Source organism: Caretta caretta, chromosome 1, assembly GCF_965140235.1.
Source record: "Caretta caretta isolate rCarCar2 chromosome 1, rCarCar1.hap1, whole genome shotgun sequence".
Classification (NCBI taxonomy): Eukaryota; Metazoa; Chordata; order Testudines; family Cheloniidae; genus Caretta; species Caretta caretta.
Window position 1 is genome coordinate 105,871,104 of NC_134206.1, and position 144,179 is coordinate 106,015,282.

The window sequence follows — 144,179 nt, forward strand, 5'->3', positions numbered from 1 at the left end:
GTTGTCAGTAAAATCAGCCATTCTATCAAGTCATCTGATAGCCTTGGGCAATGATGGCTTTTTTTCAATTAGCAATTTGCTTTTCAAAGTTGGCCCATGTGTAAATTGGCAGGAGCACTCAGTGAGCTAAATCAAATGAGGCTGAACAGCCAAATATCTGAAAAGAGACAGCTTTATCTGGGAAACTTGCAAAAACAAATCAGAGCAACAGAATTTTTTAAGCAACACAGAATTCAGTACAACAATCTGTCTAATAATTTTGCTTCAAGGGACAGGTAGGTGTGGAAAGGTATGGACTTGATAAGTTTTGACTTGATTTTTTTTTTTATAAATGTTCAAAAACAAGCCTACACTTTTAAAGAAATATATATATATATTGATTTAGGTTTTGCTAGTGCATGAAAAATACAAGTTTAAGGTATAGATTTGCAAGTAGTTTTTAAATTATTTCTTGAGCTTTGTATTTTTCTTGAATTGTACAATATTTCACAGCTGAAGGACATAAAAACAAAATGGAGAGAGAAAGGAACGTTAGTTGTTCAGTGACTACATATCACATTTGATCTAGACTGCAGAAAAATAAAATAACCAAAACATACTGGTCACAATCCATCTGTAAAAACATGGCAATGTAGGTCCAAATTTAGCAAAGTACTTAAGAATGTGACAAGTCCCTTTTGACTTCAGTGGGACTCTTTTATGCTTAAAGTTAAGCATTTGCTTAAGTGCTCTGCTGAATGAAGGCCCTAGAGAAGTACGAAGTGAAGACACTTTAGGCCCAAAAGATTTTCAAGAAATAGAAAGTTATATCCATGTGTTATCCTAATACAAAATAAGAATTATTACTTTTCCTTTTCAGGAAGAGGCACTATATGACAAAGTCAAACTGAAATACAACTGGTAGCAAATGAGCCTGCAAAATCTCAGTGATTCAAGTTTGTAAGAAATTTCTTCTCATCAGTCAGAGCCAGCCCCCTTGCAACATGTGAAGTGCTAGCATATTCGCTCACAGCCCCACTGGTTTCAGCAGGATTATTCAAAGAATAAGGAAATAAGAGTTCACAGACTAGCCCTTGCTATCTACAAATGCACACCTCTCCACTTGTCCATCTTGACCTTGACAGTGTTGCTGTCATGTACCATATCCACAAACTGCATGCTATTCTTCCCAGCCACCGCTTCTAAACTCTCCCCTCAGAAGCAGTCTCTCCTTGACTCTTAACGGTTCAAATTTCTAATCAGTTGATGAAATTGTCCCCTGTAAGGGCATCATGTTGTTGATAGCCAATGAGATAGATAGTGTATCATGCCTGAGAGTTTTTCAAGGCTCTATACCCTTGTCAAAGCTGGAACCTTGATGGGATTGGTGGGTGGGAGCAGAGAAATCAAAGTAGGTACTGTCATAAATATAAAGGGAAGGGTAAACCCCTTTGAAATCCCTCCTGGCCAGGGGAAAGCTCCTCTCACCTGTAAAGGGTTAAGAAGCTAAAGGTAACCTCACTGGCACCTGACCAAAATGACCAATGAGGAGACAAGATACTTTCAAAAGCTGGGAGGAGGGAGAGAAACAAAGGGTCTGTGTGTCTGTCTTATGCTGGTTTCTGCCGGGGATAGACCAGGAATGGAGTCTTAGAACTTTTAGTAAGTAATCTAGCTAGGTATGTGTTAGATTATGATTTCTTTAAATGGCTGAGAAAAGAATTGTGCTGAATAGAATAACTATTTCTGTCGGTGTATCTTTTTTGTAACTTAAGGTTTTGCCTAGAGGGGTTCTCTATGTTTTTGAATCTAATTACCCTGTAAGATATCTACCATCCTGATTTTACAGGGGGGATTTCTTTATTTCTATTTACTTCTATTTTTATTAAAAGTCTTCTTGTAAGAAAACTGAATGCTTTTTCATTGTTCTCAGATCCAAGGGTCTGGGTCTGTAGTCGTCTAGGCAAATTGGTGAGGCTTTTTACCAAACCTTGTCCAGGAAGTGGGGTGCAAGGTTTTGGGAAGTATTTTGGGGGGAAAGATGCGTCCAAACAGCTCTTCCCCAGTAACCAGTATTAGTTTGGTGGTGGTAGCGGCCAATCCAAGGACGACGGGTGGAATATTTTGTACCTTGCGGAAGTTTTGACCTAAGCTGGTAAAGATAAGCTTAGGAGGTTTTTCATGCAGGTCCCCACATCTGTACCCTAGAGTTCAGAGTGGGGGAGGAACCTTGACAGGTACCATGGAGGTTGCAGGTTGAAAGGAGATAGTTTATGGCCTCTGATTTCTTTTATTTCTGGTAGGCATAACTCAAAGCTGGGAGGGAAGACTAATATTAATTAAAAGATCTAATTTTAACCATTTTTCCCTGAAAAATGCTCTTCCATTGGATAATAAGGAAGGAATCTAGATCATAGCCATCTTCCTCAGCTGCTCAGTAGCACCCACTGGTTATTCACTAAATACATTTTCCCCTAAAATGCCACTTTGTTGTGCTATATTTTATTCAGTCATGATTAGCATGGCGCTTTACTTCTGTGTGAGTAGCCTTGTGGCCTGGAGCCTGAGAGAGAAGAAAGCTCAGCGCTGCCACCTGTAGATGACATGGGAAAAGGGCAGTCCAGAGCTACTTAAAAAATCTGCAGATAGGCAGAGGATCCATTGGGGCTGGAGTTCTCTGCTAAAATCTGCTCGAGAGAAAAGGGAGTTGACTGAATGGGTCATTTGCATTTTAGTGATGAAAGTTTGGGGCATTTGGTCAACATTCAGGTAAGTTTTGAGTTTGGGGGCAATAAAATGCAACTGACTTTGTTGGAAAATGCATTGACACTAAATGTGTCTGCGATCACCTGACCAAGACTGCTGTCAGGTGCAGCTGGGTAAGGGAGCCTGTGTGGAATTAAGAGCCCCAAAAAGACTCCTGTTTGCTGATGGGAGCACATCTCTGGTGAGGACTCTGTCAAGTGTCCTAGATACCACTTTTGCTGAGTTGAGACTTGAAGAGTGCAGAGCAGTGGCAGCTTCAGGGCAGTGGTAGCAGCTTGGTGGTGGACAGCACAAAATGGTGGCAACAGCAGCTTCTGAGGTGACGGACATCTCAGAGCAGCAGCGGCAGCATCTTTGAATGGCACAGAGTGGCAGCAGATCTAAGCAGCTTGGCCTGAAACTATAAATAGACCAGCAGCCTAGCCAATGGACTCCGATGTGGGCCTCCCTTCCTAGAAACTGTAGCTGAAATCAGTCCAGATGGGTCAATCTGGTAGAGCCCCCAAAGCAGTCCAGGCAACATGGACCTGCTAGAATCCTCAGGACAGCTTTCCTTTGCAAATGTCCTTTCCAACCCAGGACAGCTAAATGTGAGTGGGTAAGTGGGGAGAAAGGAAGTGACCAGAACTGGGGAGCATGGAAGTGACCAGCAGCCACTCACAACAGCCAAAGAACTGAGGTTGGACTATGGTAAAGACATGCTGGGAATGGGGGGAAGTTTTACATCATAGAATTTGTTAATGTATAAACAGCTGGTTTGCCCAAAATCATTCTGTAATCATCCTTTTCTCCCTGTTGTAACCCCTGGACTCAGTGCTTGCCAGTGGGGAAGAATTGCTCATCAGGGTTGCCCAAGGCTGTGTATATAGTTTCCCAGGTTTCTAAGTGGGGGCTTGAGCTGGTTTTAGGTAGGCCTTTACTTTAAGGAAACCCCCTAGAAAACTGAACCCGGCCCTTTCTGCTGCCATCAACACCTGGCAGGATGGTTACATCTGTTCTTTTTCAGTGAATGTTTCCTCAAAGGCAGAAAACTATCCAAGTTCCAATTTATTTCTTAATACAAAGAGGGAATACGGAAAGTGCTTGCTCTGCTTTTTATTAATGCACAGCTTACAATGCAGATAATCCACATGATCCAAAGAAGAAAAATAACCGCTCTATGCAGGTGTGTGGGCACGGCTGAGCTTGCAGGTGCTGCCAGAAATCTAATATAGGTCTGAGGATTTATCCTTGTTGGATAAATATGTAATCCTTCAAGTGGTTTTGCACCCAATACCTCACTCAGTAACATTACAAGAAGCTATTTGGCATGTGGCATGACGTACAGTTTTCACAAAGCCATGGCACAATAGTGATTAATCTTGTTTAATGGGGGGGAAATGACTAATACCCAATCTCTAATATTTCTTGGAGCCTGGAAAAAATATAGCAAGAGAGAATCTTCTTGCCCAGTGACAAGAAAAATCTTCAGGGATTTTTCACACTAAATCTGCATGTGGCTATCCAAAACATGAATCTTTTCTGTCAGTTTGTGGGGGGCTTTTAAGTAGAATATTCTGTTTAGCTCTACTCTTACATTTTAATACCAGATGTCACTGTAAAATGAAAGGGATGTCAATCAAAAGCATATATATTAGCTCACATATCAGCTTTTATTGCTGCTAGACCAAGTTGTAAAGACAATCCAAAAATTCCACAATACCTCCTGTCAACTATACCAGAAGTTTACACACTTTATTATTATGTATTACATGCATTCAAGAAGCATCTGGAGGCCCGAACTGATTTTGAGGCCCCCATTGTGCTAGGCCCTTTACATGAGAGACAGTCCCTGTCATGCAGAGTTTGCAGTCTACGTTGATAAGACAGACAAAGGTTGGGAGAAGAAACAGAAGTGAAGTGACTTATCCAGGTTTGCACAGCAAGCTAGTGTCAGAGCTGTAAACAGAACCTAGGTCTTCTAATTTCCAAATCAGTGTCCTATTGTTTGGACAGTGTTAGCTCTCAACTTTAGCTGAAAGTACTATAAAGAGTAAAGACAATTTATTCTAACATAATAAATCACCTTCATTTTGTGCCTAATTCCACCAATACTTACTTATGTTTCCTCTTCGAGTAGCTCCATTGATTTCACTGGGATATAATAGTAGGGTGGTAAAGCTAATCAAAGTACTTACAGGGCAATCTGAGTGAGTAAGGGTGGCAGAACTGGGCCCTTTATTAATAACTGAGTAAGTGAGACTATTAAGCAGAATATTTTACTGTTGGTGTATTCACAGTTTACATAGCCTTATTTCTATAAAAGCACACTCAAATGAGTGCACTCAGATGATGTAACAGGTATTATAACAACTTATGTAGCACCCCCTCTCCACCTGGTTACCTTCTTTAATGCCAATCCGCTTACAGGTCTGGGTTCTTTTGGATCCCGCCACCCACTTAGCAGGGTGTATCTTTTTTCCTATGAAATTATTCGACGGTGCCTCTACCCCCCTCTCGCTCCTTCCTGGCAGGGTCACCAGGGCAGCTTGGGTGGAAAATTCTATCTGCAGGGTAATCCCCACTTACTTGCCAAACAGTTGGAGTCTTCCAAGAAATAACACAAACACATACAATATATTCAACACAATAAATATATTAAACAGAAGAAAAATACAACATAACAGGGTAAAACACTATTTTTAGGGTCACCGGTGCCCACACAGAAAATACCCGTGTCTTGATGTAGCAAATGTAAAATTAGTGTCCCACTGGTATGCATACTTTGCTGGGGCCCTTCATGACCTATAACCACAAAATTCTTCTTTACAGTGGTTTAGCAGTGTGGCTGACTGGCTTCAGTACAGCCCAAAGGACTCACAAGTGGGAGAAGGTGGTAAATCCCTTCACAGGTGTAATTTGCAGCAGGTTATAACATCCTCAAACCCGTATTCCCTGGCTTGAGGACACAGTTCAGGGAGTGGGGGTCCCCAAAACAAATTCTCTGACTAACTAACCAAACGATGGTGCACTCACAAACTCCATGAATGATCCTCAGGTTTGAAGATGACTCAGGACTCCTCAGTCACTACAGAGGGGCTGCTCTCTGCTGGCAGGGATCCTCCTCAGGCAGGAATCAGGCTACGTCGGTCCCAGGATTTCCCCTCACCACAGCAGGATGCAGGGCTCAAGGTGTAGGTTACACAACTACACTAACATCCAAACTGTAGCCTCCTAGCCCAGCCTCCAGACACACACTCTGCAGGCAGCTTCCCTGGACTAGCAGCCAGAGCAGAGCTGACCATGTGGTCACTGGTCTCACCTAGGGAGCCGGAGGGCGAACTCAGCCTGGCTGGGACGTTTCCCAGCAAACGCTACAAATTGGGAATCATCAGTGGAGAGGGAAAGGCCCAGCTGAGGGACCAGCTGTCAGGTCCCTAGAGGCCTGTTCTCAGGGGAAACCCTGCAGGCAGGCCTGGGACTCACCAGGTCCCCACACAGCCAGTCCTGCCCTTTCCTCCACTGGCTCCAGAGTGACTCCAAAATGGCTTCTCCCTGGGAGGGCCTCTCACTCTCTATCGGTTGCTGGGCGGACTCTGAGTCTGCCTTGGCTCCCCCTCCCTACCAGGGACAGTGTGCCTCTCCCTGAGCTGCCAGCAGACAGAGTCCCAGGAATCTATGTAATCTCCTTGGGGGTTACATGATGTGGTTAGATAACTATAATTAATATTAATAATTTGTCTTAACTGAACATACCTTAATTTTGAGGCAGAAAATACAAAGTATCTTTTCCCTCAGGCAAAGTTTTGAGAAAAGTTATTTAAGAAAAAAAATCATACTTGTATCCATGGATTTGGAACCTGTAGGTGTTTACAGTACGATGTCCCAGTCAGTGGCTTTCAGATTCTATTTTCATGTCTGAAGATTCAGGATTTGGTTCAGGGAGCAGGTGGCATATGCTCGGTGTGGGCCTGTCTGATCATCATAGGGAATGGTATGTGGAATGTTTGCAGGACAGTACACCTGGGGTCAGTGGGTAAAGGGAGGACACAGGGTGATTGGGTAGGAGGATTGGGGAAGTTGGATGGGGAGGTTAGGAAGTGGGATACTTTGAATGCAGGGAAAGTAGGGGGAAAGGTTTAGAATAAGATGTGTGCATCACAACTAAATAACAGGACAGAATTTTTGAAAAACCTCATCCACCAATTTTCCGACTTCCCCTCCTGATGCTTATAATTCTTACTTGTTCCATCTTGCCTGTCATTGGACTGTAATCTCTTTGAAACAGGGATTGTGTCTAGCTGTATGTTCTGTAAACCACCTAGAACACTGTGTGTGTTATCCATATATAATTTTCTTCTCTGCTTCCTACCAGCCATTTTCTCTGTTTTGTTAATTGCTGCTCCTGAAAAATCCGAGTGCTACATATTTACTTGTGGTTTGGCTCTTTCTACCTGGTGTGATATTCTGCCTTCAGTTCAAGCAACTAAACCAAGTGAATGGCAAATAGCTTCTCTCTCTAGGCTTTCACTTGCTGCTGCAAGATGCAAAAAAAAAAGTTCTGTCCATTCTGGTCTCTGAGAGATACAGCTGTCAGCTAATTATTTCTCCAGTCTGTCAGCAAAAAGATAACATGATATACACTTTTTTTTTTTTATAAACCATGGCCCAGATCTTACTCCAGCTAATTCTCCAATCTTCCCCCAGTCCCACTGACTTCAAAGGGTATAAATAATAGCTGCATTTACCTACATATCTTTTTAAGGCGTTTCTAGATTGTAGGTATAATCTTACAGATACCCTGCTACACTAGCCAAACACATGAGTTTCTTGTTTCCTGTATGATTAATAATTAATATTTATCTTGAATGCACTTTTCAAATATAGTGCAATCCTCAGACAGTATCACAGATAAGTCTCCTCACATGATGGGATAGATACATATTACTTCCATTTTGCATAAAGGAATTCTTAGGCACATCCATTATGCGACTTATCCAGCGCCGCAGAGGGAGTACGTGTCAGAACTGGGATTAGAATTTAAGTTCCTGACTCCCAGTTCTGTGCTCAGACCACTAGGTCAATCTGCCTTCCTTTGTTAGCAACAGGGTGTTCATAATTAGTTTGTAAAATAAGTAGCTTAATAAATGTGGAGGGGTCATGTGCGTCTGAGTCTATGAATTCAGCCTTTCTGGTCCAAAGACATAACGGTGCACTGGTTTTACATTGCCAAGTTTCTTCACCCAACCAAAAAGGCTACGAATTTCATTCTTAATTTGAAGTGAAAATCTAAATACTGGAAAATAAACCAGTTTTTGGTAAGACCCTAAATTATATCTATTTATCAGTTTTTCTAGGCCTGCAATTCCTATTGTCCAAACTCCTGATTTCACTGTCATTGTCTAAGAATGCTAATTGTGGTATAAAGATAGAAGAGAGATACAGATATATACCCCAACCTTATGTATTGCTTTTTCCTTAACTTTCCCCCCCTTCCTAACCTTAAATGCATCTGTTTTTAGACTCCGCCATCTCAGATCTTTGCTGCTTTGCCTGGTCTTGAGGGTTCCACTGTCAGGTAGGGTCAATAACCAGACCTCCATCTGGAGAAAAGAACCAGCTGCAGCCTCCCCACCTTTACAGAAATACAGAAACCCTAGATCAATTGGATAGTTGCCTAGGATGGTCTTCCCCTACCCTGGCTGAGCTTTGCTGCAAAGCCTTAGGAAGTGAATCAAGAGCAATTAAAGACACATATCCTCTCTTTCTTCTCTTCCACTTGCATGTGTTTATATGTTTCAGTTAGTGTCTAAGGGGGAAATCTAGCCTCACTTCCACAGCCAGGAAGCTCCTCCTAGCAGAACTGGTGCAGTTCTGAAGTAAAAGTGGGGATGGTGGACCTGAGAGGAACATGCTGGGATTATATCCCCGTCTCCAAAGCAGTGCCTAGGAGCAGGAGGGGGTTGGCACAGGCAGTTCTGAAGGAGACTATTTCTCTTAATAAACTACATAGGCATAAAAGGGCAGCATGATCCCAGGCCACCTCCAATACATGAGGCTTCCTCAGACAAGTGCATGGGGCAATGATGAATACAGTGTTGACCTTGTGGTGCTTTTGTTCTTGTTGCCATGAAAAATATGCTGCATGTTAATTAGTTTAGTTGTCCTTAAATTTTTTGCATTAGCTTGTACACAGACATGTGTAGGTTAAATCAATAATTTGTCAAGAATCTGATGGGTTGGCCATGTCCTTGTCTGGGGAAATGGCTGACATTGCATTAAACAAGTGAAAATTGTCATCTCCACTAATGGAGGAGTGAAGGAAAACTGTCCTAGTCTCATAGAATTCATTCTAAAACTGCAAGAGAAATCAGAGCTGTTTGGAGACTTTTCTCTTCCATAGCATAGCAGGGGAATTAAAAGCTGTATGGAATAGCCAAGCAACTAACACCTGTGGGAATTACAAGAAAACACAGGGGACAGTACTTTTCATTCCACCGGATTATTTAAACATGAAATACTGAAAGATGATAAAAAATGTCAGCATGAATTAGGAAGCAAAGAAGTATACAGATTTGGCTGAGGAGAGGGGTGTTTAGACGTGTCCAAGATCAGAAATTAAGGGGCCAAAAACTGGCTGAAGTAGTAAGGGTCAAATTTTCACTTTGGCCTTTGAACTTGGGCATGCAGCTTTTTGATGGTCACCCATTTGCATGTGAAAATTGGGTAACTGCATAAGGTATAATTTAAGCAGACTAAGTATATACTTGTCAAATGTGGGGGGGCTGAAGTAAGGCCCCTGTGTCTCTATTTAGGCATCTTAATAAAAATAGCCTGAATTTCAGAGGTGCCAAGAACCAACAGCTCTCATTGAAGTCGATCAAATTAGCATGTCTGAAAATCAGACAGCTTTTATTTAGGTGTCAAAATAGGAACTAAGGGCCTAACTTTAGGAATCAGCATTGGAAAAATTTGGCCATATATTTCAGGACTGATCTACTGCTACTCAGCCTCTCTGAAAGTGACTGGTTTCCTGAAAGGGCATTATGTATGTTTTTTGGGTCTGGATAGCTCCATTGAATTCCCCACGAAACTACAAAAATCACCTAATCATTTGGGGACTGATCCTGCTACCCTTATACATAGTGAGTGGCACCTAAGGCCCAGATCCTAGAAGGTACTGAGGTGCCAAACTACCACTGATTTTCTTCTCTAGCAGTACAGGAGGTAGGCAGAGGAGCGGGGACGCGGCATACTGGGGGGAACTTGGTGGCCCGCAGGAAATAACTCCGGTTGGCGGGGGAGCTTGGCGGGCTGCAAGAAATAACCCTCAAAAATGGGCCCCGTGTTTGAGAACCTGAGATAGATGCTCTTTGGAGTTTCACTTATGTTCCTTTACAGGTCTGATTTTCTTTTTGCTTCCAAGAAACTTTCTATTTTTCCTGCTAAGCCCTTAGAACAACACTTTCCTAGCTCCCCCTACTCTCTTTTTTGTTGTTGTTCAGATGGTAACTTGAGCATGTGTTCCAATTACATGTAGATGTCTCTCAGTTTGAAAAATTCGAGATTATTTTTAAACAGCCACAAAGCCCCTGAAATACTGCTATGGGAGGGTACTTCCTTCATCTGTTGTACATTTCAAAATTGTCACAATTGCCGGACAGTTCATTATGTACAATAAACCAGACAAACCAGTTCTCACTGGTAGAAAATGCATGAGTGAAACTGGAGTTTAAAATGTTAAGATACAGTCAGGTCAGCCTTGCATTGGTGGAATTGTATGCCTTTCCTCTTGCTGGAAAAAGAAAGGTTCCTTCCTTCCCAGCGACTGTCCTTTTTTTTTTTTTTTTTTTTTTACCCATTCAGAGTGGGTTGATTCCCAGGAGATTTGGGATCATTGTGGTAAAGTGGTTAAACAGCTTTATAAGCAAAGAATAGATGGGACTAAACTTGCTGAAGCTCTTAAAATATCATCTAAAAAGCACCTCCCACCCCTGTGTGGAAGGCGTATTCGTATAGGAACCATCATGGGACAACCATTGAGCATAAAAAGCTGTATTTTAAAAAGAGCTCTTTATTGGTCAAGTATTTTAAAAGTGTATTTTTAAACATCTGGGGCTGTGAAAACAGCACAGCTCAGATCTATACATTAAAGGAGAAGGCAGGGGATGGCAAACAGCAGTGAAATCAACAATGCGGCACCTGGTTCCTGACCTAAAATGACTATGAAACTGAAGATCTCATCATTGGTTGCCACAGCTCCCTGCAACATGATCCCTTTCTAATGTATTTTTCTAATGCTCCTTTTAGGCCTCCTGTAGGCTGTAGCTGCAGCAAACAATCCCTGTGAGCTCTTTCTCTCTTTGTGGAAATTGGCTAAGAGACGGGAAACAAAGTATAAAAGATAACAAATGGATTCAAGTTTTCTTCTATATTGTTATTACTTCCAGCTAACAATTGTGTCTGCTTGCTACAATAGGCAGACTCAAGATTTTAAAAAAATAAGCAAGGGTCTCTGAAGCCATCTTGAAACCCCAAGATTCCCACAATTTTACTCCCATTCTGCCATCAAAACTCTGTATTATAATAGTCACACTTACAGCCAAGGACTGAATGCATCAATATTGTTTCTCAGTTGGCCAGCTGTGTTGCTTCTCAGCACTGTAAAGTATGCTCTCTTCAATTCCAAGGAACAAATGCAGCTTTGACGTAGGCAGGTAGTGTACTCACATTGAAGTCAATGTAAATTGTGCCTCTTACACTAGGGATGGATTTGGCCCTAGATCTGCTGTCTCATCCAGCATTCCTAACCCCTGACAACAATCACTAGAGTTTGTTGAAAGCCAGTGTGAATTGCGACTGGCTTTCAGATGGCTGCCCCTTTGGTCAAGCGGTGCCTTGCAGTTCAGTTTCCCATTTGGAGCAGAAACTGATGACCCACAACCAGGTATTTTTTACATTAGGGATGTACATTTTCCCACTGGAGTGAAATTCTGGCCCTAGTGAAATCAATGGGAGTTTTGCCATTGACTTTAATGGGGCCACAATTTCACCCTTGGTGCTAAAGGATGCTTCCAATCATCTTAGCTAACTCAGTGTATGTGTTCATGTAGATACCTATATCCATAAAATCAATTAAACTGATCCATACGTTACTGTAGCTACAATGTACTGGGGACTTATTTATATACATCTTGCATATACCTTTTCTACTCTGGCTATCATGAAATCAGCACCGCGGCCTTGCCATTACGCATGCCAGATGCTTTAAATCAATGGTTCTCAAACTAGGGCCACCGCTTGTTCAGGGAAAGCCCCTGGCGGGCCGGTCTGGTTTGTTTACTTGCCGCATCCACAGGTTCAGCCGATCGCGGCTCCCGCTGGCCGCAGTTCGCTAATCTAGGCCAATGGGGGCTGCAGGAAGGACGGCCGGCCCATCCCTCGGCCCGAACCGCTTCCTGCAGCCCCCATTGGCCTGGAGCGGTGAACCGCGGCCAGTGGGAGCTGCGATCAGCTGAACCTGCGGATGCTGCAGGTAAACAAACTGGCCCGGCCTGCCAGGGGCTTTCCCTGAACAAGCGGCAGCCCTAGTTTGAGAACCACTAATTTAAATTACGGTCAAGGCCTAATATTTCCTTTCTTTCTGGTGGCCAAATAATGAGGCTCTGCTTGGACTGTGGAGTTAAAATGGCACTTGTTGTCCTGATGACAAATACCCTCTTGAGGGTCACTCTTGGTTCCTTGCTCCCATGAAGGTATGCTCACTGCTGCAGGAAAAACTGTGCTGATGGACTCTGGAGGGAACCATGTCCATCTCTTCCCAACACGATGGTCAACCCAATGCAAGTTTGGGTGGGGGTGAGGGGGTCAGAAAAGGTGAAAAATGCAGAAGTTCTTCTGAGCATGGATGATTCACCTGGGCAGAGGGGAAGAAAATGGATAAAGGGTTACTTTGGAAAAGGATTTTTATGCCCCAAATTGGTAGCTACTTGGTATAATGTTAGGAAACTGATGCCTGAGTATTTCAGGGATGCATGGCCTATTTTTAAAGGTGCTCAGCACATCCCACAAGGCTCTCAGCACCTCAGAGGATCAGATTCTATGCCTGCAGATAGAAATAACAAATATAGAAATGGATTGTCAAGAATCAAAGAATTAAGATAAATGGAAACACCTACTACCTGTATTAATTTAACAGCTGAGCTGTTGGAGGAAAGATGAATCAATGTGGGTGAACTTGTTATACATAACTAATAATTTTTATAACAGGATCCATCACCTAACTGTCTCAAACATTCCTTATTAGGTCCAGTATTGTTTAGTATATTTATTAATGATCAAAAAAGGGGGCTGAGTAGTGAAATAGCAAAATTTGCAGATGACACAAAGTTATTTAGGTTATTCATAACCTGAGAGGAGTGGGAAGAACTTCAGAGAGACCTAATTAAGCAAGGTGGTGGGCAATTTGTTGGCAAATGAAGTTTGTTTTTGATAAATGCAAAGTAATATACACTACTTTTAAACTTACAGGATTCTAAAGTAACTCTATAAACTTAGGAAAGGACTTGGGTGTCACTGTAGATAGCTTGATGAATATCTCTGCTCCATGTGCAGCTGTGGTCAAAAAAACTAACAGGATGTATAAGAAAAGGGATGGAGAACAATATGTAAAGTACTGTAATGCCCTTTTTATAAATAGCTGATGCAGTTATATATGGAAGACTGAACACATTATTGGTCACCCCATCTCAAAAAGGATATTGTAGAATGGGGGGGGGGTTCAGAGAAGGTGACGAAAATTATTAGGAACATGGAAAATCTCTTGTATACACAAAGATTGAAAAGATTGGTATTGTCTATGAGAAAGAGGAGTTGAATGAGAGAAAGAGGAGTTGAATGAGAGAGGATATGATAAAAGTATACAAAATAAGGAATGGTCTCGAGAAGCTAGTTTAAGAGCATCTGTTCTTCCTGTATTACAACACAAGGATAAGGAAATTAAAAGGTGTGAAGTTCAAAACTGAGAAAAGGAAATACTTTCTCATACAGTGTGTAATTAGACTGTGGAACTCAGTATCACAGTCACTGAGGCCAGGAACTTAGCACGATACAAGAGGGACTGAGCATTTAAACAGAGCTCAAGAATATTCAGAGTTATAATTAATGATAACAAAAATGGTGGAAGGGATGTTGAAACGCATACTTCAAGGCTTAAGCCAATCTCTAATTATTCTAGATCAGGATGAGACCTAATGTTTACCCCACATCTGCCAACTGTGGGGTTCTTGCATCTTTCTCTGAGGCATCTGGTACTCACCACTGGTAGAGATTGAATACTGGACTCTATGGACCTTGGGTCTGATCCAGTCTGGTAATTCCAGTGTTCCTAGCTCTGCTGCATTCCTTTCTCTTGCATATCCTCTCTTTTTCTGGTTATGTAGGAAATGTAACTGGTACAGTCAACAATTTTGTTAATCTTCAAATAAAATAATTAGTAGCTGAAAAGGATTTTTGCATAAATAACATTGCTAAAAGGCTTAACACTGCCATATTTTTAAATAGTTTAATTACTATCTTATTTATAGCTCTCACTTGGCTAGTAATCATGGACCAAATTCCCCTGTGGGGTAAATTGGTGCCACTCCACTGACATCCTTAGTCAATTTACATCAGCAAGGAATTTCACCCTCTAGTTCAAATAACATTTCGAGACTTCAGGCATGGCCCAGGAATACCAACAATGCCCTGAGAAGGAATTATGTACCCCTGGATCATTCTGCAGTCTGTAAGGGATGCTGCTAGGCTAGTTGCTGCTGCTGCCTCTTCCTGTCTTGTTGATGATCGTCACCACACACATGGGGTTCTGCTTATATAAGTGTTAAGCCAAATCTTCCATCTTGTTTCCCAGCAACATATTTTAGGCAAAGCACTCAACCGTGGTGCAGCAAGAGAGCCAAGATATACTCTAAGGGTCAATTTCTGCCCTTATTTTCACTCCTCTATCCATCATTTACTCCCATGCAACCTGACTTCCATACTGTTGCATAGGCATACCTGAGGGCCAGAATATGTACATTTTGTACTGCTCAATAAAGTCACATGAAATTTTCCCTCTGTATTTAGCATACAGTATTTGTGTCTGGCAACTTACTCTACCCAGGGCTGACTGTGAAGGCCATGTGCAAATTCTAACTTGTCTAATACACAGCAGCCCATCCTCTGATCAAGGAAGACCACAAAAAGCACACCACACTAGTGCTCTGCATGTTCCACTGCTCCCCAATCATTTCCAGATTCCGTTCAAATTCCCAGTCCTAATCTTAAAGCATTCCTTGGGCCTGGGCTTGGCTATTTAAGAGACCATCCATGATGTACTCTGACAGTTGTAAACAATGCGGTCACTGCAGTTCTATCTGCCAAATTTCTTATAAGGTCCGCATGGCCATGGTATCTGATTCCCCTCAAAATTATAAGACATAAAGATATTTATATCTCACCTGTCTAGTTAGCAGGCTCTCAGGATCATAGTCACCTGGATATCTTTGGCAAGTGAGTTTTGTATTACTGGGCCAGAACTAGAGCTGGACAGGAATTTCTCAACTACAGTGGAACGTCAGAGTTACAAACTGACCAGTCAACCACACACCTCATTTGGAACCAGAAGTACACAATCAGGCAGCATCAGAGACAAAAAAAATTAAAAGCAAAGACAGTACAGTACAGTGATAAATGTAAAGTACTAAAACAATAAAAGGAAAGTTTAAAAAAATTAAGATTTAACAAGGTAAGGAAACTATTTCTGTGCTTCTTTCATTTAAATTAAGAAGGTTAAAAGCAGAATTTTTCCTCTGCATAGTAAAGTTTCAAAGCTGTATTAAGTCAATGTTCAGTTGTAAACTTTTGAAAGAACAACCATAAGGTTTTGTTCAGAGTTACGAACATTTCAGAATTATGAACAACCTCCATTCCCGAGGTGTTCGTAACTCTGACATTCTACTGTAAAAGTTTTTTTAGCTGAAAAATGCTGACTAATCAAAATTGACATTTTGCAAAATGGGGATGCTTCTGACAACTTTCCTGCCTCAAAAAATGATTGGGGGAAAAAAAGAGTTTCAAAACTGTTGAAACATCTGTGACAAAGTGGGAATTTTCTGTAATATTTTTATGATGCCTATGTGTTCCTCAGTTTCCTCTGTATGTGCATGGTTATCCAGTGGAGGAACAAGGCTTAAGGCATGGTTTACACTACATGATTAAGTCGATGCAAGGCAGATTATGTTGACCTAGTTGTGCATGTGTCTACACTCAAACTGGTCTTCCACCACTTATGCGATATAGTAACACCACCTCCGCAAACAGCGTGGAACCATGGTAGATGTACTTAGGTAAATTCAGCGCAAATGTAGACACTGCATTAGTAACTGTCCTCCAGCAGTGGTCCCACAGTGCCCCACACTGACTGCTCTGGTCACCATTGTGAACTCCACTGGCCAGGGGTCACAGGGACTGGAAGTCCCCCCTCCCCTCGAAAGCTCTGTGAAGTTTTGAAATTGCCCAGCTTGATGAGCACACCAAGCAGCTCTCCACTGTTGAGTGCAACTGCCCAACCGACCATGCTGGCAGGCTGCGCCAGACGCACTCCTGCCTGGAGTAGGCAGGAGATATTGGAGCTCCTAGGCCTGGGGGGAGAAGAGGCTGTGTGGGCACAACTCCGATCCAGCCATAGGAAAGTCAACACCTATGAGCAGATTGCTAAGAGACACGGGGCGGGGGGGGGGGGGGGGAGTTGAGAGGGGATGGGGTGTACGTGTCTGTGTGACCTGTGGGTAATAGAAAAGGACAGGCTCTGGGCTAACCAGAATGGACTATGCTTTAACCTTCATTTCCCTGTGCTAACCTAAGACCTTCCATATTCTGTGTGCCAGGTGACTAAAAAATGGTTACCTTGTTTTGAAAAGGCTGCCTCTGTCATTGCAAATACTCACTGAGAGCATTGTGCCATGCAAGGGCACCGTACAAGCCTCCCTTCAGACTCCGACCTGGCTGGATATGCCACAGGGAGCCAGAGAGAGAGACAGGGATCACTGGGACAGAACAACCAGTCTTGGAGTTGTGGAGGCCACGGACTTGCCCCTGTGGAACCATGTGGGTCTTTGGGGCCCAGCACACTAAAGGATTCAGTGCCAGGAGACTGGTTACAGGCTAGGCGTTTGACCAGACCTTAGGACAACATCCCATGTGAACACTTTTTTAAATGAATAATTCTGATTTTTCAAGTCAAAACAACTTTTCTTTCAAAATTTTAGTAAATAAAGCCTAAAAACAAAATGTTTCAACTGACTCACACCAAAACATTTTTCAGTTTCTTGGTTTGTGAAAATGGTTGTGATTTTTGACTTTTTGTCCTGATGGGAAATTTGTCTGAAATCTTGAAAATTCTCACAGGACAGAAACCCCATTTCTGCCCACCCTAAGACGAAAAGCCTGACCCTAAGTCATATCAGTCTCCATGGAGAACCCTCAACAGAGATCAGAACCAGCACAAGCCTGACTGTTTCGGCAGATTATACCAAAAAAAAAAAAAAAACCCTTTTGCACAAGCCTTTGCTCAGTTGGAGCTCATGAACAAGCCAGCATTATTTCTTATCATCAGATCATGACTGAAAGAAGAGGAAGAAAAAAAATCCAAGTACTAACAATTTGCGCAAGATATAGAAAAGAACCCATGGTAGACAAATGTGTATTTGACTTCTAGATCCCTGGATGATTGGGCACAGTAACATAGAAATATTTCTCAAAGCCACTGTATGAAAGCTACACATAAATGTAAGCTGCCCTGAGCCTCCCAACATGTACCTAGACATTAGTATATTACTAGTATCTTCAGTGAGGAAATGCTGTGCAAACATCACAAACAACCAGCTGCCTGGAAAAACAAAAATGCTTGTGTAAGTACATTTCTGACAAATGTAGTACTTACTATTTTATCTTTAAAATATTTTAACTTTGGGGGGGTGAGAACAAAGGGAGGAGGAAAAAACCCTGCTGCTCTAAGACAGACTGTTAGCATGGGGAGAAGGGGAATTTATGCTTTTGTTGGAGGAGCTGTGTGTTAGTATAAATTGCTTGTATTGTATGTAATCACATAGGTTACACTGGCTGATATCCCAACGCCCGAGACTTCAGTTTTAACACAGCCTGTCATAAAAGACTGAACGGACAGTGCTACATAAATAAGCCCAATGCTGGCTGACACCATACAAATGCACAGAACAGTAAAACGAGTGAAGACTTTGACTTCTCAGTGCTGACTATAAAAAAAAAGTATTGATTATTGCCAAAATAATATGTTTCAAATACTTGCGTTCACCTGTGAGCTTCAAACTAGTCACGATCTCTTGATTCTGCCCAAAGGACGTCTTCCAAAGTAAACTATTTAGACTTTCTTGGGAGCAGATTTACTAAGATTTACTTTAAAAAAAAGCAACACAGCTTAACATTTTTGTATAGCACAATCTACTGAGAAGAAGAAATGTAAAACCAAATGGAATTACGTGATCTCATGTTGAGTTTGTACTTAGGAATTTCACCACATGCATTTTTTTTACTCAGACACTCAATTTAATAAATACAAAATGTCTGATTAAATAACATGGAGTTCCCAGCTAGAGGAGATTGAAAAATAGGGGAGTGGTGGGAAATCATGAAAATTTTCAACAAAACTTTGTTTTTCTTTTTCATCAGAAATTTCTGATCAACTGTCATCCAGACTCAGCCATACAAAGGGAAGAAATTCTATGTTAAAAATTCCAAGAGATTCATGCTCTTTGCACCCTGAGGCACCTTTTGTACTGAAGCTTATTTTGGGCTAGATCTCCCACTGGGGAAGTGAATTTAAAGAATCTCTTTTCCCCTGTGGAAGCAGCAGGACAGGATGTCACCTCAGGAGAATAACAAAGGCACTGGCCTGTGCAGCACAACCAAAAGAAAGCATGGTCTGCAAAAGTGCGTGTCCAGTTGCGATCAGCGACCAGGCTCTAACTGGGGATGCATGATGCTCCTTTTCAAAGCAGCAGCAAAATATATCCCACTTCTTGCTCTGTAGGTTTGAACCATAGAAAGGGCCTTGGTTGCATGGGTTCTTAGATCAGAAGATACATAGGCCAGCGTTCCTGCTCCCCCACCTTGCCAGTACAGGAAGGATTTGCCCCATAACATGGACCAACCCTGTCTCAGAGGACTGTGGGCTGCAAAGGATCTTGGGGTTGGCAATACTGAGCAGGTGACTGGGACATGGCACAAGGCTATGTGATAATGGGGCTGAAGGAAGACAACAATGTGTATATATGATGACCACCATTTTGGCAGACACCAAAAATTCAACTGAGGACCTACAGAGATAGTAGAATGATTCTTTCCAGCTAGAGCTAAAGAGCCAGGTTCTGTCACTAGGATCTGTAATGGACTCACATCCTGTGTATATCAAGAACAAGGAGAATGTGTTACACACACTGATTGGGGAAGGGGGTTATGCATGGAAGGAAAGGGAAAGGGAATATGAGGAGTAGCTCATATGCAAGAAACAGATGGCCAGTAGTGTCAACCCCACAAATTCAAAATTCATGAGTCAGGCTCCCCAAAATCCCTAGATTGGCTTCAGAATCGCAAGATTTTATAAAATAATAAATTTGGAGTTCCTTTTATTTGCCTCCTGGCTTTTCAGGCTTCAACATTTGTGTTCTCTTGTGTTTCTTCATTGTCAGGAAAGCTACAAACTTATATTTAAAAAAAAAAAAAAATAACCAAGAGTTGAGATTCTCATGTGACCACATGACTCCAGAAGGAAAGGCTTTAAAACAATACCAGGTGTCATGAGACTCATAATAAAATTGTAATAGCTGGCAACCCTGCGAGCTCAGGATGTGTGAGTGAACAGATATTGTAAAATTAACTAAGGGGGCACAGACCATTTGGGTTAGTGCATTGGCTGCAGGGAGCAGAGGGGACAGACTATTTGGTGGTGGATAGTGTGCCCTGTGCAGAGTGGGGCATAATAATTGAGTTTAAATATTCTATTGAGAGGATGAAAAGAGACATTTGAATTGAAACTATTTTATTATACATTTGCTAGTAATCCAGCCTACAATAGCTATTTTTAATAAAAGTAAGTAGCAAACTACTGTCTGTGTCCAATGAAATACAAATTACAATTATTATGGAAATTAAACACATTGTTATTAATACAGTTCTCAGTCCACTAATTGTAGTGCTAAGTATAGTGACACTTCTGTAAAGCATTCTCTCCCCATTGAGGGGCTTGGGGTGCCATAAGACAATCAAATCTACATCAGCATTGTAGATTAGTGTAGAATTCAGGACTGTGCGAATATTGAACCAGATGCTAAACCGAGCAACATTAATTTACACCAGCTGAGGATCTGGCCCAGAGAATATAACACAATCACTTTTCCCACGTTGATACCCAAAGACCAGAGAGATGAGGCAGGCCCTCCCTACTTATTGTTTAATTAGTTGTATTCCAGCAGCACACACATAGACACTGTCCATATATGTATGAAAACAAAGACCATGCCCCACGGGGCTCAGTATCTAAGTGGCAAGGGGGCTTGTGCTTGTGGATCTCTAGTAACTCCAGTTGAGTCCAGTTCCTAGCTACCCTCTCTCTTCCACTGCTTCCACTCTGTTCCTATCTGTGGCATATTTGGATGTTGGTTCTCACTCTCCTCTCAATTGCATGTTCCTTCTCTCCTCTCAGTATCCATTGGCAGAACTGCCTAGAGTCTGGCTTCCCCCCTGCTCATAGTACAGTCCATCACCTGGCAGTCCTGATTTCCCTTTCCAATGTCAGCACTTTTCTCCATGTCCTGTTCAGCTTTGCAACATCTTTTCCAAAATCTGCACCAAGCCATTATCATCAGCAATGACACTTCCTGTCTCTAGCTACCCCCAGAACTGGGTCTGACATCTAGGTGCAGTTTGGCTCCCCACTGCTTTCACAATTACTGATTCTTCTCTGCACCCGTCCCTGCCATTCCCAGCACTGCTCAAGCAGATTCTTCTCCCCTCAGCTCCACCCCATCCTTCTTCAGGACCTGTTCTCCATCTCCACCATGTGTGGGTAGAACCTTGCCTATGTTTGGCAAGGCTGTTAGGCTCTGTTCCCACTTTTAGCATGGGCAGAAGTTCCATGCACAAATAGGAAAATGCCATGTGAACGCCACGCCTCCTATCATTCTTCTTTCCATCATCGCCATTACCTGTCTGACAACTACTAAGAGGAACATGAAGCCCTGATTAATTAAGCCTCAGAGCATGCCTGTGGGTTAAATTGCATGTAGATAATATCTCATTTTACAAGAGTCAACAACCAAGGCCATGCAGTCCATCCGTGGCAAAAGAACCAAGGAGTTCTAACTCCCAGTTCCCTTCTTTTTCCAAAAAGTCATCACCCTACCTGTAATCTGATGCTTCAGATATTGAAGTAGCAACTGTGTCACTGGTGTGTTTTGTATTTTACCACACCAGGGTTTGTTCCTGCCCCACTCCCGATTTTATCTTTGGTGGCTACAAAGACCAAGATCATCCTTCAAAAGTCATTTTCCATATTTTATTGACTTTTCTCATTTCTGTTGCTAACATTACACCAGTTTTTGAATGAGTAAATTTTCTGCAGAAAGGGAATTTACAGTGTTCATAGAATCAAAGTGTGTCACTCACTGCGTGAGCATTTGATTGATGCAACATTGCAATGTTCAAAAAAAGAGAGAACACTTCACACATAGGTAGTAACATTTTGCTACACTTACTCTGTGAGACAATATTTTATGTAATAGGTTCTTACTCTACTTTAGATGGATAACAACTGTACATTATAATTTTATTTTCCACTTAGCAGAGCCTATTGACTCAGAGAGACTCCTGCTGCGGAACCAGGCTTCATAATGAGGGCAGTAAATTTTGATTTTGTGCTTGTTTGATAATTAATAGTGCAGTGTCAGCAGCAGTGCAAAAACGCAAGTACATTTTTTTCTCCGCATGTTCTAAAAGATGAGCTGTAAGTCAGTAGCTTGATGTTGGGTGTACTTCTATAAGGCACATACCGTTCGCTAAAGAAATGTAACAGGCTGAATGTAGTGTCTATCTGTTTATTTATATGCCTCCCACCCTATCAACAGAGTATCTCAGCACCTCATGATGGGGAATGTATACTCTCATGATATCCTAGTAAGATAGTGAAATATTGTTACCCCATATACAGCTAGGAAGTGGAGACAGGGAGACTAAAGTCCTGGCCCAGCAAAGCATCCCGGTAACTTTAAGCACAAGTAGTCCCAAGTAAAGTCATCTACATGCCTAAGATTTTATAGGATCAGGCCCAAGTGACTGGCCTGAGAAGTCAATGGGACTGCTCACATGCTTAGTTATACATATGCTTAAGTGCTTTGCTGGAGGAGGGCCCAAGTGACTGGCTCAAGGTCATACAGGGAGTCTATAGCACAGCAAATTAAAGTCACTGACATTCTCTAGGCTTCCCTTAAGTCCAGTATAAAAAAAGTGTCACTGCATTTCATGCTTCACCTATAAGTTTACTTTTCACCTGTCAACCGTTCTTTCCTTGATTATTCAGCAAAGACAAATAATTTGACAAATGGGAATTACACGACCAAAAGCTATGAATAACTAGCTGCCTTTCTCAAATGGAAACTCGTAAGACAACTTGGCATCAATTGTTAAAGTGACAAAGGCATCTTTCCCCTCCTCAGGCCTCCCCATATATTACTCTACAGATGATTGTTCAAATTATGTGCTCTCATGGTGACTGGGCTTTGTGAAAAAAATGACAGTATTTGTTAAATGTGGATGTCAGTTGTTTAAGTGAAAATTATAGAGCAGCACACACACATATTCTGTATTAAGGCTTGTGTTAGTTTGTATGTCATAGGACCCAATCCTGGAAAATCTTATGCACTTTAACTTTATCGACGTGAATAGTCCCACTGATTTCACTAGGACTAGTCACAGATAGTAAAGTTAAACATGTACGTAAGTATTGGGAGCACTAGGACCCTGAGAAATCCCACTGACTTCAAGTTAAGTGTCTGCAGGTCAGACACCAGACTCCCTGTTCTGCATGCAAGCTGATCCATGTTAGTAGGCCCCTATGTCTTAATGGCACCCACTGACTTCAGTGGGGCTCCACGTGGGCATAATGATCAGCCTATACGAATCAGGTTGCAGGATCAGGGCCCTAATTTGAAACGAAAATAGACTTAAGTTCACCCTATAGATCACTAGTAGCTGTGGAGAGTTTTTAAAAAAAAAAAGAAAAAGAAAACTAAGGAAAAAGGAAAAAAATAAATAATCAGAAACTAAAGAAAATACTTAGAAGGCAAGATTTCCATAGGAAAAAAATATTTTATTTTTTTAAGAACAAATTCAGTTTGAAACAGACGTGGAATGTGATTTTCATAATTTTCATTTTCTGGGGGCTAATTGCAACGTGGAACTAAAGCAGATTTCAAACCTATGACAGGCTAGTTAAAAAAAAGGAAAGAAAAGAAAGAAAGAAATTATTTATAACTCAAGCGTAATACTGTGTTACTTACAAACTGGACAAAGAAATCCTTAAATAAATATTCATGGTACACACTTACAGCACAAATATGCAGCAATTTGGCAACCTTTTATACCATTTTTTCCTCAATACAGTGCAAAGGGGAATGACACTGCCTTTAAACAAGCTGTAGCTAAATACATTGCAAAATTCAAATTTTATACAAAACATCTTGCTTAGACTTTATAAAAAACCAACATTGCTCTATATACACAATCTGGTTAAGAAAAGCCATTTCTATCTTGTTTTCATGTGTATTTTTTTATTTAAAAAGGTGAATAAGGCTACTGTAACACCCCAAATCCATATACAGTAAATCTGAACCTATTTACAGCATCTTCAGTTCGACATGATGGTGCAAATTCCAAGTCGGGAGACTAGGGATGATAATACAAGCAAGGCATTTACAGTAACTTTTCAAAGCTGAACCAACGTCAAATAAAGGAACAGTTGGTAGATTGTCATAATGCTGCACCAAACACAAAACAGAAGCACGGTACATTGTTTTCAATTGGTTGCAGGTTGCTCTTCATCCATTCATCTGATTTTTTTTTTCCCCACAGTTTAGTACATAACCAGAATGTAGCCAACTGATGAAACATACACTTGATTTAATTAAAATCAGACTCACGATGCCTATCTTTCCCCTTTCTCCCCCTCCTGCAAAATAAAATCTTAATGACTTACAAGAAAATCTTGTATGGATGGATTCACAGAAAGGAGGGGTTGTTGGAAAGAATTACATATGTACTGTAGTTAGTCACCATGGTAACCTTCCACAGAACCATGCGTTTTTCTTTTCTCTTTTTTCCTCCTTTTTGACCAACATCATTTTCAGGTTCAGGAAATAGAGAGAGTAATCGTTTCTATGACAGTTCATTTTTTTTTTTTTTTTTTGCAGGTGCTCGCTGGAGGTTTGAGAACCTTAAAATGCTGTTGCTACGTTTTCTTTCCCGTTCGGAAAGCCAAGTGTTACCATAGTAACATGACTATGTTAAAGATGTCTATTTTGCATAGCACATAAAAAGTAGGATTCTTTTTTTTTGTTCAGCGTGGGGGGTGGGGGGGAAAAAACATGCTAAAGCAGACAAACTTTAACCTGAAACTCCCCTTCTCTGTGACCTGCTGAAATCTACAGAACACTTCAGTCCATAAGGCAAGGGAAAACACAACACAGAAAATAAATGCCAGAACATCTTGTCATTGTTAAATATATGATTCGGTGACATTGATTTCCTGGATTTCTGGGCTTGTGTTTCCTCGTCTACTGTTATGTGAGATGCCTTAATAGGGCTTTGTTATTTTTGTATTTGCTCTCATTATTGTTATTTTTGGAATGAAGTTGTTTTTTCCCACAAGCAGTCATCCAATTTTTATTTTTTAATGCTGAGAAATTAAGATCATTTAATTGCCACAAATTAATTTCACATCTTCTGGTGTAGATTCTGTGCAATCTCAAAATATATATTAGAAAAACAATCTTTCATTTTATATTCCTTGTGTTCTATACACCTATTATAAATAAGTCATATCGTCCTTCTCCCTCTCAGTGTCATAATTTATTTTATCCTTATGGTAAGAGGTTTTCCATATGTGCTTTAACTTTGAAACAGAGCACCAATGAACTGCTGTGTCAGTCACCGTACCTACACTGCACTGTGCAGGGACAGCCCTACCATAAACCAAAGAGTCAAAAGGCTCAATCAGAAACAAAATCCTGATCTATTTGGAGAGATGCGAATGTATTTAATAACTCCATTGGTGATGGAATTACTGCTCTTTTGAACCTTTGGCTTATAATCATCTAGGTCAGATTTGGCTCTCCGCTATTTTCTTAAATGCTTTCCCTGTGTTTAGTAAAATGTGATAAGTATAGCAGCTGAGTCTGCTTAAAAAGTCATCCAAAGCAGACTACGATTTTGCAACAGCGTCCAAGCTGTATATCTTATTGCCAGTACCACAACAGTTCTGCCCTAATACATCATCAGGGACCTGCTATTGTCTTGTCCTCCAGGCTTGTTCATTCATTTACTAACAATACCCCTTTGTCCTACTGTATTAAAGGTACTATTTTTTTCTGCACATTGCTATTTGATAACTGTGAACTCCTTCAAATGCGGCCCTAATCCACTGAGCGTGTTGTGTCTCCTACTTGCCTCTTAAAACTTAGCACACCAAAGCGCTGTGCTACCTATATTATGTTTCTTTCCAGCTTCTAGTTCAGAGGCAGCAGCATTCAACTGCAATTGCAGTCAGCCCTTCCCTGCCACCGTCCAATCCTGGTCTTGACTTCATTGACAGCCTAACTTTTGGCTGGAAGGCTCCTTATTAGCAAACACAGTTTCTATAAATGTATTACCCATTCGAGAGAGGCTGCTGTAGCAGATGGATGGAGCATGGCACTCCAAATGTTAATGTTCCATTAGTGATGCAGGAGGTGGAGTGAAAGGAAATCTTATGTGAAGGATGGCAGAACCCTGGACTACAGAAATAAATGTAACAGTGATGGACTAAAAGCAAGAGAATTTAAAAGTCTTACTTAGATGCCGAGGTCTGTGTGACAAATCCAGTCTGCACTGAGAGAGAGACACAAAAAGTCGTAAGATTGCATTTCAAGCCTGATATCCTAAAGGACCTTCCCAGAATGCCTAGAACTATTAAACGTCCACAAATCACTCCATCTTCCCTTGGCTTTTGTACATGCCTGGATGCCTGCAGCACATGGCTTCGAGGATGATGAATGTAACAAGAATACAGCAATCGGAGAATGGGTATCTTCTACGGAAAGTCTTCCAGCTTTTAGTGAATGTTTGTTCACTGAGACAGGAATTCTACAGACTAGATAAGCTGTCCAGCTCAAGAAGGCTCTCTGAGAAAAGGGTGTTGCCTTTCCCCCCTGTGCCTGAGTCAATACTAGCGCACAGGGGGTCATCACAAACCCCAACAGAAAGCATCTGACCAGTAAGTTTCCTCTATAACTCAAAGGTACCACAGTTTGTCAGACTTTGTAATAAATGTTTGCTGGACTCTGAGGAGGCATCTCTTGAACTATATACACTGGATGTCCATAGTCTCCGCTAACCTTTTCATAGTGAGGGCAAAAAACACTGTCTGCAGTCCTTAGAGGAATGATAATGTCACTGGGCTCAGAACCATTGTTGTTGCCACTACGTTTTGGGGTGGCTAACGTACTAAGTGACAGGGTTGTAGTGTGCTGGGGTGAATGCTTCCTGTGTCTTCTCCGGTACTTCAATAAAAGAACCACCAAAGTGATTATGATGACGATGAAAATGATGCACCCTGATGCAATCCCTGCAAATAAGGCCACCTCTGAACCAAGTATACTGGAATGTCCAGCCTTGCTGCCATCTGTGCTGGATCCTAGAAAGAGAGGAAAAAACAAAGAAAAGTTATCGCTGGCCTGTGACCATTTTACGGTGCTTAAAAATGTGAAGACTCAGCAGGACTGGAAGAATTAACTGGCAGCTAAACTTTGACAAACCAATTACCCTGTTAGGTAGCTAAATGCAAACAGCTGAAGTCAGCAATCAATATTAAACAAGACTTTGTGTCTGTTGGTCTTACTTTTATGCTGCTCCCAAACCGCATTGTTTTCTTTTCATATATCATCATCCATCAGCAGCAAGGCCTGGGACTGACAAGGCAGCCTTTGATACATTCTGCATCTTTTAACAGATGCTGGCCAGCTCAAGGCAGCAAATAGGGAAAAACAGGGAAATGACAAGTCTCAGGACAGCTGACACTTTGGTATCATAATCTTGCTACTTTCTCTTTCAGACACTAGTTTAAATTAAACCACTGACTGCGTCTACGTATTTTGCTTACTAATGAAACAAGGAAGCTTGAGGCAGCAGGGGAGATAGGTAAAATGTTTATCATGCAACTAGTTTTTATTATTTAAATTACATTTATTTTAAAAAAATACATTTGGAAGGCAGAAAAAAGCTCTCACTCTGAACAGCCTGCTGAGTGCATGGCATCATCGCATTATCAGTTTGTCACAAGAATTCAATGAATTCTTACTTAGAAAGTTGCAAATAACTTCCCTCTCTTCATGCTCAGTTCCAGATGGAAAAATGCTGCGGATGCTAAATTCACATAACTATCAACTCTGGCTACAATAACCTTAGCACAGAATTGCTGACGCCCGCTCAACAACTGCCATCTCAAAGATTCATTAGCAGGGTAGCAAATAATGTAGCCAGTGAGGACAGACTCGAAGCCATTGGTGAGAACCCAGAGTCGACTGATAACCAGTTTGGCTTTGTAATATTCTAAATTTGCTATCTTTCACAGTGACCTTGTTTATTTTTTTTGTTCACTTAAAGCGTGAAAAGCAGTTTGAAGACATTGGGCTGAAAACTATGAGATCCTCATGTTAAAAAGATACATTTTTTAAAAACCTTTAAATTTAGTGAAGGATCAATCAGTCATTTGTAGACTTTATAAGATCAGATAAGAGATTAGAGCATTAATTATACATGCATTAAAATAAACCTTACAAATGGCTGTTGACAACCTCTTACTAGTGTATCAGATGGGAAGAGAAAGATAGAAATATTCTCTCATCTGCCAGGGTACTAAACATGAGGCAGCACGTACCACTGTAAAGCTATTCAGAGAAACTACTACCCAAAAACTTTCCTGGAAATGAATGATTTTCTTAGAAGATGTAATTTACTCCAACTGCAAAATGAGATGGGGCAATATGTGCTGTGCACTGGCCAAAATGCACAGCTTCTAGCTACCGTCCACTGGTGCATCAGAACACATTTTTGTTTGACCTCACTATGCAAATATTTGCTTTTAACAAATTCCAGTGCTAAAATAATGATGGAAGGAATGGAAAAAATCGCTTAAAATGGCACTTCCCAAGACCAAAAATTCCCGATGTGTACCTGAATTATCCTTTACAAAGGGACTTGTTGTGGAGCTTCTTCCGTTGGTACCAGCTTCTTGTTCGGGACGTTTAGTTGGATCAGTGTTACGGGGTGATCCAGCAGAATTGGGATCTGTAAGAAAGAAAAAATGATTGATTTCAATTTAGACAACTGAAGAGATTAAGCTTTATAAGGCTGCTATATACCATGAGATAGGACTAGCTTTGAATAGAAGACTCTTTATGAAAAGGGCTATGAGATAGAAGAATATAATTTTCCTTTTAAAGCAAAATTGATTTTTTTCAGAGGTTTAGATTGTGAGACCATCTGCAGAAACTATAGGGATTCCTGTAATTGGCAAGAAAAGCTTTGCAGATGACATTTCAGTTTAACTGAGCAAGTTGAGTGACTCCTAAACCAACTTCTAATTAGAAGAATAATTCTTTCTTTCTGCACAATAGGTTATCTATATATAAAAAGAGACAATGAACAAAAACCTCTTCTGTCGTTAGAATTCATAATAAGAAAACTACAGAAACATTAGCTTTTCTCCTTTCATTTATTCCAAATAATTATGAACTGTGAAGTTGTGGTTTTGTTTTTAAAATAAAAATGACTGAAACGCATTATTACTGGCTGTCCTTCCCTTCTAGAGAGCTCTACAATAAAGAGATCTTATTACACTAGCGCTCCTCTTGTAGAAATCTGTCAGTAGCTTAGGTACAGAAAATAGGCTTTGCTCTCAAAATCTAAGGGAAGAATGACCAAACTAAACTCAGTTGGCACTCTGTTCTATGCTATTAAAAGAAGCCTGCACACTAAGTGGGGTACTGAGACTGATCAAAGTGATTTCATGAAACAGCAGATGGTCTTTACCTTGTCCAACTTTCATGAGGATCTTCATGGCTTTTGTCTGGCACACCCCTCCCTCCTGGTTATCCAGGCCCTCTAAAGACCCATTTGATGTTGCTGATCAAAGAAAAACAAAAACAAACAAAGAGAGATTTCAGGAAATCAGTAGGCAAAGTGATGTGAATATGAGTGCCTGAAAACAGGGATTCCTTTAATCTACTGGAATCAGTTCTTGTTGCTCAGGTTGACCTATGAAAAGCTGTGAAATGTTGAAAGCCAAAAGAATGAATACATTGGAAGTCATACATTATATACAAACGCTGGAATGACTTATCAGGTTTCAAATTTACTCAGCCACTTTTTCTTCTATGCACAATTGAGTGACTTTCTATTATGCCCCTGGATAAAATGGCATCACCTTCCAAATAAAGGTAATGGGGTCAGCTGAAAAAGAAGCCCTGCCAGGCTCAAAGGAGCAAAGTACTTAATTCACTCTTCTTTTTTTGAAGCAACATCATAAATAATCACCACAGTACACCTGCTTCCTCTGTAACAGATCTCCTGTTTAAGGAAATGCGCACATACAAAAGACAAAGTGAAATCCGAGATTCCACACTGGTTGGAAAACAGTATTTTATTTTTTTTAAATACAATCTTATTTTTCTTAGGGCTTTAAAAAAATGTTCTACTTTAACAGAAACCTTTCAGCTTCTACAAACAAACGAGTGTCTCCCCCATGTTTAAATTGTTTTCTTATCTGTATGCTTGCTTAAACTCCACATACCCACTTGCAGCCCACTGCTAGCTGGTATTGCAATCTGATTTGTGTATGAAGTACAACTCACTTTGGGAACTCATACATATCAAGTCAGAGTCTACATGATTGTACTCCATCACCAAATATTCTGGGGGGAGAGGGGAGCATCAGTTTTCTTTCATGCTACACTAATACTTTACTGTATTGTATTCTTAGGACTACAACGTATTGCATCCCTTACTAGCTCCTGACAGACAACACTGCAGATTAACCAGATACATTAACAATAATGCAGTATTAAATAGTGGGGGATGATTCTAAATCTACTTCATTTCATGATTTGTATGAGTGTTTTGTCCATTTCCCTTCATTTCCCAAAACACACACACACACACACACACACAGATCCCGACCACCTAGTGCAAAAAAATAAATAATAGATACCAATTGTATTACTTGTTGGGATTCCCATGGACTGCTTAAATTAAACAGCACTTTCCTTTCTCTAGACTCAGTCTTTTCATCTGAGGACCTAATTCAGCAAGGGCCTCACACTGTCCAGCTCTTTGTTTTCAGTTCTCCTTCCCTCTCCTTTCAACTTCCTCTGGGATTTGCTTTTAATATAGCTTATTTGTATGTCCTACTTGCTTCACAGTGTCTTCCCAGCCCCATGTTAATATTTTTTCTGCTCTCATCTTCTCCTTAGCTGTATACCCTTTACACTGAACCTACCTTCCTATCCTGTGATCCACTTCTTGTTTTTCTTCCACTTCTGCCTCTTTTGTGTGTAACCTGTTTTCCCCCCATCATATAAAATTTCCAACTTGTTACTCCTTCTTCTATACTTTCCTTTCCTTATATTTGGGCCACCCTTGGTTTCCCCCCCCCCCCGTACAACTAATCTTGTTTTCCCCTCCCTCACTGCACAATCATCACAAAGAAAGTTACTAAAACTTCAGTTTGTTTTTATTTCTAATCTTTTCTTTAAAAAAGTTTTCAAAATGAAAAAAATAAAACCCAGCAACCCACACCACATAAGTAATTTAAGATAAAAGGAGATCTGAAATGTGCCATTGCATTGCCAGACTCAGAAAATAATGGAGACATATAGTTTGGGGTTTTTTTGTTTTGTTTTCCAGAGAGAAAAAAAATCAATACTAAGAACTAGTTCTGGACATAAATCAAATGTGTCTTCACTGAAAGTGTTTTTTATGACCTATTTGCCAATGTAGAGACACAAGGACGGGGAAAAAGTAGTAAATAGAAATATCAAAACTGAGCATCAGCTGAGAGTACAGCTAATAAACACTGACTTTATTTTGGTTTTTTTTTTTTGTTTGTGAGTTTTCATTTTTGTTTTTTATATCTAGGTTACAGGGATTCACAATCACTTTAAACTCCACTTTCTCAGATTTTAATTGAATAGAGTACAGCCCCTTCTCATATCAGCACCCTTTAAAAATTTGTCTGATTTAACCTACACTGTCAGAGACCACAATAAAATTAGAAGATCCACAGTTTAACCTCAGTCTAATACAAGGAAAGTAAGGAATGCAAAACTATTACAATGCCCAGCCTCCATCAAGATAACCCAATATTACAGTGAAGCTGGTGTGTGCTTTTCAGAGTTCAAACTGCCTTGCTTCCTTACTAAAAGAATGCTTTCATAGCTTTGATGCTGGATGAATGAATTTACAGGAGTATTCACTTTTTCCACAGTCCTTCAAGGGGTTTTCTGAAAGCTGATGTTACAGTTTAGGGGAGATAACACCATATCCTGTGGAAGGAGGAGTATTCAGTGAAGTATATTCCAGTGGCAAAGTAACTTCTCCCCTTAATTAAACTAACAATTAGCCAAGACTGCTGGAGGAAATTATTTGAAAAATTTCATTATGGATTTCAAGATATCACCTCACATATCCCAGTGTGTGGGGAGGAAGAAGGGGCAGTTTTAAACAGTTTTAAGATTCAAGAAGATGAAGGATTTTCACTGAGAGAGAAAAATAACATGGGATATCAGAGAAAACACTGTTTCCTGTCAAAAGCTCAGTATGCAGAAGTCAAACAAGGGAACAAGTGCAAAATATTCCTAAAACATTTGCAGCTGTCTTTATATTTGATCTCTGAGTGAAAATTACACCTCCGGTGATCTAAACCTCCTCCATTACACACACACACACACACTTCAGGTGGGTAACCCTGTCCCTGGAGTTCTAATTACATTAATGTTGCATCCTGATTCCTAAGAATTTTTTAAAATAATTAATAAATTTGCAATGTATGTTTAATTTATTAGGCTCGAGTTAAATGTTGACCATGATGCTGTATGCTTGAAGATGACCATTTGTATCGTTGTTCCTACCACTGCTATACAATTGCAACAAATCTTGTACAAAGTGTATCATGTAAGGTGTCAATGGAAAAGTTACAAACTGTCAAGTATGATTACCCTGGTTAAATCCATGTATCATCACTGTATCTGAAGTGATGAATATTTGCTATGTATTTGTATCTCAGATGTTTGTTCTTGGGGTGACACCCACAAGGTAGGCTATGTCTTCACTAGCACTTTTGTCAGTAAAACTTAAGTCGCTCAGAGGTATGAAAAAATGCAACCCTTGACCAACATAAGTTACACTCACAGAAGTGCCACTGTGGACAGCGCTATGTCGGCGGGATTTTCTGCAGTGTGGGGGAGTTTCTTGCAGTCTGTCCTGAGTGTGGCATTCTCAGTGTGGTCTATCCCAGGCAACCAGACACATTCATCATCAGAAAAACTATATAATCCTGCAAACATTTACATACTTAAACAAAGTTGCTCACAGGTGTGTTTCCGGGATTGGGCTCTAAGTTTGTTATATCATATCGCCAGCATCTTCCAGTAAACTGAAAATAAGCACAACAGTGCTAACTGGATAAAATAGGATTCATTACTCCTCTCTTCCTCCCCTCTGCCCCCCACCCTTGGATGACACAGGTGCATCTGAGTTTCTGAAGTCCAGTTGAGCTCCACTGAAGTCAACGGCAAAAGTTCTGTTGACTACAGTCAGAAGCAGAATGAAGCAGTTGGTCAGCAAGAGCCTGTACACAACCTTTAAACAAACACACAAACAAATGCCTTAAATCTCTATGAATCCCAACTGTTCCTGTCCAAAGTTTAAGACTAACACATTTTCAACAATAAACTGAAATTGATGTTTGATCACTATACTAGTGACCTGAGCCAAAATTACTTGAAGTTCATAGGAATTGTCAGAGTGCAAGGAATACAGGGTTGGGCTCAAAGTGCTGTTGATTTGTGGATGATTTGTGTCACTGGATTTTTAAGAAATGGCAGTTAAAGAGACCTGACTAATTCTTGCTTTTGGGACGTGAACTGTGTCTATTCAGTAATTGTAAAATACATTCTCAATATATCCCCTGATTTGACATGGGAGGTGATGAAATTATTCAGACCAAAGCATCCAGTTCTAGTTCTGCCTTCTGTGGTTTAAATATATAAAAAGCCACTGGAAGTCATAAATCAATGTTTGATCTTTCATATTTATTTGCTTTTAAAACTTCACAATCCCTGTTTATTGTGTGAAATGCATTAGCCATAAATGGAGAGGCAGAGAATCAGAGACTGAAACAGAGTCAGCAGACAGGAATAGTTCCTGGCTATGATTTTTATACAGTCCCCATGGAGAGGAAGTAATATTACATTTTAATATGTCTTCATTTGATTATTATTACTCGGCCTCCCAGGAGGCTAAGCTGCTCCATGGAACTTTGGTTGTTTTCAACCAATCAGGTTGGTGACTTTGCTCTAATCAGATGGAGAATTAAGCTTCTGGATTTGTGCCTCTGTACAGCTAGCTTTTCATTCACAAAGAGATTAGAAATGAAGGCAAAGTCACAAAAATCAAGGCTCATTCACTTTTAAAGATATACAGTACAAAATTAAAAACTCCATCACCATTACTTCTAGGAAAATGCTATTACAACAAAGTCTTAGGCCTTTGTATCTGTCACAATTACCTTTATATCTGTCACAGTTACAAATACTTCCATGCTTTTAAAGCTACAAAATAGGCCACATTAGTGACATATCCCTTGGTCTAAAAAAGTTTGTAACCAATTTAATTCAGGGCTGGATTGTGACATGGACTACACTCACCCACCGAGGGAAGTAAAATCACACCCATTCCCAACATGCCAGCGCCGCTTTCTCAGACCTTGTGTCTGGGCATGCAGAGATGAGCAAGCGCTTGCCGCAGAGTGCCTGCTTCCTCCCTTTGAGAAGATGGGTGGGGGAATGGGTGGAGCCTGGGCTCTGCAGCCACCTAGTGTGAAGAACAGCACAAGGGAACCATTGTAGATGCAGAGGTTGTTGTAATTTGCTACTGGTGTAGGCCAGAGGAAGAGCAAAGCAGGAAAGGAATTGTGACTTAGAAAGGTCTATTTGAGGTACCAGCCTCCCAGGGATACTCCTGGGGTAGTGAGTTCTGTGTGCCACCTCTTGCTGAGAACTGTACCTTAAGTCACTATTTAGGCCTTTGAAATTTGGGTTTTTACAATTAGAGTTAAATAATATCAAAACCCCATAAATCTCTTATCCAATGCTATTTTTGAAGATAGAAAAAGGAACACAAAAACCCAAGAGCAGCAATAAGAAAATATCCAACTGTAGATCCAACAGTAATAAGAAGTTATTCTTAGTGCAACGGTATACTTGATCTAATATATGCTCACAGGATCACTAAGTACATAGTTTTTTTTAATGAAAGAAAATTCCTTTGCCACATCATCCTGTATGTGCGCTCTAGCTGCTTTCATTCACTTTTGTCTTTTTAAAGACTTTCTCAGCAAAGCACCAAATAAGTAATTCTTTCCCATAAATTATCTACATTTACGAGACAAGTTTAAGAACACCAAGAACCAAAAAACAAAATAAGCACAAATCAAGAAAGTTGTTTCTAGAACAGCCAGGATGATGGACAAGGCAGCTGAGGAGATATAAAGAGTGTTTTAATTAAATAGAATTATATTTGCCTTTTTCACCCAGCAGCAATGCCAGATCTTCATGAGTCTGGAACAACTAAAGAAACTCATTTAGATCTGTTAACCAAAGAACCGGTAAGTCAGCAGGCACTCTGCTTGATGGGCCGCAAGAAATTTTACAATGGGGATAAAATCTGTTTATTTTAATTACCTACAGATTGCTGATCGTTTACTTTTGCTTGTAGTTACAATCATCATCAGATTAATATTAACATACGTTTAAAAAAATCTACTGAATCTAAGCTTTGTTTACACAAGGAATCAGCTTTCAAATTGTATTCATAAAAGGTACCAAAGTTAGGTTCTGACACTGGAAATACTGACACCCACTCATAATTTTAAGCATATGAGTAGCCCCACTGAGTCAAGTTAGCACGTATGTATATACCTGCAGATTGGGGAATAAATTACATGCCAATTTTGCAACCCTTATTCACATTCCCTGCTGCCTTAGTCAGTGAATAATTACACTTATTCCAATGGTATACACAATTACACAACTTGAGTAACAGTGGCAGACTTGGGCCCTTTATTATTAATTATTATTACTATTAAACTTAAGTCTTTCCTTTTAAGGGAAGGGGCATTCAATGAGGCTGAGCCCGATGCCGCTTGTGAGCTCTAAATTTATTTGCGTCAATCTTGAAGAGAAAGGCAGTATCACTTTCATCTCCAGATTAGTGGATACCATGGGTGAAGTGCCGTAACCATGTGAAAGGCCAAGAGATCCAGAACTACATCTTGATCTAATGAGCAGGCATTTCAGGGACCACACTTGTCTTTGTAAAACACAGGCCCTGCCTGTTATTGTCCACAGCAATGCAACAGAGAATGACAAGACTACAAGTACCTACCCATGCTCAACCCAAAATATCTGCTCTTTCTTATGAAGTTCACCTAGTGATGTCAGTAATGCATGATCTTGGTCACATTTAAGTTAATGGCAAAACCCCCTTTGACTACAATTGACGCAAGATCAGGTCTAAATTGCTTCCCTTCCTATTTACAGATATTGGACAAATGTATGAGGTGATATGGAGTAATTTGCTTGGGTCCTTCTACTCACTACCTCCTCCTCCCCACCAAAAATTTTTATTGTTTCAAGTGTCTTAAAATGAGTTGTAAAGGTTCAGAGCCAAATAAAGAGAATGACCCTCAAGACTTTATTGCTAAAAATTATTATTTATACTTCTAAGATCTTTCATTAGAGTTAAATTTTTCCAACATTATTTCCGTTAAATGGTTCTCATGAAGAACAGTCTCGGAAATGTTCTCTTTTTGCCATAGTTATCCAGCTATGCATGTCTACCACATAAACACACATAGTTTCCTACAGTTTACACAAACAAATTATGTGTATGTGAGTGGTGAACTAAACTGTATAGCAGATGAAAACCTGCTAATTAAAATTTATTCACTGTATAATTTTTTCTAAAGCACATTACTGGATAGTTAACTTCACCAGACAGGAAGAGATATTTTGCACAGTTTGCCCCTCTTACAAGCCTGCTGCTGGGCAAAAACCCACATGGATAGAAAGAAATGCCTCCCTACTGCCACAATCAGCTTTGCTTAACAGTTCAGCTGAACAGAACTAATAGAATTAGTTAGTATTCAGGTTACATTGATTGTCCCTAATGACAAACAGGCTGGCTAGAAACAAGACCATGAGCTTTAATATTATACAGGAAAATATTTTCTATAGCACGCAAACTCAACAGCTTCCTTTACGAATCTGCATCTGCCTTTAAAATCTCTCTGGTTTATGACTGAAGCCCTTGGATGAGAAAAGGTTATAGTAAAATGTTTATATTAAACAAACAAAAAACAAAATAAAAAGCCCACTCTTGCTCATTCTACTGTCACTAATTGCATGCAATGATATTAATGACCCAGTAATTGCTATACAAGTGGCAGTGAAGTGGAAAACATCATTTTGAGCCAGAGTTCATCTCTAGGTGGTAGGACTTCACCAGTGACTGAGTTAATGCCTAGTGACAGTTTAGAATATAACACTACAGATTAGAAAATGTGCCACTCTCATGCTTATAATAGTTTAGATGGACATGACATTATTTGCTTTGACCGTGTGGAGTCTAGCAGTAACCCCAATAAAGTTACATAGTTAGAGTTTGCCCTACAGATGAACCTCATTCCTTTCAGGGGAGATGCTCTATACTATAACAATCTAGAGCAATTTTCCACATGTTTGCTTCAATAAAAGAATACCTTCATCTCCTGCTTTTACATCAAGCACAACAAAAGCGTGCTTTATTGCAAAACACAAAAAGCTATTTACATCATCTAACTATCCTTCAGAAACACACAGTTTGGCACTTTAGTACTTAGATCAGTTATGATACTATTGAATGGCTTTGCACTTGGCAAAGCTAATCAGAAGTTAAATACTGTTGTGATTGTTGTATGTATGTGTCTGTGTCTAGAACAATAAACCATCATCGTACAGATCAGGGCCCAAGTTTTCAAACTTCGGTGCACCACTTAAATCAAAGTGGCCTGACCTTCAAAGGTACTGAGTGCCCGTTATTCTCATGAACTTCAGCAGGAACTGTGGGTTCTCAGCCCTTCTGGAGCTCAGACCACTTTTACTTAGGCTACATCTACACTATGGACCTTACAGCGGCACGGCTATACCACTAAAGCTGTGCTGCTGTAAGGTCTCCCGTGTAGCTGCTCTATGCCAGTGAGAGAGAGCTCTCCCGCCAGCATAATTAAACTACCCCCAGTGAGCGGTGGTAGCTATGTCAGTGGGGGAGCGTCTCCCGCCAATATAGTGCTGTCCACACCAGTGCTTTTGTTGGTGAAACTTATGTCAGCCGGAGGGTGGGGGGGAGTTTTTTTCACACCCTGACCAACAAAATTTTTATCGACATAAGTTCTAATGTAGACAAACCCTTAGGAGTCAAACTATGGATTTAAGTATCAACTGCCTAATTCTGAACACCCAAGTCTGAAAATTTTGACACATACCTATGACTGGATAGGAGGATAGATATTTTAAATAAAAACGATATTAGTCAAATTTTAAAGCAACAGTTATTCCTAAAAAATAATTTTCAATTCATCTTTGAACTTCATTTGTTCTAAGGTCACAAATCAGTTAGAGTCTGGCCCTGATTCTGCAATCAGAGCTACTAGGGCAGATCCCAGTACCCATGTAGATCTCCACTCGAGTCAATGGGGTTTCAGTGAGCTCCACTGCACCAATGGGTCTGATTGCTGGATTGTGGCCTACAAATGCATTTGCATGCTAACACAAAATATTTGAAAATCAATTCCTTTTCAACTTACCTTCCAGGATCTGAGTTCAGAGCTCTTTAGTTTCTCTGCAGCAGTTAAAACATCACAAGCATATAAAGATGAGTATTTTCCCGCATTTTAGCTGCTTATGATGTCATCAACTAGTGCATCAGAAACATATAATCCTATTAGCAATTAAAGCTCTAACCAAGTTTTTAAAACAGTTTTTGCAAAAAGGATTCTAGCATAATTTCTGTGAACACTGTGAGAAGGAACCACTGAACCACTCCAAAGAACCACTGTTACAGACTACCTAAGGCAAATCCCGCTCATCTTACTCACATTAGTATTTGTATTGATTTCTTTTGGACAGAAAACAGAAACTAGGTGTGACCCTAGTTTATAGCAGAGCTGGTCAGAAATCAAAACATTGATCATTTTTTCATCAAAATTTCCAATGTTGACTAAAACCAGAGATGGAATTTCGCAAACAATTTCACTCAAATTTCACCCTGTTTTTCAGCCATTTCTATTTTATAATATACTTAGTGCAATTCTCAGACAAAAAATTCTACACTAGCCGAGGAAAGTATATTCTGGAAAAATGCATTTCTGACCCCAGGCTGGGCAGGGTATAAATAAGTAGGGAAATGATTTTTGAATGTTATATTAATATATTGTTTATTTATTTTTTAGATTCATAAAAATTTCTGTAGATGCCTATGCAATTCTCTGGGGTCCCATTCCATTAATTAGAAATACATAATATGCAATAAAAATAATGTAATACAAACAACAACACAATATAAAAGACTGCTCATCCCACTTGACAGATAAATATGCATCAACAGAAATATAGAATAAATTAATGTAAGTGTGTTTCTGGTACATAAGTTTGTTTCTTGTTTTAGGTTAATAAATATACTGGAACTTAATTAAGGGACCTACTCTTTCACCTTGCGATACAAGTTAAGTCCCATTGATTTTAGTGAGAGTTACTCAGATCCTGCAGTACGAGAATACGCCCTAAGGCCCTGATCCTGCATATGCTTACGCATATGCTTAATTTTACACGTGAGTAATCCTACCTAAATCAATGGTACTGCTCATGCACCTAAAGCTAAGCATGTACATAAGTCTTGGAAGGATCTGATCTTAAGTTTTTTTTTTTTAAAGCATTTCAATTCTCTCTTAATGCTAATCTGCATGATGAATAAATAAAGGCTCCTTAGCAAGGAAATTGTTTTCCTTTGTGCGTATACTACATCTCGAGTATTGTTAAATCATTTATAAAGCTAAGTGAACTACAAAAAATTGCTATAAATAAATAGTGGCTGAAAATACTAAACTGTATCCTATGAAATATTAAAAGCAGTTTCATTTTGAGCAATTCTGAAATAATTCTTTCTTCCCTTCTAAGCAATCATTCTTCATTTCCTGTCTGCTTACATACCCACTTTGCATAAAAATTTTTTTTCTCACCAGCTCCCATCCTACTAACAATCAGAGCAATCTTGTTCTTTCATTTACTGCCCTTGGGAACAGAGAAGTGGTACTTACATATTTCCTGCTGTAGTACCTCTGTCTAGCTTTAAATGAGATAAACTGTCAGTATTGCCTAGGTAATGGCACTGAATATGAACAAAGACCATCAATCTAAAATAATCTTATTCTCTTACAAACCCTGTGTGGTCTGGGACAAAAATCCCAATGGACCGTGACTACATTAGTTCTTCAGGTCTTAGACTCTGTCAGGAATTTGAAGTTGGACAGACACCGATTTTTTTCACTCTCTCCAAAAATATTATTTATATGAATTGTATTTATATTTAGTTTAACGAAAGTTAAGTGGTGTTGCTGATATAACCCTTAGAAAACTCACAACAAACTCAAAGACTGACCTTTGGATATCATTTTATAGAGTTGGAGGTAATTCATTTAATTGTCTGAGGAACAGGAGAAGTAGGACGAGGAAGAAAGAGAGAATGTACTTCATGTATAGCCAGAGTCAAGGTGGCTTTTAATACATGGGCTTTCCCTCCTGGAAAAAGTACAAATTACATTAAATTGCTACAAATGTATGATCTGCAATAACATTATGAATGACTTTGTATAATGGGAGAAGGAATGAAAGTCTATAGGTTTTGTGCAGTTTTGTGCCATTTAAACCAAAAACATTTAATAACGGCACCTGTGCTAGTCTCTTTTGGGTATGTGAAAGTGCTCTTGTGAGCTCTTTGGCAGGTTCCAAGTATTACAGACTGAGAACACTGTGTAAGAGGCATTATAATCTTTAGCCACTCTGACTAGCTGAAGATTAAAAATCATTTTGTCAGAATACACAAATAAAATCAAATGTTCATATAAATCTGCTTGATCACACAAAAAGATTTCCTCCTCCCAACCAGGCCATATTTCAGGGCACAATCTGTACAGCCTTTTTATGTGTTTTTTTCTTGGACAGTTATTGTCTTTTAATTGTAACAGAATGACAAACTGATAGCATAAAAGCCTTATAGTTTTATTAAAAATCCACTTAATGATAAAGATTCAGAATGAATGTTTAGAACTCAAAAGCCACCTTGCTATTAAAAGACTTCTCTGAGCACTAGTACTGCTAGCCAGTCCAATCTTTTAGATCAGTGAGGGATTCAAGATTTTTTAATAATTTAAGCCAGAGGCCAATTACATAAATGGGTCACTTGAAAAAGTTGACAAAAACATTTAAGGAAAGCCGCATATTCCATTTTGCTAGTGTCAAAGCAAATGATCATCTAATAGTAAACTGAGCTAATGAGGTTGGAGGCAGACCTGGAGGTTCAGAGGAACTTTTCCTAGGGGCATTCTGTAGTCACCCCTTGGGTCTCAAGCATTCTCTATTGAGGAATAAAATTTATTTTTCAAATGTCTAAAATGCAGTGATTACACTGAATAGGGCTATTTAGTGCTTCATATTCAGTTTCTTGAAGACTTTGGACCATATCATTCCCTTTGCTTTATGCACAGAATGGAGGAGATTAACAGAAAACGTGCTCCCTTCACTACAATTCTACTATGTGGGTGGTGGTGATTTGAACAAAAATGACACTGTCTCTTCCTCCAACTCCATGGAAGCCCCTCTAAGCTAAATCAGTGCATTTGGGGCTCTGCGGTTTCTGGGGCTGAAGACATGGCTGGCTGGAAAAGGGACAGAGCCAGAGAAAAGTCACTATATAAAATCATAATCCTCCTGAAATCAATGGGAGTTTTGTCATTGACTTCAGCGGAGCCTAGTGGTTTTGGCATCAATTCCTTTAAATTCATAATAACTTCCCTAACTAAGATGATTTTGCATTTTATTTTATGTAATCTTGCTCCACCTTACAAAATCTCCCCTTCCACCTAGGGAAGGTTGAGCCCGCTAGAGGTACTGGGCTTCTGCATGAAGACCCAGCCTTTTGTGGATATCCTAATAACACAGAGCTTTCCTGTGCATATTGGTATATACAAGGGGTAGATGGTCAAACTTCCTGCCTACAAAGAGTGGCAAACACATGATGAGATGGTTTAGTGGAAACTCCACAGCTTCAAATCTACGGTTTTCTGCCTTTGTCCTTCCCATGGATATTTACACTGAAGGGCACAGTTTAGCTCCATGCATTTAATTACAGATTTCCTTAGGGAATTATGGTATGCCAGTTAAATAGCTATATATTTTAGGTTTCAGAGTAACAGCCATGTTAGTCTGTATTCGCAAAAAGAAAAGGAGTACTTGCGGCACCTTAGCGACTAACCAATTTATTTGAGCATAAGCTTTCGTGAGCTACAGCTCACTTCATCGGATGCATTGACTTAATACAGCTTTGAAACTTTACTATGCAGAAGAAAAATGCTGCTTTCCCTTTTTTTTAGTAGTTTATGTTTAATATAGTACTGTACTGTATTTGCTTCCCGCCCTCCCTCCCACCCCCGGTCTCTGATGCTGTCGCATTGCATACTTCTGGTTTCAAATGAGGTGTGTTGACTGGTCAGTTTGTAACTCTGGTGTTCATAACTCTGAGGTTCTACTGTAATTTACAACGAACCAAAAATTGATGATAGCAAAGGAAAAGAAAGGACATTATTCTATCGCAGTTTGTTTATTTTCACAATAGCATGCCACATCATCTTTCCAGTACTGCCATTAGCAGCATTAACTCTTCAGACCAGATTCTGATGCTCTTACTTACACTGACGTGTACCTCACTCTATCAGTAGTCCACTGAAATGCACTGGATTAATTGCAGATTAATGTACAACTAATGCGAGAATGGCTAGCTTCCAATGCCCTTTCTTTTCTAATGCATTTTAAAGAATCCTTTTGTTTGTGAGATCATTTTTTTTACATATAATTATTTAATGGAGAAAAACTACTTCCCTACCTTTATATAGGGCTTGTCTACATGGTACTTTAGTCCAAACTAGAGGGTGTAAATGCTAGTGTGCACTCGCGTGTTGCAAACTGACCCTGGTGGCACGCACTAGCAGTTTCCTAGTGCGCATTAATGTAGTCCAGTTTCAAACAGCACTACATTAATGCATATTAGGGAACTTTTTGTGTACACTAGCGGGGTCCACAGAGGCCCTGACATGCCAGTGTGCACTTGTCAAGGTTCCTCCCCCACTCTGAACTCTAGGGTACAGATGTGGGGACCTGCATGAAAAAACCCCCTAAGCTTATCTTTACCAGCTTAGGTCAAAACTTCCCCAAGGTACAAAATATTACACCCGTTATCCTTGGAATGGCCGCTACCACCACCAAACAATTACTGGTTACTGGGGAAGAGCTGTTTGGACGCGTCTGTCCCCCCAAAATACTTCCCAAAACCTTGCACCCCACTTCCTGGACAAGGTTTGGTAAAAAGCCTCACCAATTTGCCTAGGTGACTACAGACCCAGACCCTTGGATCTTAAGAACAATGAACAATCCTCCCAACACTTGCACCCCCCCTTTCCTGGGAAATGTTGGATAAAAAGCCTCACCAATTTGCATAGGTGACCACAGACCCAAACCCTTGGATCTGAGAACAATGAAAAAGCATTCAGTTTTTACAAGAAGACTTTTAATAAAAAATAGAAGTAAATAGAAATAAAGAAATCCCCCCTGTAAAATCAGGATGGTAGATATCTTACAGGGTAATTAGATTCAAAAACATAGAGAACCCCTCTAGGCAAAACCTTAAGTTACAAAAAAGATGCACAGACAGAAATAGTTATTCTATTCAGCACAGTTCTTTTCTCAGCCATTTAAAGGAATCATAATCTAACACATACCTAGCTAGATTACTTACTAAAAGTTCTAAGACTCCATTCCTGTTCTGTCTCTGGCAAGAGCAGCACACAGACCCTTTGTTCCTCTCCCTGCTCCCAGCTTTTGAAAGTATCTTGTCTCCTCATTGGTCATTTTGGTCAGGTGCCAGCGAGGTTACCTTTAGCTTCTTAACCCTTTACAGGTGAGAGGAGCTTTCCCCTGGCCAGGAGGGATTTCAAAGGGGTTTACCCTTCCCTTTATATTTATGACAGCACTAGAATTTGTACCCCTCTGGTGCAGACTAAAGCACTGTGTGGACAAGCCCATAGTCAGACTTTTGGGGGGAATTGTGGGTATGAAGATCTCTCTCTGTATTTCCATCACCAAAATGTCTAAGTGCCATGGGAAAGCATGGATTTAACCTCACCTTTCCCTTATGGCATGTGGTACAATGGTTTCTCTACCCACTTCACTATTAGCAGTGCCATCACCATCATGGCCAGGATTCTATTCTATGGATCAAGCCACTGTCAATTCTCAAGAGAGGTTGTTCTCCATAAACCTCCCTCCCAAGATCATGATTCCCATGATTCATCTGGTCACGCTTAGTCTAGAGCAGGGGTCGGCAACCTTTCAGAAGTGGTGTGCCGAGTCTTCATTTATTCACTTTAATTTAAGGTTTCGCGTGCCAGTAATACATTTTAACATTTTTTTAGAAGGTCTCTCTCTATAAGTCTATATATTATATAACTAAACTATCGTCATATGTAAAGTAAACAAGGTTTTCAAAATGTTTAGGAAGCTTCATTTAAAATTAAATTAAAATACTGATCTTATGCTGCCGGCCCGCTCAGCCCGCTGCCAGCCTGGGGTTCCGTTCACCTAGACCGGCAGTGGGCTGAGCGGGGCCTGCGGCCAGGACCCTGGCTGGCAAGGGGCTGGCAGCCAGAACCCCAGACCGGAAGCGGGCTGAGCGGGGCCAGCGGCCGGGACCCCAGATCGGCAGTGGGCTGAGGGGCCCTGCCCACATAGAGTGGGTACCTACCTTCTCCCTGGTTCTAGCCCATTCTTTTCCTCTCTCTCTGCACTGAGCTGAGGGTGGGAGTGCACTGAGCACAGGGCTGGGGGTGAAGGAGTAGGCTGGGGGTTGGGGTGTTGGGCCTGGTCAAGAGCTAGAATGAGGGAGGGGGCTCAGGGTTGGGGCAGGAGGTTTTGGTGCGGAGTGCTTACCTGGGCAGCTCCCATTTGGTGCAAGGGGTGCAGGTGGGAATGTGGGGGGGAGGGTGTGCAGGAGCTCCCATTTGGTGCTCAGGGTGGGGGTAGGAATGTGGGGGGTGCAAGAGTCAGGGCATGGGGTGTGGCAGGTGCAGGAGTCAGGGCAGAGGGCTGGGGGCATGTGAGGGAGGTGCAGGAGTCAGGGCATGCGGTATGGGGGGGCTGTTATGTGTGGGGAGGGCTGGAGTCAGGGCTGGGGTTGTGGGGGGGCGCAGGGGTCAGGGCAGAGGCCTGGAAGTGTGTGAGGGGGATGCAGAGGTCAGGGCAGAGGGCTGGGGGTGCGGGCTAGGGTCATGGGGGTGCTCCCAGCCCCTGCCCAGAGCAGCGCACAGCAGGGGGCTGGACGGGATATGCCCTGATTCCACACCCCCTCCCCAAAGCCCCGTCCCCACCTCTTCTCCGCCTCCTCCCTGGAGCAGAGAACAACGCGCTGCGGCTCCGCTTCTCCCCATCCCTCACAAGGCCCATCAGCTGATCAGCGGCAGGGAGGGAGAGGAGGAGGGGCATGAACCCAGCACGCTGGGGGAAGAGGCGGGCGAGGGAGGAGCTTGCCTGCCCTGCAGCAGTAGCCGGCAGGACCAAGCTTCTTCACCCTGCCCCCGCGGCGGGGGGAGCAGAGGAGAAGAGCAGGCCAGAGCGGGCAGGATTTTTAATGGCCTGCTGCTGCTTGCCGGGGTCCCAGCCTGGGTTCGGCAGCTGGCTGAGCGGGGCCGGCAGCTGGGGCCAGGCAGGCTGCAGCATGCCATTAAAAATCAGCTCGCGTGCCGTGTTTGGCACACGTGCCATAGGTTGCCGACCCCTGGTCTAGAGAATGCAGGATCTTACAGTGCTTCCAAACCAGACTATGTCAGATGGGAACATACTGTCAAAAATGCAATGCAAAAAACACACACCGAAGGGGAAATGTTACAACAACATATTTGTGTCTCTCATACAATAGATAACTTAATCCATTTTTTCAGGGGAACTGAGCACTTGTTAAACTGAAGATTCAGGAATCTGGATTTTGATGCAAACGATTTGTATTTTAATTTGCATAGATAATAAATATGTATTATGTTATTTACATAATTGGCAGAAAATATCCTGATTACCAGTACTTACTTCTGACAGGGCTATATCAGGGAATAAGCTTTATGGTCTTGGGAATTGCTGGGCTCTTAGCTGGCTCTGGCATCTCTCTGGACTGGTGTTTAAGTAACTGGCTTCTCTTTGAGGTACTTTCTATGACTGCTCCTTGTCCTAGCCCAGAAAGGGGCTGTGGTTGGGTTGCTTGCCCTGATCTGGCTACTTCTTACCAACAGATGATAATTCTCTGCCTTGCCGGCTACCACTAGTTGGATACCCCTTATCTTTTGTGCACTAACTGGGATGGTGAGTGGCCTCTGCCTGCTATTCCCTAGTTACGGTCCAGCATTGCTCTAGCCATAGATCTAGGTCTCTGGCCATGGGTGGGTTGGAGAACTATGCTCTACATCTCTGTGGTGAGAGTCTTCCAAGCTGGCTCTCTATGTTTAGAGGCCTGGAATATTCTAATTTTTGAGATCCCACCTGGAGCAGCCCTGACTATAACAGCCTAGAGCATTTCCTCAGCTCTCCTCAAGTTTCTTGGACAGAGTAGCCTGAATAGGGCAGGCTAAGGGTGGGGTAAGGCATGGGACAGAAAGGCCAACTCCTTCCTCCTGCCCAGCTGGGGATGACCATGCCCTTTCCAATCTCTGCCTTTGCCCTGAGCAGTGAGGCTAGCTTGGTGCAGCAGTGCCAACTCGCACCATATGTGGTATTTTGCTCAGCTCCCATGGGCATGTTAGAATATGTGAGAATTTCAGGTTTCATAAAAGAAGCCCTCATGATTGAGGGAAAAAGCTGGAAAACATGACCCCCGAAGCCTCAAAAAATAGAAGTCCAAGAAAAAAAGCATTTATTATTTTCAAAATCTGATGATTTAAGTAATTTTGGGGTCTGACTTGTGATTTCTGAACAATTGGGATTGGCAGTACTGTTCAGGGCAACATTGTCATTGATTCCCCCATTCTTAGCTAGGTATCACCTCCTCTCCAAGGAATGCAGAAGCTGTGGAGCAGAAGTTAACACTGCTCCAAGTAGCATTAATAAAAACAGCATTTTACAGCCAAATTGCAAAGGATTTTCCTAGCTCTGCTCTCCTCGGTTCACTCATCTGCTGAATATTCAACCTGATTCTGGTTTTGCTTAACTGGTGTAAATCAAATTCAGTGGAGTTAACCTGGTGTAAAACTGGCATAACTAAGATCTGACTCAGGCCCATTGCCTACCTCTGAACCACAGAAAAGAAGAAAAGGAGTACTTGTGGCACCTTAGAGACTAACCAATTTATTTGAGCATGAGCAAGTGAGCTGTGGCTCACGAAAGCTCATGCTCAAATAAATTGGTTAGTCTCTAAGGTGCCACAAGTACTCCTTTTCTTTTTGCGAATACAGACTAACACGGCTGTTCCTCTGAAACCTGACAGAAAAGAAGGGAGTTTCAGCTCCACGATACTTGATTTTCAGAGCTACTGAGTGCTCACAGGCCCACTGCTTCACCTGCAGGCACTTCTGAAAATCAGACCCATGGGCCCAGATCCTCAAAGATATTTAATTGCCTAACTAGTTAGGTGACTATATATCTTTGAGAATCTGGGCCATGGTGCTAAAGGGCACTGCCAGCATAATATCAGGTAGGCCTTTTATTGATACCACAATAATCAGGAAGTGTGGCAGGCCATGTTGTTAGGCAGTAAGGTATTATTGAAAATCTAGTATGATTTCTGAGGAACAAGGCTGTAGGCCAAGCGACTTATACCAACCAAAGAATCCTCCAGGAAAACAATATCTATTATGTCTTATTGCTATAATGAAATAATTATAGAAAAATAAAGAAAATGAGTCTTACTCATGGATTTACCCAGAGAATTGTTGACACACAAATGACAGACCTGACAGCCTATAAGAAGGTTTCATTTGTGCCCATAATTCTCAAGATATAATTATAACGGTGACATTTATTCCATTATATCTGGTTTACTGTGGGTGTTTCCCTAAACTAGCATTAAATAACTGATATATTTCACCCTTAAAGCCAGCTATTTGCATATAAATGGACATGTTTATGTTCCACATTTTCATTAGGATTACATGCAACTGTCACAGCATGTGATCCTGCTGTTCTTACACAGGCAAAGTTCAATGGGCACTTCGCCTGAGTTAAAGACTACAGCATCAGGCTCTTTTGCACCTACTTTAGTAGACTGATGGGGGGGGGGGGGCGGGGGAGGAGGTTGGTTGGTTAGCAGAGCCTGACACCATCAACAAACTGCATTTTAAAACTCCCACATTTGTCATTTAATCAATTCTGTGATTATTTCACATTTTAATTACACTGACTGGTTACATATTTCCCTGTGATTTATTACATATTTTTATGTATAATGAAATTACCAGAAACGGTCCATATGAATATGTATGTAATAGAGGAGTACGTATCCACTTTATTTTTATTATTTGTTTCCCTTTAACACTCAATTTCCTTGTTTTTGTGTATGTTTTTTAAATGATTTATGTTTATTACAAATGAAAAAATATCAAGAGCAGTTTTCAAAGATAAACACACAAAGAAAAAGATGGGAAGAACCAAGGTCCACCAATGCCCAACCTACCTGTAATTGCAGGAAATGGACTTTCCGGAGTATGCCCAACTCCTACTAGCAGATGATCTCTGCTCAGTTCTCCAGAAAAGACGGAATGCCTCCAAGGCTTTGAATGAGATACTTTGACCTTAATGTTAGAGGGCCAAATCCTTGGCTAGTGTAAATTGGCATAGTGTCTCTGAAGTCGAGGGAGCTGTGTCATTTTACATTTGCTGAGAGTCTAGGTCATAATCTTTAATAAGATTTGGCTGAGGCCAGGTTTGGATACCTAAACTCACAATTGGTAGAATATTACCTAGCAAGGAGCCCCACTGACTTCAGTGGGACTCCTCATGTTGTAAGGTACTATGTGAACAAGGATATAGCCATCTGGCACTTAATAAGTACCCAAAGCTATTGTGAGAAGCCCTTATAGGCATAATCTATAGGGACTGTATACAAGCCTGAAAAAGAGACAGAGGCCCTACAGACGCAGCAGGGAATGTTAGCTTGTTGAAAACAAGCTGCCAAGAAAATATTTTAAAAGAAAGAACAGTACAAACCCAGGCAACTTCTTTACTTGCAGACAATGTACATACATAAAAAAGAAAAAGAATAAACAAATGCCAATTTGTACTTACATATAATGTAATAATCTTTTTTCTTCTGAAATTCCAGGCCCCAGAGGTTAGGGCTGAACTCTTGAAACTTGATGGTAAATTTAACATCTTGATCTGGTTTAGCACAGTTGAGTAGAGGTGTGTTGTCCTTTTTAATAGTACAGCTATCTGCTTGGTCTTTATCAACCATGTAGACCTTATAATACTCATACTGGCCAACAGTTTTAGAGTCCACCTTTGGGCATATAATATCCAGTTTGTCTCCTATTTGTGGGTATAGTACCAGTCCTTGTCCAGGAAGGAATCTATAAGAACCAGGAGAAAAGGGGAAATGTGAGACATTTGATAAAGACTGATTCAAACAAATGGCATGTGAAACGAGCAGACAGGAATACAACGTTTCCAAACCATACATGATACAGATGAACGAAGCAGCCATTGATAGTTTGTGCCTGACAATTTAAAATCAACAAGATACGAATTTAGTTCTTGAAAATTAGAGCCAGAATATGTCTTATAAGCACTGTCCCACTTTTGGGGAGTTGAAAAGGCTTTGTGTCCCAGACAAGCACAATGATTACCAAAGCTTCCTTCTAGAGCTAACCAACTCCACAAGCCAGTGCAGGAAGGGCAGGGTCATGACACATTTTCTCCTTCCTGTTTTAGGTGGCTAGCATCTCTAGCCTCACACTGCCTTGCATTTATTTTGTTCGATACCTGCATGGGAGACCAAGGAGTGAGAGATTACTTGCACCTCCTGTTCCAGGGCACGGCACAATCTAGCCCTTAGGATTTACTAACATATCAGTTACTATTATGTGTATCGCACAGCACCTAGGAGCCTCAGTTACCGACTAGGACTCCATTGTGCAAGGTGCTGTTCAAACACAGAACATAAAGGCATTCTCTGCTCCAAAGAGCTTACATTCTACTGCCAACGTACAGTAATGTGACCAGCTTTAATGATCTCCTCTTCGCCCTTTCGCTGCCCAGTCCCATCGAGACCATGGTTGTGGTCTTTGTAACTTCAGAAAGGCTTTATTTCTTGTACTGCAATCCAAACCTCCACTATTTCTCTAGCAGCCCCTTTGGAAACTCTCAGACACAGATTTCAAAATTCTTAGGGAATCACAAGTGTGCAAGCATTTTGTTTCCATCCTGCTATGATATATTTGCTGTTGAAGTTCATTAACAGGCAAGCTTCATCAAGAACATGTTGAGTTACTTATCATAATTAGTCACTCATCGATCAAACAACAGGACTTATTTTAAATTGTGCCTTAAAAGAAATGTTTTACAAACCCATAAAGGAAAACTAAAAATAATTAATTGCAGTATTGATTCAGCCACAAAACGAAGAGCCCTATTCTCACAAGGACAAAAGCCATTGCACTTTTCTGCTAATCTTTTTTCTGAAGATGTATTTGGTCCAATTAATGCCTCGAAGCAAGTCTTTAGAGCTGGAACTACTGATACAATATCCACTAATGCCTACAGCTAAAAGCCTCTCTCTTCCCTTTTTCTCCTACCTGCCAGCCATATTGCTGCAAAGATCTTCCTTAATGAAGAATTGCTCAGAAAAACTGAAACAATGGCTTCCTAATGAACATTCTTTGTTTAGTGTTAGCATGAGCATGCTAACACTAAACAACACACTTGGAAAACCCACCTCATTCATAGGCAGTCATCCTGCAGGCTCATTAAAACATTAGAGACAGAGAACAAAGCTGTAAGCCTAAAGTACCCCCATCCTTTAGGTAGCTAAAGGAGCCCACCAGCTATAGCATAATTAATAGATCAGAAGCCGCTAACTCAAAACCAGCAATGAGGCCCCCCAAGTTTCTGGTCTGTAAATTGCGATTACTTGGTCCTGCACAACATGAGTTTAGGATTTATGATTTGTACTAATGAATGGGATTATTTCACTCACAAAGCCTTTGGAAGAATTATATTTGTTGTGAAGCAGTATGTAGCAGGAGAAAGGCAATCGTAATTACAAATGCATTAAAAAAAACAAGACAGTGTTATGGCAAGAAAAGTACATGTTGCTGTAATTCACTCGTGCTATTTAATTTCTGTGTTACAAATATTGGGCTCAGCCTTGCCTACCGGGCACAGGCCTACACTGGGGCCAGCATGAAGCTGCATTGCCTCCCAGAGCTCATCGGCATGCAAGAAGAATGCATCCAGTGCTGCATCCCTAAAGGGAGCTGCATATGCTCTCTCCACAGCAGAGGTGGCCAGAATGGAGAAGCCTCACCCCTTGCTTTCTTCTCCCTGTCGCCTTTGGAGAGGCCAGCACCTTTGGGGGCACAAGCAGAGTAGCAGGGAGTGGCCAACCCTGCACAGGGAGCGTAAAGAGAAGGGGCAGGAGAAGAAGTTACGGTACTTCTCTCCCATATACTAGCACAGGGGCTGGCCACAATCTTGGGGCAGATTAAAGATTACTTGTGCTCCTCCCCACGTTGTGCCAGGATAAAGGCCAGCTGCTGTTTGGTCCCAGGCCTGCAAACATTTACTCGTGTATTTCCATTGCAGATGATGGAAATACTTAATGCAATTTGCAGAAGTGCTTGCAGAATCGGGCCCTTTGTTTTCAATGAACCAGCTTACATTTGCATGTAACATGGACATAAATATTGCATTAACTGGGTTAGAATTTGTACCTGCTTACCATAAATCTTGCCGATATAATTTAGAAGCCTTTCTGAAAAATAACAAAAAGGACCTTTAAAGCTGATCCTAAATTTTGGGAGCAACGGGTCAATAGGGATGACTGAAGTGAATGGAAGTTTGGAGTGCAAAAGGAATGCAGGCCAGGGCCCAAAGTCAGTATGGGAGAACAGTTTTCAATTCGAAACAGACACATAGTGGGAAACATGCTTTTGGTTGTTGTTCTTGTTTGGGTTTTTTTTAAGGAAATAAATAAATGCAAAAGAATAGAAAAACGGACAGGGAAATAAAAGGTTAAAGAGCTTTAAAAGCCACTTAAAAGCCAGGAATCGGAATATAAAGGGTAAAGGACAGAACAGTCCCATTATACTGCTTAAACACATTTTACAAGAGCTTTAACTGATGCACTGGTTGAGACATTACAGCAGATGGAATATTCTGGCTATGTGTCTGAACTCAGCATATTCTGAAAACTGAACCTGACAAAGCTTCTTCCACTCCAATGTTCAGACTTCTAGCATTTAACACTGATGAGGTAAAGGGAGGGAAAAAAGGAGGCCTGAAAATGAAAGGTGGTGCTAGGAGCCTGATTGAGTTGAAACCTTCTCCACAGTTTGTGGCTTTGGCTGTGACCTTTTCATGAGCAGAGTTCATGCAATTTACTTTCCTTGTGATAGTAACTTATAAATATGGGTGGAGACTGTAAAGATCAAGAGCTTCACCTGATTCATTTATGTGGCATACAGAAATGTAGTGACCTGTAACTGGGAACAGTTATTATACAATAGCATACGAGTAAGGCTGAGATTTGCAAAAATATGAAACTAAAATTAGGCTCTCAAACTTCATTGCACCCCCTTCTGACAACAAAATTACTACATATCCCTGGGGGGGAGGGCCCAAGTCCTGCCGCCCTGGGTGGGGAAGAGAGACGACCTAAGTCCAAGCCCTGCCACCAAAGGTGGGGTGAAGCTCGGGCTTCAGCCCTAGGTCCCAGCAAGTCTAATGCTGGTTCTGGCGACCCCATTAAAATGGAGTCGCAACCCACTTCAGGGTTCCAATTCATAGTTTGAGAACCACTGCAAAGACTCCCTAAGGCTGTGAGTCTCAGATCCCGGGTCAACTGGCTTGGGCTCCCAGGGCTCATGCTTTTGGGATAAAATATGAGTGTAAATGTTCCCGCTCGGGCTGCCACCTGGATTCTGAGTGAGACCCTCTCACCTCATCGAGTTTCAGAGGCCAGGCTCCAGCCTGAGTAGGAATGTCTACACTGCTATTTTTAGCCCCACATCATGAACCCCACAAGCCCGAATCAGTTGACCCAGGGTCTGAGACTCGCTGCTGTGCGGGGAGAAGGGGAAGAGTTACAATGTAGATGTCCCCCTATATTTTTTCATTTAGGTTCCTAAATAAATAAACTGATTTTCAAAAGTGCTGAGTAAGGCCACTTACCTAGGTGCCTACATATGGAATTAGGAGCAGAAATCTAGGACCGCATTTTTGAAAAAATCTTGGACTAAACCTTTACATCTGCAAATGGAGGACTATGTTCAGCCTTGGTATAAGTTAACAAAACTTCATCAGGGCTGAAAATAGCTTGTAATATTTATATCATTGCATCTACTGTTTACAAGTTTTAAGCGTAGTGAGCCAAACACCTCTCTGTTGAAATGGTTGAAGGGCTGCATAATAAAGTCAATAAATTGCTCCCATCCTACAGTCCTAACAAAAAAGTCAGTGTTTGAAGCCAACTAAGGTAGCAGCAGGCTGACTGCAGTGTTAAGACATTCACACATCCAAAATCCATCCAAGTACGCTGGAAGTGATTTGAAAGGTGTTCATGAGAAGGTGCCTTCAACTAATTAAAAGCTTATGTCAAATAGAAGTGTAACTAATACGGAGGATCAAAAAGTCTTCTGAATCCCACGAACGATGCCAAAGCAGCGGTACCAGTGTCATGTGTTACACTAAAGATCACACTCTGGATTGAGTCTCACAGCAAGGATACATTAATTATTTCTGAAACAGTCGGGGCAAATTCTGCAGCAAAGATACCCACTATGAGGCTTAAAGGCTACATGCAGACCCCATAGTCTAAAATCCTACCCTCCAACTGCCTGCTTGCAGTGCAGATTTCCATTGCTGGAGAATTCAAACAGGCTATTTCTGTTAATCTATCAAGGAGGTATAAAAGAACAAACAAATACTAATGGGTAAATAGACACACACACACACACATGCAAAGTAAGGAACAGATCCTGCTTCCATTGAAATCAATGGACATGCAGCATATTTTCCAAGAATGGGAGTTTTAGGCCAGGAGTGCAAGACCGGAGGAGACTGAGGGACAAAGGTGACTTTAATCTACCTTCATCCCTCCCCAATGCCAGGAATTGGATGGCAGCCACAGCGATGTTCTAATTTGCACTTGGTAGCTGTCTCAGGTCCCAAGGGATCATTCCAACAGCCAGAGTTTGCCTGGCCATAGGGACACTCCTTTTTGCCCATGAACGTCCCTTATGCTGGCAGCCCCACACCAACAATGAAGTTTCACATTCCAACGCAATCCTCGGGGGAAGGATCTACTGGTTTATGGCTCCTTTATGCAGAGAGGCAAAAGGAGCCTGCTGTGTGATCAAATATCCAGCCCACAGAAATTTGTCATTGCAATGATTACTCTGGGAAAGTGTGCAGAAAATATTTTAGGTATAATGAATGCTGTGCATTGAAATTAATGTACTTTCTCTGTAGGCATGTTCATACCAACAGTGCACTTTCACTGAGGGTCCAATATTTGTTGACACTGTTCAAAATCCCATGAACACAAGTCCCATCCATTATTTAAACTATTCACTCATCTTGGCCTAACAAACAGTAACATACCAAGTATCACATTCAATTTTCCCAGAAAACATTACAAAAGACATTTTCTTTAAAAACTGTAGATCAAATATTCATATGCTTCAAAACAAAAAAAGTTGGGGGGCTGGGCAGGGAAGAGAACTGGAACAAACAAAGTCTGACCCTCCACTCCCATTAATATTACTGTAATTTTCTACACTACACTTTGTGCTTCTACCGTAAGCCCCAACCATTTCCTGGCATTAATATACTATCCTGGTCAAAGTACTATAGAATTTAAATTTAAGAATCCTATAGAAAGGATCTCATTCTCTATTAAATTTGATAAGAGTTTTAAGACCAATTTCTTAAGAATGTAATTAAATTTTATAAAAACCTATTACATTCACCCCTATTAAATTATATAGGACTTTTCCATAGGAGTAACCTGTCAAACCTGCCCTACTTCCTGATATTAGACTCTACCAAAATTAGGAGTACATCTGTAAGTGGAACTTTTCATTGAGAATATGTGCTATCCTTACTACATAGCTACTTCTGAAAACTGTAAAATAGTCAAGGGAGACAAATTCTTAGACTACATTAATTAATCCTGATGCCAAAAATATGCGCTGCTGTGCTTTTCCCAATCTGGGAACCTGTAGATACTCTCAGCTTTGGAAATGAAGTTTGAACCTAGACATTTCCCAATAATGTTTAAATGAATGCAGTTATAAGAAGCATGTTAGTACCTATTAACCTCGAGTATGTAACTAGGGAAAGAGTGCCAAATTTGCATGCTCTAATATCTTATCTGAAATAATTGGTATCAACATTTAGTCTTAAATTAACATGACAAAAATAACCCTAAAAATTAAAACAATCAAGTTGCTTCTTAAAAATGAAAAATGAAACCTTCTGTTAAGGAATCCCAGCTACTTACCTCTATGAAGTTTAACTACCAATCTGACTATAAAGTTACTCATTGAAAAGTTTCATTAAGGAAATGTCATGAATACTAATAGCCTAATATGTTAGATGTGGCCATGTTGCTTGTAAAAGTACAAATTGCAGCAGACTAAAGAATATTGTGCCAAGTATATCTCCCTATTTAAAAAAAAAAAACAAAAGAAAACAATGGCCATTAAATAATACATATATTCATGATCTTGCTTTTAAAACAATGACAAAATTAGTATTTTGCATATCAAACCCCATATCTGCAAACCCCATTTTGCATATCAAACCCCAAATGACTGGAAACCAGTTGTAAGTGAATGAGTTCTCTGTTCGATACAGAAATACAACTTTTATATCAATCACTTTCTTATTCTATTTCAAGTTACGACAATAATTTGGAGGTACTGCATACCTTATTAGAAATTATATCTATGCATTTTCAGAAGCAGTAACTTTATGGACCTGATCCCACTGAAGAGTAAATTGCCACTGAGCTCAATGGGAGCAGGGCATGTACTTAGCTCCCCAGTAGCTGAGGTAGTAGAAATATCAAAATGAGCTGCATCAAAAAAGATGAAGGTGAATCTCATCTTTCAAAAATCTTATAGATTTTTTTTTTAAAGCCATTAGTCTTGCACATGTCCCCTAAGAGAAAAATTACCTCTGACTGTGGGATTGACACCAAAAATATAATGTGATGATTGAATCAATTTAACACACAAATTAGAAGAGTAAACTTTGAAAATTTAAATGAATTTCATTCCATTTCATTCTGTTTCATTTCAATTGACTTAAACATGGTTTGGAATCTATTTTCCTTGCCAGTGTTATATGATTAGGCTATCAGAAGCACATAACAAGGTGTGACACCAAATCTTAAATGATGCACTTGTTTAAAAAAAGTCAACCTCTCATCTAGCATCTAATCCACCAAACTCTTACTCAACCAGCAGTCTTTGATCATGCAAGAACTCTCTCTTACTTTAATGGGACTATTCATATGAGGAAAGATTATTTGCATTAATAAAGGATGATAGGATCAGGCCCAAAAAGAGATTTAATAACAAAAAAAAATCACAGTTATAACTTAAGATCATTGAAAGTCAAATTAACAAACTATAAAATATCACAATGCAATTTTCTAAAACTGGGGCTCTTTTACACTCCCTTTCGTGAAGGAAAAAATAATGGAAAAAACCACCTCAATAAAGGTACTTTTTTGGCTTGGAAACATTCTACTTATTCCCTTTGGCAAGCCATTTGAATACAAAAGCTTCAAAATAGTATCCATTGAAATAGTCACTATTCTCCATACTTTATTATTGGATTGTGCAGGGCCTGCTCCCCCCTTCCTATATCCAACGTACTCCACCCTGCTTCTGCCTAGATAGGAGGAAGTACAGGCAGTGTGTTGGAAAAGGGGTGTGTCAGGGGTTCAATTCACTTAGAGCTTGTCTACATAAACATTTAGTTTGCAGCAAGCTGGGATGTAAATCTATTCCACTTTGAAACAAGAGTAGATCCAAGTGCACTGAGGAACTGTTAGTACAAGTCCACACAGACACTTGGCATGCAGCAGGCTAGTGCTGGGCAGATATACCCACCCAGCTAGCAGTGAACTAAATGTTCATGTAGACAAGTCCTCGGTCGCCATTATGGACACAAAATAGCAGCATTGCCACCAGTTAGTGTGACAGAAGTCTTCACAGCCCCAGACATGACATACTACTTTATAGAGGACCAGATTCTACTCCACTGAAGTCAGTTGCAGAACTTCCATTGACTGCAGTGATGCAAGATCAGGGTCACCTGGAGAGAGGGGGTGTCATATATCTACTGCTAAAGGCTTGGCAACCTTTCCACAATGACTCTGTGACGGTAGATTTAGTCTAAATTGTAGGTGGATGGGAGAGATCAGTTTCAGCTGTTCCAATTGGCAGTTTTTGGTAATCATACTTTACCAAATGCTACAGAAAAAAGAAAAACAAAAAACAGAAAAAAAAATGAAGTACTTTTACGCACATGCCCCAAGGTATATAGATTTTTGAACAAAATAATATTTGCTTTGCACAGAGCCACAGAACTGTGCATTGATTATCAGATAGTGCCGTTATAGAACATTCCTGAAGAGGGGACATTGTGAAGTCATGCAGCCCCAGCTACTCAGCCCTGAGCAACACTGGGAGGCGTAGCATCCCCTGTAGCTCTTGGGGAGCAAAGCCACTAAAGCTACCCTTTAGAAAGGTCCAGCATGCTCTTGCTTACGTGGCCAGCCAGCTCGAGAGGCCATTGCCAGGGAGGAGGATGGGGGGTGAAAGCATGGTCACATTTCTTCTGAACCCTTTACAGAAGCACCTCTAGGGGGTCACAAATCGGGTACAGTCTTGCACTTGAAGGAGCACAAAGCCTCCAGTTGTGACCAGCTCCTGGGTGGGGAAAGTCACACACACCATCTTTTGTGTACGTGCAAGGGGCCAGCCACAATCCTGCACTGAATCTGCTTTCCTGGAGATACCATTAAATTAGATACCTTATCTAATCATGAAAAGATCTGATTTTCAAAGGCTATGACTTCAGCTTAAAAATTAGCTCTCATTCAATGGAAACAATGCATGGTGCAATGTAGTGCAGCCCAGACCTTCTAGAGCTGCCACCTCAAGCCCTGAGCTGAAATAGTGGCCATTGATCCACTGCACCTCCAACCCACGAAGCCCAGCAACTGGAGCCATGTAACTGAGTAGTCAGCAGCTTCTTCCTCAGCATTTCCCTCTGTACTGGCCTATTCAAAATTAGCCTCTCCCGGACATGGAGTGCAGAAGTCCTGATGAATGGCTGCTCTGCCTTCAACTGCCTCATGCAGGGCTACTACAAGATTTTTGGAATACATCACCTCTTCCATGCGTGCTCAACCATGGGGGTGAATTTCAACCACACTGCATAAAAGGCAAGATTTTACTTTGCTGGGGAACCTCCTTTTCCCTCACTGTTCGACTGTTGACTAGGAAAAACACTAACACACCCACCAACCTCATTAAAATTTAGACAGGCTCGTGCTTTACACCCCTCACTACCAGACATAAATCTGGGCTCAACGATTGGTGAAAAATATGACCTCACAGATGGGGAAAACTGCATTTCCTCCTGCCTGAAAAGAAAATGCCTATCTGGCTTTTTTTTACATCAGTATGGGGAGTAAAGTCTGGCTTTTTTCACACCAGAATGCAAACCAGGTAGTAAGGCCTGAGATTATGAAAATGTGTAGGATCTAGCCCTTTTAACTGGACTGATATTAGACTTCTGTTCAAAACTACAGCTTTTATATTCAGCTTTCTTACGTGACGTCCACATAAAGTACTATTAATAGCAATTAGCTTTTTTGTATTATTGTGTAGAAAGCAGTTACTGCAGTGGCATAAGAATATAAAGCACTAGAGAATTCAGATCCATTTACTAAATCAATTCTGGTTACCACAAAAGAGAAGCTAATGTGCTGTAGGCTTGGTCTCCAAACTGAAGACTGTTATTATGAATATTACCGATATTCTATTTTTAAAACTGTGTTTGATTATATTACCAATATTTTATTTTAAAATGGTATTAGATTATCAGTTTGGTAACACTTACACACACACAAACACACACACTTCAGTAGAAGAGGTTCAAAAAAAAAAAAAAAACGCAAGTGGCTGCAGTGGAGAGTGGAAGCCGGTCTGTATAAATGGGTTATTCTGTGGAATTTCTGAAGAGAAAACACTCAGTAGGTGCATTGTAATTAGTTGCTCTTTCTAGTTACCTCTTGATAAATGATGCATGCAGCTCTGGATGAGAGCCCAACTCTTGACCCATGACACCACTACACACGTTAGTACTTCAACCAGGAATCCCAAGCCTCAGAGCTCTTTTTGTTTTGTTTTTTACACAGATGTACTTCTGGTAATACACAAAATGAGCCCTAGATGTTAGACTTCTTTCAGAAGTGCTTTATGTAGTTATGTTCTAAATACACTTGAGGAAGGATTTCTGACTCAATCGTTCCAAATGGGCAGCATGTTTCATGCTGGGGTTAAAGGACAGAGTACAGAAAGACACACATCTCACATTTACGGCCACAATGCTTAATGTTAAATGTCCTCCACTATTTTTTAAGTCTCTACATGCAGAAATTATTCATAAATACTGGTTATTTTAAAAACAGAAGATCAGAAGCCGAGAGAGAAATGCAACCTCTATCATGAAAAAATACCCTTAAAAAAATCAACATTTTTTGGATAGCACTTTACTGCCCCCTTTTGCACTTTAACATTAGAACAGGTTTCAGCATGAACTTACTTATGTGAAATCCTGTGTGATAATGGGGTACAACAATAGGGCACTAGGTTTACATAGGATTATGTTATCACACACACTGCTTTTGGAGCATCTTGCAATTACCTAAAATGTAAACAAGTGAGGTGTTGATCCTCCATGGCGTTCAGTCTGCAGGGAACCAATCAGTAATTGGAGGCTTGAATGGACATTTTCTACTTTAATCTGCTTGCATGTGTGTGCTTGGGGTGATTGTTTGTTATCGCAGGTGGCCCTTCTTTCATACTTTTCTAAAGCAAAGATCATCTGCAACTTGAACCTGGTTTATTCATTGGAAAGAAAAGAGTGACAAAGGGTCATCCAGTTTGGGAGCCATTAAGGTGTTAGCAATCCTTGTGCTAAAAGTATAGGTGTGTGTTTCAAACCAGAACTTCACAAACTGGCAAGCAAAATATTTTCATGAAAGGTAAAGACAAGAAGCCTCTAGACATTCAAATGCCCTGCCAGCCCAAGGGCCACAAACCTGTTCTGCAACTCTGCACTGCAGCTACGGTAGTTACAGCATTCTTGTGTGTGTCTATGTCTGTGTATACCTATAGTACGAAAAGTAATAAATCTATAGTCTAGTGGCTAGTTATTTACAAAATACTAATTCATGATGACAGAGCCAGAGGGGGCTCTCCCTGCCCCAATAACGTTGGCTTTCATTTGACAAAGTCCATGTGCTGTTGTGTACACTTATATTTAAACTTAATCCATTTCCCTCTGTCATCCTACAATTACTATACAAGTCACAGTAATATTAAATTTCACTGCCTACAGCACACACAACTGAACCTCTACTGTAATGAAAACCTATTCCCTTTGATATTAATGCTGGTGTTCTTTTCTCCATTCGCTAGTCACAAAATACAGGAAGAGCCTGATGTTGACTTAATTAAAGAGTTTGTGTTTAAAATATGATGTTGGAAACATTAAACTAGTCTTTGCTCTCCCTGCAAAGATAATCAAGTTATTTATTTATTTATTTGTTTCTTTAAAATCCGGGCCATGAATTCAGTGTAACACAAACCTGCTGCTCCCGCTCGAAGTGCTCAAAAATACTCTGAACCAAAAATGAGAAGCATTTCCTTGAAAAGATGCAGAGCTGTGTGTAGTGCGTATGGAGAAGAAAATCAAATCAAACCATGTGTATTTCTGACAGAAATCACTAAAATCTCTGCTTTTAGTGAGCTAACAGAGACTAGCCGGCATCTGCCAAAGAACTGTTTTCTAAAGGACACTGTAGATCACAAATTTCAGAGTAGCAGCCGTGTTAGTCTGTATCCACAAAAAGAAAAGGAGTACTTGTGGCACCTTAGAGACTAACAAATTTATTTGAGCATAAGCTTTCGTGAGCTAGTCTGTGCTCTACTCTGTTACTGTTACAGAACCAAATCTGGTGTCAGCCACATGCAAGGAGGTGAAATAAAGTTTTCAGTCTCCTTTCTCTTAAGTATAATTTGTTTGCACCTGTACAGTCTTGTTCCAAGCAATGCTCTCAGCAGCAGTCTATAAAAAAGGGTGGGGACTGCCTTGTTATTTGGTGAGACATTCATAATCACTGACTATCACTTATTAAATACATTCAGATAGTATTTTCAGCTGGTTCACAGTTGTTCTAAAATAAATTATTCCATACTATTTGTCTACATAAGGAAACTGTAGAGTTGGAACAAGTTCCTATCTCATGCCAGTTCAGTCTGGGATATGCCATACTAGTGGTTTGTCACATTATAGGACGGAATAAACAAACAACTCTTTGATAATACACTGGCATGTTACAATCTAGAATTTATACGTGAATATTTTCAGAAAACCCATCCACAAATTTCATTTCACTTTTTTGTTTCATCCTACATGCTCTTCCTTTCACATGCAAAAAAAGAAGAAGAAAAAAAGCTTCAAGAACAGAAGTAATACAAGGAAGTTTCATTTAAAGCAGAGATAGGCCCAAAGCAAAACTCACGATACAAACTCGGGGTCTAAATCAGAACTACATTCTCTTTGTAAACCACAGATTCAATCACTCCTGAACTTGGAGATCTGAAATCCAGATTTAAACCAAAACTTTCCTAAAAAATTCAGATCCAACTTTCAGACTCAGCCCATTTTAGAGCTAGGCTCGAGGTGTGAGCAAGAATCCCAGCCTGGATTCTGTCTCAGATCTAAGATCTTGACTTTGCTCTGGAATAGCCTGGATTCAGCACTGGTGGCCAGCAATCAGGGTAAAGACACTGGCCTTACTCCTAGCAGCAGGAAATAACATGCAAAGATTTGCGTCAACTGAGCTATTATTCATGTAGGGCTAGAGCTTGATTAGCAAAATTGATGTACTCCTAGGGTGACAAGATAGAACATGAAAAATCAGAACACATTTTTTTTCGAGGGGTGGGGGAAGGTGTACAGTTGCATGTATAAGACAAAGCCCCTAATATTGAGATGGTCACAATAATATTGGGATGTCTAGTCATTCTATGTACCCCCCTCGACTTGTCCTTACCTATATTAGGAATCTGCACTGGTAGCCAAACTTTTTCCATCATGCCTCCTCCCTTACCCATAATGGAACCTGTCTGCATCCTCCCCGCCCACGAACCACGGTCGGGAGCCGCAGCCAGGAGTGGGGCTGGAGTGGAGCTGCGGCCAGGAGCAGAGCCAGGGCCAGTGCCAGCAGTTGATACCGAGGCCAAGAGCTGTGGACAAAAGCAGAGGCTAGGGGCCGGGAGCCGAGGCAGGGGACACAGCCGGGAACAGATCTGTGGCCAGCAGCCGATCTGCAGCTGAGGCTGGGCCAGAGTGAAGCTGGGGCAGAGCAGGGATGGGTGGCACTCCCACCCCGCCCTCCTTGGGGGCTGGCATGGGTCCCGCTGTGCCCCTCCCTGCCCCCAAATGTTCCTCCATGCACCCCACAGTTTGGGGACCACTGAGCTACATCAATTACTTGCCACCAATAGGTGAATTGGGGCTATTCCACAGTGCATAGAAGGCCTTGGGGTTTGATTCAGGACCATTGCTAACATAAAGGATTTTACAACACTAAAATCTAATAAGAAATTTATATTTTTTATTATCAAAAGCCTTCTCACTCTAGTTTGAATTCAGGAAAGCACATAAATACATGCCTAAATCCCTCCCTCGTTAGCACAGCAGTTAAAAACATGGTTAAGATTTCTGTTGAAGAGGGATGCTTTCCTGAATCAGGGTCTCTCAGAACATACATACTTAGGGACAAATCCTGCTTGCTCTACCCTTGCACACAGACCCACTGAATTCAATGGACTATGCATGTGAGTAAGTTGTGCAGGATTTAGCCTTTATCTTTCATGAAAAATCACTGGAATCAGACTGATTTCTGTAAATTCACAGAGATACAGACTCCACAAAAAATTCATGTCTTTACAAACATGCCTAGCAATCTTGGCTGCCAACATGATTTTCCCTGCTCAACTAACCTATACAGTCTGGAATTACCTTGAAAAAACCCCAAAGGTTAAACATTGCACAGTGATTAAAGCAGGCTGCTCCTGAACTAAACTGAAATTAATTAAACATAAAGAAAGCAACTGAAGTGTGGACAGTGAATGCAATGTGACTGTCGAGCACCAAAAGGAATCACGATGTTCCTAACTCCAAATTTGCACTTTTATCCAGTCAGGTATAGAAACCAACTGCTGTTCAGGCAATAAGAAAACAGATGGCAACCACCAGTGAAAATGGAAATGCAAAATGACGCACCACTTGGGCGTCAAAACTGCAGCTATGTATGGATTCACCAGTATTCCCTGCATAGGTTCCTTAAGCAACCTGCTTCAAACTTGCAGAACATCAAAAGCCAAATGGGTCTTACTGAATGACCCACAGGCAAGAAGCCAGGATTCCAGTCTGCTGTAGAAATAGGCTTGGACTTGATTTGAGTCTTCTCAGCTCTGACAGGCTGGAATCTGGCAGAATTCCCAAATCCAAAATAATATGGCATTCGATTGTGACTTGACTTTTATTTTCTTTTATTTTTTTTTAAGTCATACTTTCTCATTAGCTTTAACACATACTTTCCCTTAATCCAGCCCACTACCCATTGCCAATCTTGCCCCCCTGCTCTTTTCAAAGGGTATCTAATAATATAGTAAACAGAAATCTTCTAACAAAGACACAATAAAACATTAAGAAATAATTTGTAAAGTGATAGCTTACAAGGCTAAAAGGGGTCACTGTGAGCCTAGCCTCCTGCATAGCACAGGCCATCACTTTATTTTGCAATATGTATATTTTGGTTATCCTTTAATATGTGCAAAGGTCTGGTCCTGGTGAACAAAGATCTGGGAAATGTAAATTTAGTCTTTAGACATGCACCATTTTGAAATTTCTATAGATTAAAAAATTCTACAATGATATGTATATGTCATGCACCAGGAATGATTTACCTAGCAATACAATCTCCTATCAGTCTCCGTAAATCATTCTTGGCTGGGGAACTGTGTTTAAAACCAGAAGAAAGCCTAGACTATTACATCAAAGTTTAAATCAGCTGCATTATAATTATCATGCTGATACTGCAATGAAACACTGGGTGTTGGCTCCTCAGGGTTGCCAAAAAAAGAAAGACAGAGGTCCTTCGCTTCTCACTTATATCTAAAATACATATAATGACAACATCAACGCAGAGTCCTACGAATAACGCAACTGATAGAAAAAAAAGAGAATGTTCTCTTATGCCAAATAAAACTACATACTTTCAACACTGCTAGAAAATAAAAACCTGTACTGTGATTCAGATAAACTGAAAGAAAACAACCTTGAAATCCTAAAATATAAAAAAAGGTGCTATATAGCAGAAGGTTGCTCCCTTAAAACCCCATCTATCTCCCATTGAAGTAACTGGGAGTCTTTCCATTTAACTTTATTCGGAGCTGGACTGGGGCCTTAAACATGTCTGTCTTCTTGAAAACGAAGTAATAAAATAGACAAGGTCAAGATTTGCCTAAATGAATACCTAAATTTGAAAATAACATCACGTATCTAGGAACCTAAATATAAATATAGAAGCCTAACTTTAATTGCCCATTTTTGAGAATTTTGGCCCAAGACTCTCTCATCAAGTCTTTTAGTCATAGATTTAGTTAAAGACATTGAATACAGTGAAGTATTTGGGGGCCTGATCCTGAATGACTGGAATCAAACGGTATTTTGCCATTGACTTCAGTGGGAGATGGAGCAGGCTCTTCTTGAGACAGAATTAATATGCAAAGGCTGTGGTACTGGAATACAGTTCCATGCATTCTAAATGGTGCTGGTAGTCCTCTATCCATTCACAGAATTTGTACACATACCTTACACTCTCCATTTTGAAAATCTACCTAGTCATGTCCTGGAGAATGGAGATAACAAACCAAACAGTGCTCTTATACTGCCAATTTGTTTTCATAGTTTGTTTAGAGAAATAGGATGAGGGCAATGGGGCTTGTTTTCTTTCTTAGGAGTTTCTCCTACTATTTATTTTCTTTTGGAATCAGAGAACACAATCACCAACTGCAAGGTCCTCTTTGCAGGACTACTTGCAGATGTCTGTAAGAACATCTTTAAATTAATGTATACAAGTGAAGAGTATTTTAAGAGAATAGGGCCTGCTGATTATTCTCAACAGGAACAACATAAATAGGCATACCTGACTTTTGCTGCATGGGAAACATTACATAAATGATCACCTACTCTTTCCTATGCCTCGCCAAATGTACACAGCATTATCTAGTACATTTCTGAAATGTGACATGACAGGTAGGTTCGAAAGCTAAATGTTGGATAATGGTTAGCAAACAAAGGACATCGGTTTTTGCATTATTTCTTTAATCACTTTAACCCTTGTTCTAACAGAAAGCATAAGGCCAGGGTAATTCAGCTTCCTCTTTTGTCATTTGCCTGCCATAAATATGCACCAGTCTGCATTTCAAAAGCTGAAGGAGGCCGCAAGCTTGCTGGACATTTATCATGCTCTGTTCCCTGTTAACAAGCAAATACTTTAGTTGAATGGCCCATTAGCAATCATTGTCAAATGCAGAATGCAAGGTGCTTGGATGTGACCAGCCTGTAAATTAGAGGAGGGTGCCCCCCGTACTTTGCAGAATTTCAGCAAATGAAATGGATCTTTTTATAGAGATTTCTTAAGGTTAAACTGGAACCGAAGAAATGTTTTGAGTGCTTCAGATTCCATATATTACACAAATCTGCTCAGTCCCCCTCTATGTGGTGGTGTATGTGCATATAAATATAAATACTTGTTAAACCACGTTAGCTTCAGCAGCATGTCGATTTTGGTTTTGGACTCTGGTTTTCTGTCGGAAATTTGTTACGCCTATCAGCTAGGACACAAACTGCAAATTTGAAAATACAATTTTCAGAATTCCCCGTATCACAGAAAGTGCAGAAACCTAGAAAGTGACAAAGCCACTGTCAGCAAACAGAACTGAGTTCCATTTTCTCAAACTCACACAAGGCCCACTTAATCAAAAGAGACAATAGTTATGGTATCAGAGGTTTTTTTCTGTGTCTAGACTCCTGCTTTTTTCCCCTTGCACACAAATGAACAGGCAATAAAGCAAATATTCCTTTCTGGACTGCACCTGTAGTTTGCAGCACAACAAATAACCTAACACGCCGGTCTATGGCCTTTTTCTGTTTTTCAGATGTTTATAATGGTAAACACAATGCAAAAACAAAAGTCTTACGCTATTTACAAGGCTGTTTGGGACAAGAGGCAATGAAGGATCAGTGTAGCAGCAACAAGCAAAATCTTTTCTTACTTTTACAGATAAATAGCACTTAAAATAAATGACAACACAAAGAGCCAAATTCTTTGCTGTCCTACCTCCACTGCAGTCAATAGAGTTAGGCCAACAGAGAATTTAACCCAATGATTTTAAATTGCAGGGGGCTTATCTCATTCAACTGTGGATTTCAGATTGCCTTTCAGGAGTAAATACCACCTGGACTAAGCCATATCAACTTGGCTATCAGCAGCTTTATTAGCTAATTTGAATTAAAGTTGGATTTTTTTCTCTTATATGTTTGCAGGGTGGGAAACACAAAAATTGTACAAGAATCATCTCGCTAAGGGAAAAGGACAATGTGGAATGTTTACCTTTGCTTCTCCCATGCAGTGTGAGATTGAGACCACAGTCTGAAAGATGGCTGAAATCAAAAGGTCTCTGTTTTCTTTTCAGATAACCCCAGTCTTACCTATCCCCTCTGCTCTCTATTCCTTGCCAGCAGGTCGCTGCCTGAAGCCCAAATAGATTAAGGAAACAAACTCAAAGTGCTGCTAATCCTACAGAATGGCTGCGGCTGCTAGACCAGGAGTTAAAAAGGAAAATCTTCCACATCCTAACAATTGCAGTGATCTGAAGTTTTAATCAGTCCAAATCTTAATAAAAAGCAGTAAATGAAATCTACCTTTACCATATTATACACTACCAATGAGCAAGAACTGAGCAGCTTTTCTTTACTGCTTTAACCATCCCAAGCCACAAGTAGGCCTTTCATACTTTCTAATCCTGGCCTCCAAGTTTTGTGCAGTTCTCACATAATACCTTACAGCCCGGAGCAAGTCCCTTAGTTTCTAACACCCCTTTCAGAGACGTGTCATTTCTAACATCAAGCTAATCTATATGTTGCCATGGCATCACCCTTTATCTGCTTTTACATCTTATGAACTGCATGGATTTACCACATTATTTTTATCTGAAAGACAGAAAATGGTGGTTTTATTGCCATACAATCAGATTACTGCTGCTAGTTTCTCTATGCCTTTTTACCATACTTCAATCAAAAGGGATCAGTTTCTTTATACTCTGCCCTTGATTTACATTACATCTGTAAAGACCTAGTCTGAGTTGTAATCCCCTTATTAACTATGACCAGGGTTGATTTGCCTAAAAATAAAAGCAAATTGTGTCAGACCTTTTCACTTTGTTTTTGATTCGGAACTACAAAATGGATTACTAAAGAAATCTTCAGAGTTCACACGGCTGGTATAGTACTGAATTTAAAATGAGAATTAAACAAGTTAAACATGGGAGCCGTGTCAACGGTTTACATTTTCCATCATGGGAGAAGGGCTGAATTGCGTATGTCTTTGTATTCTCTGGCTTTAAAGAGACAATGAAGCCACAGGAGTTTTTCCAAGCTGTTCTAACACTGTCCATTTGCCATCCTCCCTTCCTTTGCTTTTCATATACCAAAATAATTTTTATATTTTTTTAAATCACCCAAAGACTTAAGTCTTGGCTAGAAGTTTATAGTTCTGTGGACCTGCGTATTTTAATTAAAATATTTTAGACAGTGGAACACTCCTACTTAAGGCTCCACAATATCGCACAAAGGGTGATCTCATAAGCAAATATATGTAGATGTATGATAAATGACCTGAAAAACAGGTTTCTTTATGTCAGGAGCCAGAGAAGGCAGAGATTAGATACACATGAATAACATTTTAATCACTATTTTTCTCAGAAAGATTGCTTCTCATTTGCAATAAGCAATTTTGAGTAGTAAGGCTGCATGATACATTAAGACTAGATCCCTAAAAAAAGTTGATTATGGCTGCTATGCAGGTACCCGAATGGCCTATTTTTGCCAATACTCCCTGTAGTCACCTTGGTATTTCAAGCAATTTCCCATTACAGGAATGTTTTGTGAGCATGAGATATACCCTAAGTGCCATACTAAAGTAATGTGAGCTCATTACAATAAAATATGGGAGAAAAAAAGGGTGAAAAAAATGTAATGATTTCAGTTTGACTTTCAGTCACTGCCTATCTAAAGACAATTACTGTACTAACCAAAGTGCTTTGCCTTAGTAAGGTTTACAGATAAGAGGCTTTAAGATAATTATTATAAATAATATAATAATTTATATACTGATCCTGTATACAAAGGGCTGCCAAAAATCACTGAGTCAAAAATTCAGTCTTCGGGTTGTTCGAGGTTTATGTTGCTAATTCACCTGAGCTAAGAGTTGGCCCTAGGTGTCCGAAATATCTAATGGGACAGAGGACACTGTTCAGAGTTCTCTGCACTAGCATGCCAAGTGACAACAGCTATGTTTTGGGTAAGATTTAGAAGCATGTGTTTAAATCATTTTAACCTTCAGCTCCTGTTTCTTCAGCTTGAAGCTGTAATTGTTAAGGTTAAAGAGCGCAGTCCCATGGCACAGGATTCCCAAATAAATTCTTGTCTAGAAAGAGGAGACCAAACATGTTGTGAGATCGTTTTAGCAAGCTCTTTGTGCTTCGGTTGGCTCAGTTGTCCTGTGAAACAAGGACTGTCCATTACCTACAGTTTATCATCCTGACAAAATGTGAGGAATGTGGATGTGAAAGCACTAACAATTCCACCCCTGGTGCTTTGTCCTTTTTTCTCTCTATATTAAAACCGACAAGATTAACCCAAATGCAAACTGCAGACCATAGTTCAAGGGGCTATTCAATCAGTAGTGAATGTGCATTTGTTTACCTACAAAAATAAGAATTTCAGATACAATGAGAGGCAGACTGGTTTATATGCTCTTGACTAGACTGTTTAAACAGGACCATCAATTGTAGTTTATTTTATCAATCTCTGACACATTGGTATTTATTCAAACGCTAATTGTGGCAGATTCCACATATATCATGTTATCACAGATATTATTTAGCTATCATTTGTTTTCCTTAAGACAATCAGTATCAAAAATACAGCTTTTTACGGAGAGGTTTCATTGTGTTATAAAAGAAAAATGCTTTGTTAACAGGCCTACCGCATACAGCAGTAGCCTCAGACACCAGAAACACTGTTCTTGATAAGTGGATCTCTCTAATGTTTGACTAAAATCCAAAAAACTACATTCTGCGATGTAGTCCAAAGGCAGTGTTGTGCACTGTGAGATAAAACTGAAGTAATACACGCAATCTATGTATCTCATTTCTCTAGGTGGAAACATGGTATATGGGGAAGATATCTCTAGGTACATGGGGAAAATATTCCCTGATTGAAAAGTGTCAAATAACAGGAGTTATGTTTTCATAATCATTTGTCCTTATATTCTAAAGATCATGGCTTAACGTCTGAGAGTCTACAAATGTCACTTCGATGACACCTAGTTGAAGCATTTCCCCCAAAAATGTAATGTCATAGACAATAGATTATTCCTTCCCTTTTACTATGTTTTTTTTAATTACATTTGAAGATTTAGTCAAGGCAATGAAAGTGGATCTCTAAAGAGAGAACTGTAATGGGGGAGGAGGCCTTGATCTTATGTTCAAAGGACTACCATGAGATCTCTGTCCCAATCACCTGCTAAAAATTATATCCTCTAAAACTAAACACAAAACAAATTTAGTGTATGCTCCCCTCAGCCTACATTTATTATTCCATCCTCTATATTAAACTGACTAATATATTCCCATTGTATTTAATTGCTGCCCTGTACAGAAGATTTATGTACTGAAACTTTCAACAGAAATATACATGCAACTTCCATAAATAAATTAGCTGTAACACCAAAGCTGGTAATTATTTATTACAGACATAGAAAGCATCTTCAATATTGCACCGTCCTCAGATCCTCCTGGCAGCAGCAGAAGGAAATTTTCTAATTTCTCAACATAGTGTTGAGCTTGGATCCTGTGAAAGAACGACCTTTTCTATGGAGAAATTATTCAGTACCCTTCAGGCAAACCATTGTGACAAGAATTAGAAAGAAATCCTGCTCCTGAAAAGTGGAGCAATCACACCAACAGCAATATCGCTAATGCATTTGTAAGCTTCCTCAAACTACAGGCCTCCAAGTACCCTATAAATCACTAGGCCCAGCCACTGAAAAAGACTAATTTTAATAGTGTACTTCTTCACTGTGGTGATTAAACTTCAATGAATCACTCAAGAAAACTCAATTACATCAACGGGCAGAACCTATTTTTTTTAAGCGTAAATTTAAGTTGAAAAAGTAATTAGGTAGCATCATTAGAACTGCCATTAATAATGTTCAAACCTTTTTGAAATCAAATACCTTTTAGAATTAGCAAAATTGAAACTTTATTTGTATTTGCTATGACAGGCATTGAACCTTGTACTATAGCAGGGATTAAATTTGGTTATTTAGGCATCAATGAAATGAAAATATCTAATGCAAGCTCTCAGTGTAAGCAAAAAAGTGAAGGTAGGCCAGGACAGGAAGAATGGCAGGGAGGAAGGTCCGGTGCACAGACTGTTCTGTTTTGGAAGAGTGACCTCTACAGGAACAAACTGATCACTGGACTGTGAACAGGGAGAGGGGGGCTAGGGTGGGGGGTGCTCTGGTTCTGCTGCCATTGTACTAAATCTCTCTCCACAGTCACTGCAGGCCTGCTAATGCAATGCAACCTGGTCTTGCCACCAGTCTGTTATTTCAGGAATTCTGATGGCATTTTAAAAGTGTCTTGTTGTCTTATTCACAGATTTGGTGTTTAATCTTTTCTAGGTCAGAGAAAGGATTTAACTAGATAGGATCATATAAATGCAGGTCCATAGATCTAGTTTAAACTGTGGCTCTGTTAACTGGCTTTTCATCTCATATAGTATATGTGATCATTTGTCATGTAAAACTAGAAAAAAACAGCATTTGAAATGTTTCAGTTCATGATAATCATTTTCCACATTTTAATGAAAAACTACGTTGTCCTTTTAAATTTTCCTGTAAAAACTTTACAAAGGACCTTAACACACTCATAAATCTTTACATTCTTGAAAAAAGTCAGGAGACATCTACAGTATAATAAATTATCTTCTAAAAGCAGTGGAAGATAAATGTTGAAGTTAGGATGTGATTTCTTAATAAATATTTTCAGCTCCCAGATCTAATCCAAACTTGTGTCATTTGAGTCAGACTCTGGGTTTTGCTACCAATACACAGTTAGTTCCCTGATTCAGGAAATACTCCCCTCTTCTTCTCTGTGCACTTTCCAATATGTCTTGTTCATCTAAGGGCACTTTTACAGATATTCACTAAATGGAGTAAATGGGAAATCCTGAATTCAGTTAATACACAAAGTGAGTATGCTGAAATTTACATTAATGATCTTCTATGTGTCTGGTTTGTTTTTAAAACACATTTAATTAAAATTATACATTAAATAATATTTTTGGCATAAAACTTTCTAAACTCATTATCAAACTATCCTTCCTGATAATACTGTGAGAGGGGAGTTCAAACTGTGTTAAAGAAAATCTTTCCATATCACAAAACTTTTGACGGGTTTCAAAGTTTATCAAAGCCAACTTCAGATAAATGCATCAGTGCCATAAATAAAACAGGTTGGAACAATACACGTTTTAAAGCAAGAAAGGCTCTCTTTGCATCATTGCCTAGCTTTCTCTTCACCAGGATTTCTTATGCAAATAACATCCCTATTTCCAAAAGTAACAATCTCTATACACCTAAGCAAGAGACTTTCAAAGAACAGGACTATATTTTAAGAATGTGCCTTAATAATTAAATCTTGGAACACATATACTTTCTGCCTGCTCTGACTAGGGACATGAAAATGCTCTCTGATGGACAATAGTCAGTACATTACTCACAAGCATGTGCCTTGCTATCACCAAGTCCACTGGCCAAATTTAGCCCTGCTGTCAGCCAGTGCAACTTCACTGAAGGCAACCGGCTGAATCTGGCCCTGCATCTCCACATGGAGAAAGAAAAGGAGTACTTGTGGCACCTTAGAGACTAACCAATTTATTTGAGCATAAGCTTTCGTGTGCTACAGCTCACTTCATCCGATGAAGTGAGCTGTAGCACACGAAAGCTTATGCTCAAATAAATTGGTTAGTCTCTAAGGTGCCACAAGTCCTCCTTTTCTTTTTGCGAATACAGACTAACACGGCTGTTACTCTGAAACCTGTCACATGGAGAAGTTGAGCAGTAGTTCCCAGAGTGCATAAAGTAGCGCTGCTCAAGGGGAAGTGGGACGAATCTGCACTCCCTGCTTTGCTGGAGGTGAGGAGCTACAAGAGTTGGCAACGAGCCCCGCTGGATCTGGCCCTGCTGGGGATCAGTATGATAAGGCTCATCTGCCCAGAGGCTCTGTACTCAGTCGTGCCCTCTCCCACTGCTGGGAGAATAGCGCCCAGCAGGAATCCAATCATTCTTACAATTCCTGTAGCCCTCAGGGGGCCCAGTCAGATTTGGCGTTAGGCGCTGTGCAACTGCAAACTCATCTGAAGCCATGGCCCCTGTCCCCATCGAGTATGCAGTCTAAAGGGGAAGTCTGCTGGCCCCATTAAAGTCAACGGCAAAACTCCCAGGAACAGCAATAGCCTTCATTCTAGGGATCCGCCCTTACTCTTCTGTCACCCATATCTCCTCTTGCCCCAGAGCCCTGGCAGGATCCTTGGACTTCTTGCTCAGGCAAAACGCCCACTGACTTCCAAGTCATAAAGCATTGCCTCTCCCTGGGAGCGGCCCCCCGGCCAGGCACTGCGGGAGCTGGCCCAATGGCAGTGTCTATATTTGTCCTGCAGAGAAACAGAAGCCAGACAAGGTCTACCGTGATACCTTCCCCGGTGAGACAGACTTGCTGCACAAATCCAACCCACCACCACCCCGCGGTGTCTTCGGGGTATTGAATGGGCGGCAAGATCCTGAAGTGCACTGGGGCGTCGGAGAGTTTCTAACCCGGAGAGCGCCCTGAGCGCAGGGAGGGAGCAAGGCGCGGGATCGCCTCGGCGCCCAGGGAGCCACGGAAGGTGGGTAAGGAGGAGTGCAAGGATCCCGCTGCCCGTGCCCTGCCCGGACTGTGCTCCGCATGTGGTGCCCGGTTAATCACAGCCAGTACCCCAGGGGCAGCACCAGGCCCTGGGGGTGAGAGCAGGCGCCGCCGGGAGCTCAGCCCCCTGAGAGCTGGGAGCGCAGCGCTCTCCACGGACCCACGTCGGCCTCGCTGGCTGGCTGTGCCATTAAAACTAAATCAGATCCCGAGGGAGGGGGAGGGGTAGCGGGGAGGGATGAAGCAGAATGAGGCAAACTTACTTGGGGTTGGAGGAATTCCAATATATCGGGTCTAAAACTATCGATCTGGCCATTGCAGTTCTGCATAAAACCATCAAAACTCCCCAGCAGTACTTCCAAAGGGAGGAGTCGCCCCTCCGCACAGCCATGGTCGACAGCGGCTCCAAGTCCCTTGCCAAAACCTCTCCAACTCCTCCGTGCGACTCCCCGTACCTGGTCAGCGGGGGCGGGTGGACGCTCGCTACCCCCCCAACAAGACAGACTGACCAGAAACAAACCAACACCAAGACGAGCGACGAAGCACTTGGTGAGAACTGCAAGCAGCGTTACTGAGTCATTTGTGCCCCAGGCATGTCGGAAATTCTCCTGCGAGATAAGAATCCAGCCACCTCCGAAGTAACAACGCCACCACCAATGCAAACGCCTCAGTCCTCCCTGCTCTTCGGGGGCTCCCGGCTGCCTTGCAAGACGCCACTCAAACTGCCAACTCCGCTTTGGATCCAGTGCGCCATCCACGGCCACGGCGCCTGGGGATCGCGTAAAATAAAAACCGAGCAGAACTGGAGATGGGGGCGATTAAAGGGGAGAAGGGACCCGGCCTCCGCCAGGAGGATCCCCCTGGGTCTCTGCTTGCGCTCCCTGGTCCCCGCCGCGTGCAATCCGTGCGGCCACCGGCCCGGGCTGTGCGGGGACGGCGAAGGGAAGCTTCGCTCTATAAATCCACTTCGAGTAGCAGCTCCCGGGGCCCCTGGAAGGCGCATCCGCGGGGTTCCATGGCCACTCCCGGCGCGGGGGTGCTGTCCCCGCTGTGTGCAGAGATGCGGGGGGGGGGGGGGGAGGGACGACTCGGACTCCTAGCGTCAAAATCTCCCCTCTTCTTGCTTCTTCCACTCGAGAGCTGCAGTACGTGCCCAGCGCTGGGTGGCGAGCGGGCAGACCCAGAGAAAGAGGCAGGAGCCCCTTGGCTTGGAGTGCCCAGGTTGCTGCTGCTGAGTAGGTGGCTTGTGCGTGTGTGAGACAGAGAGAGGCAGGGAGAGAAAGAGCCGGACGAGCTGCAGCCTTTCCCTCCCCTGCTCCTTCAGGCTCCAAGTCGCCGCTGCGGCCGCCGCTTGGAGTCTTCACTGAACCGCTCCTAGCGTGCTGCCATAGCAATATAAACTCAGCCCATCCTCCCCTTCAGCCCGCGCTCATAGGGCTGCTGGAGGAGCGGAGGCTCTGGTTGGATGTCGCGTGTGTCACTTACACACCTCAGCCCTCGACGTTCTGTCTTCGGGTGGGCCTTGTGTGTGACAGGTGATCTCTTAAAACACTATAATATAATCTTACTGTTAATAACATGAACAATAATTTTAAAAAACACCATCGCTATGTTCATGATCAGAATAATACAATGCAGGATGAGACTCCAACCACCGTTTAACACTTTTCCACCCGATTACAGTATTAACTAGAACAATTAAAAAAAAAAACTTTTACACGTCTTGTCATAAAGGCTCAAGCAATGTTTATGGCTGCGAGGTACTGGCAACGTTATGCATGGGATAAAAAGGATCAGAGTGAAATTTATCCCTCTCTGCATCCAACCTTATTATTTGCGAAGTAATTATATTTCCCCATTTGCAGGTCGTGCTTCCTGACTTTAATTACGTTTCACTGGGAGAATCGCTATTATGTAACTTCACGTCAAGTTTATCATATGAAGCCACATATACTGTATAATTTAATAATAGAAATAATGAGATATAGCTCTCCGTCCTCCCGGGCCTTTACCCCCACATGTTTGTATTTTCAGTCAGTATTTTTCTCTCCATCCTGTCACGTTGATCCTGGCTGTCAGCATTTCCCACGGGGTCTCTTAATTACAGTTTTCAAAGTTTATTTTGTTACAAAACAATTAGCCACGGACAGTCCTAAATAAACAGGATTTGGAAATGCAAAGCCACTTCAAAGAGATGTGGAGCCTGAATTTGCAACAGATAATTAGAGACTCTCAACTCGGGTGTGAATTTTCTCGCCCTTCCCTGTCTGTCACTCAGTGCCACTTTCTTCACGTCTACATATTTGTAATGATGAGGGTTGTTCGGTCAATACTCCTCTCCAGATCCTGAGAATCTCAACAGCACCGGGCAACTTTTTGCAACGAGGCAAGAAATGCCAAATTAGAGTCAACACTAGCTGTCTCCTTGGGGGTCAGACTCTCCCAAAGGTTCTTTTACACAGGGCTCAAAAAGAACAAATCCGATCGAAAGTGGAAAGAGGCACAAAAAGTAAAAACTGAGTAGGTGGCTGGGGAAGCCTTCAAGAACGAGCGTTTGCACTCTGATCATTCCTCGCGGCCCTGGAGAGAGATCCGAACGTGTAGGTCTCAGACGCCCTTGTACATTTCCACAGAGCCACAGCGCCCACTAGCGGCCATTTGGTCACGGCTTCACTATGAAGCAAAAGGAGTCCACACGGGTCTAATCCCCTTCCTGTGACTCCTTTCCTTTTCTCCCTAAAATCTACATCTGTTTCTCTCCCGAATATAACAATACTTATGCGGCGCATCTGTTAGGAATGATTTTTGGAGTGGAGGTTTGGCGGAGGACTAGCAGTTCAGAATGATGGTGATCCCAAGACTAAATAATAATTATAAGTAAGTCATACACCGTTTTTTAAAATTATGTTGGTTGCTAAATCTCTTGAAATAGGAGTTGTATCCCCCAAAATTGACAAAGTAAATAAAAGTCAGATCCCCTGTGAACTACACTGTTCTTTTCCTCTCTTGAAACATAAACATTTCCCCCACCGTTGAATTAAATGACATACAGAAAATAGGTGAACAAGCCAATTCTGACTAATTTTATTCCACAAGAAAATATTTTTTAAAAATCAGAAGAGTTCATTCTGTTTGTACTGAAATAGGAAAAAGATCTTATCAGGAAAACCAGCTGCCATTTTAATTTGATTCCTTTATTCCTTTTGGACAAAGTGGCTACAATTCCACTTTTTACCAAATTTGTGATTTAGGCTTCACAAACATGTCTGGCACAGATCACTTAAGCCGTTAACAACGCAAGGAGAAGGAGAAGGAGGTTAAAGGCGCTTTTGAAGCCTCGTGGGTTGTGTGAATTGCATATGGTAGTTCTCTAATGAAATCGACAACTCAAGGAAGAGGGAAAATCAGTTTGTCTTTCACACAAAACATCCAATATATCTTAAGTACGCTATTAATTAAATTTAACCTGCAATGTTGTCAGAATTGCAGATTCGGCGCAGCAATTAGGTAGAAAAGGATCCAAGTCCCAGGATGGGAACCGATTCCTAACACACAAGTGGGAGACAGAGTTTGTGTATTACTCAGATCGAGGGGCATCAACCAAAGAGCAACCGTTGTCAGTCGGGGTATGTGTCGGGGGGGTGGGGGGGAGTGTTTCATTTATTTATTTTTTTAAGAAATTGTGTGATTTGTATCCCTTCGTGAGCCAATATAAACAATGAGTTTGATCAATGCTTCTAGCAACAGAGAAGTGTAAAGTAGATCAAACTCTCTATTTTGTTACGTTTCTACTTTTGTTTGGTTTGAAACAAAAGGTTAGGGAGTGGTGGTCTGTAAAAGCTGTGAGTAAACGGTGACCTCTAACTCTCTGTATCCTTGTTTTAAGTAAACCGGAGGAAATGAAGAGCTCGGCATTGTCTGAAAATATCCCTCAGCAGCTAAAAATACAACTTGCAACACATTATATTTGGGGTCCCCAGAGGTTAATCTTGTTTCTACGCAATAAATAAAATTGTTTTATGTAGTCTTCAAAACAACAACAAAACATTTCTTATTAAAAAAAAAAAAAGACAGACAAACCCGCCTTTGTATAACTAAGCATGGCATGATGCTCACTTACAATATTTTTATGAAACAACGTGTACAGCAATAATTTGACGTACAAAAAAGTAATGCGCTGGATGATGTCTTTATTCATTCGTCATTTTTAAAAGTATCACCAATAACTTTGTTGATTTCTTCTCTACTGGCGATTTAAAATGGTTTGTCAATAGCGTTATTTTCCTTTCAGCAGCGAGGCGTAATTTTCCAAGTCTGAGAGGCTACATTGCCCAGAAGGGAAATTCAGGGCGAGCGGGTGACAAAGCCGGGTGGGACCAAAGTTACAGTGGCCGCAGTGTGTTTTGTAACAGGGCAGGAAACCTTCCGAGCTGTCCCACAGCCTGTTCCCCCAGCTCCAGTCCCCTAGTTGCTCAACGCTGTTTACTCCCGTGGAACTCAACACTTGCGGGATCGGGCCCTACCTTTTCTGGTTTGCCTCCCTACAAACCAGAAATCGCAAAGGAAACGTGAGATTTTGTGAAGGCTGCAAAACTTGGGCTATCAATCGCTTTCTTAGGCACAGGAATCGCTACTTTAACGAAGCTTTTTCTAATAAATCAAAAGATCAGGAAGTTTGTGACCGGGATAAATATCCAGGGCTTCGCATGTCATCGAAAACATAGTTTCCCCACTCTCTAAATTCTGGAGACCAAGGCTCGATCTCCCGCGGATACTTGTGATATGGTTTGGGGGCACGATCCTGAGTGTCCAGCATAGACCTAGTCCCCGTTTTCGGTGTGGGTGGGGGAGGTTTGCGTGAGCAAAGGAGGAGAGGATCGGCTCCATTAGTTGGTGCAGAAAATGATACAATGAAGAGAAACTGCTACATGTGTCTAGCTTGTGTAAAAATCAAACAAAAATAGAACGATGGGATTTGCCTCTCTGGAAATCTTTATTTCCCGCTTTCATTCCAACCCCAGAGCAGAAACCAGAGATTTGTCTCGGAATAATTCGGTTGTTTTTTTTTTCCAGATCCTGGTTATTACACAAATATTGGCTCTCATTCTATCCTCACTGCAACTTTTAACAAAACTCATTTAGGGAAATAGAAGCAGGATCGGCCCCCAATTCATTAATCCCTTTGAAACATCAAGTTAAGGGGGGGGATCAAAATATTTTTAAGTGCAAACCGCCACCCGCATTGGTCATTACCTGAAAATTAGCCAAAGATAGACCTCAATAGCCACAATGAATACTACATTTAATAGTGATAGACAAATGATGGACAATTGATGCTTACTGCTTTTAAACAGATTATTTATTGTTTGTGTAGGGCCAGCTGAGTTGGGCACTTGAAGGAGATCCTAAAACTCTGACCACTACCATCACTCAAAATTTAACAAGATGTATTTTCCATGTCTCTGACACAGTGAATATAGACTTGAACTATTAAATTAATCTGCCCTTTCCCTGCCTCTGTTTTGTAACAGAGCAATTTTGGTTCTCTATGCTTTTTCAGAAAACGCTCCTCTCCTCCTAAATGCCACCACTGACAGAATGCACGCTGTAAAACATGGCAGTGTGCAGTTTGGCCCATGCTTTTTGGCTCTGTGTTTGAATTATTTTTATACCGACTCTTCTTAGCTCAGGTACTGACCCCCAAAGGAAATTAAAAACAAACAAACCCCAAACATAAATAATTCTTCTCTGAAGTCTCCAGGTGGGGGCAGGGGAAAGAACCAGGGAGCAAAGATAATCTGTTTCAGTGGCCTTTTAAAAGGTTGTATGTCTACTCACACAGAACCGATCACTGAGCCAGTATAACCTTTGGTTGTTCCAGGCAGATAGGAGTCATTTGGATATCCACTATGGCGATATTAAAAAGAGGTTCTGCTCTCTTCTCTCCGCTACCATGAAAACTAAGCCCTCAATTACCACCACACAAACATATGAAGGAAAAACAAACCCAACAGACTGTCTTTGGTTGGGTGATACAAACATGAAAATATACACACACACAGGCCTAGAAAGTTGTGAGAAAAGCAACTCCAGTTTCTGTAGCTGCAGAATCTCAGGGCCGGGCACTTTCCCCTCTTCCTTGCCCTCCCTGTCATGGATAAATACAGCCTCCACTGTTATTTCTAAAAGAATTGCCAGAGCATACAAATTGGAGTGTATGTTTCCTATTTGGTTTGAACTTCTCCACTGCGCTGTAAGGGCCCCATCCTGTTCCCATTAAAGAGAGTGGCCAAACTCCCAGGGAGTCCCAATAGTGCAAGATTAGGCCCTCACCAGAGACAGGCAATTGTTTTCCTGCTCCAAAGGGACAAAGGACAGTGCATGGCATAGTGACCGTGCTACAGTCCACACCTCCCTCAGTGCTTTTAAATGGTTAAAAGATCATTTGTGTAAGGGGGGACCAAAAGCAGCAGCCCCCATGAGGTAAGTTAAAGGATAGTTTATCGTAAGTGCGAAAGAAATCTCACTGATTTTGAAAAAGTTGTTGGAATCGATGGCTAGGGTAGCAGTGCTAGTTTATTCCACCCTCTCTCTTTATGCCTGTTTTTAAAAAAAAAAAAAAAAAAAAAAAACCCAAAAAACCCCAAAGATCCAACAGTCATTTCCTGAAAAGCAGGAGTAGCCAGGCAGGCACAGAGAGATTGTTGGAGAGCGCACAGCCTCTATTAGTGAGAAACAACTGCTTCCACATTCTTGGTGAAGATAGTAGTAGAGCATGTGAAATAGCATAGGGAAAAAAGCAGGTGGTAATATTTAGGGCAAGTGCATATGTGAGGGGGAAGAAATGGGAGATGGGTGGGGGTGGTGTTCCCTTTTTTTCAGGAAGAAAGCATTACTGGTTTTGATTCCAGTATTAAATGCCTTGAGGTGTAGTGACACTCCCTTTGTTATGCGGGTGCCTAGGGCTTTGGTCTGTTGCTTAGACAGCTCACAGGCCAAATTGTCTCTGCAGGCTTCAGGGGCAGCAGCTCTTCAGTCCACTTCATAGCAGGTCACTTTTCATCAGACTAATGAATGTGGTATGATTAAAGGGTGGTTTATTGTCCCTGCAAAAGAGCCTCTCTTCTGATTTTGAAAAAGTTGTTTGCGTCTAGGGCTAGGGTAGCAGCTCTAGTTTATTCCACCCTATTTATTCCTTAAAAAAAATCCAACAGACACTTCCTGAAAAGCAGAGGCACCGGAGACAAAGGCCATCTTTATCATTAGATGAAAAGTGTATGGTGCACACTGCCTTTGTGCAGGTGGACACAAGGATGTCCCACTCCTATCAAATATTCAGTAAGCAAACATGTTCAAAGCAAAGGTTGAAGTGGCTTAAAAACCAGGGAAGAATCAGCACCCCTTCTCCACTATATGAGAAATAACCCCCCAAAATAAAGTAATAAAGTCAACGGGAGCTGTAGCTCATAATTGTGACTTCAACATGGTTCAGCGTAACAAATGCAATAGTTCCCTGAACTTTTTACTAAGCATACCCACCAACTCCATGGTCTTCTTTTGCAAGGCACCCAGAGTTCAAATTAAGGAAGGGTGGGGGAGGCAGAGCGGGAGGGAAGGGACAAAACCATAAGCAACTGTCCTCTTTCACCAGCGCTGCTGTCTTTTACTTGCCCTGCTGAGATGGTACTGACCACCTATAGCAGCACCCTCACCCGTGTCACCCTAATCCCAACCCAGTGCTAGGAGACCCTGGGAAGTAAAGAGTAAGCCTGCCCCTCTCATCCTGCACTAACAGCTCCAGTTCATTGCAACCTGGAGTGTGGGGTTACAGCACTGCTCAGGTTTGGCCTCGCCACCCATCCCTCATGCCAGAGTGGGCCAAACCTGAGTGGTGCTGCAACCCCACATGCCCGGGTGCAATGCAGAGTGGGGAAACAAGGACAGAAACTATCGCTAGGAGGGTTATGGGGCTGGTTCACTCTCCAGCCCCTTCCCGGCCTCCCTTCTGAACCATGCTGGCAACCTATCTACAACCTTCCCATGACCCATCCTTTGGGGGAAAACTGACAGACTATCTATCTGATCAGTTTAATCGTTGCCTGAAGCGTTAAGGAATTTGTATATGTAACAAATACTTGTAACTGTCGACAGGTACAAATATCAGGGAGTGGGGTGGAGTCTTCGGTCATTTCTTGTGACAGGATGTCAAACATCAAATAGCAGTGGAAGAACTTTGAGTCTTCACTATTGCCCTCAGGGTTGCAATTCTTTTAGTGGCAAGAGAAAAAATATATATATATAATATAAAAAGATTATTCCCACTCTCCCCTTCACAACTCCAAGTCATCACAAACAACTGACAGAAGTTTTTTTTGGGAGGCAGGGGGAATTAAGCACACATGAATTTCTCCCTATACAAAACTTATAAAATGCTAGCTGGTAAGCAGAAATATTTGAAGTTAATGGAGTTATGACAATTACACACCAGCTGAGGATCTGCTTCTAGGAAGAATACAAATACACAAGTGTAGCATATAGTAGGATGTGAAACCTTTTTTCTTTTTTTTTTTGGACTGGAATAACTGTCGGAGGAAGGATGACTTAAAAATTACGATCTGAGAAAGCCACTTATACTGCACACCTAAGACAACCAAGATTTGATGTATTGTATTGGTGCCATTATTTAACAAAATAAAATAATTAATGAAGTGTGAAATGACTCACAGTTGCTATCATTTCTAGACAAAAAATATTACAACTGCAAATCTGCATTAGGGCAGATTTAGTTTCTTGCATTCAGAACAGGACAGGAAACAAAATACATAGGTCTGTTTAAGTATTGATTTTTTAATAGCTTGTTTCTCATATAGGGAACAAGGGGAAGTTTTATATTTTAGAAATACAGGTATCAGTTGAGTTTTTAAATAAAGCCTGATGCTTGCTACAGGTCATGTACATTGTTTGGCTTCAGTTTGTGTGTTTACTCATTAAGCAACACTTTCTGTAACAATTTATAAAGACAAATTTAAGTACAAGTACTGTTGTAGGTATTTTATATCTTCATGCTTATTGTAACACTCAGGACAAAGCAGAAAGTGTCAATCTGCGCCCAACTCCAAGTTCCAGACAAAGACTGCTGCATACTGTTACAGTGACACATTCAACCTGCTACATTTTATTTATCAAACCCACAGAAACAGATCTGGTGAAGTATCAGGAATTCTTTCCCTCTTATTCTGGAAAATCTTCAAATGTTTTGTCAACAATTACGATCTTTCATTTTAAAGTATTCACTATAGATGTTGTCATACCAATAGGAAAATGAAATTTTAGAACTGGACACTACAGTAGCTGAAGTTTCAGCAGAAGAGTTACATACAAAAGGGGATTTTATATATAGTTTTCAATCTGTGTTTTCATTTGTCAGAATAAAACCCGTATATAAATGGATAACATTCAGGACGCTGCACATGAACAACAGTCGCTTTGTGCCTAAAACAATGTATTTAAACAGAACTTCACTTTTTGCTTTCCATTACCTCGCAAGTGTGCTTGCCCTTCAATTTAAAAATAAATATATATAGGGTTTATTTTCCCCTTCCTAAATGTATCAGATCGAATATATATGGTGATGACTCTAAATTATACAACATACTATATAATGAGGCAAACTCAAGGGGATTAGCTACTGAAGTACTTTTCTGGGTTCAGTAAGCTAAACAAGCCAAAATAAGTCTCTGTCAGAATAAAACCAACATTTCATGAGAATAGCAATAGCCATTAAAAAGAAATATTAAAAACTGTGGGTTTTTTAACTGTCTGTGTAATCCTTGCATTAGAGGTAGGAAAAACAATAATTTTTTTGAAGTGAACTTAAAAAAATACCACTGTATTTTTGAATTTAGGAAAGTGAACTGTCACTCTTACTGTAGTTATACAAGTGTACTAAAAAAATTTACTTAAACATATGAATTTAAGACTTTACTTTATTCAGCAAATTGGTTTATTTACACAATGGGGAATGCTGGTTGAATTTTGTCAATGTAATAAAAACAATCTAAGAGACAATACTGAACTCTCAATCTTTCTATATATTCATAGCAGAATTGACCGTTTCCTTACCTGTATCGGGAACATCAAGTGCAACAGTGGGACAGTATCATAGGACACTGATTTAACAATAAACCACAGAGGTCCAGTACTACTTTGGGAATTTACTGATGCATGTACTAACTTTTTTTGTTATTAAAAGTCAGCAAAACCAGCATGAAATTTGGTCTAATATCAGAGTATAACTCTGAGATCAGCGGGTCAGTAAAAACCTTATCAGATCATACAGAATTTATAAAGTGACCTGATCTGCTTCAAACCACTATTACAGAAACAAAATGGATGAGAACAGATTACTCTCTAAAAGGCAACAGTGATCTGATAAGGATTTAACTTAATGGAAGTTAAAAAAAAAATATTAAGAATTGCAGAGCACAGCCCCTATTAGAACAAGCTAACTTTCCAGACTTCCCCCCCGAAAAAAAAGAAAAAAAAAAGAGAAAAGTGAAAAAAAACACTTCAACATGAAGCTACCATACAAAGTTTTTCTGTTTCATTTTTCTTTTTAAGAGTTCAGAGTTCCAATTTAATCCTGGCTCTTTAGTGAGAAGGACAGTTTTGGCCTAGACTTTCCCTTGCCCAGGATCATTTTTTGCTCTTCCTTTTGCTGACGTTGCCTCTCTTGTTCTAGTTTCATCCTCTCCTCATGAATCTTTCTTTGTTCTTCAACAATTTTCAATTGTTCTTCAGCCTGTATACAAAACCAGTAGAATTTAGAATACATAATATTTTGCAGCCCCCATAGTAGTGATTTCTTAATCTCTATTTTACATCTATTCAGCAAACACAGGGCCCAATTCTGAAAATTCAGACACGTAACACTCATGTTACAAGTTCCATTGGCTTCACAGAAGTAAAGTTTTGCACATGCATCAACATTTTAGGGATCAGGCTCTTAAATGCATATCAAAATCTCATACACCAATATAGTTCTTTCCATTTTCAACACACTTTACAAATACTATCTGTATATATTTATATGCATTAAAATTTTAAATATAACATTGTTCCTGTTTTCATTCTTGGGGAAATCAATTTATAAAAAGGAATATTCTCCACTACTTCTTGTTTGTGTTTGATAACTTAAAGGGGCACTATCAACATGGAGCAAAACACTGCCAAGTTTTCATCCGATTTCTCTCTCAACCTATTACAAATTACCATTTAGGCTCAAATAGTGCAAGCACTTATGCAGTAAGCTTAATGGAATGACTCAGGCATAAAGTGACTTGTGTCTATCTGCACTATCAGGACATAATTACTAAAGAAGGAAAGATTAGCGGAAGAACTTCTGTATTTTCAAGTTTTTATTTTGTTAATTTCATAGTATTTAGCATATAGTTAGTTTAAATAATTTCTTCTGTTTGTATAGTTGTTTTTCCATAAAGTGATAGGAATAAAAATGTGGTTGTAAAACCACAAAAACTGACCGTGAGATTTTAAAGCAGGTGTAAATCCAGAAACCAATTTTAACAAAGGCCTTATCTACACAAGAAAGCTGCCTTGGTTTAAATAAACATGTGATTTTAAACAATTTACTTAAACTGGTGCAAACCCCTTTGTGACCAAGCTTATTTTACATTATTTTAAACTGATCAACCAAAATAAACCACTCAAACCAAAATAACAGCATCCACACAGGGATGCAATGTTTTTGCACTGATTTAACTAAACTGTTTTAAAACCTATCGATTTACTTTAAACGAGTGCAACTATCATATACAGAAGTCAGAAATGTATGTGCTGACAAAGTCTTCACCACCCACTGCACACTGGAATTTCGCTTGTGTCAAACATGTTTATACCTGTTCTGTTACACTAGAAACACTAGTCAAAGCCTGGTCAACAGTCAAAACCTGAAAGGATACACTGGGAGCTGGAAAGAGACTGTTTGCCATCAAAGTCAATGGGAGCATTCACATTGACTTCAATGGGGAGTAGGATTAGATGTTAACAAAAAAAAATTTATCTAGCACATCAGGCAACAGGATTTGAACATGTCCACACTAATGTAAACTTCATTTCTACCTACCAGTTTAGCTTGTGCTTCTGCAATTTTTCGATTATTCTCTTCTAATATTCGCTCTAGTTCCTCACGTTTTGCACGCTCTTCCTCCTAAAGGGGAGGACAGGGTAAGATGTTAGAAAAGTAAAATACTCATTATGTGTCTTCACTAATCTTCCTCAGAATTCTTTTGTGAACTGACTTACGGGGCAGCTTTACAGCCACCTATTTTGTCTCAACAGTAAATTGTGCAGCCACTAATATTGGTCTCTAGTACTAAATTTAAATCATCCCTCCCAGTCCAAACAGCAACAAACTAAACCCTCCCTAATCATAGATTCCTGACAATTTATTACTAATATTTTAATACCACACAAATGAACAAGGACAACTACAAAAACTGGATAGTATTTACCAAATTAAAAAAGTAATATATAAAATATAAATAAAGTGAATAGTTTGTCTCACCAATTAAGTATACCTACGTATTCTTTACCTATACTCCTTTAATCAGCATTAAAAGTTGAATATTTACTGTCTTGTCCAGTGTCCTGCAGAGTGTGCTCCTCGGCTGCCATACGCGCCAGCTTCCTCTTTAAAATGATTTGTACTGTTAGCTTGGCAATACCTGCATCAGCAGCTCAACCATTTATAAAGAAACAACATACAAGGAAGGCTGAGCTGAGGAATGCAGATGTTTATGATAAGAAGGAACAAAAATATGTAAATCATTCCTAAGGCAAACAATTAATAAGAAAAATACATTTACTGTTAGTGAAAAATACAAATGGTAATCCATACTTCATGGAACTAAGGGCTTCTTTCGTGGGGAAAATGGACTTAACATTCAATATTTTGACAATTTTAAGACAGCTTAAACTGTCATCTACAGTTTGAACTGGAATTCAGGAGTCCAGGAAAGGCATGATGAGCAAATAGAGCCTTATAAATTGCTGTTTCCTTGGTGAATTTAATAAAACTTTGTTATGCAAAACATAAATATGAAGAGTGCGGGAAGGTTTTTGAGGTGCTTCAGTTCACATAATAAATATGCAAATTATTTTAATATTTGGAAGATTTTAAATCAGCCAGAGGTTTGTGTCTGTGTAAAAAAAAAAGTTAATATGAAACAAAAACAAGCATATGAAGAGAAAACTTCTTACGATGACTAGTAATCAGCTACTATCTAGCATGCTTTCTCCAGGAATTGAAATATATTTTACATAGAAAAGCACTGATGAAACTACTCCGCATCAAACTTAATTTATGGTTTTTAAAAACCTTTTTGTGAATAATGCATCCATTTAGTTAACTGAAATCCACTATATACAAATTTCAGCAAACTTGTATGTATCTAAAGTCAAAATGCATTCTCTTAAAGCTGAACTTTGAATTGCACACATGTGAAATTCTGCATAACTTAAGTCTCAACAAAAGAGCTTTTATTTCAAAGATATTATATTGGCAGACAAACAGTTGATGTTTAGCCTGAAGGGGAAAGCATCATTATTAATGGCTTTCCCGTTGTAAAATAATCAAGTTATTCATTTAGATCAACAAGTAAAAGAAGTACGGAGTGAGAGAGTTACTGGACACTCAGTGCTATTTAACTGAATTTTCTTTAAGGGTTTAAAAGTTTGACTTTAAATTTTTGGATCCTGGAGTGATTAGTGCAGACAAGCATCTAAGCCTTAGTAGCAAATTACTGCCTCACAGAAAGATGTTTTTCAGCTTTTCCTCCAGCTGCTGATAAAACAAGTCACATGTTTAGCTTGACTTCAGACAAGGACAACCTGCTCCTTAATAAATTCTAGAGGGAAAAAAAGGAGTTAGTAGTTATTGAAAAATGGATATAATGATTTGGACATAAGTCCTTGGTGAAGACGGTGGCTGGGCTTATGTTCAAAGTACAGGAATTAGTCCAATGTATGCTCAAAGAGAATGTTTGTTTTAAAGGGAGAACAGTAAGAAAACCTAGTTAAAGACAGGTACTGCAGCTCAGTGCTGGACCCTGCTCTTTTCCTGACTGAAGGCAAAAAGCCTCTTACAGTCTAGGTAAATAAAATGAAACAAATGAAGGATACACTTTATAAATTTTAACCCTTTCCCCCCAAATAAGAAAGGATTGTGGATAAATCCTGCAGCCATGGCAAAAGTTTCAAACAATTCTCAAATATGTAGGTCAGTTCCATTAAAATTCAAGTATCCTTGTACAGGTTTTAGGAGAATAACTGTTTTAAGTATCAGTGAGCTCCTCTGAATAGGCTAGAAATTAAGTTTCGCAGCAATGCAAGTTTACACGAGAAGGGAATTAGATTTGCTGTATTCCATCTCTTTCTGAACCGAACAGGAGGCACAACCAGACACTGAAAGTTTTGCCATGGACTGTCTCTACTTTCCAAACGACCGAGCGTTACCTCTCTGGCTTTTTGTGCCGCAAGTTCAGCTTGTCGCTGTCGCTCGAGTTCTTCGAGCAACTGTTTTTCCATGATGCGCTTAGCCTCCTCCACCCTGCGGAGAACCTCTCGCTCAATCTCATCCTTCCGTTTCTCCAGCTCTTCCTCTACGCGCTTAGCCACAAGCTCTTCCACTCTTCGGGCTGTCTCTTCCTCTATGAGTTTCTCTTCAATTTCTTGTTGGCGTCTAGAAAAAGAGACATGAAAATAATAATTTAATTAGTTATTTCAAAAATGAAATTTAAATAAAACTTTGAATTCACAGATTGATGTAGATGATTATGGTTGGTATTATATATTTAAATGTTTTCCTTTATTCTTCATTCACACACCAACCATAAAAAAAATTTGCTTTACATTTAGGAGAAAGTGACTACAAAAGCCATAGCAACATACCATATTTAACACACCTTAAAATGTTACATTTAACAACAAAATAGCATTTTGAGTAGGTTGTGATACAGCAAACGGACTATTTTGGCTCTGAACGTTACTTAAAACACAGTAATGTTGAAACATACCTATCAGCTAAAGTACCCATCCCCCTTTCAAAATTCAGAACATTTTAGGTTCTGTGTTACATGAGGTAATAAAACACTGCCCTAAGACCTCTACCTCAAAGGCACCAAACTGGTCTCTAACTAAAATAGAAAGCAGAGACAATAAAATTTGTAATTTGAATATTCCTAACAAAAGCTCCAGGTGTTGTCGTAATCTAGATCGCCAATAATTTACCTTATCACATATCAAATATTGCAAATCTACTTAATTTTTTTATGATGGTATTGATTGTCAAGCATAATTGTACAAGAGCCAAGAATATCAATTCGGAGTCCAAAATAAAGCATAGCTTTTGTTTTCTGCATTTTTATAAAGGATTTTTTTTCCCTAAAGAGTGGGTTTTTTGGTTTGTTTTTTAGTAAGATGCTAATTTTTTTTTAAAGGCTAACACCAAATATGATAGGATGCAAAATGTTATATTCACTTAACTTTAACCCCCCTCACATTTTTCACTCAACAGTAAAATATTGGGTTAGATCCTATAAACGCTTAATACCTGCTGTAGTGCTTGCTACCATGAAGATGAAAAAGCTCCTCATGATCGCAAACACTATGCACACTACTGAGCATTTGCAGGATCGGGCCCATACATGAATTAAAATTCAAATAGTAACAGGATGTTCATTTTATAAAAAATAATATCCTACAGCTATTTCTTAAATGGTATTCACTTTTCAGGATTACTGTTCTGTATTATTTTTTACATTCACACTGGACTTTTGTTTGAATTGAAATGGTAAACACATTAGTGAAATACTGACTACAATAGGTTTAGAAGAGATACATCTTAATTTGTCAGTTAGGACCAATAATCTATGGTTTACAATATAAGACCTAAACTAGAACAGTTTCCGGTCACTTTCTTGTTAAAGTAAGAGTTTCAGACGATGCTCACCCAATTATAAGTATATTTTTAATATGGACACATTTTCAATTATTCATACATTTTCAGAAAAATGATATAATTTGACAAATTTTGGATTTCCTAATGGGGATTTTACAAAATAGTAAGACAACACAGATCCTAAAGGGAATGGACTGACTGTCTAAATAACATATTTGAAACACCTAGGGTCTCCTTTAACCCACAGATCTAACCCCCCATAGAGTAAATTTAGTCTTTCATTCTACTGATGTAGATGTGGGCTCTTTCTAATGAAACCTTAAACCAAAGTTCTCTGCTTTAAGTGGATATAAAATATTCCATGGCCCATTTTCTCACCCCACTGTTGTGCAGTGTATTTGTCACCCACTGAACTTTCATTCCAGAAATAACTACAAGGTTCTTGTAGGCATATTTGCTAAAGTGTTTTCAAAACCTTCAGAATAAGGATAGAATCTAAAACAATATTATATTACTCAATAGGTTGTAATTGTGCTGTAAAATTTGCTTCAAGTTAAGCCTTGGTATATATCAGGTACCGATCTATACAAATTTGTATTTATTGTTGCCCTCTTAATCAAATATTTGAACACGAGAAGTTAAATCCATATGAAAAGAATTATTTTTGAATTAAAGCAAATATTTCAGGCAAATGAACACATGTGCACTGCTCACTTTAAAAAATAAAGTAAGTAAATTATATTGTTCTCAAATTAGCATTGCACTGTGCAGCTCTCACCTACTTCTACTCCTGGAAAAAAAATTCAGGATTAATAAAATTAGGAGCAGCACTTGCATATCTTTCCATACTTACGGACAATTATTACATTACACACACACCAAAAGTTAGTGTTCCAGGAAATGTGATCAAAAACTACACTAAAAAAGCTGTGTTAAAAAAACATGACTACACGGGAATTTATTCTCAAAAGTTTTAAGTTCTGTATTAGACCACCATCCTAACATCTACAGTTGAAAATTTAACTCTACAAGTCAATGCTGTAGATTCTCAATAAATGCAGGATCAGGCTTAAATGGAGGTCAGACTAGATGATCATAATGGTCCCTTCTGGCCTAAATATCTATGAATCTATGAAATATGGTGGTGTAGTTTCCATCTATAAGAAGGTATTTTCTGTAACACATGTATACAAGACTTCCTATACAGAGGCAAAATTAGCGTCTTCCTCTAACATGCAACATTTTCATAAACACCAGAAAGTCAAAGCATGTTTGTGTCAGATTTTTCAGGATAAGTTATGAGATGCATATAGAGTATGGTAGGAGTTTTATGAGAGCTGCAAGAAGGAAAGCGCTTATGATTCAGTGGCTTTGCTACATAAAAATTTTCGTATTAATTTATTTGTAGACCTTGAAATTAAGCATCACTGCAAAGAACAGAAAACAGGGTAAAGCACAGAGGTCTCTTACATCTCAGGACAGACGTTCTGTACAGATTCAGAAGACAGACATCTACATACATTGAAAATAGCTATCACTAGGCAATTTGGTAAGTGACATATAAGCCAGTATGAAATATGAAGTAATTGATTCAACTAGTGGAGCACAAAATTTAAATTTAATATAGTTTGCCACATTAACAAAGCCCAAATGGAATACTATACCCTCTTCCCCCCAGCAAAAACCCCTTAACTCCCTCCCCTCAAAAAACATACCCTACCAAAAACATGGAAGTTTTTACTTTTTTTATTTTTTTTTTTAAGTTCACAACACTTAAATAACCTGGACAACTAAAGACTCTTGTGCACCTCTTAAATAGTATTTTGACAAACAGCAGAATTTTGTTTGCCTAACAAACTCCTGTGAGAGAAAGACTGCACTTTACTGCACTGTTGCTACTTCGATCAAATCCCATATTGCCCACCTAGATCATAAGTCACAAGTATTCCACCATTGTTCATAATAAGCTGATTTGTGTAGTATAACAAAGTTGTTCTAGAAAAACACTAAAGGGCAGGTAAGAATGCCAAAAGATTTTTTTCTTAATGAGCTCCGGCCTACTATTCAGGTAAACAGAACTAGATTTGTTGCAAATCAAAGTTTTAATGGCAACATAATGATCAACTGCTTAGGTATTTGATATAAAGATCTTAAACCTTTTGTTTTCCTTCAGTACTAGAACAGTTTCTTCCCTCTCCTAAAGAGCCATTTCTGGTTTGATAAGAGATCAGGCCTTTGTTATAAAAAGTAGATGTCCAATTATTTTAAAATTGCCAATATTTCACAAGTCACATATACGTTCTCAAATAAAATATTTAAGTGTTTGCCTTAGAGCTTATTTAAAGTGTTACCTGTGAATGAAAATAATCTGGAACAAAAACATTAAGATTCCAAATTGAGAAGGGACTGAATGTTTAAAAATAAAGAGAGCCTGAATCTCTTCTCACTCTTCACTAAAGGCTAGAGTAACTTCACTGATTTCAACAGAATTAATCCTGATTGGCCCAGGTCTAAGAGGAGAATCAGAGCTGAGTGTCTCTAAGACAAACTATTTTGAAATTTTTCAAATGAGTGTTCTGTAACCCTATAGTATTTGATGATATCGCTATCAAACTGCAATTAGCATAGGTCAAAAGGAATCTCAACAGCAGAATACTTTACAATAGAAATAAAAGAAGCAATATGTAGAAATCAGAATTTCTAACATATGCATAATTTGTAATTATTTCATTCATTATTATATAACTAGAACAAAGCCAAAAGAAAATGAGTTGGTGTAAAATTAATCAGACTGGTTGTCATTGTTTGAGTCTACCTAAACATTCACTTACAAAGTGAATCAGACAGCATTTTTTGTTTTCCCAAGTCAATATTTCTGCATCACAGGTTCATATATCAAGGTGCCAGGTTTATTGGACATTCAAAAATAAGGATGGATTTACGACAACTTGTTACAAGGAGTTTTGTTGTTGTCTGTGATAAAGAAAGAAATCACAAGGGAGAATAAAAATATTTCTAATAACTTAGATAAGGCTGCAAGGTGAACTATTCGGGAACCTAATTCCAAATCCATAACAAAATGAAAGGAATGCCTCTTGGCTTCATGACATATAACAAGAGCTACCCACACGAACATGCTAGTTTTGTTCAACGGGGCGAGTGGTTCACGATAGGACTCCTCTCTGTTTCAGCACTAATGCAGAGACCCAGAGTTAGTATACTTTTTGAGTGCATTCTTTTCACAAGGCACAACACAGCCTTCGGGCCAACTAGGAGAGCCTCAGCCTAAAGAATAAGCTACATGCTTGCAGAAAAGGGGAGGGACAAAAGTCTGGCACTGGGCGCTGCACCCACAGCCCCAGAGGCGGCGAGGCCTCGGACAGAGGAGGAGACCGTACCAAAGCATGTTAGAAGAGGAAGCGAGATGGATGGGCAAGGAGGGAAGCAGCAGCTCCGGGCTGGGTGTTTTCTACCGGGGAGGATGGGGGGGGGGGGAGGGGAGGGGAGGATGGGCAGGGCGAGATTCCCCCTGGATCGAAGCGAGAGGAGGGAGCCGCTGCGAGCCGGGCTCGGAGAGACGAGGCCCCAGGCGGGACTCCCCGGGGCGGACACTCACATTTTCCGCTGCCGCTCGAACTCCGCTTTTTTCTCCTCCTCCTCCCGCTTCTGCTTCTCGTCCAGGCTGCTGCGCTTGCTCACCGTGCGCCCGAAGATGTCGATGCGGTCCGGGGGGGACGAGGCGCGCTCCCGCTCGCGCTCCCGGCGGGACGAGGGGGCCGTGTTGGAGCGGGAGCGGGAGCGGGACTCGCGGCGCCGGTTCCGCTTGGTCTCCCGGGACTTGGAGCGCTTGCGCGCCCGCTCCTTCTCCCGGGAGCGGGACCGCGAGCGGCTCCGGTTCTTCTTGGTGTGCTTGGAGCTTTTGGTGTGCTTGGAGCGGGACGAGCTCCGGCTGCGGGACCGACCCATAGCGGAGCCCCCCGGCCGCGGCCGCCCCGCCCGAGCCTGGACGCTAGCGGCACCTGAGAGAGGCACGAGGGGACGCGCGCATCAGCCTGGCTGGGCCTCTCCCCCGCCCGGCTCACTGAGGAGAAGGAGCAGGCCCCGGAGGCGGCAGCGAATCCGGACGGAGACAAGATGGCGGCCCCAACCCAGCGGTGACTCGGCTCCTTGCCGCCCCACAATGCACCGCGCGGGCACCCTCGGCTCCCCCGTTTTGTCTGCCGGAGATACCCGAAGGCGCTCGGAGAGGTTCGGGCTGAGTCGGGGTGAGCTCGGGAAGGGGTGGGACGAGGTAGAGCCCGTGCGCATGTGCACAGCCTGCCCTGGTGCCATTGGGTGGAAGGCGGCGCCTGGGCCCGGTTTGCCCCGCCCCCCTGTGGCCGAGTCTTCCGCGGCGCTGAGCCGTGAAGGGCCCAGAGTCGTGATGCCGGGGGGGGGGCGGCAGCGGCTGGGGACCGTCTCAGGGGCGGGGCAGTGGCTAGAAGTGTGACGAGCACGTGCCAGGGGTGCCCCGCTGCGTCCAGTTCCCTCCGCGCTTCTCTCCTCACTGGCGCGGGGCTGAGTCGGGGCCTCGATCCTGCCCTTGGATCCCGGGCCCCAGGCCGCCCTTGCACAGCCCCACCGACCTCCGTGGGGCCCCCGGGGGGGTGTGTGTGTGGGTGTGTGTGCCGTCTTGCGTCTGATTACAAGACTGGAGCCACAATTTGGCGTTGTGTATGCTTGCCGCGACACCAGGTTCAGCGGCACCCCTTGCTGACCCCTTAGGCAGGGCCGGCTTAACTTTTTGTGGGCCCCCATAGGGCAAGGGGCGGGATGGTCAGCCTCCAGCGTGAAGGGCGGGCTGGGGGCAAATGAGGCACAGTGCGGTGGGAGCGGCCCCGCTCTGCGCCGCCCAGCAGGAGGGCGCTGGTTACCAACTTGCAGCTGCCAGACGCACACTGGCCTGCCCAGCCCTGTGCTGCCAGCAGGCCCCTTCCCCTTGAGGGCGGGCCCCCACCATCCCGCCCCCCTGCCCAGGGCCCCACCCTTATGCCCCCCTGCCCAGGGCCCCACCCTTATGCCCAGCATCCCCTCGCCCAGAGACCTCCACCATAGATCTCTATGCCCAGGCCCTACCCCTCCCGGAGACCTCCGCCGCTGGCCTCCCACCACAACTGCACAGCACCCTGCACACCACACCGCTCGCCCAGCAGCCCCCACCCATAGACCTCCCCGCTGCCTATACAAACCTCTTTTCAAATCTGCACCTCACAGTCCCACCATCACAGCTGCACAGCAGCCCATATTCCTGAGGGGATTCTACACCAAGAAAATCAAAATTCTGCACACACGATTTAAAAATTCTGTAAATTTTATTTGTCAATAAATAAATGTGGAGGCTCCATCATGGCAGTGGGGAGCACAGCCACTGCTTGCATGGAGGTGGGGAACACAGCCACTGGTTGCATGCAGCCTCCCCCCACCCCACCACACGACAGGGACTCGGCAGCGAGGCTGCACCCAACCCTGACACAGTGCAAGGGCCAGCCCTGCCCCAGAAGCACCCTGGGGCCCTGATCCCTGTGCCAGATACACCAGGTGTGGGTGGGCAGGTTCAGCCCAGCAGCAGGATCCAAGTGCAGAGGGACTTAGTGTGGGGGATCCAGGTGGGGATACGAGAGTTTTCTGTGGGGCAGCCTGGATGCGGGTGGCTCAGTGGGAGACCTGTATGCACAGAGGTCAGTGAAGGGTTCCAGGTGCAGGGGCAATGGGACTCTGCAGGGGATCCAGGTGAAGGTGTTTGGGGCTCAGCGGGGGAGTCTAGGTGCAGGGGAGGTGAAGTTCATTTGTGTCAGGGTGCAGGTGGTTGTGGCTCAGTGTGGAGGGTGTCTGGGGGGGCTTATCGAGGTGGTACAGATGCAGGGGAGGTGGGGCTTGTCAGAGTGGGGGTTTGATGGGTCTGCTTAACGGGGAGCCCCAGCTTCTGCCAAGGGGTTGTTGCAGGCTGGGCTCCAGCTTTCCCTCTGCCCTCGTTTCTCCCGACCCATGACCCTTCCCCATCGCTCCATCTCCTCCCCACTCCACCCGCTTCCTCCCAACTGCCTCTTTCCCCCAGCCCCCACTTCCCCTGCTCCCTTCTTTTCCCCATCCCATGCTCCTTCCCCACTGCTCCATTTCCTCCCCATCCTACCCCATTCCTTGCCTACTGCCTCTTTCCCTCTAGCCCCAGACTGCCCCTGCCCTTCCCCACCATAGGCACTCACTGTTGTACAGAAAACAGGATGGCTCCCAGCACACAGAAGGGGAGCTCAACCAACACTAGGACCCAGAAAGTGGCATCTTCTGAGCAGCACCCTCTTTATTTCAGCGGGGCAGCTCTGCACTTGCAGAAAGGGGGGGGAGGCAGTGGCATGTGACTCTGTGTGCCCCCACGCCTTGCCTCTGTTTGGGGGCACTGTCCCCCAAACTAAGTCCATGGGTGTTCTCAGCTGCCACCCTGCTCCCTTTACTTCTCGATCACTTTTGAAAGGGAAGCAAAGAAATCTGCAGGAGATTTTTCTGACCAGTTTTAGCCTTAATTTTACTAGTACTCCGGTCACTAAAGCATGCATAGGACCTGAACTGTAATGTAAAAATCAAGCAGAAAATTATAAGATCTTTCATGCCTCCTTTATAAATCCTAAACAAGGAAAAAAGGACACAAGCATATGTTTTCCCCTCTGCAGGTGACCTTTAGCAGCATCTATATGTGACCTCTCCAGTCCTCTGTGTTATAGAACTCTTCCCCATTCTAATCAGTACTATTAATGCATCCGAGACTGTAGGCTTCGTGAACAGTGTATTATTGTAGTTCTTTATGTGATTTAATAAACAAATTATTTGATCATGTTTGGTGGTGCAATAAAACAATACAAAAGTACATTATTCATAACAGGACTCCTTTTACTAGAGATTCAGGATTGTTTAATTGTTATTCCTGTTTTATTCACAACAACATGATAGGAACACAGGGATTCCAATACACAGGATCAGACTGACATTTAGATCTTGGTTATGGCCAAAACCTGATGTTTTAGAAAAAAAGGTCCCTTTATCCTAAATAATGCACCTATCAAACTATGCATTGTTACAGAATGGAGAATATTTTCTGACTCTTTCAGTCTTTCACATACCCTGAAGTATGAGATTTGTTTTTCTCATTAGTCTAAGTTTGCCTACCACAATAATAATAATGTATAATAAATTAATATCCAGTGTTTTTTACAAATACAGCTGCAGTATATTTCTCAGGTTTCAGAGTAGCAGCCGTGTTAGTCTGTATTCGCAGAAAGAAAAGGAGTACTAGTGGCACCTTAGAAACTAACCAATTTATTTGAGCATAAGCTTTCGTGAGCTACAGCTCACTTCATCGGATGATCTATAGCAGTGAATTCCATAGGTTGATTATACACTGTGAAAAGAAATATTTCCTTTTACAGGTTTTAATTTTACCATCCTTAATTGAGAGTCCACAAGTTCTTGTATTAGGTAAATGAATAAAAGGAGGGACTGGTCATTTCCCTAATCAGTTTCTGTCATAAAAATAAAGAGAAGGTTAACCACCTTTCTGTATACAGTGCTATAAAATCCCTCCTGGCCAGAGGCAGAACCCTTTCACCTGTAAAGGGTTAATGTTAGCGGGGGAATAGTCCTGCTATTGTGGGGAACTTTCCTGGCTTCTGCACTACCCCGGTGAAGTAGGCTAGTGAAAGGATCTGAGTCCTCGCTCCCACTTCCTTTACCCAGTGGCCTCCCTGCCCTTGAGGGCTCCCCTTCCACTCTCCTGTCTGGCAGCATCCTCCTAACCCCCACAAGGCTAGGCCCAGGATTCGTGGGGGGGCTCGACCCCCAACCCTGCTGTGGTCACCTAGGACAGGGGCTAGGGTGTCCCCACTCCAGGGTATTCTCCTTGCACTGGGCCACTGACCATTACATACAGTTTAAAGCAAATGCAAGTTATTTATTCTTCTCTGATCCACTGACCGTTACATACAATTTAAAGCAAATGAAAGTTATTTAATCAACAATTAATTTTAAAAAGAATAAGGAAAAATGGGAAAGGTTAAAGGAAACACCTCACCTCGCTCTGTGGCAGGGAACATCACAAACAGCATCTCTGGAATGTCAGGGCAGTTCACAGTCTGTTCCTTGTAAGTCCCAGGCCTTCTTCTCAGGCCCTGGCTGTGCTGCAGGGATGCTGTGGGTTGGATACTTGCTCTGGTGGTGGCCACATGCTCTCAGGCTCTAAGTGGTAGGAGCCTTCTTCCCAGTGTTACGATCCAAGCCTGGCCTGCAGAGCCTCTTGGCTGAGGCGTCTCCCTGTGCTGGTCCCGCTGCCCAGGGTCTCCCTCGGTCTCCCCAGCTGCTTACTGCACCCAGCCCTGGACTGCTCCAGCCCCAGCTCCACCACTCTGTCTCTGCTGCTCTGCCTCCAGCTCCCTGGGCTGCTTTTCTAGCCCCTCTGGCTCTGGTTGCTGCAGCTTTCTTCCCAGGGCAAGTCTGCTCTCTCTGGGCTGTGCCTCTAGCTTTGGGGCTGCAGCTCTGCTCCCAGGACAGGGTCTGCTCTCTCTGGATCTGACATGGTTCTGTTCCCCAGCTCAGCTTGGACCCCTGCTTTCTCCTTAGCTTGGCCCCACTCTGTCTGACCCAGGCAAATCCAGCTCACCCAGAGGACGGGACCTCCCTGGCCTCCTAATTAGCCTGCCCGCCTGTCATTCAGGCTGACCTGGAGCATTGGCCTCCTGGGAACTATCAGTCTCAGGGTCCTGATTTCCCATAGATCCTTCCTCTTTTAGTACTGGGAGCTAGCCAACCAAAACACCCCCACTGAATGTTAGTAAGGGGGCAACAGTCACCTTACATTAAGAAGCTAAAATAACCTCGCTGGCACCTGTCCAAAATGACCAATGAGGAGACAAGATACTTTCAAATCTAGAGGGGGGGTGGGAACAAAGGGTCTGTCTGTCTGTGTGATGCTTTTTGCCAGGAACAGATCAGGAATGCAGTCTCAGAAACTCTGTTAAGTAAGTTAGTAAGTACTCGAGCTAGAAATGAGTTAGATTTCCTTTAGTTTAATGGCTGGTAAAATACGCTGTGCTGAATGGAATGTATATTCCTGTTTTTATGTCTTTTTGTAACTTAAGCTTTTGGCTAGAGGGATTCTCTATGTTTTGAATCTGATTACCCTGAAAGGTATTTACCATCCTGATTTTACAGGGGTGATTCTTTTACCTTTTCTTTAGTTAAAATTCTTCTTTTAAGAACCTGATTGCTTTTTCATTGTTCTTAAGATCTAAGGGTTTGGGTCTGTGTTCAGCTGTACAAATTGGTGAGGATTTTTATCAAGCCTTCTCCAGGAAAGGGGGTGTAGGGCTTGGGGGTATATTGTGGGAAGACGTCTCCAAGTGGGCTCTTTCCCTGTTCTTTGTTTAACATGCTTGGTTGTGGCAGCATAGGGTTCAAGGACAAGGCAAAGTTTGTACCTTGGGGAAGTTTTTAACCTAAACTGGTAAGAATAAGCTTAGGGGGTCTTTCATGCAGGTCCCCATATCTGTACCCTAGAGTTCAGAGTGGGGAAGGAACCTTGACAGTTTCCTTTTGTAATTTTCGATACTTTAATGAAGTCTCATCTAATTTTCTTTTTTCTCAGTTAAATAATCTTAGTCTTTGCAGTCATAATTTCATGTTTTTCTCCTTAGGGTTAGGTAACCAAATCTGCACATGGTACTTCAGTAATGTGCATTTGTATATACTTTTTGCATTGTTTTTCCTCTGTTTTTGTAATGCATTACATGTCCCATTTGCCTCTTAAACAGCTTTTGTACACTTCAAAAACATTGTATTTGAGGGCCAATGGCTGGCCTGGCTAAAGCAACATCTGCCCCCTTACTCCCTTGCCCTGGCTACTCACATCATGGGCAGCAGCACGGGAGAGGATGCTATATTTCCCATCCTGCACAACCTAGATGTACGGGGGTATCCCTGGCCAGGCACTGTGCTCTGGCAATCTCTGCCTCCATAGCCTGTGTAACTAGGATATGCCACAGTCTGGTTTGGCCTTCAGTGAGGCCAGCTATCAGAAGAGCTGAAAGGATCAGGGGAGCTACCTTTTCTCCTCCATTTGAGGGTCCTGCATAGAATTTAGCTCAGTTGGTCCTGAGGATCCAGCCCCAGGAGTTTGAAGTGGAAAGATTCAGCTGTGCAAGCAGGGAAAGAGCAGCAGAGCATAAACCACTTGATAAGTATTTGATGGTGATCTGAAATAATCTTGTCCATAATAGTAAGAGGAAAAAGAAGGTCAGAAGAGCAAGAACCTTTAACAGCAAAGAGGTTCAAATATTTATCCATTATTTCAAACTAACTGTTTTCAGTTATCAGCTGTTTATTGCAAGATCAGGAACTGTTACATTATGCAGAGTTTAAAAAAAAAAGTGTGACTTGACTGTGATTTTGTGTCACATTTTGAATTGCTAAGGCTAGGCAGGTGCATAAATTGTATTGCCTAATAACTTCTTTCACACATACTGCCAAAGCTGCTGGTTTTGGGTGTGCATTTTCTGTCAGCTACTTTGCTTCTCTGTTAGCAGCTCCACAGATTTCTTCCCAGTTCTACTACAGATACAGGAGAGGCCAAGCATCTGGGAGATCAGCAGAACAGCTGGGCGGAAGCATGGCAGAAGCACAGAGCAGGTGGCAAAGAGGAAAGCAACTTTTTTCTTTTAAAGCTTGTTTCTTTTGAAACTTGTGAGAACAAACTGAGTCCTTAGAATTGTTGAAGAGGAACTACTTTGGAAAGGGAAAATTGTTTAATTGGAAGATGAGGGGCAAATCATGTAAAATTTCGAGTCACACCAATACAAAGGGGTTTTCACAGTGTACTGATACCAAAGGAGCTGGATAGGCTGTTGTCATAAATATAAAGGGAAGGGTAAACATCTTTAAAATCCCTCCTGGCCAGAGGAAAAATCCTCTCACCTGTAAAGGGTTAAGAAGCTAGGATAACCTCGAAGGCACCTGACCAAAATGGCCAATAAGGAGACAAGATACTTTCAAAAGCTGGGGGGAGGGAGAAAACAAATCTCTCTCTCTCTCTCTCTCTCTCTCTCTTTGTCTCTGTGTGTGATGCTTTTGCTGGGGACAGAACAGGAATGGAGTCTTAGAACTTAGTAAGTAATCTAGCTAGATATGCATTAGATTATGATTTCTTTAAATGGCTGAGAAAATAAGCTGTGCTGAATAGAATGGATATTCCTGTCTGTGTGTCTTTTTGTAACTTAAGATTTTGCCTAGAGGGATTCTCTTTGTTTTGAATCTAATTACCCTGTAAGGTATTTACCATCCTGATTTTACAGAGGTGATTCTTTTTTACTGTTTCTTCTATTAAAATTCTTCTTTTCAAGAACTGAATGGTTTTTTCATTGTTCTTAAGATCCAAGGGTTTGGGTCTGTGGTCACCTATGCAAATTGGTGAGGATTTTTACCAAACCTTCCCCAGGAAGTGGGGTGCAAGGGTTGGGAGGCTTTTGGGGGGAAAGACGTTTCCAAATATTAGGGCTCTTTCCTAATAAAAATAAACCTGGTCAGACGTTTGGTGGTGGCAGTGGAAGTCCAAGGGCAAAGGGTAAAATAGTTTGTACCTTGGGGAAGTTTTAACCTAAGCTGGTAAAAGTAAGCTTAGGAGGTATTCATGCAGGTCCCCACATCTGTACCCTAGAGTTCAGAGTGGGGAAGGAACCTTGACAGCTGTATACATAAATAGAATCACTATCTTAACCCTGTAGGGAGAAGTAAAAGACAGTTAATAATTGTGTGTAGAAAACAGGGATATTTTTGAACATAGACAACACATTATAATGCAGTATATAATACATTTCATAACTCTGATACAGAAAAGGCAAAGCTTGTTTCATCAGAATTATGTGTATAAGAGAATATGGTTAATTTAAAATTGGATCTAATTTTATTCCCAAACAGATTTAGTTTCATAAAAATTAACTAATTTACTGAGAGCGTGCCCAATAAGGTAATTAAAAATGATTTTAGGTACAACAACAAAATACAAATTTCAAAGGATGGATGTATTAGTGTTTAATTTTGTAAATATTGAAGCTGCTCAGGGCTGGAGTAAACCAAACCCCTGAGGTGCCAGCTCAGAGGCAAGTACAGTAGGTCACACTCTGAGGCCACCAAAACATTTGTTGTGAGAACCCTTGGGACTGCCATGTACCCTAATGTGTATGCTTCTGACAATGGCTGATAGGTGATGGTGCAGCATTGCCGGGGCATAAAGATACTCCACTAACTCCCTCCTGTCCCTGAAATTCCACCACAGAATTCTCCATGAACAGAGGGTGGGGGGGAGAATATGGGTACGCAGTAACTGTTAATCATGCCTCTAGCCACCATACTTCTTAACATTCCCCGTAACACTTCCAAAATGGAAGTGAGAAAGGCATGGAGGGTGGAGATAACTGGGGAAATAAGGTAAAAAAGAAACTTCTTTTGAGTTGTACTCACATAAAATATGGCGCTTAAAGCAGAAAGGGCATTGATACAATTATATCATCCTACACCTATGAGGTCTGGTCTCTGGAGTCTGGCACACAGTTTCCAAATTACCATCTATATTAGCTTAAAAACTAGAAAACCCAAATTTTCAATTTTAGTGGTGGCAAAAGAAGATACAAGTTGGATCTACTCTGACTTCCTGCTAATAAATTCTGCTAGTTGATCTGTATAAAAATGTTGAACCCTTCAATTGGAATTCCAGCCAGAATTGGCATAGGAACAAAGGTGCGAATCTTGCCTCTAGGATTACCAGGACCTCAGGCTGTATGGGCTTTGGACAGAATTTAAAACAGCTAAATAGAAGAAAGAAAAATACAAAAATAGCTGAGCTTTCCCCATGATATTTTGCTTTGGAACATCCTTAAGTGAATGGCTGTATAATACACCTCTAGAGATATACAGTGCCAGATTAAAAGTGTGTTTCTCTTTCACAAACAGAATATACAGCTAGATTTCAGCCAAGAGTTTAAAAACAGGAATAAAAAGTTAGGCTTCTAAATTAGCAATTAAAAACCTGCCTGAATTCCAAAAGTGCAGAATGCCCAGGAGCTCGCATGCAAGTAAATTGGAGATGCTGGGTGCACAGGACACAAATAAAGACCATGCCTGCCGTGCCCTGATAAGTTTACAGTCTATGGGTATGTCTTCACTGCAGCATTAACTCAGATGGTCAGCACCCAGGTTTGCCTAAGCAGGATGCAAGCAGCCACACTGCAAAGCTGTACTGCCACTTGTGGTGTTAGGATTTCTGAGGGTTCATCCCAGGGTTCTTTGTGCTGCAATAAGCTGCTCTATGAGTCATTCCCAGTGAATTGTGGAAGAATGTATCTGTCCTGATCCCCACTGGGGGAATTGTGGGAGGGCATTGGAGGAATAACAGCACTCAAAGTGATTTAGCCTATGTCCTTGCTGCAAAGTGGGTGGTTTACCTGCCTGAATGAAAGCAGAAGGGTGATTCCAGCCCATACAGTCAGCAGGGCCTGCTAGTTGGGGTTAAAAGCGCCACCAAATTCGGGTGAAAGGATTTTGTGTGTGGATGGGAGCAGGGCTGGCACAATATCTGACTAAGAGCTAACTCTGCAATGAAGACATACCCCTAAGGGCTAGCTAGATTGTGCAGTTTAGGCTCAGCCATCTGTTAGGAGTGGTGCAGAACTGGACAAACTCAATGAGGCTGAATTCCTCCTTACCAGTACAAGATCTACTGCTTCACTTTAAGGGCTTCGGGCAGCATACTCTGCTCTCTTGCATTTGCAGAGAGGCAAAGCCATTGGTTATGCCTATGTGCCCCATTGCATGTGGATGGAAGCAATCTCTCTGGACTGCAGTTATGCCTGTCTCTTATATGTGCCACACAAAGGAGGGGGAAGCTCCTTACTTCTGGTCCTCTCTCCCCATATCCTGTGCACCTGCATAAGTGCTAGGCATAATCTAGCCCCCTAAATGAGTTTTCAAGCTCCTATGATTGTCTCTTGTCATTAGTTTAGATGCTTTAGAAAAGGGTAGGGAGAAAAGCATGTTCCGTATTTTGAGCACCTCTGTCACAAGCACAGATAGTAAAACTGAAATATTGATACAAATAAGATTCGTCTTAGCTCTGGAAACAAAGGTAGTGCCTTTGGAACAATTTACCAATGGTCATGATGGATTTTCCATCACTGAGAACAATTTTTAAATCAAGATCGGACTTTTTTCTAAAAAATATGGTCTAGGAATTCTTTTGGGGAAGTTCTATGGCCTATGGTATACAATAGGTCATACTGTGATCACAATAGTCCCTTCTGGCCTTAAAATCAGTGACTGTATGAATATTTTGCAGTGAGGTAGAGATGTATCTTTTATTAGCCATTATATGCAGCCATTTTAAAAAAATGTCAGTTCAAAGATTCTTTCCTTTTTTTAAAGGAAAGGACAGCTGTAATTCAGTGGACTGATGACAGGGTATAGGAGTCAGAAGTTCTAGGTTATTCTCCTTCCCCTTCCTCTGACTTACTCTGTGTTCATGGGAACACCATTTAAATTCCCTGCCTGCATTTCTCCATATTATCCTCATGACACTCTGTACCTCAGGGCAGTGCCCTGGAACCCCTGTATCCACACCGTCATATGGTGATGACATATTTCATATAGAGCATGTCAGGGGGATGACATGTGAAAGGTCATGATCTCCAGAAGCCCATTGATCTGACTGGGTATGTGTATCATTGATGGGGTGTGTGTGGGGGTAGGGGTTGGTTTGCTGTATGGTTGTTACTGAAATATGCTGTAAGTTTGTTAGTGATATACAAAGGCAGCAAACCACTCTCAGGAGGGTGCTCAAAGACCATTAATCAGAAGGGAAGTTGTAATCAAGGGATCTACAATTCAATGAGGACTGCCCAAGCACCACACAATGGGGACTGCTCAGATCTATGACTCAGTTGCACAAGACCACCAGTGGGATTGCTCAACGCTGTGACTCAGCAAAGCCCGCCAGGACATTTCTGGGTAAGTGTTGTCTAGGCACATGGACTAAGGATATAAAATAGAAGACTGTGGCATCATGTTTTTGCCTTTCTCTTCCCCCATCTATGCTGGAAGCGACAGGAATGCCAAGAAAATGAAGGTCATCTGAGGAGACCGGCCCAGGTTTAAGGAGAAGCCTGTGTGTTAAGAACTGTAACATCCAGTGGGGTGAGAACATTGCTGATTTAAATACTGCCTAGTGTAATAAGGTTTACGATTTAGATTGTGCTTTTATCTTTTATTTTCTTTGATAACCATCTCTGACCTTTTTTGCCTACCACTTAAAATCTATCTTCCGGTAGTTAATAAATTTGTTTTATACTTTACCTAAAACAGTGTATTTGGTTGAAGTGCTTGGGAAACAGTTCAGTTTACAAAGGCTGGTGCATGATCTCTCCACATTGAGGGAGGGGCGGACTGAGTAATAAACTTACACTGATCAGGCTTTTGACCAGGGCAAAATGGTACAGTTCTGGGGTGAAAGGCGAGGGTGCTGGGGGGAGATGGCTGGTGCCTTTCTCGTTGTGATTCATCAGTGGCTTTGGGAGCATTCATGCAATCTAGCTGGGTGTGGGGCTCCACATGCTGTTGTGCTGAGTGATAACAGCACCTGAAGGGGTTTGCTGCTTGTCACTAGCAAAGCACTGTGAGATAGCCCAGGCTGGAGAAGTAAGGGGGCACAGCGGTACCCCAGTTCCAAGCTATACCCCGGGAATCCTATGACAATCCCCACATAAAAAATGAGAATAACAATGCTTTTGCATTTGAACACTCAAATCATCACTTGTGTGCTGAAAGGACCATTGTTAGGACTCAGTCCAATACTCATGGAAGTCAGTGGAAGGATTCCAGTGGGTACATTTGAGACTAGTTTCAGTTTGAATGTACAAATGTAGCATTTTGATGCCCTATTAAAAACTTAGTTCAGTAAGGCATGTAAGCATGTGTTTAAGCGTTTGCTTAAGTCCATCCCTGTTCAGTACAACGCTTGAGCAAATGGGATTTGAGCATATGCTTTAATGCTGCACTGAATAGGAGTGGAGTTGAGCATTTGCTTGAAGTTCTTACAGAAGTGCTCTATAAATGAGAGATGTCTAAAATTGGTTAGTTAATAGATTAGGTGCCAGTAGATGGCACTCATGAATACATCCCATAGTTCCTAGATTTTGCAGGACTAATATTGTTGTTGAACACAGGAAATAGCTTCTTGTATATAGCTCATTGCATGGAGCTCTGAACAAAAGTTAAGCCTGTGCTTAAATGCTTTACTAAAATGTGGCCTAAGGCACCCACATTTGAAAATTGGCCCCTATCAATGCAAGCTGCACATTTCTTCTAATGAAGGTTAACAGCCTCACTCAGTCTTCTCAATCTTTGTTTTGTTCATTCACTCTTTTTCTTTTAAATAGTGTAACAATTTGAAATGAATTTGTCCATTTCAATACATAAAAAGCCTGCAATTAGAAGAATTAGACTTGCACAATTAGAGGAACTCTGCTTCCCATTCAAAACAAAGGCAATTTAGAGAAAAAATCTACAAGTTGGTCAACCTTTGGTGAACAACACTACGTTTCCTGTTTTGTGGAACTACACAAGTTTGCTCCTTTGCCTTTGATTGATAAATGAGCTAACTCTTTGTCTTTCCCCAATGGACATGGGATTCTTGATTGAGACTAAAGTTCCTTTTTATAAAAAAACACACGTAAAAAAATTCGTCAGTGAGCACTAGACTAACACTACCATTACTGGTTTATCAAAGCCTCCACCCATTCCATGTGGAAAAGGGAACTGGCTCTATCGTTAACATAATTATTCGTCTAGACTGGAGACACATCAATTTTGTATTTCCACATACAGAAGGTTTTTTCCTTCAAAGCCAGATGGCGGCTTGAATGACTGTACTTGATTCTGGAAACAATTCCTAAAAGGAACACGATTTGGTCACAGGGGGCAGAGATAAATGCTTTGGGAACCACTCCCAGAGAAGGAAAATGTGTTTTAGAAACAAGCAGAATTGGTTCCCTGTGGAATGGATCTAGTGAAGGAGGCTTAAGCAGAGTGTGGACTGAAAACATATATTTGTAACCATGAATTTCCTTTCAGTTCTGGATCTGGTCTGCTCCTGTATATATGCTTATATACTCAGGCATCTCATGAATTTTTGATAATATAAGACAATAGATTATGCCATAATCATAAATCATAAAGGAACTGACATGTGATTGTTAGGTTGCTGTTTCCTGTACCCGTATCAGATAGAGATTTTCTGGGTATCATATTATTGGACCCGTGAAACAAATGGGTTATCTTACATTTGTTCTGAAAAGAAAAAAATAAATTGGCAATGACATTTCAGCCATTTCCTCAAAGTATTATCTGTAACGCAAAAAGTAAAGTGAAGTGCTTGCTATGTAATTCATGCCTCGTTAACACATCTTATAATACATCTTCACTCTCAGCTTACAACAATTCCCTCTTCAAAGCTATTCTGGGAAGTCAGGAGATTTGCAAGATAGTGATTTGTGTGCCTATGCTGTAAGGGAGGTATCTGCACTGAACTGCAAAGCTGTGACATGAAACAGTATATCAAAGGAAGCCTCAGATGCTTATAAATTGCATGCGTGTGTGTGTCTGGCTAGCACTGTTATAGTTAACAGTCTGTGAGCGTTTCCATTATGAACCCTCATTTTCAGTGGCTTGTACAGTAACAGCCTCTAAAAAAATTTTCAAAGCAGAAACTTGGGATGTAAATTCTCAGTGCAATTATTTTTATATAAATTTTGAAGCAAATCAGTTTGGCCATTTTTATGTTTTACAGGAGGTAACAAAATTTTTTTTCTGCTTTCCGATATTTTAGTACATTCCTGTAATATAGTTACAGCTTCATTAAAAAAGGTTTGCAACTCCTAATGTGGACTATTTGTGCAGTTTTTTAAAAAAAGGCTGTCTTTTTTGAAAATTAGAAAAGCAGCTACTGTAATACATGTATTATTATTTCAAGGATTTCTTTTTAGCATTAAAGTTTCTCCACATGGACAGATCTGCTGATTAAATACTCCCTACATGTGTATTGATACAATACACTTAACAAAGTGTATTGTCAAAGATCTGTAAATTAAGGATGCTGTGAAAGTTATGTTCAAATTTCGAGAATTACACTCTTGAGATAGGTCTAGGCCTGGTCTACACTTAAAACCTAGGTTGACATAGGCCATGTCTACATTACATAGTTAAGCTGACTTATGTTACATCAACTGTCATAAACCACTGTAATTACATTGCTTGTGCATGTTCACACAATGCTCCTTGTGTATCCACAGTTGATGCTCTAGCATCAACAGTGAGAGCAGTGCACTGTGGGTAGCTATCCCACTGTGCAAATTGCCACCGTCTCCCACTAGGAGTTCTGGGAATGGATCACAGTTCATAATGGGGGCGCGATCATTGCCTCATGATGCAGTTTTCTGGCTTCTGACTGCGTTTTACACTGTTTTTCAGCTGCCCCTGTAAACTTTGCGTCTGCCATCTCTGCCTGAAAGCATGAATCCTGCACTACTCACCAGTCATGTGATAAGTGTTATGAACACAACACAGCTGATTCTGCAGTATTTCATGAGCTGTGAATCTGAAAAGGAATCCATGCTGCCTGCCCTGCTTTGTGCCATGGAAAGAAAATTCAAGACTGATGTTGGCATTCACGGAGCAGCTGCACACAGTGGACCATCGCTGTTGGGCTTGGGAAACTAGCACTGAGTGGTCGGATCAGATTTTGACGCAGGTACGAGATCGTGAGCAGTGGCTGCAGAACTTTCATATGCACAAAGCCACCTTCCTTGAACCCTGCAAGGAGCTCGTCCCTGCCCTGTGGCACAAGGACACGAAAATGAGAGCTGCCCTAATGGTGGAAAATTGAGTGGCAATCGCTGTGTGGAATCTGGCAGCTCCAGACTGCTACCGGTCAGTCACGAATCAGTTTGGACTTGGGAATTCCATCATGGGGGTGCAGTGATGCAAGTGTGTAGGGCCATTTTCAATCTCCTGCTACGAAGGACTGTGACTCTGGGCAATTTGTGGGAAATAGTGGATGGCTGTGCGGCAATGGAATTTCCTTACTGCGGCAGGGCGATAGATGGTACACATATCCCAATTTTGGCCCCAGACCATTTTGCAACGGAGTACATCAATAGAAGGGGCTGCTTCTCTATGGTATTGCAGGTGCTGGTGGATCTCCAGGGTTGTTTCACTGACATCAGTGCAGGGTGGTTAGGGAAGGTGCATGGTGCATATATCTTCAGGAACACTGGCTTATATAGAAAGCTGCATGCAGGGACTGTGTTTGAAGACCAGAAGATTTCAACAGGGGATGTGGAAATGCCCATAGTGATTCTGGGAGACCCAGCCTACCCCTTACTTCCATGGCTCATGAAGTCTTACACTAGAAACCTTGACAGCAGCAAGGAGTGCTTCAACAACAGGCTCAGCAGATGCAGAATGACCGTTGAATGTGCATTTGGTAGACTACATTGTAGCTGGCACTGCCTTTCTGGCAGGTTAGACCTTAATGAGGAAAATATTCCCACGGTCATAGCAGCCTGCTGTGCTCTGCATAACGTTTGTGAAACCAAGGGGGAAACATTTCCCAAGAGGTGGAAGGCTGAGGTGGATCACCTGGTGACTGATTTTGAGCAACCAGACACCAGGGCTATTAGAGGGGCTCAACAGGGGGCTATTTGAATCAGGAAGGCTTTTAAGCAGCATTTTGACAATGAGCCCTAGTAATGTGTCTGTCTGTAATTCATTCAGCCAGACATTGTTTACTTACCACATTGAATGACCCCTGTAATGATTCCTGCCTGAGCGTTAATTGTATTCTGCAAATGTGCCAGTTGCTGCCGTGTATGAATTTCTATTGCAACCACCCTGTGTAGGTCACAAATAAAGAACCACTGTCTTTGTAAGACTACATTTTTATTAAACAGCAATACACACATTAACATTTCTTACAAGGGGCGTGACTGTGAGCAGCACTCTCTGAAGTAAGGACTCACAGCTGTGTGTAATGTCCATCTGTTGTTATGGAAAATGTCCCTAGGGGTGAAGTGCAAGTTGTACTACGACGGGCTGGGAATGTGAGAGAAATGTGTGGAGAGTTTGGAAAGGGCAAGGAAGGCAGTTCTGTATGGGCTGCAGGGGGAGTTGAGCACGCATGTGTTCTGCCTGCAGATCAATCAGGGACCACAGCATCTCTGTTTGGGCCTCCATGAGTTTATTATCCACTCCTGGCCCTGTCTCCTCTGCTGGCTATCTATTTATAGTTTTTTCATTTATTGTCTCTCTCCATGCTCTGTGCTCACTATAGGCCTGATCTGACGATTGCAGCACTTTGTGAAACATGTTATCCTTACTCTTCCACGTTTGCCTCCTTATCTGACTGAGGTGTTCCACCGGTGTGTAGGAGCTGGCCCTCAAGGGCATATCTGCAGAAACAAAAGAAAAAAATACACAGTCAGTATTCTGTGTGCACTTACAGTCTTGAATCATAGAAGTTACATACACCTCTGTCTCACTTTCTCTTGGCAAGCATGCAGCACAGCCAGAGCATGAAACATGGTGAGTTCGGCACGGGGGGTGCAAGATGGGACAAAGGGTCTGAGTGGTTTCAGAAGGGGATCAGAACAGACACCTAAGGACACTATTCTGAATACTGGCACTGCTTTCCACAGGCAGGGTGATCAAAGCTGAAATCACACTACTGAGGGTAGCCGTAGATGCACAGGTGCATTTCCTGCATGCGTGCAGCTTCCGACTAGGTCTGTATGCTGCTCACCTGTATGCTGCTTTGGTTCCTTCAGAAGTAATTGCCGATTGGTGCAGCAAAGTTTCCCACAACAGGAGAAGAAACAAAGCAGCTCTGCCAAGCAACCTTTGGCAAAGGATTGCAGAGTTTCTGCAGGAAAGTTTCTTAGAGATCTCTGTGGAGGTTTCCTGGGAGACCTTGGTGTGCATTAAGAAACTTTTCTGCAGGACTCCCATTGCATAAGTGCATAGGGGAATGCGAAGCAGATGCAAACAGTACCTAGTGTTGCTAATTTTGATCCCTTCTCCCAATTGCACCATGTAACAAAATAAAGAACACCTCTACCTCATGTAACAGTGCACTATCAAAGCAAAATGTGTACTTACCGGAAATTCCCCTTTCCTGCTTCAGACATGCCAGAGCTGGATTGCTGGGACTGACTAGACCCCTTCAGAGTCAAAAAGCGGTCCTGGCTCAACAAGCCACTGGACGAGCCTGTTGCCTGTTTCACATCCTCCTCCAACTCGACCTCCTTGTCCACCACTTCATCCTTGGGGTTGACTCTGCTGGCTGCTGCCTCCAGTCCCCTCCATGTATCCACAGGGCTCTTGGAGGTGGAGGTGGGGTCACCGCTGAGGATGGCATGCAGCTCCTTGTAGAAGCTGTGTTTTTCGGTGCTCCACTTGAGCAACAGTTGGTCTCTCTTGCCTTCTGGTACGCCTGCTTCAGCTCCTTGACTTGAGCATGGCACTGCTGTGCGTCCCTTTCATGCTCCTCATCTATGCCATGAGCAATTTGCTCGTAAGTGTCAAAGTTCCTGTGGCTGGATCAGAAGTATGACTGCACAGCCTCCTCTCCCCACAGTCCCAACAGATCCAGCAACTCCGGTGTACTCCAGGCGGGAGCATGTTTGCTGTGGAAAGCCAGCGTGGTCAGCTGGGAAGATGCTATGTGAGCTGTCCATGCTGAACAAACAGGAAGTGAAATTTCAAAAATTTCTGGAGCTTTAAAGGGGGAGGGGTGCATGCCTGTGTACCTGGCAGCGGAGTAGAAACTGCTGACCAGAGTGGTCATGATGGGCATTGTGGGACACCTCCTGGAGGCCACTTATGGTGACATAAACAAGTGCAGTGTTTACACTCACACTGCGTTGCTCTAACTTTTTGCAAGAAGCTCTATGCTGCTCATCAAGGTGGTTTTATTATGTCAGCATAGCAAGAGAGTTAAATCGGGGGAGGAGCATTGTTGTGTATACACCTCCACTAGTTTGTCGGCAAAACCTGACTTTTGTTGACAAAACTGTGTAGTGTAGATAAGGCTATAGCAATAGCACCCGGGTGTGAAAAATCCACACCTCTGAGCATTGTTGCTATGTCATCCTAATCCCAGGTGTAGTTGCAGCTAGTTGCAGTGTAGATGCAGCTAGGGCAATGAAATAATTTTTCTTTCAATTTAACTACTGGTGCTCAAGGAGGTGGAGTTCCTCCAGCAATGCAAAAACCCCTTCTGTTGCTGCAGTTGTGTCTACGCTACAGGTTACAGCAGCACAGCTGAGGCACCGTAGCTATGCCATGATAGTGTAGACCTGGCCCTAGTCTAGGAAAAAGAGTTGAAGTTAGATCAAGAGTAGACACAGGGTAACACTTATAAGCTTGATTTAGCTGGTTGAGGGGCACCCTCCACTCCGACCAAAGTGAACCTTGACTAGTTAACTTGAAGTAAAAAGTATTAACTTGCATCTGCACTAGGAAGAAGGTTGAGATTATCTGAAGTGTTGGCTGTATTCTGAACTATCCTTAACCATTTGTCATCAAGAACTCTTTGTATGGTTACAAAATACTCCCAAACAACAAAATACCCCAAACAAGTTGTGGAGTGGAGCCATCAAGGAAGTGAGCAGCTCATAGAAATAAGCATCTCTCCATTCATGGTCCACAATTCTAATCCAACCTTATTCCTTTAAAAGCCACTACCAACCTTCTTGTGGCTGCTTAGCAAGCAGGAATTACTTCATCATTAGGCTGGGGTAAATGTACTGTAAGATCATTTTGGGAGAAAATGGACAGCCTTGATTGATAAATGAGAGATGATTGATACATAGATTTTCCAGAACACACTGAAACCTTGTTGGCTTTGCCCAGTCTGATTGCTGTACTTAGACTCTTGTCGGTAATAATGTATAATAAAATAATAACTTATCATTATTTATAATTATGCCATAATCTTATTGTATAACATATACAATAATAATACATAATTTCTATGGCATCTTTCAGCCAAAGATCTGGAAACAAGCCTGTCCAGAGAACAGTGCTCTGATGCTCTGGGACCTATTGTATGTGTTTTAATAAATCTGGTATGTGTGTTTAATACCCTCTGGAGGCATAACCTGTCTCTCCTTCTGTCTGACCTAGTCACTGTGGACGAGGACAGGGATGACATTTGGTGTGTCCCCTTTAACTGTTTTCCCCAAATGACTAATATTTCCAGTCAATTTTGGATTATCTGCTCCCATGTAATGTCTGGGAAACATTTGGATTATGTCTCCAATATCGTTCTTTGAGATCTTAGATTGAAAGATGCTGTAGAAATGCAATTTTAAAAATTATTATTATTAATAATAAGCACAAGTATAGCCATCAGACTATGCAAATCCAGAGTCTGTTCTGAAGAAGGGCTGACACAGATGCTTTATTCATCATTCCGCAGCTTGTGAAGACAGTGATTTCCCCCCTTACATTTGGCCACTGGAACCTTTTAGCAACCATTAAATATGGAGGCTGTTTTCAGATGGATAGGGTCCTTAGAATTTATTGTGTGTATTGACAAAGAGGCATATCACTAAAATCCTAGCAGGTTCTTCTTGATAGTTTTCAGTAAACATTCCTGAAAAGTGAAGTCTTTCTTGTCATTTGTAGCACATCCTTTGATAGCATGTTTGCATGGACCATTCATCACCATTCTGAGCTCTAAATGAAGATATGGCATTCTGTGCCTCAAAGCAACAACCTGGAACCCCCATATTTACCACTGTCATATACAGTAATTATGATATGTTTTGTACAAAGTATGCCTTGTGAGGTATCATTTTAAAAGCCTTGATCTGTTGAACATCAATACCCTGTTGGATTGTGTGTGCTATCATTGTATGTGAAGTTATGAAGTTTTGCTATGTGTGTGTTACTCAAATGTGTTGTGTGGCTTGCAACACCCACAACCAGTCTTTCAGGTACAACAAAGGAACAGCCAGATGCGGTGATAGTCCATTAAAGGGAATCCACACTCCCTAGGACTATCCCAGGAGCTGTATACCCACATCAGCATAAAGGATCTTTTCAGGAAGCTGAAAGAAGGTATAAAAGAGGGGAAGTGACATCATCACTGGTCCTCACTCCCCCCACAACTCAACACCTGGAAACAGGTCCGGAGGAGAAAGACTTTGAACTGGCTCTTGTCGGTAATAATGTATAATAAAATTGGAACTGGAGAGGTGGTCCCAGGCTGAAGGAAATTTCCAGCCTGTGTATTGAAGATCTGTAATCAGCTTGTATTATCTATCAGGGTGAGACACTGCTTGATTAAAGAACTTAGATTGTTAGCTTGTTTTTATTTTCTTTGGTAAGCATCTCTATCCTTTATGCCCATCACTTATAATCAGTTCTAATCTATCTTTCTGTAGTTAATAAACCTCTTCTATGTTTTCCCTAATCAGTGTATTTGGCACTGGGGAAACCTCTGCTCAGTGTACAAAAGCTGGTACATTTCCTCTCCACATTGAGGGAGGGGTGGACTGTGTAATAAACTTACACTGGTCAGGTTTCTGACCAGGGCAAGACAGTACAACTCTGGGGTCCTAGGCTGGGGAGCTGGGGGGAACTGGCTGGAGCCTCTCTGTTGTTGGTTCATGAGTGGCTGGGAGAAGCATTCATGTAACTCAGCTGGATGTGTCCCTGCCTCTAGATGTCTATGTAAGTGCAGTACCTAGAGAGGGTTGCAGCTTTTCACAACATCAGAGTGTAAGAGGGAGCCCAGATTGGTAAGCCAGAGGGCTCACTGGTACCCCAGTTCCAGGTTGCACTGTGGGGAACCCATCACAGAAGACCTATCCAGGCAGGATCCTTCTGGTTTCATGACTGTTATACTTTCAGAATCCTCCATTTAATAGCCAGGCATTTGCTCTTCTCCGAATGTAAGGATGAGTCATCACTGAGACTGACTCTGGCAAGCATCAATACCAGCAGGAATCAATTGTAGAGTGATTAGACATTATCTTCCTTACCTGGAGTACAAATACACAAAGTAATGAAGAAAGGGACTTCTGACAATTGTGTTGTGTTGCTGTAAAGCCTTCAGATTGGCTTGTTATATACAGGAATTTCAGATGTATAGGAATTTATGAGACATTACCATAGACTTCTCTGAATTAACACACCCCATTGGAAATAGAATTATGCCAGTTAAGTAATTGTCCCAATCGGCGAGAGTCTCATAAGAGTACATTGTGAAGGAAGAGATATTCAGTACTTTTATTAATTGTTTTAATAATTGTCATAATCTAAAGCACTAAATGATTGAAAAATCTATATTAAAGTCATATTGTTTCTTTTAGCAGCTATAAGAAAGCATGAAGACATGAAGGATCACAGGATTTTTGCCTTATGAATGACACCAATTCATGCCTTCGTGTTATTTAGAATTACTGAAATTCATTATACAGAATTTGGATCCTGGCAATCCCCTCAGCCAGTTTTTTTTCAGCGTGTTTTTTCAGCGTGCCATTTTAGAGGCATTTAGTACAATAGAGCAATTTGCAGAATGTTTGAGAACTTGTCTATTGCAGATGCCAATAGGCTGTAGGCATTGTAAAGGCTTGCAAGTTCCTTCTTAAGCCATTTTGAGTTAATGAGTAATATATTAATTCTTATATTGCTATATTCCTGCTTCAGGTTGGAATTATATTTGGCCACAACAAAAGTCGGGGCTCAATACATTTTTTTCTTACACAAGGATCCTACCTGAATAGTATAGTATGAAAGTGTTGAGAAGCCCACTGAAATTCTTGCTGAAAGCTTTTACTGCTGGAGCGAAAGTTCTCTGTACATTATTTTACTTGATGTGTGTTTTTTGGGGAGTCACTTAATTTTTCTGTCTGTAAATTGAGGATAATTGTACTCACTCAGGGATGTTGTGAGGGTTAGAACATAAGAATGGCCATACTGGGTCAGACCAAAGGTCCATCCAGCCCAGTATCCTGTCTACCGACAGTGGCCAATGCCAGGTGCCCCAGACGGAGTGAACCTAACTGGTAATGATCTAGTGATCGATCTCCTGCCCATCCATCTCCACCCTCTGACAAACAGAGGCTAGGGACACCATTCCTTACCCATCCAGGCTAATAGCCATTAATAGACTTAACCTCCATGAATTTATCCTGTTCTCTTTTAAACCCTGTTATAGTCCTAGCCTTCACAATCTCCTCAGATGAGGAGTTCCACAGGTTGACTGTGCGCTGAGTGAAGAAGAACTTCCTTTTATTTGTTTTAAACCTGCTACCCATTAATTTCATTTGGTGGCCCCTAGTTCTTATATTATGGGAACAAGTAAATAACTTTTCCTTATTCAGTTTCTCCACACCACTCATTATTTTATATACCTCTATCATATCTCCCCTTAGTCTCCTCTTTTCCAAGCTGAAAAGTCCTAGCCTCTTTAATCTCTCCTCATATGGCACCCATTCCAAACCCCTAATCATTTTAGTTGCCCTTTTCTGAACCTTTTCTAATGCCAGTATATCTTTTTTGAGATAAGGGGACCACATCCGTACGCAGTATTCAAGATGTGGGTGTACCAGGGATTTATATAATGGCAATAGATATTCTCCGTCTTATTCTCTATCCCTTTTTTAATGATTCCTAACATCCCGTTTGCTTTTTTGACTGCCGCTGCACACTGCGTGGACGTTGTCAGAGAACTATCCACAATGACTCCAAGATCTTTCTTCTGATTAGTTGGCGCTAAATTAGCCCCCATCGTATTGTATGTATAGTCGGGGTTATTTTTTTCAGTGTGCATGACTTTACATTTATCCACATTAAAATTAATTTGCCATTTTGTTGTCCAATCACTTAGTTTTGTGAGAGCTGTTTGAAGTTCTTCACAGTCTGCTTTGGTCTTAACTATCTTGAGCAGCTTAGTATCATCTGCAAAATTTGCCACTTCACTGTTTACCCCTTTCTCCAGATCATCTATGAATAAGTTGAATAGGATTGGTCCTAGGACTTACCCTTGGGGAACACCACTAGTTACCCCTCTCCATTCTGAAAATTTACCATTTATTCCTACCCTTTGTTCCCTTTGTTTTAACCAGTTCTCAATCCATGAAAGGATCTTCCCTCTTATCCCATGACAACATAATTTACATATGAGCCTTTGGTGAGGGACCTTGTCAAAGGCTTTCTGGAAATCTAAGTACACTGTGTCCACTGGATCCCCTTTGTCCACAGGTCTGCTGACCCCCACAAAGAACTCTAATAGATTAGTAAGACATGATCTCCCTTTACAGAAACCATGTTGACTTTTGCGCAACAATTAATATTCTTTTATGTGTCTGACAATTTTATTCTTTACTATTGTTTCAACTAATTTGCCCGGTACTGACGTTAGACTTACCGGTCTGTAATTGCCAGGATCACCTCTAGAGCCCTTCTTAAATATTTGTGTTACATTAGCTATCTTCCAGTCATTGGGTACAATAGCTGATTTAAAGGACAGGTTACAAACCATAGTTAATAGTTCCGCAATTTCACATTTAAGTTCTTTCAGAACTCTTAGATGAATGCCATCTGGTCCCGGTGACTTGTTACTGTTAAGTTTCTCAATTAATTCCAAAACCTCCTCTAGTTACACTTCAATCTGTGACAATTCCTCAGATTTGTCACCTACAAGAGACGTCTCAGCTTTGGGAATCTCCCTGACATCCTCAGCCATGAAGACTGAAGCAAATAATTCATTTAGTTTCTCTGCAATGACTTTATCGTCTTTCACTGCTCATTTTGTATCTCGATCGTCCAGGGGCCCCACTGGTTGTTTAGCAGGCTTCCTGCTTCTGATGTACTTAAAAAATATTTTAAATAAATATTATTTATTATTATAAATATTTTAAATATTTTGTTTAGCAGGCTTCCTGCTTCTGATGTACTTAAAAATATTTTGTTATTACCTTTTGAGTTTTTGGCTAGCTGTTCTTCAAACTCCTTTTTGGCTTTTCTTATTACATTTTTACATTTAATTTGGCAGTGTTTATGCTCCTTTCTATTTACGTCACTAGGATTTGACTTCCACCTTTTAAAAGATGCCTTTTTATCTCTTACTACTTCTTTTACATGGTTGTTAAGCCACGGTGGCTCTTTTTTAGTTCTTTTACTGTGTTTTTTAATTTAGGGTATCCATTTAAGTTGAGCCTCTATTATGGTGTCTTTGAAAAGTGTCCATGCGGCTTTCAGGGATTTCACTCTAGTCACTGTACCTTTTAATTTCTGTTTAACTAACCTCCTTATTTTTGCATAGTTCCCCTTTCTGAAATTAAATGTCATAGTGTAGGGCTGTTGAGGTGTTCTTCCCGCCACAGGAATGTTAAATGTTATTATATTATGGTCACTATTTCTAAGTGGTCCTGTTATAGTTATCTCTTGGACCAGATCCTGCGCTCCACTCAGGACTAGATCAAGAGTTGACTCTCCCCTTGTGGGTTCCTGTACCAGCTACTCCAAGAAGCAGTCATTTAAAGTATCGAGAAATTTTGTCTCTGCATTTTGTCCTGAGGTGACATGTACGCAGTCAATATGGGGATAATTGAAATCCCCCACTATTATTGAGTTTTTTATTTTGGTAGCCTCTCTAATCTCCCTTAGCATTTCATCATCACTATCACTGTCCTGGTCAGGTGGTCGATAATAGATCCCTACTGTTATATTCTTATTAGAGTATGGAATTACTATTCATAGAGATTCTATGCAACATGTGGATTCATTAAAGATTCATTTGATTCTACATTTTCTTTCACATATAGTGCCACTCTCTCCATCCCCAGCACAACCTGTTCTGTCCTTCCAATATATTTTGTACACCAGAATGATTGTGTCCCATTGATTGTTCTCCCTCCACCAGGTTTCTGTGATGCCTATTATATCAATATCCTCCTTTAACACGAGGCACTCTAATTCACCCATCTTAGTATTTAGACTTCTAGCATTTGTGTACAAGCACTTTAAAAACTTGTCACTGTTTATTTATCTGCCCTTTTCTGGTGTGTCCGATTCTTTATGTGAATGTTTCTCATCTGATCTGGCCCATACTTTATCCTCTTCCATCCCCTTCTCCTGACTAAAACCTAGAGAATCTCTATCAATAGACTCTCCTCTAAGAGAAGTCTCTGTCCAATCCATGTGCGCCTCTGCAGCAATCGGCTTTCCCCCATCTCTTAGTTTAAAAACTGCTCTGCTCTGATTAGCAATATCTAATTAGCAATATCACCAACACCAATATCACCAACACCAAGTAATCACGTAATCTCAGAAATCATGAGACTGGTTTAAAAATCATGAGATTTTAAAAAATAATAAAGGTAGTGTTTTTACTTGCTTTCTGGTTTTTGAGGTTATAGATATCATGTGTTCAAGCTGTTCGCTGCAGTCATAAAGACTACAGACTTTTTTATTTGCTGAAGGCTGAGAGTCTCATGTAATCCCATGACTCCAGGGGCTGGGGCTTTAAGAAAAGCACCAAATGTCATAGGACTTATGATAAAATCATGGAAACACTGGTAGTTATTGTCTATTTTGCTCTGACCATATAAATGTGATGTATTTATTTACCTCCATTGGAACCCTCATATTTGACTTCCCTACAGGACTGCAATGAGTGTTATTAATCCCAAGGCACTTGACTAGTCCTTTTGGGACTGATCCTGAAAGGTACAGAGCCCCTGTATGTTGAGGCTGCTTAGGAGGTGCTCAGCCTTTTACATGATTGGAACCCTTGTTTTCCTGGCAATCCTACCCTTATCCCCATAAGATATCCGTTTTCTAATTAGTCAGCTTTAAAATCTCCATAGAGTTATGAAATGAGTCAAAGTGAACTCTGTGGTCAAGCTCTGTGTATGAAGAATGTTGTTTGCAGTGACCTCTTGTCCACTCACAACAGAACCCAATAATGTTTAATTCACCAACAGAGATGTGGGTAATAAATGAATGCACTAAATGTTATGCATTTTTCAATATGGTACACAAAGTAGTTAACCCAAGTGATCTGCGAATAGAAAGCCTGGCCGAAGAAATCAGTAGAACATCACTGACGGTATTTTTAAACATAATTAAAAATAATATTCTAAGTAGATATGTAGTATTATTGTAGAGAAATTACATTAATCTCTCTGTCCTACCCATTGCCCATACATAGGTTATATTTTTTATGAAATATGTTTTTTTTTAAATCCACGTTTTTGAAAGAGAGATGTTCAATAGGAAAAAATCTTGCAAAGCAGATTTCAGTGAATGGTAAGATTCAGTAAGCACACACACGTTGTCTGTCTTCTTGTTTGCCTGTCTAGAAACAGGGGAACAGAGACACAGATACCACATGTCATGGTGATAGCCATGTGATAAAATGCATTTATCAATACACATTTGACCACCTCATCTGAACTCTGTCCACTGATTTAGCTTTACAGGGACTACTTCTAATACTTTAAATTTCTGAGTAGATTCAAATCCTTCTAGTTAACAACAACAGCAGAATCCTCTTAAAAAAACCCAGTCCACCAAATAAATGTTTCTGATGTTGCCCACCAAAGGTTAGGTCATGCCCCTTTAGATCTACATAAGGAGTGGTCTTCTTTATGCAGATAGCCTCTTCTTGTTGAAAGGAGGCTCTGATGCTTCTGTGGCACTATCAGGTGCCTCTTTGGCTCCTCTTCAGCCTGGGGAATTGCCCATTGCACTCCCTCTGAACCCGTACAATTTACACAACCACAGACTGTGTTCACTTTACTGCTGATCTCTTCCCCAGACTGCTGGGACACCCAGGAGCCACCATATCCAGAATGGGAGACCCTGCCCTCATGGTTCCAATACAGCTGCACTACCAGGAAGCCACCTTTGTCAGAGTTGTTGTGGGGGGCAGGTAGGGTTGCTAACAGTCCTGTATTACAAGGGACATCCCTTATTTAAATAGAAAATTGTCTGTTCTGACACCTTTTATCTCATATTTCAATAGCAGGGGCCAGTACTCAAGGGTGCATCTTTCCACTACTCTCCCGATCCTGGCCTTTCAGTGCTGTGCAGGGGAAGCAGACAGGGCTGTGCTCAAGGGCCAGGATCAGGAGGGGAGTGTACATAAGGAGGAAAGAAGTACCCCCCTTCTGGACAGGACCCCCTGGTAACTCCAGCCCATGAGCTATCTACTTTCCCTGTGCAGGCTCTGTCTGGCAGGGCAAGTGGACAGGGCTGTGTGCACTGAAGCTGTGCTGAAGGGCTAGGGTCAGGAAGTGGCTCTGCTTGGCAGGGGGGTCAGTAGCCTGGGTGTAGCCTCTCCACTCGCAGAGTCTCTGCCAAGGTCCCCAGCAGGGTGCACAGCGCTGCACCAGGCAAAGACCAGCAACTGCAGCCTCCAGCTCACTCGTGCAGAACCTGAATAGGAGTCAGAGTGGCTGCTGGTGCAGCACCTGAGGGCTTGGGTCCTCTGCAGACCTGAAGAGAGTGAAACCCTGGGGAGCATGGGGCTGGGGAGGGGGAAAGGGACTTGCCCCCAGAGGTTCAAGTCAAGATTGGGGACATCGGAGGTCAGTCCCATATTTTTTAAAGAAAATGTTGGCAACCCTAGGCAGGCCTCTACATGGATGGCCCTGACTTCCTGTGGTTCCCAGAGAAGCTGCCACGCTTGGAGGTAGATTTTCCATGGGGCTAGGAGTGGGGAAGAAACAGTGCCTTGCCATCCCCAGCTGGACAGTGTGGGCATATCTCTGCAATGAAATCCTCACAGAGGACTTATAAAAAGTCCCCTCCTGTGGTGTTTATCATGGAAAGGGACAATCCAGGTCCAAAACTGACATCTCCCACCATTCCTCACAAATTACACTGGCCACTGGATCTTTGGGACTGTGTAAAAAAAGTTGGCAAACAAACTAAAATAAAACAGCATAATGGTTCTGTAAAAAGTGTAGGGGGAAACATGATTCCCCATTTGTATAGTTTTGCTACAGTTGCTCACAAAAATGTAGCTTTTGCCAAGAATTATTCAATAGGTGGGAAGGGACAAAAGAAAGCCAGGAAGGCTCTTTTGTTATTCAGTTTACAGTTCTTTATGGGAAGGTGCAAAGGGCTCGTTATGTTGTGTTTCTGCTATACTCATTTTTGTTTATTTCTAGAGGTGAGGTTGCTGTTTTCTTTACTGCTGCTGTTTCTGTCTTTCTCCCCTGCTCTAACCGTTAAATTTTTGTTCCCTTGTGCACTACAAAGTGAATAGATGCATTCATTTTGCTCTCCCACATCCTTTTTTCAACATCTAGCCCATATGCAAATAAAAGATATAGTGTTTGTCTCTTTCTTGTATAATTAATTTACCTGAAAATTGCACAATGTATTTCTTCTCCCCCTCCTGAATTTTTCTGTCCTCTTGAATGAAAACTAAAATCTTCTGGTCTTCATCTATTGTGCTTGCAGTAAACAAGTTACAAGAGACTGTTAGATATGCACACACATAAATTATACCCTTATTTATTAACTTTAAGATATAAGTGCATGGCCTCTTCCATGTGCTAATGGAGTTAATTAAAAATTGGTTATTAAATATAAATCACGTCTGCCCATTAGGTATTTTGTAATTTCTTTTCATTTGTACAGTGGCTCTGCAGCATTGTAAACACGTGAAAAGACAGCAAAATGAAGGAGAACATTATGATAAATAGTAATAATGCTCTACATTAATATAGTACCTTTCTCCCCAAAGGATCTCAACTTGCTTTGCAAACACTGAGTCAAAGCTCAGGCTATGGCCAAAAAGCATTCATTGCAACTGAGAAAGGGAGTGTAAATATGGCTTTAAGCTACCTCTGCACTCTCCTAATATTGGGGCTGTTCTGGGTCAAGTCAGTTCCCTGGTGGAAGTTAGTGCAGCCTTTAAGCTTCTGTAATTTGCACTGCCTGCTTGCGGTTTCAAACAGCATGTTGGAGTGGAGGCATGCCTGCCCATGAGCCCTTCACTGGTTGCTGTGGGATGGAATTGTCAGCATAGGAGCACAGTCACTTTACCCACTCAAGAGGCCCCTATGCAGGGAGAAATCATCCAATAGCCAGATAAACCATCTTAAGGGCTGCTTTCTATCAGCTTATTGCAAGAGAGTCTGGCCTCTTAGGGTATGTCTACACTGCAATAGAAGACCTGCAGCACGGCCACAGCTGGCTTGGGACTGCTGATTCAGGCTCCTGGAGCTTGGGTTATGGGCTATAAAGCTGTGACAGTGTAGACATTCAGGCTCTTCCCTGAGCCCAAACAACTACACTACTATTTTTAGCCCCACCACCCAAGTCCTGTGAGCCCGAGTCAGCTGATTCAAGCTCTGCGACTCGGTGCCACAGGTTTCTTATCACAAACAGACACCCTTACACCTACAGAAATCACTTCACCCGTTACTCGTGCCTGACACTGCAGCTGTTTAACAGTGCACCGCAACACTGCAAAGCAGTTGAGGACAGGAAGTGAAGAATGCCATATCTAATTGAAGCCAGTGGGAGTTTTGCCATTGAAGTAGGCAACTGGGATCAGCACACTGTGATTATCCAAACTGGAATGTGGGCTGTACATAAGGGCTAAACTGCTACTTTTGTGAAATATGCAATAAGATTTTTAATGGTCACACATGGTCAGGCCCTCAGTGTTATATCTCATTTAGAATATGGGCCTTGAAGTATCACACCATCACCTAGCACCCTGCTGGGCTATTGGTTCAGTATTGGCTCAGAAGGATGAGTGCCACCAGCACCCTTTTAGAAGCACTTAGACAGCATTCCCATCCAAGTGATGAGCAAGTCTGGTGCTACTCGTCTTGGGATATTTGACAACAGCATGCCATAAGGTGGGATGGTTGCAAGTATATTTGTCTTTCATGGAAGCCTCCCCATCTCCCTCACATCGTCCCCTCCCCCTCTGTATTTCTGATATACATTGCAAACAGTGAACAATAGGTCTGATTAGCCCACGCAGACTGTCTCTTCCGAATGTATTGTCTAACCTGGGCCTCAGAATAAAAAGAAAGGTTTCAGAGTAACAGCCGTGTTAGTCTGTATTCGCAAAAAGAAAAGGAGTACTTGTGGCACCTTAGAGACTAACCAATTTATTTGAGCATACGCTTTCGTGCCACAAGTACTCCTTTTCTTTTTAATAAAAAGAAAGATATTTCCTTGCTTTTCTTCCAATAAGTCAATGGACACTTAAGAGGACAGCATTTGCCATGTGTGCAATTCAAAGAGTATGAGCAAGCAGGTGATAAAAGAGATCAAAAGCTTCAAATTGTAGTGAGTGCTGTTGAGCAAGATAAAAAAAAGCTATGGCAACACAAGTATTCTTTAGGAAGTGAAAACTTAAAAGGAACTTTTAAAATGTGTATCAAACGAAATCTTATTTAGGGACAAAAGAGAAAATACAGGCTGTCTCTCAGTGAAATGAAAGCAAAAATCCTGTTTGTTTGCATTTCTTTTTTATTTAGCACAGTTACAAAGGAGAAAGATGTACAGTGGGAGAAGAATCATCTTAGCAGCTGGAAGGACTGTACCCAGAAAAACTTTTTATTGTTCAGAGAGCTGAGTTCTAAATGATAGGCTGATTTAGTATAAACGGTAGTAGATTTGCAACAACTTACATTTGTTAGAGAATTATATTTTGTCGGACCACATTTTTCTTCGTAAAGATTCACAACTTTAGGCTGATCAAAATGTAGCCCTTCTGCCAGGTGGAGTCAGCAGCAGCAAGCGCCAGGTTCAATATTCAGGGGTCCCTCTTAACTGTACAATAGAGAACCGGCTTGAGTCCCAACCCAATAATCTGGGAAAATTAAACACCACCCCGGGTGTCTCTAACAGACAATACATCCCCTCTCACAAACACTGAATCTGCGTATAGCAGATAAAACTTTTAATACAAAAGCACATTGGTTTGAGAAAACATCACAACCATTATTCGAACAAATCGGATCATCAGCAAAACTCCCACCCCAGAGTACATTGGGCAGTGTCCTTTGCCTCCATTTCTCACCTTGTCCAACCGACAACTGTCCCTTTAACATGCCACTCCCCTCTCCCTCTGCCACATCCCACTCACAGCTACTGTCCTTGGTCTGTGAAGACCCACAGTTGAGAGGTGCATTCATGTGAGTTCACCTCCCTCTGGGAGGTAGGTGGGGGAAGAAACATTAAGCAATGCCTTCACTGCTGCTGCCGTAACTGGCCTCACCGTTACCACCATTCACTCTGCATCGCTGCCTGCTGCTGCACCATCGTTCACTTTGTTGCGTTCACTCATCGTGCCCAGGGCCATCCATAGACATTGTGGTGCTCTACACAGCCCCTCTGTGGGGGGCGGATGGGTGGGGGGAAGGGGCTGGCCCCAGGCCTCCATGGGGGGGGGGCATCCCCAGGCCTCTGCAGAAGGGGGGGGGGGGCGTGCCATAGGTCTGTGTGGGGCAGGAGCAGGCCAGTGGAGCGCAGTGGGTTGGGGCTGGGTTGCTCTACTTCCTGCTGCCTGGTGATTCCAGGGTGGGACCGACCCCGCACTCATGGGGTGGTGGGAAGTGGAGTGACCAAGCCCCAGCCCGCTCCGCTCTGCTCCCCTGGCTCCCAGCCTTGGGACTTGGGGGGCAGGGGAGAACTGCCCCCCAGCACTTACCGGCAGCGTGACTGGGAGTGGGCTGGGGCCGGGTCGCTCCACTTCCCGCCGCCTGGTGAGTGCAGAGCATGCCTGACCCCTGCTCCTGTCCTCCGGGATGTAGTTCAGGGGAAGTGGTGGAGTGGGGGCAGGGCTGGAGCGGAGCAGGGGTGGGAAGAGGGTGGAGCGGAGGCAGAGCAGGGGTGGGGGCAGCTTTCCTGGCTGGCTCAGCTGGCCGAGGAATTGGGCTGGCCACTGGAGCAGCACGCAGCTGTGTAGGGCACCAGGAAATTTGGGACAATTTGGTGCTCTAAACTTCCTGGTGCCCTACGCAGCTGTGTAGTTTGGTATGGGTAAGGATGGCCCTGATCGTGCCATTGTTCACTCCAACATGACATTGTCTGCTCTGTCGCCGATGGGCCTGTACCATCACCTTCTGCTGCCACCAACCTCTATATTGTGACATCTGCAAGTCGGTCTCTTGAGGTTCCACCCAGCTGTCAGTGATTTCCGCTTTCAGTGGGGGAAACTCACTTTTAATGCATGCTAGTCAGTCTCTTCCACAGAAGCACTGCCCCACAGCAGATCTAAGCAGCACTTAGACCTGATTATTGGTGATTTCAGCTCTAGTGATCATTTAACCAAACAAAAGCCTCTCAATGGAACATAATTAGCTCTATCTTTAAACAGGGAGGGGACAAGTTAAATGGCGCCTAGGATTCTTAGGCAGAGCTGACACCTCCAGGCAGGAACACCTACCCCACCCACTCTCACTCTCCACTGGGATCTATCATGTGGCATCTGAACCCCCCGCTTAGTGAGTTCAGTTCAGTTGAGGGTGATCCCCTCAATCAGGACAGACTAAATACATTTCTGCTGCCCTTTACTCATACAATAAGGATAACAACATTTCATTATCCCTGCATTCAATACTAAAGTGATTTGTAACCCAACACCAGCCAAAATTGATCACTTAGGCAACACAACTCTGTTGGATACCCAGGCACAGTATGTGTGTTCATGTAAATACAGTCTAGTCCTGACACCCAGCTCATCACTAGCTGACAGGGGGAAAGCTCCTTCAGACCTTGCTTACATCAACAACAATTGAAATTGGGGGAAGGCCACTAAATTATCCCTGGTACTAAAGCAGCATTTTAGGTTGTCATTTAAGTATCTCATACTTCTTATTGTACATAAAAACATTTAATGTATAGGACTTTCAAGATATGTTATACTGATGAATTCACTGAGTTCTGAAAATGATCTGCGTAAACAGGTAGAATTAATGATATGTCATCATTTATATTTAGCACAATTATTCACATAGCATTTGTGGGCCCTTGTAATCTTATTGCATACCTTTTTCTACAGAATCTGGTCACAGTGGCATATTCACAGGAGATACAGCACCATCATTAGGCTTCCTGAAGTCTTCTCATACCACACCCATATGTAGATAAAATATTTGTGACAAAACAATGCATTACAGGATGTATATAATGATAATATTTTGCTCTAACTATATTTTGGTTACACCCTTGTTTGGAAGAAGGGTGCTGGGACATTTTTCAGCACTGTTGTTGAGGGAAGACTTATGCAAAGAGATCTTTCTTGCATTGGGTCCTAAATATGGCACTGCTTAGGCTTACCCTGATCTCTAGTAGCAGGGACTTTCACAGCATCCACTAAGAAAAACCCTGCTTCATCAATTACAACATCCATCTTTAGTGCAGCTGTTGCAGTGGATCATGGAAAGAGTCAGTTTCTGAGGCTATGACTTCACTAGAGAGCTCTGTGCAGCCACTCTAAGGGCTTGGCTACACTTGCGAGTTAGCGCGCATTAAAGAAGCCCCGGGCGCACTAGCTCACTACCCGTCCACACTGGCAAGGCACGTAGAGCGCTCTGACTCTGCGGCTAGAGCGCTCCTGGTACTCCACCTCGGGGAGTGGAATAACGTTTGGTGGGCCCCCACGGGAGCGCCGTGGCGCCAGTGTGGATGTCCTGGTCTGTTAGTGCGCTCTGATCGGCCTCCAGAAGTGTCCCACAAAGCCTGTTCTAGCCACTCTGGTCATCACTTTGAACTCTACTGCCCTGCCCTCAGGTGACCAACTGTCAGACCCACCCTTTAAATTCTCTAAGAATTTTGAAAATCCCCTTCCTGTTCGCTCAGCCAGGCATGGAATGCTCTCAGCGAATCTTTCCAGGTGACCATGCTTCCACACGCCAGGAAATCCCCAGTATGGAGCAATGGCGAGGTGCTGGACCTCATCAGTGTTTGGGGGAAGAAAGCTGTCCAGTCCCAGCTGTGCTCCTGCCATAGGAATTACGATACCTTTGGGCAGATATCAAGGGCCACACTGGAAAGGGGCCATGACTGGGACACAGTGCAGTGCAGGGTTAAAGTGAAGGAGCTGTGGAATGCCCACCGCAAAGCCTGAGAGGCAGACAGCCACTCCACTGCTGCCTCTGTGACCTGCCGTTTCTACAAAGAGCTGGATGTGATACTTGGGAGCGACCCCACCTCCACTCCGAGTACCGCCATGGACACTTCAGAGCCCAGTTCAACAAGGCAGGAGGAGCAAAGTGGGAGCAAGGGTGCTGAGGCGGAGGAAGACATCCCAGAATCCCTAGATGCATGCAGTCAGGAGCTGTTCTCATGCCAGGAGGAAGGTAGCCAGTTGCGGTGGCTGGTGCTTGGGGAAGGACAAACAACAGATGAGGTTCCCGGTAAGCAGCTTTTATTTTGGGAAGGAAGTTATTTGGTGCAGGCTCTTGGGGCGAGAAGGGTTAGGGCTGCATGCATGCCTAGATGCGGACTAGGGCGTTGATGTGCTCTCTCACATTGCAGTAATTGGCCTCAGTGATCTCTTCAAAAGTCTCATCCAGAACTTGGGCAATGAGCTTGCGCAGGTTCCTAAGGAAAGCCACTGTGTTCCTTGTCCCAGTAAGGCTAACTTGCCCGCGCCACTGTGCCGTGAGGGGCCGGAGGGCCATTGCTGCACACAGGCAAGCTTCATATGGGCCAGGGCAGAAGCCGCATTGCGGTAGAAGACCCTCCCTTGCTTCCTTACCAGCGAGATATCTTCCAGGGCGAACTCCTGTGGAAAATGTGGGGATAGTGTTCAGTATAGGGGCCCCCTGCCGCTGTTGGCTCTCCCCAAGGCACAGAAACCCAGAGGACAGTACACCGTGAAACAATCAGTCACGCTTGACCCTGTGCTTACTCACCATTTTGGGGCTCCCGTCGGTTATGTGCGCTCACTTTGGGATGGGCAAATTATGCTATTGTGTAGAATGTGCTTGCCCTTAAGTACGGGGGAATCATTGCTCTGTCTGGTGTGAACAATGCTGCCTCTGTTAAGTGTTGCATTTTGCCTTTACAGATGCAACCTAGAGATTTCAGCCATCCATATTATCACCGGCCGAAAGACTCCAAAGAATCAGAAAGAGTCCATGTAGAAGCAAGGAAGACAAGTTGCTTGAAGTAATGCAGCATTCAAGTCATGAAAATCAAAAAGTGCAGGAGTGGCGGGACAGTGAAAGGAGGAGCCGCCAGCAGAATGAGGAGCAACAGCACAAAAGCGCGGTGCTCTGGAAGCAAAGCACGGATCAGCTGATAAGCATAATGGAGCGCCAAGCGGATCCACGCGCTCGTAGCCATGCAGGCAGAGCACTACCATGCCCATCCCCCCCTGCAATCTTTGTCCCAAAATTCTTTCCCTTGTGCCCCCATGTCACCTCCAACCCAGTTTCCCCAACATCCAGGTTCTTACCGCCACCAGCTGCCTCCAACACCTGTAGCTTCATCACCCAGCCCTAAAAACTACGACCCTTACCCACTGCACTCAACCCCCATCGCCATGCAGCATAGCCATCCTGAAGTGCAGCATTCATTGCACAGCACTCCAGACAGGAAGGCTGAGTATGATAACAGGACATATGCAAATCTGTGACTGTACTGTTCCCCACCCCACCCCCTTGCCTTTTCTGTTTCCCAAGCAGTTGTGTTTCTTTTCAATAAATGGATTTTTTGGCCTTGAAAACATTCTTTATTGTTGCATAAAGTAAAAGATACCTTAGCCCAGGAAAGAAACAGGCACTGCAAGTCAGCGTAGTAAACACAGATTCCTACTAACATTGGAACCACTGCACTTCACTCCCGTGCAGGGCACCACACATTACTGGTGGCTTTCAGCCTCAAATTGCTCCCTCAAGGCATCCCTAATCCTTGCAGCCCCACACTGGGCCCCTCTAATAACCGTGTTCCCTGGCTGTTCAAATTCAGCCTCCAGGTGTTGAACCTCCGAGTTCCATGCCTGAGTGTCCTTGCGCCATAGGGTGGGGGAGGGCTCCGTACATAGTCCCATGAAAGTGGCTTTTCTCATCCAAAAGTTCTGCAGCCACTGCTCGTCATCCCAGATTTGCATGATGATGTGATCCCACCACTCAGTGCTTGTTTCCCGAGCCCCAAAGCGGTGTTCCACGGTGGTGAGCATGTCCGCGAATGCCACAAACTTGTGTCATATGCATTACTCGAGTCGATATCATTGTCGGAGCTCTCACTGACACCTTGGATCATAAGGAATATCTTGACTGCGAAATGTGACATGCTGGCAAGACTCGTCAGCATACTCCTCAGCAGTTTGGGCTTCATTCCCGCAGACCGACAGGGAAGACAGAGTGCGCAGTACAAAAAACATTGAAAGATGGCGCCAAATGTGGACGGAAGCAAAGGGATTGCTGGGATGCGAACTGATGCATCATGGGGTGCTGGGACAGGACCCAGAATGCCCCACAGCCCCCGCCCCCTTCCCACAAGCCACAGTGCCAGAATGGGAAGAGGTGCTCTGTGGGATAGCTGCCCATAATGCACCGCTCCCAATGCCGCTGCAAGTGCCGCAAATGTGGCCACACCACTGCGCTTGCAGCTGTCAGTGTGGACAGACTGCAATGTTTTCCCTACTGCGCTCTCTAAATGCAGGTTTAACTCAAAGTCCTCTACATCTGCAAGTGTAGCCATGCCCTAAACCGATGGGAGAGAGTTCTCCCATTGACTTAATTAATCCATTCTCAATGAGCGTCAGCAGCTGTGTCGGCGGGAGAAGCTCTCCCGCTGATGTAGCACTGTCCACACCAGCGTTTAGGTCAGTGTAATTTATGTTGCTCAGGGGGGTGGCTAATTCACACTCTTGAGGGACATAACTTATTTTGACTTAAGCTGTAGTGTAGCTATAGCCTGAGACAACTAGGTTCTACACGGTATGTCACAAAAGCTGCTCTGTGTTTTACATATGGCTTCAGGGCTAGATATGAAACACTGATCTGGGCTCTAAAACAATTATGTTTCCTCTTTTCTTCCTTTCTCAATTTGCCTTGGATTAAGTGATATTGAAACCCTGCACCATCCTCCTCCTTCCACAGTTATGCAAGATATTTTCTAGATATACATTTTTGCAAATACTACTGGCAGTTCTTCTGCATATGAACACACACAAACACTCACAGTGGGAATAGTATTTGGGATATAACTTTCTATGTAATATTTTCATTTTTACCAAATTAATTTTACCTATAATAGTAAAGGATAGCTTGTATCACTTGTTGGGTCAGTAAGTATTATCTACATCAGAGGTTCAATGAAGTGAGAAATCAAAATCCTAAATATTTAAATTTCTCTATTATTGTCAAAACGCATTGGTCAAATTCCATGGCAGCTTTCGGTCTTATTTTTATTATTTCAGATTTGGTGTAATTCATTTTATGCTGTCACTATCCCAAATTGATCAGTAAGCCTTTGTAAGTCCAGTCCTTTCATAAATCCTTTACAAAGAACATGGATCAGCAGCTGGGAGGGAAACCGTTCATTCCTGTTCCGATATCGTTATAACTTCCCTAGCAGTAAAACATCTGTTTAATAAAGCTTAGGGCTCAATAGCTAGCTTAAATAGCATGGGACATCCCTGCTTCATCCTTATGGCGGTGATTTTATCCATCCTCCTGGTTGAGCGTAAGGGCTTAAGACAAGGACACACTCACATCCAAGAGATGAATGCATGGCTGTGCAGATGTGTATGGGAGGGCTTTGACTTCCTTGACCGTGGGATGCTGTTCTGGGGAAAGGACAGCTGGGAAGGGATGGGTCCACCTAACCAAGAAGGGAAAGAATATCTTCACATAGCAACACACCAAACTAGTGAGGAGGGCTTTAAACTTGGTTCAAAGGAGGCAGGTGACAAAAGCCCACAGGGAGGTATAAAAAAGGCATCCTCAACAAAGTGCTAAAAGTTGGGGGGTGGGAAGGAAGGGAATGAGAGTGGAATGGAATATTACAATAGGGTCACAGGAACAAGAGAGAAAACAGTGGAGAAAATGCTCAATGTCTCAGACGTCTGTACACAAATGCAAGGAATATGGGGAATAAACAGGAAGAACTGGAAGCCTTATTACACAAGCTTAATTATACTGTAACTGGCATCATAGAAAATCTCACAACTGGAATATTGGTATAGCTGGTTCAGGTAGGTCAGGCAGGGAAAAAAGGGAGGAGATATTGCATTGCATGTCAAAAATATATACCCTTATTCTGAGGTCAGAGGAGGTGAGCGCAGATGAGTTGAAAGATAAGGTGAAGATAAAAAGGGAAAAAACAGGGCCGATGTCATAGTAGGTATCTACAATACACTACCAATTCAGGAGAAAGAGGTTGGTGAGGCATATCTATAACAAGTAACGGAAATATGTAAAGCAAAAGACCTGGAAGCAATGGGAGACTTTAACTACCCAGACATCTGTTGGAAAATTAACATGGCAAAACGCAAAGTGTCCGATAAGTTCTTGGAATGTGTTGGGGAGAACTTCGTGTTTCAGAAGGTGAAGGAAGTAACTAAGGGGGCAGCTATTTTAGACTTGATTCCGATTAGATGGGAGGAATTAACTGTGAATCTGAAGGTGGTGGAAGGCACCTGGAGTGAAAATGATCATGGAATTACTGGCTTCATAATTCTTAGAAAAGGAAGGAGTAAGAGCAGTAGAAAAAGGACAGTGGAGTTCCATAAAGCAGAACTTAACAAACTTAGACAACTGCTAGGTAAGGTTTCATGGGATGAAAATCTTAGGGAAAAAGGAGTTCAGGAGAACGGGTAGTTTTTCAAAGAGACAATATTAGAGGTGCAAGAACAATCTTGATGTGAAGGAAAGAAAGGAAGAATAGTAAGAGGCCAATATGGCTTCATCAGGAGCTCTTTAATGGCCTGAAAATAATAATAAAAAAAGGAATCCTACAAAAAGTGGAAAGGTGGATGAATTGCTAAGGATATGTACAAAAAAAAATAGCACAAGCATGTAGGGACAAAATCAGAAAGGCTAAGGCACAAAATGAGTTATACCTAGTAAAAGACATAAAAGGCAAAAAGAAAAAGTTTTATAAATACATTTGGAGCAAGAGAAAGATGAAGTAAAATGTAAGTCCTCTACTTAGTGGGGAAGGAGAGCTAATAACAGATAACAGCAAGAAGGCTGAGATGTTTAATGCCTATTTTACTTCAGTCTTCACTAAAAATGTAAATTGTGACCAGATAAATAGTTTTATTATTCCAGGATTAAAACACATATCAGATTGAAAGACTATGATGTTCCAGAGAAAGACAAATATCAGCTCTACCTTGAATAATCTGTTGACCACTTGAACACAGACATTCCTGGTTTTTCATTTTTGTGTGTGTGCAAAGGTCAGGAACGTTTGTGCTTAAGTGATCACTAGATCGTTCAAGGTAGAACTGATATTCCTTCTTTGGAAGGTCATGGTCCTTCTACTAGATACATTTCTTTTAGTCTTGGAATGGTACAACTATTTTGTTGAATTACATGCAGCTTGTGACACTAATTTTCTGTCCGTAGGGTTATGGAAGTGCATTATCATTGGTTTTTCTGCATTTTGCAGCTGGAGGCCTGCAGCCCAGTGCTTGCATTCAATTTTAACTTTGTTATTATTAGAAAGCAAATTATTATTAGATTATGTGGATCCACATCTCAAATAAAGAAACTGGATAATTGTTCTCCATTTCCTCCAGTAATCCAATAATGCAGATTTCTTCCTTTTCTCCCTAGTTTTTTAAAAGTCCTCAAAACACTATTATGGTTCCTTCCTGGTTTCAACAGCTGTGTAGTTCTTTGGGCTTATTATCTGTTCTTATCCTCAATAGCTGATTGTCATTGTTTAACTTTCTTGTACAGTTCCTGAGTTGCTTCTACTTTTGTTACAAAGCTACTGATCTTATTTTCCAAGTGGGAGAGTTCAGTATCTAAGGCGCTGATCATGCAAAGACTTACACATGTGCTTAAATTTATGCACTCTGAATAGCTGTGAGTGGCCCCATGATTTCAGTGGAACTACTCACTGTGTGTAAAGTTGGACACATGAGTGAGTTCCTAAGCAGGACTAGGGCTCAAGTTTGCTATTGCATTCCATCAGAAGTTTCTTCTATTAGACACTGCACCACTGTGAAGCTGTTGACCATATTTTCTGGAGGTTCTCCTTACACTTGTATCCCCATCATATTCTTAGGATTACAGGTCATATCAAGGCAGAATGTTATAAACAATGTTCTGAGATAAGACAGAGGAAATCTGTGGCGGCATCATGCGAGTAATCTATAGGCAGGCAGGTCAATAAAATCAACGAAACTTTGTAGCTGTCTTTCTTTCACTTTCAGATACTAAACTAACTTTGCACAAGTGCTTTCAGTCACGTTATCATGGCTCTCAAGCTTTCATAGCACCACAGGTGGACATGAGTCAGAGTTTAAGGCAAGAAGGGACCATAAGAACATAAGAATGGCCCTACTGGGTCAGACCAAAGGTCCATCTACCCCAGTATCCTGTCTTCCGGCAGTGGTCAGTGCCAGGTGCCTCAGAGGGAATGAACAGAACAGGTAATCATCAAGTGATCCATCCCCTGTCGCTCATTCCCAGCTTCTGGCAAACAGAGGCTGGGGATACCATTCCTGCCCATCCTGGCTAATAGCCATTGATAGACCTATCCTCCATGAATTTATCTGGTTCTTTTTTGAACCCTGTTATGGTCTTGGCCTTCACAACATCCTCCGACAAGGAGTTTCACAGGTTGACTGTGCGCTGTGTGAAGAAATACTTCCTTTTATTTGTTTTAAACCTATTCACTTCATTTGGTGACCCCTAGTTCTTGTGTTATGAGAGGTAGTAATTAACACTTCCTTATCTACTTTCTCTACACCAATCATGATTTTATAGACCTCAATCATATCTCCCCTTCGCTGTCTCTTTTCCAAGCTGAAAAGTCCCAGTCTTATTAATCTCTCCTCATGCGGAAGCCGTTCCATACCCCTGATATTTTTTGTTGCCCTTTTCTGAACCTTTTTCAATTCCAATATATCTTTTTTGAGATGGGGCAACCACATCTGCACACAGTATTCAAGATGTGGGCATACCATGGATTTATATAGAGGAAACATGGTATTTTCTGTCCCCCAGATCATCTAGTCTGACTTCGGGTATATCACAACCTGAGGCCACTGCAATGGCAGGGAATTGATTAAGTGAGATATACCTAGATTATCCTGGCAAATGACCTGCACTCCATGCTGCAGAGGTCACTGCACCATCCCGCAGGTCACTGCCAATCTGACCTGGGGAAATTTTTTCCCCCATCCCCTCATATGGACACCAGTTACATACTGAGTATGCAAGCAAGAAGCAGCCAGCCATGCACTTGAGAGAGAATAGTTGGCACCAAGTATTCTCTCTCTCAGCTACCTCAGAGCCCTGGCTCTCCCCATCTAATGCCCCATGTCCAGCCATGGACATCTCTGACACTTCAGAGGAAGGAGACGCAACTCTTCCCCTTAACCCTGCCCAAGAACACACTGGGGAAAGGAATCTCTTCCTGACCCCAGCAGGTGACCAGCTGAAGCCCTGAAGCATGAGTTTTAGGAGCACAAGACTGAAACCAGGAGGGACCTCCAGGGCTGCTGAGCCCTACTCCCCAACAAGCATCACAAGCAACCCCATCATACAGTCCCACTCATAAATTTATCCAGCTCTGTCTTAAAACTAAAGGAGTTGTTTGCTCCCACAACTAACGTTGGGAGACTGTTCCAGAACCTCACTCCTCTGATGGTTAGAAACCTTCTACTAATTTCTAACCTGCATTTGCTCATGGCCAGTGTATATACATTTGTTCTTGACCAAAAATTTCAGTTTAGCTCAAATAGCTCTTGGCTTTCTTTGGTGTTTATCCCCAATGTATTTATAAAGAGTAATCACGTCCCCTCTCAACCCTCTTTTTGCTAGACTAAACAAGCCAAGTTTTTCCAGTCTCCTCTCATAAAAGAGGCCCTCCACTCCCCTCATCATCCTAGTAGTTCTTTTCTTCACCCTTCCAGTCTGAATTAATCTTTCTTGAACATGGATAACCAGAACTATACACAGTATTCCACTTTAGGTCTTACCCATACAGTAGCATTAATACTTCTCTATCTCTACTGGAAATGCCTTGTGTGATGTATCCTATATCACATTTGCCTTTTTCGCAACTGTATCATATTGGTGGCTCATAGTCATCCTGTGATCAACCAGCACACCCATGTCTCTCTCCTCCTTTATCACTGTAAACTGATGAGTCCCCAGCTTGTAGCAGAAATTCTTATGATTAGATCCTAAGTGCATGACCTTACACGTTGTACTATTGATTTTCATCCCGTTTCTGTCACACATGGGTGGCAGGTATCACAGGCTGGGGGAGCTTAAGTCTCCCCAAACAGCCTGGCTTGCCCCCGCCCATGCTCTGCTCCCAGGCGCCCTTCGGCTTTCCACTCTTCTTTCTCCTCCCGCCCCCCACGACCTGTGGCTAAGGTGGCCTGTGGCTGGGACTTGTCGTCACTCCGCCTGCCTGGATCTCTGGGGCTGAGGATGCCAGGGCTGCACTGCCCACCTAGCGTGTCGGTATTGTGGCTGAGGGTGCCAGGGCTGCGCTGGACACCTGGAGCTCCGGCACTGTGGCTGGGGGCACCGTGGCCGTGCTCTGGGGCTGGGGGTGCTGAGGGTGTGCCGGCTGCCTGGCATTCTGAGGATGGGGGTGCTCGGGCAGTCCGGGGCTGGTGGCCATGGTGGGAAGTTCTGGGCAGGGCCTCAGGCATAAGGGGCAGGGCCAGGGGCAAGCCTCCCCCATGGGTGGTTCATGCACTACCCATGTTGTCACCCCAGACTTCAAGGTTATCCAGATCTTCCTATATAATAGTCTGATCCTCCTCTGTATTGATGACGCCTCCCAACTCTATATTGTCAGGAAATTTCATTAGCACAGTTCTACTTTTTGTGCCAAAGTCATAAATGGAAATATTGAATAAGATTGATTCTAAAACCTTGAGGAACTCCTCCTTCCAGTCTGATAGTTCACCTTTCAGCACAACCTGCCGCCTTCTCCCATTTAGTCAGTTCCTTATCCACCATACAATTCTTGTACTAAACTGATCTTCTCTAATTTAACTAAAAATTTTCAGTGTGGTCAATATCAAAAGCTCTACTGAAGTCCAAGGACATTATATCTACTGCATTTCTCTTATCTAAAAAAAAAAAATCAGTTATTTTATCAGAGAAGGAAATCAGGTTAGCCTGGCATGATCTACTTTTGGTAAACCCACATAGCATTATATCCCCTTTTCTGTTTTACCTCTATGCATTTAATCATTCTTTCCTTCACAGTTTGTTCCAAAGTCTTGCATATACTGAGGTTAGACTAACAGGTCTGTAATTGGGCCGATCACTGTTTTTCCCTTTCTTAAATATAGGCATGATATTAGGTATTCTCCAGTCATATGGTAGTACCTGCTAATAGATTTATTAAAAATCCTTGTTATTGGACAAACGATCTCATGTGCCACTTCTTTCAATGTTCTGAGATGGAGATTATCTGGTCTTCTTGATTTGAGCATGTTAAGCTCTGAGTTTTTCTTCCACCTCAGATGCGGTAATTTCCATTTCTATACACAGCTTCAGTGTTCACTAGTGACTGAGTTTTAAACTGAGTCAGCACCACCCCCTCACTAAGAGCTGTCAGCAAGGACTGGATCAAGCCACACACCTTGAAAAAATCACCCCAAAATCAAAACTGCACCTCAAGAACACAAAATTACCACTCTCCTCTCAGGCGAAACTCACACAGAAAAATCCGCTGTTGGCTGCTAGCTATTCACCACACTTCAAATTCTTTTTCAGGGTAACCTCTATTTTTTCCAGCAGGAGAATCTTTAAGATCAAGTAGAACAGACTTTTGGTTCTGTAAAACCTGTACAACAGGGTCATTTTACAAAATTTTACCCTAGCCAGTATGCTGCTACTAGACATTCTATAAAGCATGGGTAAAACATGCTTGAAGACCAGGCAGTATCACAGATTTTTGGATACTTTAATCGATAGGAAGTACAGAAACCATTTTTTCCTTATGTGGGAAACAAGGATTTAGAAGAATTCTTGCATTTGGAAAAGGGAAAAATCAAGTGGTTTTTGACATTCATCTGTTAAGAAAGACTACATTTCCATCCTCAAGACTGTCTTCAGGAACTCCTGGAACTAATTTTTCTAAGGAGAAGACTATATCACAGTCTTCTTTGGAACTTTCAGAAGAAGATCTAGGACCTAGGGAGAGAGAAATTAGCGTTCTCCTATTAGAGTCAAAGTGTCATCAAGTATTTTAATAATGCTAGTCTTTAGCCTTTTTTTTTTTTTAAAGATTTTTCTCCAGAAAGAGGAAGGCTCTGTTTTTGCTGTGCAGCATAAGGATGTTATTTCATTTCGTTTGCATCTTGGATTTTTGCTTAGCTCTGCTAAGATGCCTTGTACAGGGGAGAGAGAAACGAAACTGGGGAACTAGCAGCTAAGAGACATGTTCAGGCAAGGCAGAAGAACTCTGCCACTGTTACAATGTCCGCAGTCATGATCAGTGCCATAGCATCCATTAGCCACAATCATGGGCCAAGACCTTATTATACTAGGAACTGTATAAACACAGAACAAAAGGACAAAATTCCAAAGCTCTTACAATCTATACCCCTTTCTCCTAGAAGCCTGTGTGTGAGACATTTGCCTTGCCACAAACAGTGCCTGGCCACCCTTATGGTGTGAAAGAAGACTGTTCCAGAGGAGAAACTGTGGCACTAAGATTCCAAAGCATCGGGGTGGTTTGCCTGCTTGTCAACTGACACCAGAGTGCAAGTCCAGGTGTTCGTAATGGGGACTGACTCCATTAAAGGGAAACATTTATTGAAAGAAGTGACTTTCCTGTGTGCTTGAAGGAGGGCTGTGGGTTTTTATGCTTTGTGGAAGCACTACCATTCTTGGGTGAAATTAATAAAGCAGTCACTTTATGATGTCATGCTTGCTTTGCAAGACCACACTAAAGCACCTGCCTCACATCATTGGTTGTGTTCCAAGCAGAAATGCATAATGAGATTACCATTCCGCTCCCCCTAATTTTTGATGTCTTAGCTTTAGGAACACAAAGCTAATTTAACTTTTTACAGCAATGTAGCCTTTACAGAAAATTATTTACGTTTTCCTTTGTTAATTTATCAGCAGAGCGTCCATTGTTTTTTTTTTACTAATGATTAATTACACTTTTTTATGGAGTGCAGAGTCCTAGTAATTTCCTTGTTCCAATTCCATTAACTTCCTGGTAGTATTGTCTAAAGCAACCAGACACTGATGTGTAATCCAACTGTTTCCCTAGTATATGGGAAGCAGTAAACTTTTTGTTTATCTTGTAAACAGTTCTGGTTGTATGCCTGCTGCTGTTTCTTTCCCATGGAATTTCTGACCACATTAAGATTAAGATTAGCATAGACTCTATTCTCATTGGCACCATGTAATGCTTTTGAAAACAGGGATGAAAACATCCCAGACTATACTGTGAGCCTAGTTCACAGAAATAATGACCTATTGATTTGTTTTCTCTGAAAGCGTTATGCTACATGCACATATAATATAGGGGTGGGCAACCGTGGAGAACTTTGAATTCTGTAGTTGATTACAAAATTCAACAAATTTGTAGAATTTGACCTAAAAGCTCCCTCAATTATGGAATATTAAACAGTTAAAACTAACAGAAAAGAGCTGAACAAAACATCCTGAGGAGACATTTCCTTAATTCTCACAAGCCGTAATAGCTAATGCCAAGCATGAAATAACCACTTAATCATTTTAAATGATGCTGTTAAAAATTACAGCCAGGTTATGATAAGTATTTTTCACCCATTACACGTATTTACAGCCAGAGAAATAGTTCCCCATCTAAGGACTATACTCTCTTTGGATGTGGGAGAAATCAGCTCCAAATCAATAAAATATCATTTTGGTTTAAGGTCTAATGGTCTCTGCCCTTGAATCATTTTCAAAGAAAGTGCCACTATGCTGAACGTTGGCTACATAAACTTAGAAAACTCATCTCTCTGGCTAGTCTCAAAGGGGCTGAAAGCTGGAATTATTTCTGATTCTTGGACTAATGCTATAAAGGATGAAAGTATTACCCATGTATGATAGTTAGTCCATTGGTTGAACCCAGTGGCTCAATTTTCTTGATTCCCAACAAATACCAAGATCTGACAAGGGAAGAGTCAAAGCTTCAGGCAAAGCTATCAAAGCTTGATTTATTATTATTAATTATTATTATTACAATATTTGAAGCAGAGTTCTAGCAAACCCAAGTACCAGCACCTGTAGCCAGATATTGCAATAAGATCGAATTCCATTTTCTACATGTTGTAATGCCTACCTGATTAGAAAAGGGCAGTGCATGAATCCTGTATTGGAGATTGTTGAATAGGGTCAGCATGTTCAGGGCCCAATAGTGGCAACTCTTTGCCTTATCCTCTTTGATACAGGCACTCTCTTTGAAATAGATGCCTGTGATATGTGTCTGGCATTGCAAGTAAGAGCCAGGTCAGTCCTCTGATCAGGCTCCCCAAACGCTATCTGAGTACAGAGCTCTTAAGTGGTTTGTTTTTCTGCTTGATATATTCAGGGGACAACTAAGATAAATAGATGTCATAATGTAATGATGGAGGTATTCAAAGGAAAAATGATAAGGGGATACACCAGCCACTCAAAGATATTTTTATCCTATAAGTAACTGTGATGCTACTTGTTCTACTGTTTTTCTGAGTGTTCAGATGAGTATATTTTAATTAATGTCCTAAAGCTTATTAACAAAAGGCAAGATATTAAAACAGCAGATATAATTTAAACAAAGTGCATTTTGTTAGGATATAGATATTCAGGCCTGTCTGTAAAGGCCAATACGCTAAGAATTTAGGTGTATTCTTATCACAGGCCTGAATATTTATATCCTAACACATTTTTCCCCTCATTAACATTAACCACTAAACAACATCAGCCTTTGAACCAAATAAAGGACTAACAAGAAGTCATACCCGCAGGGACATGGCCAATTTGATAGCACAGCAGCAGTATATGGTAAAAGTTGGATTAAGAATAACTGAGAATCTCTCGCACTTTGGGCTGGTGACTGGTGAATATGGGAAAGTTGGCAATTAACAGACAGTTAATGGAGAAACTTTTGGAGAAATCATGGAGTACTATAGAGTGCAGTGGTGTGTCAACGGTTTTTGGGGGGGGCGGGGGAGTGAGTGACTTGTATAGGAGGGCTGGATAGGGGAGTCACAGCGGTAGGTCTGGGGGGGAGGGGAGAGGAGGAGAAGCAAAAGTATATGCCTATGAGGATCCCTGCTGGCATAAAAATGAAAAAGGGAAATGGGAGACGCACCAAAAGTGATCTTTATTAAGTTCTAAGTAATGACCTTTGTCACTATGGCTTTCAAAACAACTAGAAGAAACACTTTAAAAAATAAAGAAAAAGTCATTGTTGTTTGGCATGGAGGCAAATTTGGATTCTGAACTGAACACTGTAATGAGGGACAGATAATAGGTGTGAATTGAAACTAATTGGTGTTTCAGATCACTGAGCTGCTTCAAAAACCATTTGTGATGAGGACTGTAGAAGTTAAGTCTCTTTTCAATGCCTAATTAAACACAGTTCCATCCTGAATGAGATAAAAAAATTTATTGTCACTTGCTGCTCAGTACTCAACCAAATGATTTAAGTGGACAGTCAGTGCAAAGATTTAGGTTTTGTGTAGTAAAGTCTCTTTCTGATTAGTCTAGTGTAGTGGCACTTCTGAATTACACACATATTGGAAAGTGCCCTAAGAAAATGTAATAAAAGTTGTCAGAAAGCGTTGTACATGACAAAGGAAAGATGGGGGGAATAACAGATTTATATCTGAGTTGTTTACAAAACTGAATGATCAGTTTGGGTGCAAGTATTCTGCTTCTGGGTGCTTAAATTGGCATGTACCTTCACCATACTTCTAAGCTGAAATAGTGCCGCAAGCAAAAACTAATTCAAGATTTCCTCCACCACCATACTTCCACCTCCTCCCTGTCCTTCTCCACCCCCTTTTTAACGTTGCTGCCGGAAAGGAGCAACTCAATACCAGCCCTGCACACCCCTGAGTGGGCAATTCTGGATGGCCCTTACATAGGCCACACTTGAGAGAAAATTCCTTCCTCAAAATTCACTTTCTCAAAATATTGCTGCTAGAATATTTATACAAAATTAACATAGAGGAATGAACATAGTTCAAATAATCTCATCTGAACATCTGAATGAATACTGGTGATAGTTTTGAAGTATTAGTACAGTTTTAGTGACAACAGAGACAGCACTCTAGAAGATTGGTGGGCTGAGACCTGAGGTGTTGTCTAGTGACATGAGTGAAGGACGGGAAGACAGGATTCCTTAGTCCTAATCCAGTTTTTAGATTGAGTCTGTCTGGGGCCTTCGGCCATTCACTTACTACCCATGACTCAGTTTCCATGTCTGTTAATACTTAAAAAAAAAAAATCCAATGCAAGTTTTCTGTGCCAATCGTGAGAATTAATTAGTCAATGCTTATAAATCACCTAGAAGACAAAGTGCTGTCGCTGCTGATTATTCAGTTGGATAGGCTAAGTAGAAAGTGGTTATATCTGGTCTCTACTTTTATTCAGTGAGGGAGGAAACACTGAGTTTGGTCCAGTTGTTGGCGATGTTATCCGTGACATGCCAGGGGGAGGGATAGCTCAGTGGTTTGAGCATTGGCCTGTTAAACCCAGGGGGTGTGAGTTCATTCCCTGAGGGGGCCATTTAGGGCTCTAGGGCAAAAATTGGGGATTGGTCTGCTTTGAGCAGGGGGTTGGACAAGATGATCTGAAGTCCCTTCCAACCCCGATGTTCTATGATTATCAACTCTGCTGGATTCCACTATATTCCCAGGCATGCCATGGCTGTCAAATCTAAAATATCTGGGTATCTGGATGATTTCTTCCCCACTGGGTTTGTAGGAATTTCAAGACAATTAGCAGATTTGGACCAAAATGTCACCAGTCTGAAAGGTTTCACAGTATTTTTCCCTCTTCTTCCCTCCACCATTTTAAATATTAGAAGACTTGCCTGCTTCAATCCTCAGGCAGTGCTGCAGAAGATTAGTTTCCCCTTAGCTGGGTGGTGGGTGAAGGCGAGTGCTTGGATGACTGCAGTCCCTGGTACCAAAAAGGATCAATGCTCTGCCATGCCAGCATTTGAAAGTAAACGTTTGGAAGAAGGAGTACGATTTTATTTGTAAAATATCTGTTTTAAAATAATATGATGGATCTACATTTAAATATAATAATCCCCTTTCCTTCCTCCTCTTTTAAATGAGGAGACAATATGACAGGACGTGTGTTTCAAATCTAGAATGGTATTTTCAAATGCTGACAATGTCGTTAGCCTTGCTTCTCTTTTTTTCTGCATATACTATGATTTTCTAAACTGTTCGCAGGTTACAAAGCACAGATTGGCATTTGTATATACTATGGCACTATCTCCACCTGCTGTAGAAAGTGTTTATTCTGAATGCAGTGGTGTTGTAGCTATGTTGGTCCCAGGATATTAGAGAGACAAGGCAGGTGAGTTAATATTGATCCAATAAAATATTACCTCACCCACCTTGTGTCTCTAGTGCACATTTTATCCTGTGTTGGTTCGCAGCCAATGAAGTCAGGAATTTGCTTGATAGTAAAAAATGGATCTCATGTGTCAGATTGTTCAATTTATTTCATAGGAGTTCTAGTCAATTGCCAATCTTTTTTTGGTGGGGGGGTTCTCAGACTTTTGAATAGATATTTCTATCAGGGAAAACTCATCCTCAGATCATCTTAATTCTTATACTACTAATGCTGTCCACACATGGGGATGCTTACTGTAGGGCTGGTATTGAGTTGCTCCCTTCTGGCAGCAACATTAAAAAGGGGGTAGAGAAGGACAGGGAGTAGGTGGAAGTATGGTGGTGGAGGAAATCTTGAACTAGTTTTTGCTTGCTGCACTATTTTGAAATTCCACAAAGTGATCTTACCACTCCTAAGATGTGAATTATATCTGGAAATAAATCTTTAAACTAAAATGAGCATTTCTTAGCTGTCTTCCTTGGCCAACATATTTCTGAAAAGTGATCATCACTTGTGAGCGTAACAGCATGGGGCCTAATGGAATGTATTGCAATCTAATTTCCATCTTGCTTTAATGCTGGTTTAATAATCAAAAGAACTTTACTCTTTAAACATTTAGCATTTTGCTTAAATTCAAACATTAAATATTAGTGAGATTTTAATCTGAAAAAGTATAGCAGTAGCTGTACCTCTAATTCCACTCTAACCTTGCATTCACCTTGCAACTATCCTATAGAGAAGCTTGAAG

General features: G+C 41.7%; 2 protein-coding genes across 3 annotated transcripts; both read right to left on the minus strand.

Annotated features, from left to right (window-relative positions):
• Positions 1–23,140: 23,140 nt before the first annotated feature.
• EFNB2 (ephrin B2) lies at positions 23,141–74,967 on the minus strand. Its single transcript, XM_048854792.2, has 5 exons — positions 73,840–74,967; positions 49,005–49,288; positions 29,137–29,229; positions 28,279–28,392; positions 23,141–26,740 (listed from the first exon to the last, which is right to left on the minus strand). The coding sequence occupies exons 1-5, from the start codon at positions 73,965–73,967 to the stop codon at positions 26,358–26,360; spliced, it is 1,002 nt and encodes a 333-aa protein (XP_048710749.1). The 5' UTR covers positions 73,968–74,967; the 3' UTR covers positions 23,141–26,357.
• A 7,436-nt stretch (positions 74,968–82,403) lies between these two features.
• ARGLU1 (arginine and glutamate rich 1) lies at positions 82,404–93,746 on the minus strand. 2 transcript variants are annotated; one of them, XM_048854800.2, is made up of 4 exons: positions 93,169–93,738; positions 88,109–88,334; positions 85,719–85,802; positions 82,404–84,377 (listed from the first exon to the last, which is right to left on the minus strand). In XM_048854800.2, the coding sequence occupies exons 1-4, from the start codon at positions 93,516–93,518 to the stop codon at positions 84,213–84,215; spliced, it is 825 nt and encodes a 274-aa protein (XP_048710757.1). In that variant the 5' UTR covers positions 93,519–93,738; the 3' UTR covers positions 82,404–84,212. The 2 variants fall into 2 exon arrangements, 1 of the variants encoding a protein (XP_048710757.1); XR_012668979.1 differs by having other exon boundaries at positions 84,298–84,377; positions 86,227–88,334; positions 93,169–93,746.
• Positions 93,747–144,179: the final 50,433 nt, after the last annotated feature.

Bases quoted from the DNA above. Each gene is read 5' to 3' on its own strand.
- ARGLU1 (XM_048854800.2), bottom strand. From the start codon at position 93,518: ATGGGTCGGTCCCGCAGCCGGAGCTCGTCCCGCTCCAAGCACACCAAA. The intron at 88,335-93,168 runs GTGAGTGTCCGC...CTCTTTTTCTAG, and splicing joins TTCGAGCGGCAGCGGAAAAT to ACGCCAACAAGAAATTGAAG. The intron at 84,378-85,718 runs GTAGGTAGAAAT...TTTTGTATACAG, and splicing joins CAGAAGCACAAGCTAAACTG to GCTGAAGAACAATTGAAAAT.
- EFNB2 (XM_048854792.2), bottom strand. From the start codon at position 73,967: ATGGCTGTGCGGAGGGGCGACTCCTCCCTTTGGAAGTACTGCTGGGGA. The intron at 29,230-49,004 runs GTAAGTACAAAT...TTCTTTGATCAG, and splicing joins AAAAGATTATTACATTATAT to CAACATCAAATGGGTCTTTA. The intron at 28,393-29,136 runs GTAAAGACCATC...TCTTTCTTACAG, and splicing joins CCTCATGAAAGTTGGACAAG to ATCCCAATTCTGCTGGATCA.